This window comes from Pseudophryne corroboree, chromosome 10 (genome assembly GCF_028390025.1).
Source record: "Pseudophryne corroboree isolate aPseCor3 chromosome 10, aPseCor3.hap2, whole genome shotgun sequence".
Lineage (NCBI taxonomy): Eukaryota > Metazoa > Chordata > Amphibia > Anura > Myobatrachidae > Pseudophryne > Pseudophryne corroboree.
Window position 1 is genome coordinate 352,909,315 of NC_086453.1, and position 132,111 is coordinate 353,041,425.

Here is a 132,111-nt window from a genome sequence, read left to right on the forward strand (position 1 = left end):
TCGTCATACTAGTTGTTACGAGTATACTACTATCTCTTTATCAACCAGTGTACAGTGCGGTAGTTCACGGCTGTGGCTACCTCTGTGTCGGCACTCGGCAGCCCGTCCATAATTGTATATACCAGTGACCTAACCGTGGTTTTTTTTTCTTTCTTTATACATACATACTAGTTACGAGTATACTATCTCTTTATCAACCAGTCTATATATTAGCAGCAGACACAGTACAGTGCGGTAGTTCACGGCTGTGGCTACCTCTGTGTCGGCACTCGGCAGCCCGTCCATAATTGTATATACCACCTAACCGTGGTTTTTTTTTTCTTTCTTTATACATACATACTAGTTACGAGTGTACTATCTCTTTATCAACCAGTCTATATATTAGCAGCAGACACAGTACAGTGCGGTAGTTCACGGCTGTGGCTACCTCTGTGTCGGCACTCCGCAGCCCGTCCATAATTGTATATACCAGTGACCTAACCGTGGTTTTTTTTTCTTTCTTTATACATACATACTAGTTACGAGTATACTATCTCTTTATCAACCAGTCTATATATTAGCAGCAGACACAGTACAGTGCGGTAGTTCACGGCTGTGGCTACCTCTGTGTCGGCACTCCGCAGCCCGTCCATAATTGTATATACCAGTGACCTAACCGTGGTTTTTTTTTCTTTCTTTATACATACATACTAGTTACGAGTATACTATCTCTTTATCAACCAGTCTATATATTAGCAGCAGACACAGTGCAGTGCGGTAGTTCATGGCTGTGGCTACCTCTGTGTCGGCACTCGGCAGCCCGTCCATAATTGTATATACCAGTGACCTAACCGTGGTTTTTTTTTCTTTCTTTATACATACATACTAGTTACGAGTATACTATCTCTTTATCAACCAGTCTATATATTAGCAGCAGACACAGTACAGTGCGGTAGTTCACGGCTGTGGCTACCTCTGTGTCGGCACTCGGCAGCCCGTCCATAATTGTATATACCAGTGACCTAACCGTGGTTTTTTTTTCTTTCTTTATACATACATACTAGTTACGAGTATACTATCTCTTTATCAACCAGTCTATATATTAGCAGCAGACACAGTACAGTGCGGTAGTTCACGGCTGTGGCTACCTCTGTGTCGGCACTCGGCAGCCCGTCCATAATTGTATACTAGTATCCAATCCATCCATCTGCATTGTTTACCTGAGGTGCCTTTTAGTTGTGCCTATTAAAATATGGAGAACAAAAATGTTGAGGTTCCAAAATTAGGGAAAGATCAAGATCCACTTCCACCTCGTGCTGAAGCTGCTGCCACTAGTCATGGCCGAGACGATGAAATGCCAGCAACGTCGTCTGCCAAGGCCGATGCCCAATGGCATAGTACAGAGCATGTCAAAACCAAAACACCAAATATCAGTAAAAAAAGGACTCCAAAACCTAAAATAAAATTGTCGGAGGAGAAGCGTAAACTTGCCAATATGCCATTTACCACACGGAGTGGCAAGGAACGGCTGAGGCCCTGGCCTATGTTCATGGCTAGTGGTTCAGCTTCACATGAGGATGGAAGCACTCAGCCTCTCGCTAGAAAACTGAATAGACTCAAGCTGGCAAAAGCACCGCAAAGAACTGTGCGTTCTTTGAAATCCAAAATCCACAAGGAGAGTCCAATTGTGTCGGTTGCGATGCCTGACCTTCCCAACACTGGACGTGAAGAGCATGCGCCTTCCACCATTTGCACGCCCCCTGCAAGTGCTGGAAGGAGCACCCGCAGTCCAGTTCCTGATAGTCAGATTGAAGATGTCAGTGTTGAAGTACACCAGGATGAGGAGGATATGGGTGTTGCTGGCGCTGGGGAGGAAATTGACCAGGAGGATTCTGATGGTGAGGTGGTTTGTTTAAGTCAGGCACCCGGGGAGACACCTGTTGTCCGTGGGAGGAATATGGCCGTTGACATGCCAGGTGAAAATACCAAAAAAATCAGCTCTTCGGTGTGGAGGTATTTCACCAGAAATGCGGACAACAGGTGTCAAGCCGTGTGTTCCCTTTGTCAAGCTGTAATAAGTAGGGGTAAGGACGTTAACCACCTCGGAACATCCTCCCTTATACGTCACCTGCAGCGCATTCATAATAAGTCAGTGACAAGTTCAAAAACTTTGGGTGACAGCGGAAGCAGTCCACTGACCAGTAAATCCCTTCCTCTTGTAACCAAGCTCACGCAAACCACCCCACCAACTCCCTCAGTGTCAATTTCCTCCTTCCCCAGGAATGCCAATAGTCCTGCAGGCCATGTCACTGGCAATTCTGACGATTCCTCTCCTGGCTGGGATTCCTCCGATGCATCCTTGCGTGTAACGCCTACTGCTGCTGGCGCTGCTGTTGTTGCCGCTGGGAGTCGATGGTCATCCCAGAGGGGAAGTCGTAAGCCCACTTGTACTACTTCCAGTAAGCAATTGACTGTTCAACAGTCCTTTGCGAGGAAGATGAAATATCACAGCAGTCATCCTACTGCAAAGCGGATAACTGAGTCCTTGACAACTATGTTGGTGTTAGACGTGCGTCCGGTATCCGCCGTTAGTTCACAGGGAACTAGACAATTTATTGAGGCAGTGTGCCCCCGTTACCAAATACCATCTAGGTTCCACTTCTCTAGGCAGGCGATACCGAGAATGTACACGGACGTCAGAAAAAGACTCACCAGTCTCCTAAAAAATGCAGTTGTACCCAATGTCCACTTAACCACGGACATGTGGACAAGTGGAGCAGGGCAGGGTCAGGACTATATGACTGTGACAGCCCACTGGGTAGATGTATGGACTCCCGCCGCAAGAACAGCAGCGGCGGCACCAGTAGCAGCATCTCGCAAACGCCAACTCTTTCCTAGGCAGGCTACGCTTTGTATCACCGCTTTCCAGAATACGCACACAGCTGAAAACCTCTTACGGCAACTGAGGAAGATCATCGCGGAATGGCTTACCCCAATTGGACTCTCCTGTGGATTTGTGGCATCGGACAACGCCAGCAATATTGTGTGTGCATTAAATATGGGCAAATTCCAGCACGTCCCATGTTTTGCACATACCTTGAATTTGGTGGTGCAGAATTTTTTAAAAAACGACAGGGGCGTGCAAGAGATGCTGTCGGTGGCCAGAAAAATTGCGGGACACTTTCGGCGTACAGGCACCACGTACAGAAGACTGGAGCACCACCAAAAACTACTGAACCTGCCCTGCCATCATCTGAAGCAAGAAGTGGTAACGAGGTGGAATTCAACCCTCTATATGCTTCAGAGGTTGGAGGAGCAGCAAAAGGCCATTCAAGCCTATACAATTGAGCACGATATAGGAGATGGAATGCACCTGTCTCAAGTGCAGTGGAGAATGATTTCAACGTTGTGCAAGGTTCTGATGCCCTTTGAACTTGCCACACGTGAAGTCAGTTCAGACACTGCCAGCCTGAGTCAGGTCATTCCCCTCATCAGGCTTTTGCAGAAGAAGCTGGAGGCATTGAAGAAGGAGCTAAAAGGGAGCGATTCCGCTAGGCATGTGGGACTTGTGGATGCAGCCCTTAATTCGCTTAACAAGGATTCACGGGTGGTCAATCTGTTGAAATCAGAGCACTACATTTTGGCCACCGTGCTCGATCCTAGATTTAAAGCCTACCTTGGATCTCTCTTTCCGGCAGACACAGGTCTGCTGGGGTTGAAAGACCTGCTGGTGACAAAATTGTCAAGTCAAGCGGAACGCGACCTGTCAACATCTCCTCCTTCACATTCTCCCGCAACTGGGGGTGCGAGGAAAAGGCTCAGAATTCCGAGCCCACCCGCTGGCGGTGATGCAGGGCAGTCTGGAGCGACTGCTGATGCTGACATCTGGTCCGGACTGAAGGACCTGACAACGATTACGGACATGTCGTCTACTGTCACTGCATATGATTCTCTCAACATTGATAGAATGGTGGAGGATTATATGAGTGACCGCATCCAAGTAGGCACGTCACACAGTCCGTACTTATACTGGCAGGAAAAAGAGGCAATTTGGAGGCCCTTGCACAAACTGGCTTTATTCTACCTAAGTTGCCCTCCCACAAGTGTGTACTCCGAAAGAGTGTTTAGTGCCGCCGCTCACCTTGTCAGCAATCGGCGTACGAGGTTACATCCAGAAAATGTGGAGAAGATGATGTTCATTAAAATGAATTATAATCAATTCCTCCGCGGAGACATTGACCAGCAGCAATTGCCTCCACAAAGTACACAGGGAGCTGAGATGGTGGATTCCAGTGGGGACGAATTGATAATCTGTGAGGAGGGGGATGTACACGGTGATATATCGGAGGGTGAAGATGAGGTGGACATCTTGCCTCTGTAGAGCCAGTTTGTGCAAGGAGAGATTAATTGCTTCTTTTTTGGGGGGGGTCCAAACCAACCCGTCATATCAGTCACAGTCGTGTGGCAGACCCTGTCACTGAAATGATGGGTTGGTTAAAGTGTGCATGTCCTGTTTTGTTTATACAACATAAGGGTGGGTGGGAGGGCCCAAGGATAATTCCATCTTGCACCTCTTTTTTCTTTTCTTTTTCTTTGCATCATGTGCTGATTGGGGAGGGTTTTTTGGAAGGGACATCCTGCGTGACACTGCAGTGCCACTCCTAAATGGGCCCGGTGTTTGTGTCGGCCACTAGGGTCGCTAATCTTACTCACACAGTCAGCTACCTCATTGCGCCTCTTTTTTTCTTTGCGTCATGTGCTGTTTGGGGAGGGTTTTTTGGAAGGGACATCCTGCGTGACACTGCAGTGCCACTCCTAGATGGGCCCGGTGTTTGTGTCGGCCACTAGGGTCGCTAATCTTACTCACACAGCTACCTCATTGCGCCTCTTTTTTTCTTTGCGTCATGTGCTGTTTGGGGAGGGTTTTTTGGAAGGGACATCCTGCGTGACACTGCAGTGCCACTCCTAGATGGGCCCGGTGTTTGTGTCGGCCACTAGGGTCGCTAATCTTACTCACACAGTCAGCTACCTCATTGCGCCTCTTTTTTTCTTTGCGTCATGTGCTGTTTGGGGAGGGTTTTTTGGAAGGGCCATCCTGCGTGACACTGCAGTGCCACTCCTAGATGGGCCCGGTGTTTGTGTCGGCCACTAGGGTCGCTAATCTTACTCACACAGTCAGCTACCTCATTGCGCCTCTTTTTTTCTTTGCGTCATGTGCTGTTTGGGGAGGGTTTTTTGGAAGGGCCATCCTGCGTGACACTGCAGTGCCACTCCTAGATGGGCCCGGTGTTTGTGTCGGCCACTAGGGTCGCTAATCTTACTCACACAGCTACCTCATTGCGCCTCTTTTTTTCTTTGCGTCATGTGCTGTTTGGGGAGGGTTTTTTGGAAGGGACATCCTGCGTGACACTGCAGTGCCACTCCTAGATGGGCCCGGTGTTTGTGTCGGCCACTAGGGTCGCTTATCTTACTCACACAGCGACCTCGGTGCAAATTTTAGGACTAAAAATAATATTGTGAGGTGTGAGGTATTCAGAATAGACTGAAAATGAGTGTAAATTATGGTTTTTGAGGTTAATAATACTTTGGGATCAAAATGACCCCCAAATTCTATGATTTAAGCTGTTTTTTAGTGTTTTTGGAAAAAAACACCCGAATCCAAAACACACCCGAATCCGACAAAAATAATTCGGTGAGGTTTTGCCAAAACGCGTTCGAACCCAAAACACGGCCGCGGAACCGAACCCAAAACCAAAACACAAAACCCGAAAAATTTCAGGCGCTCATCTCTAGTTTCCATACCACGGGTAATTGACCCCACTGCGGAGGACATAGGCAGACACCCGGTAAAGATGAATAGAAAGTCGGGCCAACTTAAAGCCGCTGCGGACAGCTGTGTGCGGCACCCGCTGACACTCGCCGGCTTCTGTGATGTTAAAGGCTGACGAGACGTGATGCAGAACACTGCCGGCTTTGAGCTCCGGACCGCCGCCTCTCGGATAGCAATCTGCGGCTGGCAGTCGGCTGGAGCACCCGGTGCACAACGTGCAGATGACCGCTGTGGCTGTGTGCAGCAGTAGGTCCGTTCCACAAACAGCTGAGACCAAACAGAGACCAATGTGGAGTCTTGAGGAAGTCTCCGGTTGCCTAGGAGACGAAACGCGTTGACGCCCACTCCACATTGGTCTCTGTTTGGTCTCAGCTGTTTGTGGAACGGACCTACTGCTGCACACAGCCACAGCGGTCATCTGCACGTTGTGCACAGCTGTCCGCAGCGGCTTTAAGTTGGCCTGACTTTCTATTCATCTTTACCGGGTGTCTGCCTATGTCCTCCGCAGTGGGGTCAATTACCCGTGGTATGGAAACAACCAGAGCAATCATCTGATAAGATCACCAATCAGTGAAGCTGCTCTGCTAATGGAACGGTAATATCATTTGATCAATCTCTATACGTGCAATTTACTTTAAAACGGACTCTGTATCTATACAATCCAGGAACCAGCACATTGATAATTACCCATTACAACTAAAATATATATTATCCACAGAGAGACTGCATTATCCTATTTGCGGGACTTTTTCATTACTATCAGGTTTTCTGACACTGGGACGCCAGTGCCTAATAATATAATCTTTACCAAACAGAGCCAATAAGTTATTTTTAGAATATAATATATTGTTTATTGTTTATATTATTTATTTGGAGAGCAATATTGCTACAAAGTTTATATATGTATGTGTCTTATGCTGCTAACTTTTAAACAAACCAAAATATAAAAATGGTTATTTATAATTGAAGTTGTACTGAGTCAATCATTATACATGACAGACTGCACACTGGTATTATATAGTTTTTTGGCACAGAGTATACTTTTTCTTTGTTTGTTCTACATAATCTTAAGCGACCTAGCAAGTTGCTTTTACTCAGCTGCCTATTCACATATCTCTTTATCCTTTTTTAAAAAATAGTTTGATATATTTATATATATATATACATAATTTTTTGATTTCTAGAATTAGCGCCGGAATAGCAGATCTGTGACAATTGTCCAGTTCTGCAACCCACTAACCATGATGTGCTGTTTGGGGCCTAGTTTTTTAAGTGCCATCCTAACTGCCACTGCAGTGCCACTTCTAGATGGGCCAGGTGTTTGTGCCGCACACTAGTGTTGCTTAGCTTATAGTCATACAGCCACCTCGGTGCAACATTTTGGCCTAAAAACAATATTGTGAGGTGTTCAGAATAGACTGGAAATTAGTGCAAAATTAATGTTATTGAGGTTAAAAATATCGTAGGATCAAAATTCTGTGATTTTTGCAGTTTTTATGTTTTTTTCAAAATCATCCAGATCCAAAACCAAAACACGAAAGGGTGGTTTTGGCAAAACCAATCCAGATCCAAAACACAAGCATGGAACCAAAACCAGAACCAAAACACGAAAAGTGCCCGCCGCACATCTCTACTTTATATTTTTGTAAATATTAATAATGTCACCTCTCATCTGCCTCTTTTTAAGTGTAAACAGATGTAACCTAGTAAGCCTTTCCTCATAGTCCAGTGCCTCTAACCCTTTGATCAGTTTGTTGGCTCGCCTCTGAACCTTTTCATGTTCAATGATATATTTTTTTTAGTGTGGTGCCCAGAATTGTTCACAGTTTTCAAGGTGTGGCCGTACCAATAATTTGTACAGTGGCAGGATTACAATCTCATCACTTGTCTTAATTCCCTCATTTTCTGCATGCTAACATCTTATTTGCTTTTGTTACTGCACTTTGACATTGGGTATAGCTACTATTTCTATTATCAATGAGTACCCCCAAACCTTTTTCAACTACCGTTTCCTCTACATCTTCCCCATTTAATTTATAGGCTGCCTGATTGTTCTTAGTTCCAAATTGCTTAACTTTACATTTTTCTGTACTAAACTTAATTTTCCATTTGTCTACCCAAACCTCCAGTTTAAATAAGTAATTCTGTAAAGACTCAACATCCTTGTCTGAATTAATTACTTCAGACAGTTTAGTATCATCTAAGAAAATTAACACGGTGCTTTTCAAACCCACTTCTAGGTCATTAATAAAGTACGGACCCTTGCGGTATTCCACTGAGCATTGAGGCCCAGTCAGAAAACATCCCATTAACCACCACTCACTGTTCCCTGTTATCCAGCCAATTACTTACCCAAGTACAGATAGTGTTTCCTAAACCAAGTTCTCTTACAAACCAGTCTAATATTTGGCACTGTGTCAAAGGCTTTAGCAAAATCTAAGTACACCACGTCCACTGATTTACCCTGATAGTATTATCACTTACTTACTCATAGAAGCTTATTGTCAGGTCTGTAACTGTGTCTGTACCCGCAGGGGGCACTAGTGGGTCAGTAGTGTTGCGGTGGAGGAAATGAGGAGGCTGTCGAAGATTCCTGCGCATGTGCGCAATGATATTTATTTAGCACACAGAGGTATGAACAGTCACAGAAGCACAATAACAATACTGATGGTTTGAGCAGAGAAGCTGACAGAGGAATAACAGTCACAGGTGATGATCTGCAAACCAGTGAAATTAATAACAGTGATGACTGGTCTGGATGCCGATGGCAAACATTGATGGTCGACTTGGAAGTCGATGGTAACAGGATCCAATATGCAGATGATAGTAATGCAGTTGATAATATTGAACACAGGCAATAGTTATTCCGGAGATTGGTCTAGAAACCAACAGCAATAGATTCACACAGTCTGTATGTACTGTATGCACAAGTCCACAAAGACAAGCAAGGCCAAAGCAGGAGACAGTTTATAAATAGCAAGCTGGTTGTTTTAAGTGTCAGATGGAATAGCACAGTGCTGAAAGCAGATAACACACAGGTGAGAATGGTAAGTAGCACCTGGAGAGAGTCTCTTACTGCATGCAGAGGTGGAAGCGGACTGTGGAAGGAGTTGTAGCAGAGCAGGATGACTGGAGCCTGTAGTTCCATGGAGACACTGGAGCAAAGAAATCAGTGGAGCCAGGAGACGCTGTACACTGGATGTGATGCGTTGTTCAAGGCTATGAGACTGAGCCGATGTTCTGGATTTATACCCCCTGGTCAGCAGGCATTGGATGCTTGAATCATGTGTGCAGACACAGCGCAGGATTGAGTGTATTTAGGTCAGCTGACCGCAAGTGTCATGGCGGCACCCATGCTGCACAGATGGTGAGTACACAGTAGATGGACTTCAGGGGTACACAATGACAATGGGCATTGTGCCCACGGACAGAGCATTCATGCACCCGCAGACTGGGGCCGTGACCTTCGGAGGCCTGCACACCAGCGCGCTGGTAAGGGAGATGCCACTGAACAATTCCTGACACTAAATAAGTTAGTTTGACATGACTGTCCCTCACAAAACCATGCTGAATCCTATAAATAACCTTGGAGGTATCCAAGTACTCTTGTATGCTATACCTTATTATAACTTCCAGTATTTTCCCCACTATAGATGTAAAATTTATAAGTATTTAGTTACTGAGATGAGTTTTAATTCTCTTTTTAAATATTGGCACTACCTCTGCTATACGCCAGTCCTTCGGTATCATTCCTGATGTAATTGTACAATAGTAAATCAAATAAAAAGGCCTTGCTATTTCTGAATTGAGCTCTATAAGAACCCTAGGGTGAAGTCCATCTGGACCATTAGATATGTTTATTTTAGTTTTACTTAGTCTCTCCCAGTTTAATTCCTCATTTAACCAAGTGTTTAGCAATGGGACATTAACATAGCTTATGTTGTGCACTACACCCACCAACAGGTCCTTTCTATTGAATACTGATGAAAAAAATTGTTCAATAAATCTGCTTTTTCTGTGTCATCATTTGTCAAGACACCTGAATTGCCCTTTAATGGTCCTATATTCTACTTTTGTAACTTTTTACCATATACTGTACTTAAAAAACTTTATATTTTGTTTTACTCTCCGTGGCCATTTTCTATTTTAGCTGCTCTTATTTATTTTCTGCATTTTTGTTACATTCCTTGTAGTACTGGAATGACCCTGCCTTCCTGTCGGATTTATATGCTTTGAAAGCATGCTTCATTTTCTCTATTTGTTCCTTAGCCTTCTTGTTTAGTCACATTGGTTTGAATTTAATACTCCTGCATTTGCTGCCCTTGGGAGTGAACATGTTAGTGTACTTATCAAGCAAAATTTAAAAGCATCCCACATTTCAGCCGTATTCTCACCATGAAACAAAATTTCCCAATCAATGTCCTTTAATGCTCATTTCAGCTTGATGAAATTAGATTTTCTAAAGTTAAAAGTCTTAGGCCAGTATTTACTAAAAATCCGAGTTTGGCCGATTTGTGTTTTTTTTTTCTAAGTCCCAATCCGGGAATTCACTAAGCACCAATCTCGGCAGTGTCTGGTCTATTCGTAATGGTTTGAATGACAACGTTCTGAAATACGAATGAATAGACCATCGGTCAAACGCGGCTGTTATTTCATAGAATACGGGAATTCACTATTCATTCGTATTTGGGTGTTAGTCTCTGAGTGCTCAAATGCGGTCGTATTTTTTTGCGATTCGTTAAAAAAAGCGGCCAAAAAATAGACCTGCTTTTTTCAGTCGTGTTTACATGTGTTGCAAATAAAAAATCACTCACACCTGAATTAGGATGCCTATAAAAGGATGTTAGGCCCATTTCAATACACCTACACTCAGAAATGGCAGCAGGACTGTGGGCCAGTGATCTTTTGTGTGCTGTGGGATTCCTCAGACTCAGACATCAGCCTGTAAGTACCCAGGGCCAAGAAACTGAACATGGTCAGCAGGTTGTACAGGTTCCGCGGAGGCTGTGCAGGCCTCGCGCAGGACTCGTTTTTTTAGGGGGCGTTTAAACTTGAACGCATTGTCCGATGATAAGGTCATACAGATGTTCCGTCTAAATCGTAACAACATTTTCCATCTGTATGACCTTGTCAAACTGGACCTAGACCCTGAGACAGCACGCTCTCGCCCTGTCTCAGGCCTGCACAAACTCCTGGCTGTGTTGCACTTTATGGCTACTGGCAGCTTTCAGGCTGTGTCTGGGGATGTCATAGGAATCTCACAGCCCTCATTTTCAAGAATCTTAACACAGGTGATGTATACCTAACGACCTCTTCTGTTTTGTGTTTGTTTTAATTTCTCGGTGGCCAGTTCTGTCCTAAAATCTCATGTTTATTGTTCTTTAAAATGTTCACACAGGTGTTGGCTGTTTTGCAGCCCCACATCGAGGCCTCAATCTGCTTCCCTACCCAGGAGTCTCAGTGGCATGCCGTCAGGGTAGATTTCTATGAGCTGGCTGGCATGCCCAATGTGCTTGGAGCCATAGATTGCACACACAATCAGCTGAGACCACCTAGGGGCAGGCAGCACATATATACAAACCGCCATTTCGAACACTCCACAAATGTGCAGGTGGTTTGTGATGCAAATCTCAAAATAATGAGTATTTTTGCTGGTTACCCTGGGGGCTTTGATAAGTTTGAGGACGGACAAATGCCAGATGGATGGCTGCTGGGTATGTAATTTGGTATGTGTAGGCCTGCGTATACTTTGTCCAAATACAGGTGCAGATGTATTAACCTGTAGAAGGCATAAGGAAGTGAGAAACCAGTGATCTGTGCAAGGTGATAAAGGCACCAGCCAATCTGCTCCAATATGTAAATGAACATTTAGGAACAGATTGTCTGCTGCCTTTATTACCTTGCACATATCACTGGTTTTTCACTTCCTTATGCCTTCTACAGGTTAATACATCTGCCCCACAGTGTGTTACTTATGTGTTGCTGTATCTTAACATGAATCACGTTACTATATCTGTCTTTTAGGTGATGGAGGATATGGCTGTTTCTCTTGGCTTCTAACTCCATTGTCCCGACCTGATACCCCTGCTGAACACAATTACAATAATGCACATAAGTCCACGTGGAATGTGATAGAAAGATGTTTTGGTGTGCTGAAATCTAGGTTTCGGTGTCTGGATAAGTCTGGTGGCCTTTTGTTGTATAGTCCCTCCAATGTGACTCAAATTGTGTTCTGCTGCTGCTTTCTTCATAACATGTGTTTGCAACAACATCTGCCACATGTTGAGGAAGAGGAGGAGGAGGAGGAGGAAGAAAGCAGCCAGCAAGCAGAGGAATTAGAGACATCTGGTGATACTTGGAGTACTGATGTAGGGAGGCAGGTTAGGCAACAGATCATCAATCGCTATTTCTAAGGTAAGCTTGGTTTGCTTATTTCATTTGTTGTGTATTCATAAATAGATGTTTTACCTGTTTTACCAAAATTCATTACTCAGAATGTGTCTGTCTCCTTGACACATACAATGATACCCTCGCTATATGAAAAACAAATGTCGCATGTGTATTGTGTGTATTTTTAATCTCAAAACAACAGATTATGAGTGGCATGCATTAAGTCTGGATAAGTGATCATAAACTTGCAGTGCTAATTTCTTACAAACCCACATCATCCACTTAGTATTTCACTTTATCATTGTGTGTAACGTCCTAATGCACAGGTTCACAAACTCGGCCCTCAGGACCACACACAGTGCATATTTTTCTCGTAACCCAGTAGAAGCACAGGTGTATGAATTACTCACAGACATATGTTAAAAGGTTCACAGGTGGAGCTAATTATGTCACTTGTGATTCTGTGAGGAGACCTGCAAAACATGCACTGAATGGGTTCCTGAGGGCCGAGTTTGAGAACCTGTGTTCCCAAAAAACACTCATCAACATATAATATGTTAGCCTTGAGGAATACATGTGTCCCTATGTGTGATGCACCATCATATTTAAGACTCACAAACTTACTGTAATCAGGAATAATTTATTTCCTAATGTTTGATGCTGTAAACTTGATGATGTGTAAGTAAATACACAGTTTGCCAAACATATACATTATTATACACAGTTTTTGTTTTTTGTTGTAAAAGTACATATTTGTTTGTTTCAGCATCATGTGTAAAAACATGCTTAATAATTTTTAACACACACAAACATGTCCCAACAATACTGACATTCATTTGGACAATGTTTTTCAAACAAAACAAAGGCAACATATGACAAGCTTTTTACGAAACTCAATTGTGTTCTTCTTGTAATGTTGTATAGATAAGATAGCTAAGATATGTATCACTAACATTGTAATTTGGATTGTCTGCAGGCAAAGAGAATGATTGGAATCTAGAAAGAGTAATGATTAGAAAAAAATCAAATGGTCAGTTTACTTCCTGCTAAAGACATTCTGCCTGGCTGGCAATTATTGTATCTGCAGGCAAAGAGAATAATTGGAATCTAGAAAGAGTAATGATTAGAAAAAAATCAAGTGGTCAGTTTACTTCCTGCTAAAGACATTCTGCCTGGCTGGCAATTATTGTATCTGCATTCAAAGAGAATGATTGGAATCTAGAAAGAGTAATGATTAGAAAAAAATCAAGTGCTCAGTTTACTTCCTGCTAATATGTATGTGTGGCTCCATCAACATTTCCCTCCTCCAATACAAAAAAAAATGTAAATTTATAAATGTGCGTACTAAATTTATGTGTTTTTTTGGCCCACTTATAATTAATGATGTTGAAAAAAGGGTCAAGGAGCTAAGTGTTATATTTTTTAGCAACAAAAACACTTGCTAAGTATTTTGAGTTACTTATCACAAATGTCTAACTTGTTTTTTTTTCACGGTTTTTTGGGTGGCTGCTTGTCCTGCCCTTTGCCTTTAGCACTGTCATGTTGTCGTGCTCTGGTGGACCGTCTTGGTGGTGATGAGAATGGCGTGATATCTGGAGTAGTCGTACCAGAACTGCTGCTTGTTTGCTGTTGGTGCATGCATCTGAGTGTTTCATTCAGGTTAGTGAGGGTGGCATTGAGTTCACGTGTAGCAGCATTTTGATTGTCTACTATTCGGAATAAACTTTCATTAATCTTTTGATTGTTTTGAAAAATGCTCATATAACTTTGCTGTTGTCTGTGCTGTTCTTCTATTATGCGCTGTAAGTTGCCCATGACCTGTGTAATGTCTGTACGCATGAGTTCCATGGTATTGCCTATTCTGGTTGTTTGCTCATTTTGTCTACTCAGATTTCTTGATATTCTTCTGAGGTGAGATGGTAGGCTTGCAAACATTTGTGTCTGCTTACACAGGCAATCTTCATTAGTGGCCTGCTGTCTAGCCCAAATAGTCCAAAACACCTGATCAGGGCCTTGTGTTCCTGGTGTTGTTGGGCTGTGTTGTGGTGGTGGTGTGCTTTGCTTTGGTGGTGTACTCACAGGTGCTGGGGGGCTCATTTCTTGCATTAATGGCTGCATTTCTAAGATGTTTGTCTCCTCCATGTCACTGTGTTGGTGTTGTTGCGGAGGGATGCTGTTCCCAGGACTCGAAGCTGAAATGTTAAACAAATCTCCGTTAGCTATCCATATGTTTGTGAAATGTAAAAAAATCACTACACATGGAACACATGTCATTCACTGTTGCTTTCAACTATTCTGGCTAGCAACATCATCACTCATAGCTTAAATACATACATATGCCTGTTTGAGGCAAATGTGTCTGGTTATTTAATTGTGAAAGCAAACACTTTAGTTTTATTGTAGCTCACACATACTCCACCATAAAAACACATTGGAATACATAATGTGTTACCTTATAGCTTTGTTCAAACAAACATAGTAATGTTTTTATATGTATTTTGCAATGTTAACTCATGCACACATATGATTTTTGGAAAAACAAACTTACTTTTTGCAAACAAACCAACATGCTTTTTTGTTCCAGCATCTTATACCCAATGTCATACTGTATGGCTCAAGTGGACATACATATCTTTCCTGGATGTGGACAAAGCCATTCAGTTTGGATTCCATTTCTGCTTTTACTTACTGCGGTAAGTATTTTAGTTTTGGATGTGTTTTGACTTAATGCGGTTATGACTGATTTTGATTATGTTCTGACATTTTACACATTTTTTTCAGTTTGATACTCACAATCAAGATGAGGGGAGTGTGGATAACGTCTTGGAGGTGTGTCCAAAATTTGGAGTGGGGGTACAGAACATACGGACGATAATCTTCGTGGCGGGGTAGCCTGCTGTGTTTGTGCCGGGACATACGACCTTGCTTTCTTTTCGGCCACAGGTTTCTTGTGGTGATGTCTTACAGAAGAGCCACTTCTGCTGCTCCATACTTCTTTTGATGGACCTTTAAATGAAAGTGCTATTTTGTTATGGCCATTCCTTTACAAGCATACCCTATACTACAATGGACACTTTACCTGCTTCCGCAGCGTCATCATCATCAGATGTGATAGGAGTTACTGTCCGACGAGTAGTACTGCTTTTTTCAGACACTGTATAAAATGAATTATAATAAAAATTCATGCTATTGTGTATACATCCACCCATTATGCTTATAAACATTTATTCTTTTAGAAATGCATGGTTTTAATTTAAAACAAACAGAAGGACCAGAAATTAAAAAAAAATAAAAATTAAAACCAAAACACATATGCACTATGGCAACATCAACACAGGAAAACATGTACAGGACACTGACATATGCCACAAGTTCAAGGAAAGGTTTAAAAAAAAAAAACACAACTTCATTTTGTATTGGAAGTAAAAATATTACAGATGCAATATCTAATTTGCTCTGTGATGTGGCACTCCAAAGACACATTACCACTATATGAGCAAAAACAAAATGCTGCAATTTATAAAAAAATTACACTGCAGTGTGGTGTCACGGTACAAATACAAGCAAAAATAAAATAAAATTGTTCATTAAAGTAAATAAATAACATTATCTAAAGATGACATTACACATGTAAGTGGTTTACAAACCACTTTCCAGTACTCCAGCCTCTAACATGACAACTACTTTTTTTTTTAAAATTCAACATGGCTCACTGATATATAAAACATAGTCACAATTTTTAAAAACAAAACGCCCAAAAGGAAAACATTATTGCAGGACAATTCAGAGACGCACCAAGTCCAAACTACACATGCAAAATATCTGTCTGAAAAACACATGACATACAATAAAGTAAGATGTTACATTGGCTTTTATATAAAACATTAACAAAAACAATTTATTTGCTGACACACACTTGAAGATGGGAGTAATATGCAACGTCACATGACACACATTACAATTAAAAAAAAAAAAAAAGTAAATGCAAATACACATGCTCACCATTCTTCCTGGGCCTATCTGAATCCCGGACATGGGTTGCAGAGACAACTTCTGGAGGTATTACACTCCGCATGGGCTCCTCATACTCCAGATAACTTGCAATATAGGGCTGCCCACCACCGGTTTTCTGAGCTGACTTGGCCTCCTTGTCCATTTTGGACTTGAAAAATCGCTTTATGTCATAGTACCGTTTGCGGCACGTGTCCTCCATCTGCTTGACCACCCCCTCACTACTGACAGCAGCAACTACTTTCGCCCACAACACCGTCTTCCTCTGTGTTGGCACCTTGGCGGACTCAGGACCAAATAGCTGCCTCTGATACTTCATCAGCTCACGCACCAATGCCACATTTTCAGCAAAAACTAAACTTAACATTCCGCCCAGTCTTAGTAGTGGTGCGTGGCTGTGGAGAACTCTGACTGTCACTATCACTTGAGGCTGCTGCAGCAACCTCACCCACCTCCTCCACCTCACTAACCTCACTAACACTCACCTCCTCCACCTGACCAACCTCCTCCCCCTCACTCACACCCTCCACCTCTGAGTCACACATAATTGTGTGTCTAAACAGTTAACACAGGGAAATAAAAAGACAAAAAACACACTCCTCCACTACCACTACGCAACACACACACACACACACACACACACACACACACACACACACACACACACACAAACACTGACAAGGGACTATAAAGAAAAATAACTAGGACTAAAAATGAGACCAAACCACAAAATGCAAAACAACAAGAATGACAAGACGACTTTCAAACACAGTACCACACTCAGAAATCGCTACCACCACTCCTCTTCAAACCACAAATTCACCTACCTCCACAGCACAACCTCCCTCCTCCTCACCACTAACTAAACCCACGAGGTGCGGATGGTTTGGGGCGTATTTATATGGTTGCGCACAGACACTCCTACCATCTGAAACACAACCAATCACGAACGGGGATGAAAATCGAAACTGAAAGTGAAAATGCGGCCGCGGGAAAAAAAAACCCTGCCGCGTTTAACTTAGGGAAAAAAACAGCAAATTCAACAAAAACACGTATCCAAACGACAATGACGGCCGTAAATGTGGGGAAAAAAACCCGACTGGCATCAACATCGGAAAACACGAAAACCATAAAGTCGACTGCTTCATAACTTTGCGTATATGGATTCAAAAAGTTGCATGAAAATGCACCCGATACAAAACGAGTTTATACACTACACAAACCGACTCAAACACGAATATTAGTAAATATTGCCCTTAGTTGGACCCTTATTGTGTTGTTTTTGAAAACCGATATCGAATGTGACTATATTATGATCGTTGTTACCAAAGGTCTCCCCTGCTTTAGTGTTTGATATAATCTCCAAATTATTCCTTAGTACTAGATCCTGTTCAGTCCTAAGTCTAGTTGGTTCCTCGATTACTTGAGACAAGTAGTGACCTTTTAGCATGTTTAAGAACCTGTTACCCCTAGCTGTGTTTCATGATTTGTGTTCCAGTTTATGTCCAGGTAATTAAAATACCCAATGATTAGGACCTACCCCAGTTCTGCAGATTTTTCAATTTGCTGCAAGAGTTGTAATTCTTCACTCACAATAATATCTGGTGGTATGCAGTATGTCCCTATTAGTAGCTTTTTTGCGTCTTCCATCCCACTTGAAATCTCAACCCATAATAACTCCACGTTATCTCCAGTCCCTTCATGTTGCATCTTGGAGGTTGGCAAACATTGCTTCTTGAGTGTCATATATGAATTGTTGTTTCAGGGTAGAATCAACAAGAATACAGTGGATTTTTGTGCATTGGCTGGCAATCTAAAAAATTCATTGTAATTTTGCACTACAGCTTTGCCCTGTAAAACACATTTCCAGACTTACCTCTTTAAGGTGCCACCAACATTATCATGGGAATGGTAATCTGTGACAAGCAAAGTGGAATGAGCCACCAAGTGAGCCACAGAGCCGGAGCTGTGGCAAGCAAAGTGAGCCCGCAAGAAGATGCATTAGTGCACCCAAAGCATGGCAAGCGAAGCAAGGCCGTGAGGGGGGTGCGTTTGTACTGATGGTGGTCACATAGCATGCATTATACAACAATTGGCCCCCAAAAAAAACAAAAATTGGATTATTTTCTGTCAACCATTTTTGTGTTGATCATTGTCCTATCTACCTTTTCACCCTGACAACCTCTAATGTTCTGAACAAATCTAATGATCTGAAGCAGTTTATTTACTTTAATCCAGGGGTCTCATGATCTTAACTTGAACACAAAATATCCTACTATATAATTGTCAAGACGTACTGGGTGATGATTCATTCCTTATAAGCCGCTCCACTGATGGTCACACTGATACTGCAGCATGGACCCAAGCACACAGTCTGCAGGAGAGCAGTATCATCCTAGGAGCTTATTAGTGGGAAACACAGGCAGCTCACATCACAGCACCAATATCTTATACATACAGCATGGGTTACATCTGTTAAATGCAACAAAAGCATATGTTACATGCATGAGGTCCTCTGTCTATTACTTGCTCTGTCTTTGCAAACAAAAAAAATATGAAAGCACAGTGAAAATGTCCAAAGGGGTCCCCATCCCTTGCCCTCAAATAATAATCATCCTACCAATGCTTCCGCTTTTGTATATTTTAAAATGTCAGAATTTAATCATAAAAAAATCAACTTAAATTACCTAGAGCCCGTGGTTATCTTCACACTCATTGTGCTTTATCACTAATAGGTTTCTAAAAGAGTACAAAATATTAGATAATAACATTTATGTAGCGTATGATATTGACTTACCCTAAATACACATGTACCATTAGGTACCATTTATAAGATAAGCTATTTTATTTAATAGCCATCAATGGACATTGAGGTATTGGTTAGATGTCCAGAATCAACATTTACCAGATAGTATCTAAAAATTACAAAAAAAATTTTTAATAAATTGAATTTTTTTTGAGATTTTAAAATGTACAGTTGGAAGGGAAAGAAAAATGGGGGTACAGAATAAAAAATGGAGGCGTAGGGGGGAAGGAAATACAGTAATGTGGTACAAACAGTGTTTTGATAATATCAGTACTGCGACAGACTGGATTTGATAAAATTACATAGTCAAAAAATGGAAATCAGATTACGGCATCATAGACAGTTAACCGATAAGCATATAGAAAAATATAGCGATGTCATTAAAGAAGAACAAAATAGCTGTTTTAGTGAAGGGAGTGGTTGGTGGCTGGAAGTTTAAATTTGTAAGTGGTGCATGTGGTTTTCTGAGATTTTTTGTTATCTAGTCACTCCATAGGGACCATCTAGTAAATGGACAGGAGATAGAAGAAGAGTAGGCCGCCCCTGCAGTTTCAAACTCAAAATGTGATTGATCCGCATTTTCAATAATCTCTAGTGTGGGAAGTATGCTTGTGTGCCAATGGTACGCTATGAGAATCTTAGCTCTTAATAGAATATGATTCATTATGTATCTGTCATTGTTTGTTATGTACCCTTTTTAAATATGCAAGAGGGCTAATTTGGGGTGAGGGGACACTCCAAAGCCCAGCACTTTAGAAATAAGGGAGAATACTGAGGTCCATAAATTAGTGATAGCTGGGCATGACCAGAATATATGTAATAGAAATCCTACATTGCCGCATTCATGCCAGCAATTACATAATAAGTCATTGCTCATTTTATGTAACTGAACTGGAGTTAAGCATACTCTGTGTAAAAGTTTATAGAATTCTTCAATATGGTTGGTGCATTTTGATATTCGCTGGGCTTGATTGAACAGTAGCTCACATTCCTCTTTTGTTATAGTGCAGTTCAAATCCGCCTACCATTTAATGTACACATTTTACAAAAATGAAGAAAACATTATTATTTTGTAACTAACATTAAAAGTTAGTTATAGTGATGTTTGCCTTCAATATTCAGCTTCAGACATTGATTGTCTTGCACATTGAACACATGTGATCAACCACCATATACTAATAGTAACACCACATCATGACACTTTGTGGAACTCCCATTTACAATGTTGGAAAATCAAACATTAAATGTCATCCCTTGTCAACATTTTCTTCTCTAGAATTATGTTACCTTAATAGAATGTTATCTTACTTAATAATGTAGATACCAACATTATATTTATTATTAATGTTGCTCCATCTATGTCCTAATTTGTGGAACACAGGAAATGCATATTAAAGAAATGGACCAGCGCAAAGTCATCGCCAGTCCTACTGATAAACTCGATGATTTAGAAAATTGCAGTAGGAGAAAAAAACCTACGGGTGTAGGGCATCCCGGAGTTGGTAAAGGGCAATGAACTGCTTGATCCCCACTTAAAATGAATTCGGGAACAACTAGCCTTGGACTTAAAAGGGATACCGTTAGCTATTGAACAAGCACATAGAGTTGGACCTGATCAAAAGAACACCTTTGGCATCCACCTCCATGTTGCTACTGAACGTAGAGAGTATGCTTCAATCTATAACCAATTATTTGATACCAAGGTAAAGTTTTCCCTGTTATACCCATCTTGTCTTTGCGTTTTTGATGATGTGAAGCCACTCTTTTTTGAAGATCCAACCGCAACAAAAGCTCATTATTCTTATCCTGATACCTGACTTTCCTTGTTTTATTGCCATTTGCTTCTAATTTTCCTCTATGTATATTAATGTGGGCCACACTGTGATTACACCAAGCATACTATACATACAGTACATGCACTATGTTATCTTTGTACTTTTTGTATGTTATTTTTGTTATCAGTTCAACCATTTGCTTGTGTTTTATCTGCCAGCCTGGATTCTGGGTCGCACTCCATTATAGGTTACTCTCTCCTTGCTCACTGGGACAAGGGGAGGCCCTGTCTTAATGTATAACTTTATCTGGTCATTGATTCTGTCCACAGGCATAGGTTAATGTTATGGTCCATTCTCCTTCTCAACAATCGGCTATGGGGGATTCTCCATTTCTTTCCTTTAATATAGTCTCTTGGAATGTGGAGGGAGTCAATAGTAATGTAAAACATAAAAAGGTGATCTCACATCTTAGTCGTATGCCCCCTTATGTCACATTTCTTCAGGAAACACCGATAACCCTAAGAATTTGTTTAAAGCTTCTTGGACAGGCAATTGTATTTACAGTACATCCCGTATTGCAACAAAACTAGAGGTATTTCTATAGTGTTCCATAGAAATCTGCAATATACTATTCAATTAATTTTTTTAGATCTGGAAAAGCGGTTCATCCTGCTTGATGTGACTATAGATGATACCGATTATACATTCCTTCATTTATAATTTCTGAACACTTCTAACAAAAAATTTTTTGCAGCACTATTGTAGAAAATTATGTCTTGGGGTGGTTCAAACCTCATACTAGGTTGAGACTTCAATACGGTTATTGATCCATCCATAGACAGGTCTGTGGTGAGTACCCATAAAAGTGGCCTTTCCACTGACCTCCTTTCCTTCTGTTCTCAACTAGATCTTATAGACCCTTGGTGTATACATCACCCGTTACAAAAAGACTATTACTTTTACTCACACCTACCCTTTACCCACTTTATTATTGATTATCTGTTTGTGTCCAGATGCCTCTTTCTCAAAGTTACTTCCACTTCCATTAAAAATATTATCTCTGACCATGCACCTATACTTATGAACAGCCATTTAACTTTACCACAATGCTTTTCTAGAATTTGGTGCTTTCCTGCATATCTCAGACATACCAAAGATTTTCTTTTACACCTTAAGCAGACATGGCATAACTATGTCACTGACAATCTAAAGCAAGACATGAACTCTCTTATTCTAGGGAAGCCTTATTTTGGGGAGCCTCAAAAGCTGTCCTTATGGACTAAATCGTACCATATGTCCACTCGAAATCGGGAAAAAAAATTCATCTCAACTGTAAGAAGTGAGTAAAGCACTCACTCTAGCTTACTGAACTTATAAATGCCATAGCATCCCCACCCACAAGGAAGCATTTGATTATACCTTTCTTGGAACATGCCCATACTAAATACAATTAGCAAAGAAATAAGTATCATAGGTTTGGAGACAGAGAAACTTTTGATGAATCTTGTTAAGGGACCTCAGACTAGGACATGGGTGGCTGCTATCAATAACTCAGGAACCATCATTTCTATTCTGACTATTACAGTATCTGTGCAGCATTTATGCATTTCTATAAGTCCTTATACACTGCTGGTTCTGATGATGAGGTTGCGGGTTCTTCTTTAGAAGAGGCTTGCCTACCAGATCTCTCAAAGGAGGAGAGGGATCTTCTGGATGACCCTATCACTAATATAAAGGTTATGGACACTATTAAGTCATTAAAGAATTGAAAAAGCCCTGACCCCGATGGCTTTGGAATGGAATTCTACAAGATGCTTAATAGTGAGCTGACCCCCACCCTGAAAAAGATTTAAAATCACATTCTTACCTCAGTGAAAACCCTAATTAGATTTAACAAGGCCAAAATCATTGTGCTAGCTTAGATAGGCAAAGACCATTCCCTAGTTGGTTCTTACAGCCCTATTCTTCTTAATTAGGAATTCAAAATCCTGATTAAATTAATGGCCCATCATCTACAACTATGCTTGCCCCATTTGATCTTGCCTGCACAACTTGGCTACATAAAGGACAGACAGTCATTAAAGGGAATTTGTGCGGCAATTGCTGCAATAACATATTCTTGCCTATCAGGCCAAAGACAATGGCCCTCATTCCGAGTTGTTCGCTCGTTATATTTTTTCGCTACGGAGCGATTAGTCGCAAACTGCGCATGCGCAATGTTCGCAGTGCGGCTGCGCCAAGTAAATTTGCTCAAAAGTTTGGTATTTTACTCACGGCCTAACAAAGTTTTTTCATCATTCTGCCGATCGTAGTGTGATTGACAGGAAGTGGGTGTTTCTGGGCGGAAACTGGCTATTTTATGGGAGTGTGCGGAAAAACGCAGGCGTTGAAGGGAAAAACGCGGGAGTGTCTGGAGAAATGGGGGAGTGTCTGGACGAACGCTGGGTGTGTTTGTGACGTCAAACCAGGAACGAAAAGGACTGAACTGATCGCAGTGGAGGAGTAAGTCTCGAGCTACTCAGAAACTGCAAAGAAATTTCTATTCGCAATTCTGCTAATCTTTCGTTCGCAATTCTGCAAAGCTAAGAATCACTCCCAGTAGGTGGCGGCTTAGCGTGTGCATTTCTGCTAAAAGTAGCTAGCGAGCGAACAACTCGGAATGAGGGCCAATATCCGCATTAATATAGATATGGACAAATCTACTGATAAAATAGCATGGCCTCATCTAGCATCAAAAATAAATGTGTTTATAACAGTTCTAGCTGTTTATGAGAAAAATAGAATGGCTTGTTATATTAAAAATACATAACAATTTATTAAAATTACACACAACATATAAATTCATAAATTCATAAATATTGATATATTTCACCAATCCTCTGTTCTGGTATATCTTAGTTGTCAAGGGTCTCCCCAATTAATAGCTGGCTAGGAATCATTAGTACATTCAATCACTGGGAAAAGTAGCATGTCAAACTGTATAAAGTCTTGATGTTACATTGATAGATATTACCAGTAGGCCCAAGGTAATGGTGCAGTCCCCTTATTTCCTTGGCTAGGAAAAAGTTATCTGTTTACATGATGAAGCAGACATTCTGCATTGCTTCTGGGACTGTCATCATGATCAGCAGTTCTGGAATGATATATGCCATTATGTCACCATGACTCTAGGTATACCATACCGATGCATAGTATGTTGAGCACTTTTCAGCTATTTGGCTGATCAACCTGAAATTCCCAAGACTGAGAAGAAAATCATAGTTATTTTATCAGTTGTGGGCAGGGAGGCTGTGCTGCAGCAGTGGATCTATGATTTGGCACCTACTGTTGCTTTGGCAACTTTTAGGCTTCTTTTCCTACAATAGATAGTAGATGGAGTGACTTGCGCCCTTTTAGCTGCTACTCAGTCCCACTCACAAGAGCACAAAATCTTGATCAGAACAAATACAAACAGATGGAGAGAGGTCCTCAAGTGCTGCTAGATTCTCCAGATATATCCTGGTAACCTGCGTATTGTTGATATAAGTGAAAGGGTACAATTAATCAGTGGTGCACACTATATTGCACCACCATAAAAGGAACCTCCAGACCCACCGTAATTCAGTGAGTTACGTTCACATAAAGGTTTCTTTTAACTAATTGTTGTCCTTCCTCCACCAATAATAATGTGCAAGCTCATATAGAATGACACTCACCTAGGCTATAAGCCCTATGTGCTTTCAAAAGTTTCTTTAATCCCAAAGTGTCAGTCAGCGTGTTTTCCACCAGACAAATGTGACCAAAGGTTCATAAAAACAATTTTATTTTCTCATAGAAAAATCCAATTATATGTCCATATAAAAACACACATAAAAAACGTAAGTTCTATATGGAACATAGACGCAGGTTACCAGGATATATCTTGAGAATCTAGCAGCACTTGAGGACCGCTCTCCATCTGTTTGTATAGGCTTCTTTTCCTGTTTACTATGGATTGGTTGGAGGCATTATTACACAAGGAGGCTTTAACCACTGCTCTCTTTCAATGCTGGGATAAATACATACAGACCCTGCACTCCCAAACCAAACTAGTAATCCAGAGCTGTTTAATCCACTACTTGGTACTCTTATCAACTTCTAGATAACCACAACCCTATCTCTTTATGAAAACTTTTACCTTTTACCACCTTCCCTTACTTATTGCTTGATGGATGGATACCCTATGGATGGATCGCCGACCCTTGGACTCTGATATGCATTGATTGTTTGATGTAACAGTGCTATTATTTGTTTTATTACTTTTGAAGTTAAGGCAGGTATATATATATATATATATATATATATATATATATGAACAAGTGACTGCTCGGTGCCAAATTCTATATCAATCAAATTGTTTTTTGGATATGTCCCTAGCTAGAGTTACTTACATTAGTATATGTTTCTCTTTAAAAAACAACAAAACACAGAATATCTTTGTTATTACAATTCTCATTAATGTTCATTTCTGTGACTTATAGGAAGGTAGCCTCTTCACATTTTATGTCCTGAATTGTATGTGATCCAATGTCTCATTGTTTGAGGTAGATCTGCCATCTTTTCTTTATGTATATGCGCTTGACTTGTTAAATTTCAATAAAATTCATACTGGAAAAAGAAACAAGACATAAAAGAAACATAAAAAACATAAACAAAATTAGGTAGTAGATGCTTATCTTTCAAAGTGAGGTATATTCAGAAAATGTTCTATGCGTTTTGTCCTGTGGACTTCATCAAGGGGTAATATAGGAGTGGGACAGGGCTCTTACTTATACCTACCTTAATTAGGAAGTGATTGATAACCTCAAATCTTGTTTGTAAAACGTGTGTATTAGAGACATTAAAAAATAAGCTGACGCAATGTTAGATAGATAAAGGAGACCACTAGTAAGTAAAACTCCTAGAGGCGCTGTTAAAAATATATATAAATAGCATAAAAAGTCACGGAAGTTGATATAGACTTTGTGTTTTGGTTTGTATTCACTTAGCAATCACACCTAAGAAGATACACACCTAAATATTGTTAGCTATACACCACTATCTCATATAACAAACTTTTTCTGGCAACAACACCGCCATATATAACAAACCATTTTCCAACAACAGTAAACCATCTAAACAGCACACCACCATTATGTAAAAAAAGTTTTACAACAGTAAACCATTTTAGACAGTATCCCCTTTTTTGCTTCCTTTTTTCTTTTCCTCTCTGCACCTCTTTATAACATCACTACAAAATTCTCACACCCCGTATATGTCTACTGCATCAACAAATAAAATGTTTCCCTTCTCATATCCTTCACATTCCCTCTCATATACCTCAGTTCACATATGATCCTCCTTTGACATATCTGTAAACTAACAAATAAAATAAAAACAAAATAAAATAAAAGTTCAACACATAGATGTATAGTATCACGCTTTATTATCACTCTTGATTGACAGATTAGAGTTACCAACTCATCCAATCAGGAGAAAGAAGGGTGGATCTTCCGCCCTTCTGCCTCACTATAAGCTTTATCAGATACCAGACATAACTGTTTTGACATCCTTGACAAAGGCCAAAGAGCTGAAATGTGTTGGGAGTCCACACCATTTTAGCACAATGTTTCCTGGCTGTGCGCGATCTCCTCCGCTAACAGACCCACCATCTCCACACACTCTTTGGCTAGCAAGGGGAAATTCCATGTACCGTAAGATTGCGGGCCACTCACATGACCAGGAACCAGGAAGTCTCTGCTGTGATATGCAAAAAATCTGGTCTCCATGGTTAAATACTCAGGTACTTGAACAATAAGATGGTTGTTCGAGCTGACTACCAACGGGGTAAAGGGGAGGGCGCAGTGACCAATATCTTGCCCAATAAGATGAGCACTGCAGACAGGCAACAAGAGGATAACAGCGTAACCTAGTAACTGGTAAGTGTATAACACCAACGAGACTCCGCAAAAGTGTGATACTACCTACCACCCTGTGAGGTACGTTTTAACAGAGGAGGGGCACCTCCGGGTGGGCCCCCTCCTCTGTACATCGCTGTAGACTGTGGTGCTGTGCTGGAGTATACTGCGCAAGTGCAGGTCTCTGGAAAATGGTGCCTGCAATGTTCTGGAGACAAAAATCACTACTCAGCATGTGTGGTGGCCATTTTGTTGGTGATTTTCACCACAACTGCAGCGCCTGACTCTGGACTCTGGAAAGGTAAGTAATAAAAATGGGTGGTGTGTGTGTGGTGTGGGCCCCTCCTGGATCCAGGGGCCTGTGCGCACCACATATATTGCACCCATTATTGAAAAAAGTATGCACTCTACTGACTAACAAAAGTTTACTCTAAGACAGTTTCTCAATGACTATTATGAACACATGCATAAAAATTAATGAGGACTAACCAACTGTAGACCTTCCTCCAGATTAACATCTACAGGGGGAGCATAATCTCTGGGTTTAGGCATTTTATACGAAAGGGGTTCCTTAAGAACTTCCTGAAACCCTACCCTAAGTGGGGTTCCCCAAATGAAAGTGAGAGCATACCAGTCTTGAATGTATACTGAGGATAGCCATCTTTGGGATCAACCTAAGAGATCATTGTGACTCCTTATCATTCATATCCTGTAAGTCTCATTAACATCAGACTGTTAACATTATTCCACTCTCAAACCTTTACAAATCCCCCTCCCCCCACTCCAATCCATCCTACATTCCCCATCTCTACCCCACCAATAATCCAAACCACGCTACATGCTCTCCCCCTCTACTATTTCCCTCAGAGCTGCGCTGTATCATCACCTTCTAAACAAACCATTAAATTCTCCCACTACCACAAAAGTGCCCCAAATGCTCCGAGACCCACATGTAGTGTATAACAGAGGTTAAGCGATGAAGAAATCTGATGCTCTGATTATGTTCTGTCTTATTCTGTATTACAATTGATTCTAGCTGTGTGTTAGTCAATGGAATAAGGCTGTAAGGAGATGAATGTTCAAGATAGAGGTACCCAATGGCCACCTGTTCCCCACCACTGCCATATAAAATGCACCTGAAAGATTAAAGGGTGTCTCATTGAAAGTACAGTATAAAATAATGCCCAATCTCTATGGCCTTTGAAGACCCCTTCCAGAAAACAAATAAAGCCTCTCTAAATGAAACCTTTCCACCCATTTAGTCTCCATATAAACCTATATCTAATTTCATATATGGTTGTATGACTAGTCCTAGAATCAAATGCACCTTATTGTGTTTGTATATTTCAGTGACCAGTGTCAAGACAAAGATATAACGTTGAAGACGGCAATAACAAACATCATGAAATGTGACACTGACAAAGAGAATCTCACAGACCCGGAGGTGCTCCCACCAGCAGACTGTGTCATCAGTCAAGGGATGTTGGATTTCATCAGCAAAGACCAAGATGATTATATAAAGAACTTCAGGAAATTTGTGAAGTTACTAAAACCTGAAGGATACCTGATATTGACTGGGATTTTAAATGCAACGTATGCAGTGATTGGGCAGGACAAGGTACATGTGTTCAATTATGATGAGAAATTTGCAAGAAAAGTTCTCACTGATGATGGGTTTATTATTGATCACTGTGCAGTCAAGAAAAGAAAAATAGTGAGTGACCTTATTGACTATGAGGAAGTTATATTTATCACAGCTCACAGAGAGTGATAAGGGCCTGATTCTCAGTTGCATGCTGTATCAAGTGCAGTTGAGTGTTTATTTTTATTGCGTATACTTTAAGTTGCACCTTGCATGCAACCTGGTAGTGTTTGTTCAGAGTCGAAGTAGCAATTTTTGACAGACGCACATAGAAGTGTACTGAAAATATATTGGGTGGTGAATAGTTAATGTCATGAAGGTGGATATTCAATGGGTCCTAGAGGTGTAGGGGGCCCTGAACACAGGTTATAAAGTTGCATACCAATTTCCCAGACTTGCCTGCTAAGCAATTGGGTCTGATCCATTGCCCAGCCTGAACTGTGACATTACATTTTCAGTGAGAGTCATGTCTAGTGGATGTTACAATGGTATGGAGGGACTGTAATGTGGCATAATATGAACTGGGGCACTGTAACATGGCATAATTTGAAGTAGAGGGCACTATAATATGGCACAGTGCACCTGATTCAGATGTGGTATCGCTGCTTAGTAATGTAGTAGGAGGCAGATGCCTCCTGCTGCAGCAGTGAACTGACTTGCATTCTAGGACTCAGCCATCTAATTACTCACTCATCATCAGGAAGCTTGCTGCACCCATGTTACTGTGCAAGCTGCCCATTACAGAGACCATGAAATGTCCATCTTGTGATGGAGGTCCCTGGCCTTCAATTTCACAAATATTGCCGTTGTCCAACCCTACCCACCTCCGAGATGGCAGCAGACTGTCAATCACTGACAGTCTGCAGCCACCTTCACTGCATGCTTCATTTGCGCATGAGCAGAATGGATCCTGTGCATGCGCAAAGTACAGATAATCGGTAGTTTGCATATGATGTTGAATGTCCAACCAATGTGATACCTACTCCTAGTGAGAACATTTCCTGTTTATTTATAATACTGCCTTTATATACATTTAATGGAGCCAGAGCATCATTTGTGAGTGTGGGACTAGAACTAGAGATAGTGCATGGTGAATGGAAATCTCATCCGCACACTGACTACACAGATGTCACATGCAGCTCCAATGAGAGTCTGGTTTGTGCTGGCTAGAGTGACAGTTGGAGGTCACATGCAGCTCCTGAGGGAGGCTAGTGTGTGACAGTTGGATAGTCATATGTGGCTCTAGAGAAAGGCTGGCTCGTGCTGCCTAGTATTACAGTTGGTGGAATTGAGCTATCATATTGAGGAGAGATGGTGGCTGACAGTGTGCGGGAGTGCTACTAATCTACCCTGTGCAGAGTGTCTGCTCACAGTGACCAGAGGCAATGCAAGCAGTGTTAGTGTCACTCGGCAGCTCGGAGGTGGCTCATAGGGTTAGAGTGTAGTGATGTGACTCTCTGCCCCTCTAAAGGATGTATATTTACTCTTCTAGAGATAAGCAGTACATTGAGAAGTTGAGTAAACACATCCTCAGAAGCATCCAGTGCAGCCAGACAGCTGAACAGTCCACTGTGGAGGTCTGTAGTAAGTGACACTACACAGTCTGACATTATAGCACACATGAAAGCTGCAACATTAATTAACTTCTCAGGGGTAAATTTACTAAGAAAGGAGTTCTATTTAAGATGGGATGTTTCCAATACCAACCAATTAGATTTCAGTTATTATCACCTAGAAGGTGCTAGATAAATGAGAAGTAGAATCTGATTGGTTGCTATGGGCAACTTTCCATCTTAAATAGAACTCCCATCTTAGTAAACTTACCCCTCATTTTCCAAATATAGTTGGGAATATAGGGCCTAATTCAGACCTGATCGCTCCTCTGCAAATTTGCAGAGGTTTGCAATTGGATAGTCGCTGCTCAGACAGAGTGAAAATCCGCCCCATGCAAGTCTGCATACGCCATGCAAAAAGCTTTGCAAACACCGGTCAGCTGCAAATCCATTCGCAACCCACTCACCACCAAATGTTTTTTCCAGTCTGTGCATAGGCAAGGACCTCCTCATACAGTGCAAAAGAAACAAACTGATTGGTCCAGAGCTGACGTCACACACCCACCCTGAAAATGCTTGGGCTTGCCTGTGTTTTTCCTGACATTCCCAGAAAACGGGCAGTTACCACCCCAAAATGTCCGATTCCTGTCAATCAGCCTAGTGATAAAATAAGACGCTGATTTACTTCGCAGTTTGGCCTCACTGCGCATTATGATCCATATGCATGCGCAGTCGATCAACAATAGGCCTTGCAAATTCGCACATCAGTGGCCTGGTCTAAATTAGACCCATAGTCAATTAATGTGAAGACTTAAATCTTAAAGTAAAACTCTCAGCTGGCAGTTATAAGCAGACACCCCAACCTCTGAAGCTATTCAGGGTTTTGTTAGAAAGGTAAAAAAACACCAAAAGTACAGTTGTAACTTATACAAGTTAAGATCGTTACACTGAAAAGTAATTGCTCACAGTGAGGAAAACATTGCAATAGTCCATACAGGATCAGCTGTGCTTTATATTATAAACTTTCATTTATTTCAGTCCCCACAGATTTAATAACCATTCCCAAGGGCTGAACCTGTAGGTCCAGTGCACTGGAGACTTATAGTAGATACTGTATATATAGCTAGCTATATAACTTACAGTGATTTTACAGGGCCTCAATTATAAACTACTTATATGTATTTTTTTCTGTTTTAAAATTGTGTGATAAGTTGTTAAATGTTGAAATGTATTCTTCTACTTTGCTGTAGTGCTGCTTTATTCACAGCAGGAGAGATTAATTGAAGCATTTCAGTTAAATAAATTCCTACAAATAAATTGTCAAATTATTGCCTGCATGTATTCCCTGTTTTGCATTTTGTTGTGAATTGACATTGAAGGCTATTCCTGAAAAACTTTGTCAGACTTATTGTTGCCACAATGCATACGCATGTGCATATGTATCGCGGCAGTTACTAGCTTCCCCTGGCTGCGCCTATTTGCACACGTGACTAGGCAATGCAATGCATATGCATCACAGGTGCAAATAAGCGCACACCAGCATGTGCGCACATCGCAGCAACCTATTCACGGTTGCAACTAGGTGCAGCTGAAATGAGTGTGGCTACATCTGTACTCTTGGGTGTCACACAACCACATCTGAATAAACCCCAGTGTAACACTATTAAGGGTGTTAAGAAAGGTATTGCTAAAGCATTAAATAATAACAATTATGTGTCATCATTACAGACTATAGAAAATGTTGTACGGGACTTAAGGGAAAATACTTATGTCAGGGCGGTGAATTTAGATGGGAACATTGGGTTGACCAAAGAGAAAAGTAAGGTGGGCAATACTAAGTACGGTGGGGTTGGAGAGGGAGCGAGAAGGACAGTCTGTTTCAGTAACTCTACGGATGCAATAGTTAATCAGGATGGGAAATCTTTAGGAAAACAAACAAATAAAGGAACCGATAAACTTAAATGTATGCTTACAAACGCAAGAAGTCTAGCAGGTAAAATGGGGGAATTGGAATTGTTAGCATCAAAGGCTGAGTATGACATTATAAGTATTACGGAAACATGGTGGGACGACTCTCACGACTGGGTTGCTAACTTGGAGGGGTATTCTCTTTTTAGGAGGGACAAGGCTAACAAAAGAGGAGGAGGTGTATGTCTTTATATTAAACCATCACTTAAACCATACCTAAAGGAGGTAATCTATGAGGAGACTGGCGATAATTTGGAGTCACTATGGGTAGAAATCTCAAGTGGGGGAATTGATGCAAAAAAACTAGTCATCGGCACGTGCTACAACCAGCCGGATATTAGCATACATGAGTTAGAACAACTATTGCAGCAAATCAAAATGGTTGCGGGATTGGGGGACATCCTTGTGATTGGGGATTTTAATTACCCGGATATAAACTGGAGTAACGATTCATGTGCTAAAGCGAGGGGCAGCAGGTTCTTAAATATGTTTAGGGATCACTACTTGTCTCAATTAGTCGAGGACCCAACTAGGGGTAAAACTACCCTGGATCTAGTAATTACTAATAATGTGGACATTATATCAAACACTAAAGTTGGGGACACTTTTGGTAACAGTGATCACTATATGATCACATTCGACATCAGTTTCAGGAAACATAGCTACAGGGGTTCCACCAAAACTTTTAACTTTAGGAAGGCTAATTTCAGTATGCTGAGATGTGCACTTAACGACATAGAGTGGGAGGTTCTGTTTAATAACAAGAACACTTCGTAAATGTGGGATGTTTTAAAAGGGTTGCTGGATAGCAATATTCATAAATTTATTCCCATGGGCAGTAAACGCAGAAGTATTAAACTCAAACCGATGTGGCTTAACAAGAAGGTTAAGGCAGAAATGGATAAAAAAGCGAGCTTTCAAAGCATTTAAATCTAATGGAAAGGAGGAGTCTTTCAAGTATTGCAAGGAGTGTAATAAGAAATGCAAAAAAGCAATAAGAGCAGCTAAAATGGAAAATGAAAAGCAAATCGCTATAGAGAGTAAAACCAATCCTAAAAAGTTTTTTAAATACATAAACGATAAAAGGTTAAAAAAGGAGAATATAGGTCCATTAAAAGATGAATTAGGAGAATAGATAAATGATGACGAAATAAAAGCGGAAATACTGAACAAATTCTTTTCATCAGTATTCACCAGTGAAGAACTGATGGTGGGAATAGAGCATAACAATTGTGACAGTAATGATTCATGGTTAGATACTTGTTTAAGCGAAGAAGTAGTCCGGGAGAGACTAAGCAAAATTATGATTAATAAATCACCTGGTCCTGATGGACTTCACCCAAGGGTTCTTATGGAGCTTAGTTCACAACTAGCACGAACCCTATACTTGATTTTCAATAGTTCAATTAGATCAGGCATGGTACCGAAGAATTGGCGTATAGCTGAGGTAGTGCCATTATTTAAAAAGGGATCCAAATATCTTCTGGGAAACTACAGACCAGTCAGTTTAACATCTATAGTGGGGAAAATATTGGAAGGAATTCTAAGGGACAACATACAGGAGTATCTAAAGTCCACTAGGATTATTAGCAAGAACCAGCATGGGTTTGTGAGGGACAGGTCATGTCAGACTAACTTAATTAGCTTCTACAAGGAAGTGAGCACTAATCTTGATCAAGGAAAAGCAGTGGATGTGGTCTTCCTAGATTTTGCAAAAGCCTTCAATACAGTTCCTCACAGGAGACTGATGATCAAATTAAAGGAGATTGGCATAGGAAAAACAATTTGCACATGGATAAGCAGCTGGTTGGATAGCAGGGTACAGCGAGTAGTGGTCAACGGGAAGTCCTCAACCTGGTCCCCAGTAGTCAGCGGAATACCACAAGGGTCCGTACTCGGACCACTACTGTTCAACATATTTATCAATGACCTAGACATAGGCCTGGAAAGCACAGTGTCAATCTTTGCAAATGATACTAAACTGTGTAAGGTAATTAATTCAGAATTGGATGTGGAGTCCTTGCAGAATGATCTATCTAAACTTGAACTCTGGGCGTCTAAATGGAAAATGAGGTTCAATACAGACAAATGCAAGGTTATGCATTTTGGGACTAAAAACAAACATGCATCCTACATATTAAATGGGGAACGCCTAGGGGAAACAGAGTTGGAAAAAGATTTGGGTGTATTCATTGATAATAGGCTTAATAACCATACACAATGTCAAAACGCAGTAAAGAAGGCAAGAAAGGTGCTAGCGTGCATAAAAAGGGGAATTGAGACAAGGGACTCTGATGTAATCATGCCGCTGTATAAGGCATTGGTACGTCCGCACCTGGAATATTGTGTTCGGTTTTGGGCACCATTGTATAAAAAAGACATCAGTGAACTCGAAAGTGTTCAAAGGCGAGCTACTAAATTGATTAAAGGCCTAGAAGGACTGGACTATAAGGAAAGACTTACTAGGCTGAATATGTATACACTAGAAAAGAGGCACCTAAGAGGAGATATTATTAATATCTTCAAATATGTAAAGGGACATCACAAAGAGTTATCAGAGGAATTATTTATTAAAAGAACACAGTTTAGGACACGTGGGCACTTGCTGCGACTGGAGGAGAGAAAGTTCCGAACGCAACAGAGGAAAGGGTTCTTCACTGTTAGGGCAATCAGGATGTGGAATTCCCTGCCAGGGAAGGTGGTAATGGCGGACTCTGTAATTGGATTTAAAAAAGGAATGGATAAATAATACTTAAAATATCAACGTGGTTAATCCGGGGGTAACATGAGTTATAGTAGCTAACTAGTCATAAAACATTGTTTAGCTAGTATGTAGAATCATCACAACTTAAAACAGGTTGGTAAAGGGTTCTTCACTGTTAGGGCATTCAGGATGTGGAATTCCCTGCCAGGGAAGGTGGTAATGGCGGACTCTGTAATTGGATTTAAAAAAGGAATGGATAAATAATACTTAAAATATCAACGTGGTTAATCCGGGGGTAACATGAGTTATAGTAGCTAACTAGTCATAAAACATTGTTTAGCTAGTATGTAGAATCATCACAACTTAAAACAGGTTGAACTCGATGGGCAATTTGCCTCTATTCAACCTCAAATACTATGCTACTATAAACAGGGGGCACTATAGGTGGCATAATATGAACTGGGGACACGGTATGTCATAATGGAAATTGCGGTTACTGTGTGGCATAATGTGTACTGGCAGCCCTACATGTGACATCATGTTAACTAGGGAACTATGTTGGTTCCTAAAATAAACTAGGGCAGTACTATGGGACATAACATAACAACTGCTGTGGAGAAGTGTCTCTTTAGAAGCATTATGGCAGGGGCCCCTGCAAAATGTTACTGTGGTGCCCACAAAGTTCTGCTTATGCTTAATGGCACTACCTCAGCTATACGCCAATTCTTCGGTACCATGCCTGATCTAATTGAACTATTGAAAATTCTGCTTATGCCCCTGCGTATATTTTCCATGTTATGGGAGTTATATAGGAGTGTTACAAGTTTGTTGCTGAAGCACATGTGCACACCAGGGAAAGGGCTTTTACTGGCATTAGCAATTACTCCCAAATGCAACTACTAAAAAACCGGGCAACTGTTTCACACACAATATAGGTCATTGATAAATATGTTGAACAGTAGTGGTCCGAGTACGGACCCTTGTGGTATTCCGCTGACTACTGGGGACCAGGTTGAGGACTTCCCGTTGACCACTACTCGCTGTACCCTGCTATCCAACCAGCTGCTTATCCATGTGCAAATTGTTTTTCCTATGCCAATCTCCTTTAATTTGATCATCAGTCTCCTGTGAGGAACTGTATTGAAGGCTTTTGCAAAATCTAGGAAGACCACATCCACTGCTTTTCCTTGATCAAGATTAGTGCTCACTTCCTTGTAGAAGCTAATTAAGTTAGTCTGACATGACCTGTCCCTCACAAACCCATGCTGGTTCTTGCTAATAATCCTAGTGGACTTTAGATACTCCTGTATGTTGTCCCTTAGAATTCCTTCCAATATTTTCCCCACTATAGATGTTAAACTGACTGGTCTGTAGTTTCCCAGAAGATATTTGGATCCCTTTTTAAATAATGGCACTACCTCAGCTATACGCCAATTCTTCGGTACCATGCCTGATCTAATTGAACTATTGAAAGTTCTGCTTATGCCCCTGCGTATATTTTCCATGTTATGGGAGTTATATAGGAGTGTTACAAGTTTGTTGCTGAAGCACATGTGCACACCAGGGAAAGGGCTTTTACTGGCATTAGCAATTACTCCCAAATGCAACTACTAAAAAACCGGGCAACTGTTTCACACACAATATAATTGAAAATATACATACTTGGTTTAGGGGCTAATTCAGGTCGGATCGCAAATCGCGATCCAGTTGGAATTTTTGCTAAGGTGCCATGGGCCCTAATGCGCATGTATTTGCATTTTCTGCAGGTGGAGTGCCCGCAGAAAATGTGGTTACCACTGCCTGTCAATCAGGCAGAGGCGGTCGCGGGGCGGGAGGGGGGCAGTATCGCTCCGTTTTCTGGGAGGACATGGAGCGTTGTGGGGGCATGGCAACCCAAATGGTGGGCTGTGCAGCGCGAACGGGGGCATGTTGGTGGCGCGGTCACGGCGGCTGCGTGACGTCACATGCAGCCGCCGCAACAGGTAAGATGGTGCTGGGACTCCTGGGCCGCAGCTAAGCTGCGCCGGTAGGTGTCAACCTTAGTTTCTGCTGATAAGCAGAAATTGCGAGGCGATCGCAATTTCTGCTTGTAGCAGGTGGGGAGACGCCGTTCAGCATGCTGGGCGGCCTTATCCAGCACTGAGCGGACTCCAGCATGCATGCAAAAGGATAGCATATTCTGCTGATAAGCAGAATTTGCTATCCTTACTGAATTGGCCCCTTAATGTGCACCTGCCAAATACCTTATGGCTTTTAATGGTATTTACAGGGTTTGTAGGGCAATGCTCTCCTGTGCTGCATATTATTATAATAACTCCAAATAAAAGGCTTATTATCCAATTAATTTTTTCAGGCTTTGCCGTGTATGTGTGGTTAAGGGGTACGCTCTCCTGTGCTGCATATTATTTTAACAGTTTGTGACTCAGATCAGCACCTAACTCTGAGGGGTTGGGTAGAATATGCGGACGGTTGGGGCGCTGGAGGCATCCCATAAGTCTGAATTCTGTCAGAGAAAGGTAAGTATACTGACCTATACTAACTTGATAGGGGAAGGTAAGTATACTGACCTATCCTGACCTGACAGGGGAAGGTAAGTATACTGACCTAACCCCAATGGCCCCATAACCCTCCCCACCTGTATACTAAACCTAATCCTCCTTCCACCGTAGCCTAACCATAACACTCCCCGGTGGCACATGAACACCTATAAAGTTAAGTAAAAGGGGAATTGAGGTGATGGAAGTAAGGCACTCGCCATGGCCCATGACACAGGCCACACCCCCACACCATTAGTCATGCCCTCCCACATCACTAGTCACACACCCTGCAGTAGCACACAATAGGCCTTTAGTAAATTTCAGGTCTAGGTCCATGTGGACCTTAATCTGGCACTGTATTATATATATATATATATATATATATATATATATATATATATATATATATATATATATTAGTATGTTCCCTTAGTGCGCTCTTATTATACACTACTGAAATGTCTAATTACTTTATGTCAGTTAGTGTCTGAGTTTACTAACATAAATACTATTATATTTCCAAACGGGAAAGCAAGCTTCAACACAGAGAGAATCCTTTGTCAGTAAGGATCAAAAATAGATAAAAGAAGAAATATCTCTATGGAGCGCTCTTATTCTATAATCTGATATAATTAGATGACTGTTGGTGGATGTTATATAAAGAGAGGATGACCTTACACATTTATACACCCATATTAGAATCACATATATCTCTTTATTAAAAGATTTTGATTTAAAACTTATCATAAAACTTTTCCTTTTCTTTTACATTGGAGATACAATTGTATATTTCAACATTATTTGTATAAGAAAAAAAAACAACGATATAATGAGCTTTCACCCAACGCGTTTCGTCTATATCGACTTCTTCAGGGGTGTTTTCTAAATAACAGCTCTCTGTTTATATTGGAATAACTGTAGTATTCAAAAGGTATGAAGTTCTAATTGAACCAAAGTTGTACTGAAAAATATTTATTACCAAGTTGAAAAAACTTGAAGAAAATTATTCCCAGAATATGATAGCATTTATTGGGATTCCTTATTATAGGCCACCTAATGAATTATATTCTTCTCCAGCATGTAGATATATATTTCATTCATTTTTCTTGGCTCATTGGGTTGGCATTTCCTCAGTTTTTCAAAGTATCAGTGAAGTCCAACAGAAGGGATCCACTTGTAAACTTAGGATAAAAATATCCCTTTAATTTTCCAGCAGTTGTCCTATAGGTCGGCCTGCATAGGTATCCAATATTGGAATCTATTATATATAATATAATATATATATATAGTTACTAGTGATGAGCGGGTTCGGTTCCTCAGAATCTGAACACCCCCGAACTTCACCCATTTTACACGGGTCCGAGGCATACTCGGATCCTCCCGTATTGCTCGGTTAACCCGAGCGCGCCCGAACGTCATCATCCCGCTGTCGGATTCTCGTGAGATTCGTATTCTATATAAGGAGCCGCGTGTCGCCGCCATTTTTCACTCATGCATTGGAGATGATAGTGAGAGGACATGGCTGGCGTTCTCTCAGTTTCTGTGTTCAGTGTGCTGCAAATATCTGTGCTCCGTTTGCTGCAAATATCTGTGCTCAGTGTGCTGCAAATATGTACGTTCTCTGCCTGAAAAACTCTCCATATCTGTGCTCAGTGTGCTGCAAATATCTGTGCTCAGTGTGCTTTATTGTGGGGACTGGGGACCACCAGTATTATATAGGAGGAGTACAGTGCAGAGTTTTGCTGACCAGTGACCAGTGACCACCAGTATTATACGTTCTCTGCCTGAAAAAAACTCTATATCTGTGCTATATTGTAGTATATAGTAGGAGTAGAGTGCATAATTTTGCTGACCACCAGTTTATAATATATAGCAGTACGGTACAGTAGGCCACTGCTCTACCTACCTCTGTGTTGTCAAGTATACTATCCATCCATACCTGTGGTGCATTTAAGTTGTGCGCAGTATATATAGTAGGAGTACAGTGCATAATTTTGCTGACCACCAGTATATAATATATAGCAGTACGGTACAGTAGGCCACTGCTCTACCTACCTCTGTGTCGTCAAGTATACTATCCATCCATACCTGTGGTGCATTTAAGTTTTTGTGCGCAGTATATATAGTAGTAGGCCATTGCTATTGATGTATTACTGGCATATAATTCCACACATTAAAAAATGGAGAACAAAAATGTGGAGGGTAAAATAGGGAAAGATTAAGATCCACTTCTACCTCGTGCTAAAGCTGCTGCCACTAGTCATGGCCGAGACGATGAAATGCCATCAACGTCGTCTGCCAAGGCCGATGACCAATGTCGTAGTAGAGAGCATGTAAAATCCAAAAAAATAAAGTTCAGTAAAATGACCCAAAAATCTTAATCAAAATCGTCTGAGGAGAAGCGTAAACTTGCCAATGTGCCATTTACGACACGGAGTGGCAAGGAACGGCTGAGGGCCTGGCCTATGTTCATGGCTAGTGGTTCAGCTTCACATGAGGATGGAAGCACTCATCCTCTCGCTAGAAAACTGCAGTGCCACTCCTAGATGGGTCAGGTGTTTGTGTCAGCCACTTGGGTCGCTTAGCTAAGCCATCCAGCGACCTTGGTGCATCTCTTTTTTTCATTGCATCATCTGCTGTTTGGGGGCTATTTTTTGAAGTGCCATCCTGTCTGACACTGCAGTGCCACTCCTAGATGGGCCAGGTGTTTGTGTCGGCCACTTGGGTCGCTTAGCTTAGCCATCCAGTGACCTTGGTGCACCTCTTTTTTTCTTTGCATCATGTGCTGTTTGGGGACTATTTTTTGAAGTGCCATCCTGTCTGACACTGTAGTGCCAATCCTAGATGGGCCAGGTGATTGTGTCGGCCACTTGGGTCGCTTAGCTTAGTCACACAGCTACCTAATTATGCCTCTTTTTTTCTTTGTATCATGTGCTGTTTGGGGACAATTTTTTTAATCTGCCATCCTGTCTGACACTGCAGTGTCACTCCTAGATGGGCCAGGTGTTTGTGTCGGCCACTTGGGTCGCTTAGCTTAGTCATCCAGCGACCTTGGTGCAAATTTTAGGACTAAAAATAATATTGTGAGGTGTGAGGTGTTCAGAATAGACTGGAAATGAGTGGAAATTATGGTTATTGAGGTTAATAATACTATAGGATCAAAATTACCCCCAAATTCTATGATTTAAGCTGTTTTTGAGTTTTTTTTTTTTAAAAACAACCGAATCCAAAACACACCCGAATCCGACAAACATTTTTCAGGGAGGTTTTGGCAAAACGCGTCCGAATCCAAAACACGGGTGCGGAACCGAATCCAAAACCAAAACACAAAACCCAAAACATGTCCAGTGCACATCACTATTAGTTACCAATGTCTTTACAAGTAAGGATGAGGCGGCACTCCCAGTTAGATCCAAAAATTGTGTATTCACAAGTTCAACATATTAGTCAGGTGCGTCATCAATGTTTCAAAGCCCGCAGGCTTTTTCTTCAGGACGTGCAACAAATAGTGCACAGGATGAAACATAACACAACATGCTTACAAGTCATACCTTTATATGCTGTGTGCAGCTCCGTGCACAGACGCCCGCTGCTCCCGCCCGGTCGCTGGTAGGAGGTGTTACCATACTGACACACTTCCGGACCGTCGGTCTCTAAGGACGCGTTCTGGCAAAGCTCGTCCTCTCCAGTTGCCAGGGCGACAGTGCTGCAGCCGCTCACTTCAGCTGCACACAGATCACAAAACCAATAACAATAATAAAACAGTGCTTAATGTGCATATATAAAGTGCCTACAAATACTGCATGCATAAAAATTATTAAAAAAGCGGATTAAAAAGATATATCAGCGGCTTTGCTAAATGTAAAAGATATATACTAGTATAATGCAATAATAGAGTATATACCTCTCCTTATCACAGGTAATAATAATTAAATCCAATTCTGCTTTTAACGTCACTGATTGATGGAATATTTTAAGTCAGCCTATTATTACAGGGGTACTACATCTCAACTTCTATAGATAAACTTTACAGGAATATATTCCATGCTATTTTTTCATTTAACCCCTTAGGGGAAATAGTATCTAAAACATGGATCCATTTAAACTCACACTAGCTAAGCCGCATTTTGCGATCTCCCCCTCGAATATCTATAGGGATGTGAGCCACGATTTTGTATCGCAAGGAGGTTAAATTATGTTGAGCCTCCTTAAAGTGACGTGCGACCGGTTGCTCACAATCTTTGTTCTCTAAAGCCGCTTTAATAGCGGAACGGTGCAAAGCCATGTGCTCTCTAAAAGGACGGGTAGTTTGGCCAACATAATACAGCCCACACGGGCATATTATGATGTAGATCACATATTGCATTATACAGCTCAAGACATAGTTTATTTTAAATTTGCAACCTGTATGCGGATGCTTGAAATAAGACCCGGGTTCCATAAAGTTGCATGTCGTACAAGACACACACTTATAACAACCCGGCTTCTTTTTTTGTACAAAGAGTGGAGTACTAGAATTGGGGGGAGTATACGTGATGTTGGTTTTAACCAACAAATCCCATAAATTCCTACCCCTCTTATAGCAAGGCATAATACTCTTGTTCTTAAAAACCGGTAGTTCATTGTCACCTGTCACAATTGGCCACAGTGCTTTAGTGGCACATGGCAAAACTTGGCTGGCCAGTGTAAACTCTTAGAGATAAACGGAATTTTATCTTGGCTTTTTTCTGCCTGATCTGATGCTAAGAGAGTGTTTCTTGGAGTTTTTAACACCTGTTGTTTAGATTCTTCAAGTAAGGCAGAAGGACATCCCCGCTTGGCAAATTTATCAGTAACAAAATCTAAGGCTGGCTCTTACATATGGACATCACTAGTGATCCTAGCGGACCTAAGCATCTGCGATTTCGGTAGTGCTTCTTTCAATGCAGGCGGATGGCAGCTACTATGATGTAGCAGGGTGTTTCGGTATGTATTCTTATGAAAATTTTCAGTAGATATGATGTTATCCTTAATTTTGACCATAACATCTAAGTAATTGATCTTTGTGTAGCTATATTGAAAAGTAAATTTCACAGGATGATTAAGAGAGTTAATCTGTGTGATTAACTGTAACAGTTCCAACTCTGAGCCTGTCCAAATCAAAAAAAGGTCATCTATATATCTTGTATACAGCATGATGTAGAAGTCGGAAAATATTGCAGTACACACATCACGTACAAACACCACACAGATGGCCTCCATGCGCGTACTTGTTCTGCCATGCGTGCGCATATTCGCAAGTTGAGTATGACCGCTCACGCGGCCCTACGTATTAGCATGTGGTAATTACGGTAGCATTTGTAATCGCACGGAAAAGTCACAAAGACATATTTCATATTTAATCCACATAGTGCACAATTCACACATAGCCCACATGCACCACACCAGCGAGTTATACTTGCTTAAAAGGAAAAACAATAAAGGGATTCGCCTTTACAGGATATGAGGGGACAGCATTAGGTTAGGAGGTGGTGTTTGGTATCCAACTGTAGGGTATTTTAAGGACAACATTCCGGTAGCAGTTTGCAGAAGATAGCATGCTCCTGTCCATATATATGCGCAGGAACAGGATATAAATATTATACTTTATTTACTGTACTCTGATATTTGTCGGGAACCCAGTGGAGACCAACTGCAAATGCACCTGTACCAGGCATCGCCCATCTATTCAAACCAACCTATGACCAGCCCTTTGACCTATAGGAGAATGGATTACAGTTTATATTGTATTATGTGTTGGCCAAATGTATAAAAGCCAAGCTGCCTAGCTGGTCATTTACTCTCTCTGAAGGTCATCTTGCTTGATTGACTGAGCACCGGGACCGTGTGGCACTGGCGAATCAAACATATGTACCATTGATTGTAGCCTTTTCTCATATTGTGATTGTATTATTGTTGAAACCCCCTTTTAGCAAATATATCTTGTTGGGTTGGATCCCAGCATTTTAAATACAATTGGTGTCGTGTCTCTTTCCTGCTAAGGTTATAAGTGTATTTTCAGCCACACGTGTAGCTGCATAGTGCTTGCAATGTGTCGGTGTGTGTGTATGCACAGCGTGTAATTCGTCCGTCCGTTGTGGCATGTGTACGCAAAGTGCGTACGTGGTACGGGCCTCTGTACGCTAACTGAGTAAAAAGTACATAGGTTAAGGATTACATACAGCAGCCGCAGCGGCTTGTATTTTAATATAAAAGGTATTGCTTTTTAGTCCTGTAAGTTAATCAGCCTTAACAATTGGTGGCTCGATCCGGTTTTTCACATACTTGTATACTTGCAGACCATAGCAGACTCTGATCTATCAGCAAAGGGTGGAAACGCATCTTTAAGTAAAACCTTTCCCTGGTTGCTTGGATGTTTTAATATCCTCTGTTTGTGCTGTTAGATCGCGTTTGCTCTGTCTAGTCTACAGAGGTGCTGATAGAACCCGGAGGAAACAGGAAAAAAGCTATTTAAAAAAAATTGGTGTAAAATTTTTGGCGCCAAAATTGTACACAAAGCGTACCGATACTTTGCATACTCTCTCACATATTGTTGCCATAGGTTGTTAGTCATTATAGATCTGTGTGAAATCGGATACATTTGTTTGCTATATAGATATATTTGAAATAAGTGTATTAAGGGTGTTAATTATCAAACACAAAACGCAGTTCTGGCCTGGTCATAAAGGTTTATACAGAACAATTGTGGGTTGTGTTAGTGAGCGATAATAGATTGTATTGCTCACATTTATAGAGATTGTGTGGTTTTATTGCGGACGCAAGTTTGTACACGTGGTACGGACAAAGTACAGGAGCGCGCAGGTTCGCACACGTGGCGTAAAGGCATGCTCGGTTGCGTGTTTACGCAAGGTTGCGTAGGATTGCGGGTGCTAAGTACAAATCACACGATAGTTGTTCAAGTAAAAAGCGGGGTAATATACTTTAATACAAATAGCACATAACTATCCGATTTCAAAAGCAGATTAATTCAATAGTTTGTTTAAACTGTAGTACCTCTGGAGTAAGGTAGCCAACCAAGGGGAGTCATATTTTCTATAACAAACAAAATAGCAACGCTACAATCAACAATTCAAATATAAATTACACAGAGCAATCCAAATCGGTTGGAACATATGGAGATGAATGGACTGAAAATGGAAAGGTACCAAAATATTTAATGGTATATGAAAATAAGAATACACAACAATGCTAGTACAATGAATTAAAAATGGATATTAAAATCAATAACCAGGATCACCAAGGGGCTACTGAAGTGAGTGTCTGTTCCTTAATTAGTGTGGACTTCAGATGAATGATATCAGAACAAACAGTAGAACTGGTGGCACAGTCCTGATGGTGATAGTTACCACAATGGTTGCCGCTGGAGGGAAGGTGTCCTCTGGATAGCGTCCCTTTATATGGGTGGAATCTCTGGGATCCTAAGTCCTCACCAGATTGCGGAATCCGCAATGCTGAGTTGAAAATATGATGTCACCGGTAGGCATGAGTTGTTTGCCCAGTCATCTGTGAATTGTAGTCAAAGTCCACTAAAGGTCCGGATGTAGCCCATGCAGCTTCCAATAGACAAGGTGATCTGGAATAAAAACGGACGCGTTTCGCTGCAGAACCTGCAGCTTTTAAAAGCGTCCCGAGCAGAGTTAAGGTCAATTATGTCAGAATTCCCCGATACCAGAAAAGATCTAGTCGGATGCCAGAAATTCGTTAAAGAATTAGGTAACGCCCATGAGCCCACATATAAGGATTGGCGAACAGTGCTATGGGTGTGTTTACCCTCAAATATTGACATCCCAAAATTAATAACAGATTGTAAATTAGATGCAGAGGTACCTCTCACTGATGAGTACAATCAGGAGAATGTACGGCAAATCAACCTGCAATTAGGAGTGTATTTCCCTACTGTTGTTAAATGGAACAAAATCTTCACCATAAGACAAAAGGAAGGTAAAATGGCATCCAAATATTACCATAGAGCACTGCAGGAAATAGCTAAATACACTGGGATCGAGGATATTAAGGAGAATGCACACCACAGGAAGGTAGCTGTCTCTGAGTTAATGGACGGATTAAAGGAGGCACATAGGACAAGAGTGCAAACCTCTCTACCTAATTGGAGAGGTATCTCAGTGGCTGCGTTGAGAGAGTCCACTACCGAGGACAATCGTAACATCAGTAAACACAGGGAGTCGCAAGGGGATAAGCTGATGATGGTAAGTATACAGGCACTTACAGGAAAGCCCTACCAGCCAAAACCCCAGACCCCTGATGGTAAGTCACAGTCAATAGTATGCTACTATTGCAAGAAGGCAGGACATTTTGCAAGGGATTGTAAGAGTAAAGGGACACAACATATACAGACCCCCTAGACCTGAATACGAACCACACTACAATTCACATAATTGGGATCAGGGACCACATAGAAGAGATTACGAGCCACATACAGGGGAAACAAGTAGGTACCCACCCAGGAGAGACTGGCAGGCCTCCGAAAACCCACAGCTACCCCCCTCACTTATTGTAGCTGCCAACGCGCTGCGGGAGGGTCCTACTACACAATAGGGGTTGGGCCACACCTGTAGTCTGCAGCCAGTGAAGTTGATTGCTAGCCTTGGTATGGAACCTGAGGTCACGGTTGATGTAGCTGGTATACCATTACCTTTTCTTGTAGATACAGGGGAGTACAGTACACCTGGACTTGTCTCCCCCAAGGTTTCATTGACAGCCCGAGTATTTTCTCCCAGGCCTTGCATGACTGTTTGCAATCCTTTCAACCTGAGAGTGGATCAGTACTAATACAATATGTTGATGACTTGTTGTTGTGTTCTGACTCACTCGAGTCGTCCTTGGCAGATACTAAACAGCTTCTGTTTCATCTTTCCCAGACAGGACACAAGGTTTCAAGGGATAAGCTACAGTTGTGCCGGACTATTGTTAAATACTTGGGACACTGCTTGACGCAAGTACTTAGACACCTGACTACTGATAGAATATAGGCGATTTGCGACATGACTCTGCCGCAAACTCAGCAACAGATCCGCACTTTCCTCGGAATGTGTGGGTACTGTCGGAACTGGATTCCAGTGTTCTCTATACTGGCACTACCTTTGCAAGAAATGGTTTCTTCGAACAAACCGGATCGGGTCTCTCACACAGATGAGTCCGAACTGGCGTTTGAGAGACTAAAACAGTGTTTATCACAAGCACCTGCATTAGGTATTGCAGATTATGAGAAACCCTTCGAATTGTACGGTACTGAAAATGCTGGGTGCGCGGCAGTAGCCTTAACACAGAAACATGGTGATGCCAGCAGACCGGTAGCCTACTACAGTGCACAGTTGGACACTGTAGCATGGTCTCTCCCCACTTGCTTGCGAAGTGTTGCAGCGATAGCTTTGCTGGTAAGTAAAAGCGAGGACATAGTGTTAGGACATGACTTGACCATTCATACACCTCATGCAGTATCAGCATTGCTGAACTCCACCCAAACCAGACATGTCTCATCTGCTCAGTTAACAAAGTGGAAATTATCACTGAAGGCCCCTGTAAACATCACCATTAAGAGATGCAGCTCACTAAATCTTGCAACTTACTTGCCAAGTGTGCCTGGACAGGCACAAAGGGTGGAGGATGAGAACGATGGTGAAGGAGGATTTAGTGCAGATACTGATACGCATGATTGTATGGAATACCTGAACCAAACTTTCACTGCGAGACCTGACATCAGTGACAACCCACTGGAAGGAGTAGACTTTACCTTCTACACTGACGGTAGTTGCCACAGACAGACGGAATCGGGAGACCTGTGCACCGGATATGCAGTTGTAGATGACAAAGGTATCATAGAAGCTGAACCCCTTGGCCCACCACACTCAGCACAAGTCACTGAGCTGGTCGCCCTGACCAGAGCATGTGAGTTGGCCAAAGGTAAGTCAGCTAATATATACACGGACTCTAGGTACATCTTTGGAGTGGTGCATGATTTTGGGGCCCTGTGGCGCCTCCGAAATTTCATGACGGCAGCTGGCACACCTGTAGCGCATGCGTCCCACATCAAAAGGCTCCTGACAGCAATACAGGAACCGGACAGAGTGGCTGTTATTACGTGTAAAGCACATACTTACAACCAAGACCCAATCTCACTTGGTAACAGCCGGGCAGACGATGCTGCTAAATCAGCAGCAAACACTACCATAAGAACTAACATCACATCACTGATGACATTTGAAACAGTTAACATGCAACAGTTAATTGAATTGCAAAATTTGTGTTCCCTACAGGAAAAGGCAGACTGGAAGGCGAAGGGATATGGTCAGAAGTCCTCAGGACTTTAGACAGATGGACACGGTAAACCAGTGGCCCCCAGTGCATTTTTTCCAAGTCTAGCTGAGGCGGCACACGGTCTGACTCATCTGGGCAAGGAGGTATGTGCAAGTTGGTAAGAGCCTACTGGAGTGTGCCAGGGTTCTCTTCTCATGCAGGTAAGAAAGCAATGACATGTTTTACTTGCTTGAGGAAGAATATTGGTAAGGCAATACCAACGGAGCTGTCCCATATCCCTCCTACAGACGAACCTTTTCAGGTAATACAAATCGACTTCATACAGTTACCACCCTGTAGGAATTTGAAATATGTGTTAGTATGCACTGATGTGTTTTCCAACTTGGTAGAAGCATTCCCCGCTGCCACAAATACTGCTGTGTTCACTGCAAAGAAAATCATGCAGGAATTTGTGTGTAGATATGGTATCCCTAGAATGATTGAAAGTGATAGGGGTACCCATTTTACATGTGAAGTCTTTCAGGTCATGTGCAAACTGATGGGTATTAATAGCAAGCTGCACATTCCGTACCGACCACAGGCGAGTGCGAAGGTAGAGAGAATGAACAGCACTATTAAGAACAAGCTGAGCAAAGTGATGGCTGAAACTGGATTGTTGTGGCCAGAGGCCTTACCATTGGTGTTGTACAGCTTCAGAACCACTCCCAAGTCACTGCTTAACTTATCACCCTTTGAAATTCTTTTTGGTCGACAACCCCATGTAATGATAGCCCCCCTGGATGATTTGAAATGCAATAACGAAATAACTGTGAAATATTTGGTTAGGATGAGCCAGCAGCTGAGAAATCAACAAAGAAATCTAAAGCTGGTGATTCCTGACCTACCGAACAGTAATTGTCATGACATTGAGCCTGGGGATTATGTGATGATTCAAAAATTTTTACGCTCAGGTTGCCTCATAGACAGGTGGGAAGGACCGTACCAAGTCTTGTTAACCAGCACGACAGCACTAAACGTCGCCGAAAGAGAGACTTGGGTCCACTCGTCCCACTGCAAGAAGGTCGCTGACCCGGAGAAAACTCGTGACAAAAAGCAAGGTGAAGAGAACCTCGTATCACTAGAGTGTTTGTTTCCGGGAAAGCTGAGAGGCAGGACTGTTGAAACGGCACCTGAGCGCGGAGAACAACAAGATCAAAGATGGTTGTCGTACCATTTTTCTTTTTTCACCTCCCACCGCATTTTTCCTTTCCCCCCTTCTTATTTTCCTTCTTTTTCCCTAACGAACTGGATCTACCTCAAGATACTGCGTTTCGGGTTTTCTGGTAATTCTGTTTTTGTTCAGGACAATCTGTTTTGGTGAGGGTCCCAGAGACGTCGAGCAAGGATCTGGAATGGGTTCTGATGGCGAGTACGGATTTGTAGGATCTAAGGAGCAGCACATCACTCTAGTAAAGGCTGGTATCAGTAAGCGCTCTGGTAGTCACGGAGCTCGTAGGCAATGTGAGGGGTTATTGTCTGATGAATATTGTTTTTGTAGGAATTGCAAGAATATAGTCGAAGATGAGTGCATCCAGAGATGTCAGTCCAACATTAATATCGACATGGACCGACATCCGTTGAGTGATTACCACTCATTAGTGGGTAAGGTCTTAAACCAGACAGAATGCTTGGTGTGCTCACAGGTACCTCAAGGACAGAGTAAGTCAGGACTAGTGCCATACCCTTTAATGATAGATGAGGTACTCGAATTACGGGGTGGGAGACCGGTGGACAAGATATTCAATATATCTAGGCCCCATAGCTTGAAGCTCTACCAGTATCATGTAGATAGGTCACTGTTGTGTTTTAATGTTTCCAATTTCTGAAAACCAGGAAATTGGGAAGTGACATGGAATAACCAGACAATGACCTTTTCACACAGAGCTGATAGGATACCTATCGACTCTGAACTTGTACGCAAGATAGCCAACAGTGGGAAGCATTTTCGTTACCGGTTTACACGTGGAAGCAAAACCATGTGGGTTGGAAAGGTATCGCAGGGGTATTGTGCCCATGTCATCCAGCCCGATACTTGTACTGAAAAAATGAGAGAACTAGGGATTGGTTTCTTTACATGGAAGATTTGCAATATGGTGTTGTTACATTTTGTCCCCTATGTTCTCCCAGATGACGCCTATTTCATATGTGGGAGGAAAGCGTACAAGTGGCTTACTCCGAGCTCAGAGTGATTGTCTTATATTGGGAGAGTACTACCAGAGGTCATGATCATAACCCACGACAAAATGAAAGACGTTCACCGCAACACTCAGACCCCTTATACTCATACCCATTATGAACACATCATCAAGAGACACTTTATAGATAGAACAGAGCACGCAGCCTCTGATTTGATTCACGGATCCACCGGGATTCAGTTCCTACTCGCATTAGATATCACCCGTACTGCCAGAGAAACTATAAATTATAGGTACATCCATGTGATAGCGAACTTGATAGATAATATCACCGAGATGTATGATGACAACTTCAGGTATACAGGAAGGAAGTTACAAGCCTACAAGAAGGAGTTGATCCAGCACAGGATGGTCCTTAATTACGTTACAGCTGTGACAGGTGGGTACTGTGTTACCCTGGCAACTCAATATGGCGTGAAGTGCGGTACGTATATTACAAACAGCACTGACGACCCCACAAGATCATCAATCAAAAGATGGATGAGATCTTACAGTTGAAGTGGGAGTTCAGGAGGAAACACAACCTTACCTTGACGGCTGTGGGTACTGAACTGACTGGCTGGGTCTCATGGTTAAACCCACGCAAATGGTTCTCAGGCTTAGGAGAGTGGGCACAGAATGTTATTATGAGTGTGGTAAAGTTTCTCATTTGTATTCTAGGTGTCGTCATAATTATTGGTTTGATATTTAGGTGTGTTCGAATTCTAATGCGGCGCAAGCATGGCACAAATTTGATGAGTCTGAGGAGCGAGGGCGTTGTTACAGCAGCAGATTTGATTTATGACCCATCTGTAGAAACAGTGTTATGATAAGGATTGCAAATGAATTTCATGGCCTGTTTCTTTCACCATTTTTATCTGTTTCCCCCTTTAACCAGAAACATCCAACCGGAAAAGACGTCAACCATACCCAAATTGTATGTGAATGTATTTTAATATATGTGTCTTACCCTCGTCTCTGCAACCTCCAGTTAATGGCACACATAGTCGACAGGTGTTATCCACATATACTAGCACTCACATATGTTGCCCCTCCATGTATCATTAGATAAATGTGCTCCCCATTTGTTGGCATAAGAAGCCGAAAAGGTGAGCCTTTGCCCGAACAGAGCTCGGTAGTGTTTGTTTGCCCAAGTACTGACCCTTAATACGGGTTGAGAAGGATTTAATGTATACTTCGCAATACCTCAAAGCTTACTTAGAACATATACGGCACGATGATACACGCCCCTCAGACATTGATTGATACATACATACTTTTTACTATCCCACTAGGCTAAAACATTTCCCACCTACAACTCTCCTCCGATCACCCAAAATTTGTATATAATGTATAGATAATATTTTCTGTTTAGTAGTTAAATATGGCAGTTATTGATCACTGCCAAAGGGTGGACTGTCGAAGTCGGAAAATATTACAGTACACACATCATGTACAAACACCACACAGATGGCCTCTGTGCGCGTACTTGTTCTGCCGTGCGTGTGCATATTCGCAAGTTGCGTATGACCGCTCACGCGGTCAAGCGTATTAGCGTGTGGTATGAGTAATTATGGTAGCACTTGTAATCGCATGGAAAAGCCACAAAGACATATTTCATATTTAATCCACAAAGTGCACAATTTACACATAGCCCACATGCACCACACCAGCGAGTTATACTTGTTTAAAATGAACAACAACAAAGGGATTCACCTTTACAGAATATGAGGGGACAGCATTAGGTTAGGAGGTGGTGTTTGGTATCCAACTGTAGGGTATTTTAAGGAGAACATTCCGGTAGCAGTTTGCAGAAGATAGCATGCTCCTACGCATATATATGTGCAGGAACAGGATATAAATATTATACTTTATTTACTGTACTCTGATATTCAGCGGGAACCCAGTGGAGACCAACTGCAAATGCACCTGGAACAGGCATCGACCACCTATTCAAACCAACCTATGACCCCTCCTCTACTGTAAATGACCAGCCCTTTAACCTATAGGAGAATGGATTACAGTTTCTATTGTATTTTGTTTTGGCCAAATGTATAAAAGCCAAGCTGCCTAGCCGGTCATTTACTCTCTCTGAAGGTCATCTTGCTTGATTGACTGAGCACCGGGACCGTGTGGCGCTGGCGAAACAAACGTATGTACCATTGATTGTAGCCTTTTCTCATATTGTGATTGTATTATTATTGTAACCCCTTTTAGCAAATATATGTTGTTGGGTCGGATCCCAGCATTTTAAATACAATTGGTGTTGTGTCTCTTTCCTGCTAAGGTTTTAAGTGTATTTTCAGCTGCAAGTGTAGATGCATAGTGCTTACAACGTGTCGGTGTGTGTGTGTATGCACAGCGTGTACTTCGTCCGTCCGTTGTGGCGTGTGTATGCAAAGTGCGTATGCGGTACGGGCCTCTGTACGCTAACTGAGTAAAAAGTACGTAGGTTAAGGATTACATACAGCAGCCGCAGCGGCTTGTATTTTAATATAAAAGGTATTGCTTTTTAGTCCTGTAAGTTTATCAGCTTTAACAATGATCTTTTTAGTCACATTCTGATCAGAAAAGAAAAAATTACGCTTTTGTTCAAACATAAACACATTGGCGTACGATGGGGCTACATTCATCCCCATCGCACAGCCAGTACGTTGTAAAAAATATTTACCATTGTGCAAGAATTTTTTTTTGTAAGTATAAACTCCAATAACTCTAAGAACAGTGATACATCAAAATTACTGATGTGGTTAAGTTGTAGAAATAGTCTCATACAATTAAGACCCATATCATGCGGGATTATTGTATATAAATTCTTAACATCCACGGTACACAGGATAGCCCCAACCAGGATGTTTTTCAATTCATCAAGTTTTAACAAAAATTGAGTGGTGTCCTTTAAAAATGTCCTCTGTTTCACCACAAGGGGTTGTAACAGATAATCATGAAATTGAGATATAGGTTGTAACAAGGACCCTCTCGCCAATATAATCGGCCTTCCCGGAGGATTCCGGGCATCCTTATGTACCTTGGGGATGGTATATAGAATGGGGGTTATTGGATGAGACTGTGTTAATGCATCAAATAATTTCTTATTTGTTAAACCATTCTTCCCAGCAGTAGTCAATATCAGATCTAATTCACTCTTAAATTGTTCATTGGGATTATACAACAATCTCATATAAGCATTCAAGTCAGCTAACTGTTGGTCAATATCTTCTATATACTTGCTATAATCCATAATGACTATCGCCCCGCCCTTATCTGCGGGGCGAATAACAATATCAGAATACGACTTTAAGTCCTGCAATGCCTGTTTCTGTTGTCTATCCATATTGTGAAAATGTTTCTTAGGGGCCATATCAAACTTCGTAACTGATTCATCTAACAGACGGGAAAACGTCCTTAATGAGGGGTTATTCGAAGGTGGATCAAATTTCAATTTAGGGTATTTCTTATGAAAGTCCTGGAACGGATCCCCTTTACCAAGTGGTTTCTCTTGAAAAAACTCTTTGATCCGAAGAGATCGGTTAAACCTATGCAAATCTATTTTCCAATTAAGATCATTATGTGGATTGCTCGGGATAAAAGAGTCCTTTATTAAGCTCTGAAAATTCCGTAGTAGACAAGGATCGTGATGACAAATTAAACACTAATTCTTGGCCTTGTAAACCTGTTTACAGGCGGTTTTGTGTAATCTTTCTGATTGCCCCCCGTCGCGTGGGCTTGGTACAGGAGTCATTGATATTGAAATCACTATCACTATTAGAATAATTCCCTCATTGCTGTCGCTTATCACGCCAGACCTGACGGGGACGGTTGTATACACGGTTACCATCAGGGGTGGTACCTGACAGCCATCGATATACCCTTTGATCCTCATAATCTGTCTGTACCATGGTTCGTTTCTTTTTCTTAAATTTAAATAACTCCTGACGATATGATTCACACTGATTGGACAGTTTTTCCCAAATGGCTTTGTGTTTTTTGTCATCCAATAGTGATTTATGATTAAAGTTTATTTCATCAATTTTAAACTTCGATATTTGTAATTCCTTCACTGCTTCTTGTATAACAAGAAGCATTAAGTCCAGACTACACATGTTAAGAGTAGCGATACGTTGTCGACAAAATTCTGCACTGTTACGGCCAATAGTGGGGGTGTTTCATAACCTAAATCCCCTCGGTATTAATTTGGCTCTAAAGTAGTCAGAAAGTGATGACCCATGCAAGAAATAGTCTATTTCTCTCTTTTTCCATTTCAATAATAGCTGAAAAACCTCCTCGACAGTGGCTGCTTCTTCACCTGATTGGGGGAGTGCCTGGAATAGGATAGCAGAGGCTTGTTCCTCTGTAAAGCTTATCGTTTCACCTATTCTTTTTTGTAAACCAGCAAACGTAATAGAGTCCTGTCTAGGAGATGGATCCATGCTGCAATTTTAACTACACAAAGCAATTTGTTAGCAGACCACGGAAAAAATTCTCTCCAATTTGCTCCAATATGACAAAACAGCAGTTGTCAGTGTTTCCAATACATAAATCAATATCTCATACTTAAATAATTCCAAATAAATTTCCGGTGCCACAGCACTGTGGGAATCCTTTAGCAATCCAGACCAATATACTTGCAAAGTAGCTTGGCACTCCGGACTCATAGTACAACGTATCGGGGTGCCTTCCCAATTCAATCAATAGTTACCAATGTCTTTACAAGTAAGGACGAGGCTGCAATCCCAGTTAGATCCAAAAATTGTGTATTCACAAGTTCAACATATTAGTCAGGTGCATCGTCAACGTTTCAAAGCCCGCAGGCTTTTTCGTCAGTACGTGAAACAAATAGTGCACAGGATGAAACATAGCACAACATGCTTACAAGTCATACCTTTATATGCTGAGTGCAGCTCCGTGCACGGATGCCCACTGCTCCTGCCCGGTCGCTGGTAGGAGGGGTTACCATACTGACACACTTCCGGACCCTCGGTCTCTAAGGACGCGTTCTGGCAAAGCTCGTCCTCTTTAGTTGCCAGGGCGACAGCGCCGCGGCCGCTCACTTCAGCTGCACACAGTTCACAAAACCAATAACAATAATAAAACAGTGCTTAATGTGCATATATAAAGTGCCTACAAATACTGCATACATAAAAATTATTAAAAAAGCGGATTGAAAAGATATATCAGCGGCTTTGCTAAATGTAAAAGATATATACTGGTAAATGCATTAATAGAGTATCTCCTTATTACAGGTAATAATAATTAAATCCAATTCTGCTTTTAACGTCACTGATTGATGGAATATTTTAAGTCAGCCTATTATTACAGGGGTACTACATCTCAAATTCTATAGATAAACTTAACAGGAATATATTTCATGCTATTTTTTCATTTAACCCCTTAGGGGAAACAGTATCTAAAACATGGATCCATTTAGACTCACACTGGCTAAGCTGTTTTTTTGCGATCTCCCCCTCGAATATCTATAGGGATGTGATCCACGATTTTGTATCGCAAGGAGGTTAAAGTATGTTGAGCCTCCTTAAAGTGACGTGCGACCTGTTGGTCACAATCTTTGTTCTCTAAAGCCGCTTTAATTGCGGAACGGTGCAAAGCCCTGCGCTCTCTAAAAGGACGGGTAGTTTGGCCAACATAATACAGCCCACACGGGCATATTATGATGTAGATCACATATTGCATTATACAGCTCAAGACATAGTTTATTTTAAATTCGCGACCTGTATGCGGATGCTTGAAATAAGACCCGGGTTCCATAAAGTTGCATGTCGTACAATACACACACTTATACAGTATCAGCGATTTCGGTAGTACTTTTTTCAATGCAGGAGGATGGCAGCTATTATGGTGTTTCGGTCTGTATTCTTATGAAAAATTTCAGTAGATATGATGTTATCCTTAATTTTGACCATAACATCTAAGTAATTGATCTCTGTGTAGCTATATTGAAAAGTAAATTTCACAGGATGATTAAGAGAGTTAATCTGTGTGATTAACTGTAACAGTTCCAACTCTGAGCCTGTCCAAATCACAAAAAGATCATCTATATATCTTGTATACAGCATGATCTTTTTAGCCACATTCTGATCAGAAAAGAAAAAATTACGCTCTTGTTCAAACATAAACACATTGGCGTACGATTGGGCTACATTCGTACCCATCGCACAGATAAACAAACAGAAAATGATATATACAGTATATACACAAACAGAAAATTCAGCACTCACCATAGCAAGCTCACTTATCCTCACCACATCAATAAATAAAGAAATAAGTGATGGGGAGTTTGTTAGTGAATCGGCAAATGCACAGAAGCCTGCAAATGGGACGCCAAGTTACCCAACCTTCTTGCACGTCCTAGACTATCACAGAGTCTTAAAACCGGGCAACTGTTTCACTTATAATATAACTGCAAATATGCCTACTTGGTTTAGGGGCTAATTCAGGTCGTATCGCAAATCGCGATCCGGCTGGAATTTTTGCTGGGGTGCCGCGGGCACAGCCACATAAAATGCGGTTGCCTCTGCCTGTCAATCAGGCAGAGGCGGTCGCGGGGCGGGAAGGGGGCAGCATCGCTCCATTTTCAGGGAAGAAATGGAGCGTTGTGGGGGCGGGGCAACCCAAACGGTGGGCTGTGCAGCGCGAATGGGTGCATGTCGTGGGTGCAGTCATGGTGGCTGCATGATGTCACACACAGCCGCTGCAACAGGTAAGATGGTGCTGGGACTCCTGGGCCGCAGCTAAGCTGCGCCAGCAGGTGTCAACCTTAGTTTCTGCTGATAAGCAGAAATTGCGAGGCGATCGCAATTTCTGCTTGTAGCATGGGGGAGGTACCGGTCAGCATGCTGGGCGGCCTTGCCCAGTGCTGGGCGGCCTCCAGCATGCGTGCAAAAGGATAGCAAATTCTGCTGATTAGCAGAACTTGCTATCCTTACTGAATTGGCCCCTTAATGCCGTGTGTGTGTGTGTGGTTTAGGGGTACGCTCTCCTGTGCTGCAGATTATTATAACTCCAAATAAAATTGTTATCATTATCCAAATAATTTTAACAAGGTTTGCCCTGTAAGGTGTAGGGGTACGCTCTCCTGTGCCTCATATTGCTATATAACTCCAGAAAAATAATGGAGATAAAAATTTGGAGGATAAAATAGGAAAAGATCAAGAACTACTTCCTCCTAGTGCTGAAGCTGCTGCCATTAGTCATGACTTAAACAATGAAATTCCATCAGCGACGTCTGCTAAGGCCAATGCCCAATGTCATAGTAAAATGCATGTAAAATCCAAAAAGCCAAAGTTCAGTATAATGACCCAAAAAAATTAATGTAAATCATCTGAGGAGAAACATAAACTTGGCAATATGCCATTTACGACACGGAGTGGCAAGGAATGGCTAAGGCCTGGCCTATGTTTATGACTAGTGGTTCAGCTTCACATAACGATGGAAGCCCTCATCCTACCGCTAGAAAAATGAAAACAGTTAAGCTGGCAAAAGCACAGCAAAGAACTGTACATTCTAAGATGGTTTCACAAATCCCCAAGGAGAGTCCAAGTGTGTTGGCAGTTGCGATGCCTGACCTTCCCAACACTGGATGGTAAGAGGTGGCTTCTTCCACCATTTGCATGCCCTCTGCAAGTGCTGGAAGAAGCACCCACAGTCCAGTTTCTGATATTCAAATTGAAGATGTCACTGTTGAAGTACACCAGGATGAGGATATGGGTGTTGCTGGTGCTGAGGAGGAAGTTGATGAGGAGGATTCTGATGGTGATGTGGTTTGTTTAAATCAGGCACAGGGAGAGACAGTTGTTGTCCATGGGATGAATAAGCCCATTGTCATGCCTGGGCAAAATACCAAAAAAGCCACCTCTTCGGTGTTGAATTATTTCACCACAAATCCGGACAACAGGTTTCAAGCCGTGTGTTGCTTTTGTCAATCTGTAATAAGTAGGGGTAAGGACATTAATCACCTAGGAACATCCTCCCTTATATGTCACCTGCAGCACATTCATCAGAAGTCATTGTCAAGTTCAGAGACTTTGGGTAAGAGCGTTAGCAGTCTACTGACACCTAAATCCCTTCTCCCTCTTGTACCCAAGCTCCTGCAAGCCACACCACCAACTCCCTCAACATCAACTTCCTCCTCAGTCAGGAAGATCAGCAGTCCTGCAGGACATGTCACTAGCATGACTGACGAGTCCTCTCCTAACCGGGATTCCTCCAGAGGATCCTTGAGTGGTACACCTACTGCTGCTGCTACTGCCACTGCTGTTGTTTCTGCTGGGAGTCGATCATCATCCCAGAGGGAAAGTTGGAAGACCGCTGGTACTACTTCAACTAAGCAACTGACTGACCAACAGTACTTTGCGAGGAAGATGAAATATGACAGCAGTCATCCTGTTGCAAAGCGCTGAGGCCTTGACAGCTATGTTGGTGTTAGACATGTGTCCGGTATCCACCATTAGTACAGTGGGATTTTGACAATTGAGGGAGGAAGTGTGTCCCCGGTACCAAATCCCATCTATGTTCCACTTCACTAGGAAAGCGATTTCCGGACAGTACAGGGATATTAAGAAAAGTGTCCTCAGTGTCCTGAAAAATGCGGTTGTACCCAGTGTTCGCTTAACCATGGACATGTGAATAAGTGGGGCAGGGCAAACTAAGGACTACATGACTGTGACAGCCCACTGGGTAGATGTATTGCCTCATGCAGCAACAATAGCAGCAGCACCAGTAGCAGCATCTCACAAACACCAGCTCATTCCCAGGTTGGCTACGCTGTGTATCATCAGTTTCCGTAAGAGGCACACCATTGACAACCTCTTACGGAAACTGAGGGACATCACCACACAATGGCTTAGCCCACTTAGACTATCCTGGGGATTTGTGACATCGGACAACGCCACCAGTATTGAAAGTGCATTACATCTGGGAAAATTCAAGCACATCCCATGTTTTGCACATACAATTAATTTGGTGGTGCAGATTTTTTTTTTAAATTACAGGGGTGTGTAGGAGATGCTGTCAGTGGCAAGAAAAATTGCGGGCCACTTTTGACATTCAGCCACTGCATGCCGAAGACTGGAGCACCAGCAAACACTCCTGAACCTGCCCTGCCATCACCTGAAGCAAGAGATGGTAACGAGGTGGAATTCAACACTCTATATGCTTCAGAGGATGGAGGAGCAGCAAAAGGACATTCAAGCCTATACATCCACCTATGATATACAGTAGGCAAAGGAGGGGGAATGCACCTGACTCAAGTGCAGTGGAGAATGATTTCCATGTAGTGCAAGTTTCTCCAACCCTTCGAACTTGCTACAAGTGAAGTCAGTTAAGACACTGCCAGCTTGAGTCAGGTCATTCCCCTCATCAGGCTTTTGCAGAAGCAGCTGAAGAAATTGAAGGAGGAGCTAAAATGGAGCAATTCCACTAAGTAAGTGGGACTTGTGGATGAAGCCCTTTATTTGCTTTGTTTGGATTCAAGGGTGGTCAATCTGTTAAAATCAGAGCACTACACTTTGGCCACCATGCTCGATCCTAGGTTTAAAGTCTATGTTGTATTTCAATTTCCGGCTGACACAAGTCTGCAGAGAAAATTATTAACTCAAGCAGAACGTGACCCCGTCAACAGCTCCTCCTTTATTTTCTCCCACAACTGGGGTTGCGAATAAAAGGATAAAATTTCCTAGCCCACCTACTGGCGGTGATGCAGGGCAGTCAGGAGCAAGTTTTGATATCTGGTTCGGACTGTAGGACCAGTCAATGATAACTGACATGTCTACTGTCAGTGCATATGATGCTGTCACCATTGAAAGAATGGTGGGGGATTATATGGGTGACAGCATCCAAGTAGGCATGTCAGACAGTCCGTATGTATACTGGCAGGATAGATATGCAATTTGGAGGCCCTGGCACAAACTGGCTTTATTTTATCCAAGTTGCCCCACCCTCCAGTGTGTGCTCTGAAAGAGTGTTTAGTGCAGTCGGTAACCTTGTAAGCGATCGTCGTAGGAGGTTACTTCCACAAAATGTGGAGAAGATGAGGTTTATCAAAATTAATTATAAATTCCTGCAGGAAGACATTTACCAGCAATTGCCTCCAGAAAGTACACAGGGACCTGTGATGGTGGATTTCAGTGGGGACGAATTAATACTCTGTAAGGAGGATAATGTATACACTGAAAGGGGTGAGGAATCAGAGGATGAGGATGAGGACGACATCTTGCCTCTGTAAAGCCACTTTGTGCAAGGAGAGATGAATAGCTTCTTTTTTGGTGGAGAGATTAATTGCTTATTTTTTATGCGGGCTCAAACAAACCAAACATTCCAGCCACAATCATGTGGCAGACCCTGTCGCTTAAATGATTTGTTTGTTAAAGTGTGCATGTCCTGTTTATACAACATAAGGGTGGGTGGGAAGGCCCAAGGACAATTCCATGTTGCACCTCTTATTTTTTTCTTTGCACTATGTGCTCTTTGGGGCCTAGTTTTTAAAAGAGCCATCCTGTCTGACACTGCAGTGCCACTACTAGATGGGCCAGGTGTTTGTGCCACCCACTTGGGTCGCTAAGATTAGAAATCCAGCTACCTCATTGCACCTCTTTCCTTCTTTGCATTATGTGCTCTTTGGAGCCTAGCTTATAAAAGTGCCATCCTGTCTGACACTGCAGTGCTACTCCTAGATGTGCCAGATGTTTGTGCCGCACACTTGGGTCGCTTAGCTTAGTCATCCAGTAACCTCAATGCAACCTTTTGGCCTAAAAACAATATTGTGAGGTGTGAGGTGTTCAGAATAAACTGGAAATTAGTGGAAATGAATGTTATTGGGGGTTAATAATACCATAGGATCAAAACGACCCCCAAATTTTGTGATTTTAGCTATTTTTTTTATTTTTCCAAAAATCATCCAGATCCAAAACCAAAACCCGAAAGTGTGGTTTTGGCAAAGCCAATCCAGATCCAAAACACGGGTGGGGATCCAGATCCAAAACCAAAAACACAAAACCTGAAAAGTGCCTGCCGCACATCTGTACTTCTAATACTATGTTGGAGGAAGATAACTGCAGAAGCACACTCCTAGAACTAAGAACACTGATAGTAAGAATAATTTAGATAAACCCTCAAAATTAACATGGAGTATAAGTGAAGTTCTTAGCACAAATTTGCACAAATATGTGGGCCCATGTAACGCGACCAGGTGACTTCATAACATAGGTCCCTAACATCTCCAATACCATCACATTATACAAATTTATCAAGGTCTTTCCTTCCAATAGTGCCCTTATCAATGTGTGATCTGAAATGCAGGAACCTTGCTATATAAAACACCTGAGGGTAAATAGGGGTACCAGTACCAGAGGAAAGGAACCTTGCCTTCCAGTGTACAATATATACACAAATATAGAGGAAAAAAGGGGGATTGCTAGACAGCACACCTTATTACTAAAGATATTAAGAAGTGCTATCATGCTGAGGCTTCTAATACTATGCTGCGGGCAGAGAGATGCCAATGCACACTCCTAGCACTAATAAAACTGATACCATGGCCAGGTGACTCCATAACATGGGTCCCTAACATCTCTAATACTATCACATTGGGTGTGGATTATTAGATGTACACTAAAGGTCTACAGTCAATAGGTCTACCACTAATGGTAGACATGCATTAGGCCGACAGGGTCAAATGGTCAACATAGAATAGGTAGACAGTAGAATAGGTCAACAGGGTCAAAAGGTCAACATGGAAATAGTAGACACAAAAAGGGAGACACAATTATTGTTTGATTTTTTGGGTGTTTTGTCACTTTTCTGCTACAAACAAGCCCCATTAGTATACTACGTCCCCTCGCATGTCTCGCTTTGCTCGCCATGATTTGGGCAAGGTTACTGTTCACAATCATAGTCCACGTGGATAGTAAAGTATGAAAAAGTTTGAAAACAAAGGATTTTTTTTCTACCTTATATGTGTCGACCTTTGCCATGTCGACATTTTGACCATATTGATCTATGAACAGCATTCCTTTTACATGTCAATTTTTTGACCCTGTTGACCTAATACATTTCTACCATAAAACCTATTGATTACAGACCTTTTTAGTGTAGCTCTATAGTCCGGATACCGTAGCGTGTAATTGTCTAAGAGACTTGACTGTAGCATGGTTACAGACCTTTTTAGTGTAGCTCTATAGTCCGGATACCGTAGCGTGTAATTGTCTAAGAGACTTGACTGTAGCATGGTTATAACTTCTATACCTTTACCAAGCACTAGGTCATGTAGTGGAAGTGACCTTCCCCATTACATGCTGCCCTAATGCAATGGATCACATCCCATGTGCTGATGTGTCCATCCTGACTGTTTCCTGCCACATCACACTTCCTGTCCATGTATCTTAGTAAGAAAGTGTTTTTTTGAGCTGCTAATGAACTACAGTAGGCCAACTGCATTTTGAGCAATCTATGTGCACTATGGCAACGACATCTAACAGAGGGAGATTTAGTTTGGATATAATCATCACAATATCTTTCACACCGTCCCTATATACACACAATAGTGCAAATGTTAGATATTATCCTGCAACATGGAGAATGCCACTGAGTGTATGGAGATTATGCATCTAGTGCTGACTGTGAGCCTAATTCAGATCTGATCGCAGCAGCAGATTTGTTAGCAAATGGGCAAAACCATGGGTCTAATTCATACCTGATCGCTAGATAGGCTTTTTTTGCAGTCCTGCATTCGCCTCCCATAGGGAGGCGAATGCAGGAGTATTTTAGCTGTGCAAGTGTGCGAACGCATGTGTAGCAGAGCTGTGCAAACAGATCTTGGCCCTCATTCTGAGATGATCTTAGCTGTGCTAAATTTAGCATAGCTACGATCATTCACACTGACATGCGGGGGGAACACCCAGCACAGGTCTAGTCCGCCCCGCATGTCAGTGCCAGCCCTCCCCGCATAGAGGCGATGCCTTTGGACTTCAAGAGTAGCTCCCGACCAGGGCAAATTTAGCGTGCTGGTCGGGAGCTGCTCATTGCTCCCCGGCCCGCAGCGGCTGCGTGTGATATCACACAGCCGCTGCGGGCTGCTCCACGCAGGGTCCGGCCACGCCTGCATTGGCCGGACCGTGCCCATGAAATGGCGACCAAACGCCACCGTTCTGCCCCCTCCCACCCAGCGACTGCCTCTGCCTGTCAATCAGGCAGAGGCAATCACAGCCCAGCTACGGCCTTCGTCCGTCTGCCATGCGCTGGCGCATGCGCAGTGGGTACCCGTTCACTCGGCTGCATTAAAAAGCAGCGAGCGAATGGGTCAGAATGACCCCCCCTTTGTGCAGTCTCTGCACAACCCAGTAATTACTCAGCCACTACGAACACTTCAGCCTGTCCAGGACCGGAATTGACGTCAGGCACCCTTCCTGCGAACGCTTGCATTTCTCCAACCACTCCCTGAAAACAGTCAGTTGCCACCCACAAATGCCCTCTTCCTGTCAATCTCCTTGTGATCTCCTGTGTGAATAGATTCTTTGCACAAACCCATTGCATAGCAACAAACCGCTTTGTACCCATGCGATGCACCTGCGCATTGCGGTGCATACGCATGTGTAGTTTAGACCGGTGACTACGCGAACACAGGACTGGAAAAAAAACATAGCGAGCGTTCAAGTCTGAATTAGACCCATAGTTTTGCCCATTTGCTAATAAATTTACTGGTGCGATCAGACTGAATTAGGCCCTACGAGTTTGCAGTAACTTTGGTACTTTTTCTCTGTTTGTGCAGTTCACACCCAAAGCTCATTCTAAATGTAATTTATAAATGATAAAAATAAAAAACTGTTCTGGAAAAAACCCAAACCAGGTTTCATATGACGTTACTATCAGCTGAGCAGACCAGGATTTGGAAGTAGATGCACATTTAATCCAAATGTAAAGTCTACAAAGCAGATGTCTTATCGGGATGCATTTAATTTGCTGGATGTCGGGTTCCAAGTGGTCAGGATACCGCAAGTGAACTCTTAGTGTTTTCCCTGCTGCTGTCATTCTGGTGGGTGGGATGACACGGTCAGAATATGGACAGCCGGCATTCCGTCCGCAGGTAAGCATACTGATTCCTATTATCCTGTACATTTACATTAAACAACTATCAATATATGCATATGTGTTTGTAGTTGAAATACATTTATTTATTTATTTAAATATTTGACAACATTTAAATATAATATTTAAAATTCAAATTATTATGATTTTGCTTTAGGACATGATCACACCGTCACCTGCATTCATTTTACAGCTCATTAAAAAATTAATATTAATAGTATCACATGAAACCATCACACAATAACACTGATATCCTGGTTACTGATGAATATACATAACTGAATCCTGGTGAATATAAACAGAATTCCTGGACCAGTCATACATAAGAGGGAAAACGTGAGAGTCAGCCAGTCTGTGATACAGTAATACAAGATGGATTCCAGCGCCCATAAATTCTATCCTGAACGCGGCTTTGATTCTAGAGAATTGTTGGAAACATATTTTTCTAACAAAGAACTGGACTTTGGAGAGGATTCAACGAAATTTCCAATGGAATGTTTACACCGTGCTTTCAGTGAGGGTATGTATACTATACTGACATACCTCCCAACTGTCACTATTTTCAGGGGACAGTCCCATTTTTTTGGGACTATCCCAAAGCCCAACCCATGGGCCACAGTGTCCCGCAGTGGGGGGCAGTTGGGAGGCTTCTGTAATTCTGTGAAGAGCAGCGGTGAAAGAGTCTATTCAAGGGAGACAGAAGGCTCGCGATCGCTGCACTCCCATGAAAACAAAGCCCCCTTTTCTATAGGCCACACCCCCTTTTGGCCGGGAGTCCTGCTGCCACTAATGTGGGGATGCGTGTACTGACACTATGTATACTATACTGACTGTCTTACGCTTGTGTGAGTGATTGCATGTGCACGATTGTGTGTTAGTGAATTCAGACCATGAGGGAGATATACTAAGCCTTGTAGAGAGGTAAAGTGGAGAGAGATAAAGTGTCAGCCAATCAGCTCCTGAATGTCATGTTATAGGATGTGGCGTAAATATTAGAGATGAGCGCCTGAAATTTTTCGGGTTTTGTGTTTTGGTTTTGGGTTCGGTTCCGCGGCCGTGTTTTGGGTTCGACCGCGTTTTGGCAAAACCTCACCGAATTTTTTTTGTCGGATTCGGGTGTGTTTTGGATTCGGGTGTTTTTTTCAAAAAACCCTAAAAAACAGCTTAAATCATAGAATTTGGGGGTCATTTTGATCCCATATTATTATTAACCTCAAAAACCATAATTTCCACTCATTTTCAGTCTATTCTGAATACCTCACACCTCACAATATTATTTTTAGTCCTAAAATTTGCACCGAGGTCGCTGGATGACTAAGCTAAGCGACCCTAGTGGCCGACACAAACACCTGGCCCATCTAGGAGTGGCACTGCAGTGTCACGCAGGATGTCCCTTCCAAAAAACCCTCCCCAAACAGCACATGACGCAAAGAAAAAAAGAGGCGCAATGAGGTAGCTGTGTGAGTAAGATTAGCGACCCTAGTGGCTGACACAAACACCGGGCCCATATAGGAGTGGCACTGCAGTGTCACGCAGGATGGCCCTTCCAAAAAACCCTCCCCAAACAGCACATGACGCAAAGAAAAAAAGAGGCGCAATGAGGTAGCTGTGTGAGTAAGATTAGCGACCCTAGTGGCCGACACAAACACCGGGCCCATTTAGGAGTGGCACTGCAGTGTCACGCAGGATGTCCCTTCCAAAAAACCCTCCCCAAACAGCACATGACGCAAAGAAAAAAAGAGGCGCAATGAGGTAGCTGTGTGAGTAAGATTAGCGACCCTAGTGGCCGACACAAACACCGGGCCCATCTAGGAGTGGCACTGCAGTGTCACGCAGGATGGCCCTTCCAAAAAACACTCCCCAAACAGCACATGACGCAAATAAAAAAAGAGGCGCAATGAGGTAGCTGACTGTGTGAGTAAGATAAGCGACCCTAGTGGCCGACACAAACACCGGGCCCATTTAGGAGTGGCACTGCAGTGTCACGCAGGATGTCCCTTCCAAAAAACCCTCCCCAAACAGCACATGACGCAAAGAAAAAAAGAGGCGCAATGAGGTAGCTGTGTGAGTAAGATTAGCGACCCTAGTGGCCGACACAAACACCGGGCCCATTTAGGAGTGGTACTGCAGTGTCACGCAGGATGTCCCTTCCAAAAAACCCTCCCCAAACAGCACATGACGCAAAGAAAAAAAGAGGCGCAATGAGGTAGCTGTGTGAGTAAGATTAGCGACCCTAGTGGCCGACACAAACACCGGGCCCATCTAGGAGTGGCACTGCAGTGTCACGCAGGATGGCCCTTCCAAAAAACACTCCCCAAACAGCACATGACGCAAATAAAAAAAGAGGCGCAATGAGGTAGCTGACTGTGTGAGTAAGATAAGCGACCCTAGTGGCCGACACAAACACCGGGCCCATTTAGGAGTGGCACTGCAGTGTCACGCAGGATGTCCCTTCCAAAAAACCCTCCCCAAACAGCACATGACGCAAAGAAAAATAAAAGAAAAAAGAGGTGCAAGATGGAATTGTCCTTGGGCCCTCCCACCCACCCTTATGTTGTATAAACAAAACAGGACATGCACACTTTAACCAACCCATCATTTCAGTGACAGGGTCTGCCACACGACTGTGACTGATATGACGGGTTGGTTTGGACCCCCCCCAAAAAAGAAGCAATTAATCTCTCCTTGCACAAACTGGCTCTACAGAGGCAAGATGTCCACCTCATCATCATCCTCCGATATATCACCGTGTACATCCCCCTCCTCACAGATTATCAATTCGTCCCCACTGGAATCCACCATCTCAGCTCCCTGTGTACTTTGTGGAGGCAATTGCTGCTGGTCAATGTCTCCGCGGAGGAATTGATTATAATTCATTTTAATGAACATCATCTTCTCCACATTTTCTGGATGTAACCTCGTATGCCGATTGCTGACAAGGTGAGCGGCGGCACTAAACACTCTTTCGGAGTACACACTTGTGGGAGGGCAACTTAGGTAGAATAAAGCCAGTTTGTGCAAGGGCCTCCAAATTGCCTCTTTTTCCTGCAAGTATAAGTACGGACTGTGTGACGTGCCTACTTGGATGCGGTCACTCATATAATCCTCCACCATTCTTTCAATGTTGAGAGAATCATATGCAGTGACAGTAGACGACATGTCCGTAATCGTTGTCAGGTCCTTCAGTCCGGACCAGATGTCAGCATCAGCAGTCGCTCCAGACTGCCCTGCATCACCGCCAGCGGGTGGGCTCGGAATTCTGAGCCTTTTCCTCGCACCCCCAGTTGCGGGAGAATGTGAAGGAGGAGATGTTGACAGGTCGCGTTCCGCTTGACTTGACAATTTTCTCACCAGCAGGTCTTTCAACCCCAGCAGACTTGTGTCTGCCGGAAAGAGAGATCCAAGGTACGTTTTAAATCTAGGATCGAGCACGGTGGCCAAAATGTAGTGCTCTGATTTCAACAGATTGACCACCCGTGAATCCTTGTTAAGCGAATTAAGGGCTCCATCCACAAGTCCCACATGCCTAGCGGAATCGCTCCGTGTTAGCTCCTCCTTCAATGTCTCCAGCTTCTTCTGCAAAAGCCTGATGAGGGGAATGACCTGACTCAGGCTGGCAGTGTCTGAACTGACTTCACGTGTGGCAAGTTCAAAGGGCATCAGAACCTTGCACAACGTTGAAATCATTCTCCACTGCACTTGAGACAGGTGCAATCCACCTCCTATATCGTGCTCAATTGTATAGGCTTGAATGGCCTTTTGCTGCTCCTCCAACCTCTGAAGCATATAGAGGGTTGAATTCCACCTCGTTACCACTTCTTGCTTCAGATGATGGCAGGGCAGGTTCAGTAGTTTTTGGTGGTGCTCCAGTCTTCTGTACGTGGTGCCTGTACGCCGAAAGTGTCCCGCAATTCTTCTGGCCACCGACAGCATCTCTTGCACGCCCCTGTCGTTTTTTAAAAAATTCTGCACCACCAAATTCAAGGTATGTGCAAAACATGGACGTGCTGGAATTTGCCCATATTTAATGCACACACAATATTGCTGGCGTTGTCCGATGCCACAAATCCACAGGAGAGTCCAATTGGGGTAAGCCATTCTGCGATGATCTTCCTCAGTTGCCGTAAGAGGTTTTCAGCTGTGTGCGTATTCTGGAAAGCGGTGATACAAAGCGTAGCCTGCCTAGGAAAGAGTTGGCGTTTGCGAGATGCTGCTACTGGTGCCGCCGCTGCTGTTCTTGCGGCGGGAGTCCATACATCTACCCAGTGGGCTGTCACAGTCATATAGTCCTGACCCTGCCCTGCTCCACTTGTCCACATGTCCGTGGTTAAGTGGACATTGGGTACAACTGCATTTTTTAGGACACTGGTGAGTCTTTTTCTGACGTCCGTGTACATTCTCGGTATCGCCTGCCTACAGAAGTGGAACCTAAATGGTATTTGGTAACGGGGGCACACTGCCTCAATAAATTGTCTAGTTCCCTGTGAACTAACGGCGGATACCGGACGCACGTCTAACACCAACATAGTTGTCAAGGACTCAGTTATCCGCTTTGCAACAGGATGACTGCTGTGATATTTCATCTTCCTCACAAAGGACTGTTGGACAGTCAATTGCTTACTGGAAGTAGTACAAGTGGGCTTACGACTTCCCCTCTGGGATGACCATCAACTCCCAGCAGCAACAACAGCAGCGCCAGCAGCAGTAGGCGTTACACGCAAGGATGCATCGGAGGAATCCCAGGCAGGAGAGGACTCGTCAGAATTGACAGTGACATGGCCTGCAGGACTATTGGCATTCCTGGGGAAGGAGGAAATTGACACTGAGGGAGTTGGTGGGGTGGTTTGCGTGAGCTTGGTTACAAGAGGAAGGGATTTACTGGTCAGTGGACTGCTTCCGCTGTCGGCCCAAGTTTTTGAACTTGTCACTGACTTATTATGAATGCGCTGCAGGTGACGTATAAGGGAGGATGTTCCGAGGTGGTTAACGTCCTTACCCCTACTTATTACAGCTTGACAAAGGGAACACACGGCTTGACACCTGTTGTCCGCATTTCTGGTGAAATACTTCCACACCGAAGAGCTGATTTTTTTGGTATTTTCACCAGGCATGTCAACGGCCCTATTCCTCCCACGGACAACAGGTGTCTCCCCGGGTGCCTGACTTAAACAAACCACCTCACCATCAGAATCCTCCTGGTCAATTTCCTCCCCAGCGCCAGCAACACCCATATCCTCCTCATCCTGGTGTACTTCAACACTGAAATCTTCAATCTGACTATCAGGAACTGGACTGCGGGTGCTCCTTCCAGCACTTGCAGGGGGCGTGCAAATGGTGGAAGGCGCATGCTCTTCACGTCCAGTGTTGGGAAGGTCAGGCATCGCAACCGACACAATTGGACTCTCCTTGTGGATTTGGGATTTCGAAGAACGCACAGTTCTTTGCGGTGCTACTGCTTTTGCCAGCTTGAGTCTTTTCATTTTTCTAGCGAGAGCCTGAGTGCCTCCATCCTCATGTGAAGCTGAACCACTAGCCGTGAACATAGGCCAGGGCCTCAGCCGTTCCTTGCCACTCCGTGTGGTAAATGGCATATTGGCAAGTTTACGCTTCTCCTCCGACAATTTTATTTTAGGTTTTGGAGTCCTTTTTTTACTGATATTTGGTGTTTTGGATTTGACATGCTCTGTACTATGACATTGGGCATCGGCCTTGGCAGACGACGTTGCTGGCATTTCATCGTCTCGGCCATGACTAGTGGCAGCAGCTTCAGCACGAGGTGGAAGTGGATCTTGATCTTTCCCTAATTTTGGAACCTCAACATTTTTGTTCTCCATATTTTAATAGGCACAACTAAAAGGCACCTCAGGTAAACAATGGAGATGGATGGATACTAGTATACAATTATGGATGGACTGCCCAGTGCCGACACAGAGGTAGCTACAGCCGTGGACTACCGTACTGTACTGTGTCTGCTGCTAATATAGACTGGTTGATAAAGAGATGTAGTAGTAGTAGTATGTATGTATAAAGAAGAAAGAAAAAAAAACCACGGGTAGGTGGTATACAATTATGGACGGACTGCCCAGTGCCGACACAGAGGTAGCTACAGCCGTGGACTACCATACTGTACTGTGTCTGCTGCTAATATAGACTGGTTGATAAAGAGATGTAGCAGTAGTAGTATGTATGTATAAAGAAGAAAGAAAAAAAAACCACGGGTAGGTGGTATACAATTATGGACGGACTGCCCAGTGCCGACACAGAGGTAGCTACAGCCATGGACTACCGTACTGTACTGTGTCTGCTGCTAATATAGACTGGTTGATAAAGAGATGTAGTAGTAGTAGTATGTATGTATAAAGAAGAAAGAAAAAAAAACCACGGGTAGGTGGTATACAATTATGGACGGACTGCCCAGTGCCGACACAGAGGTAGCTACAGCCGTGGACTACCGTACTGTACTGTGTCTGCTGCTAATATAGACTGGTTGATAAAGAGATGTAGTAGTATGTATGTATAAAGAAGAAAGAAAAAAAAACCACGGGTAGGTGGTATACAATTATGGACGGACTGCCCAGTGCCGACACAGAGGTAGCTACAGCCGTGGACTACCGTACTGTACTGTGTCTGCTGCTAATATAGACTGGTTGATAAAGAGATGTAGTAGTAGTAGTATGTGTGTATAAAGAAGAAAGAAAAAAAAACCACGGGTAGGTGGTATACAATTATGGACGGACTGCCCAGTGCCGACACAGAGGTAGCTACAGCCGTGGACTACCGTACTGTACTATGTCTGCTGCTAATATAGACTGGTTGATAAAGAGATGTAGTAGTAGTAGTATGTATGTATAAAGAAGAAAGAAAAAAAAAACACGGGTAGGTGGTATACAATTATGGACGGACTGCCCAGTGCCGACACAGAGGTAGCTACAGCCGTGGACTACCGTACTGTACTGTGTCTGCTGCTAATATAGACTGGTTGATAAAGAGATGTAGTAGTAGTAGTATGTATGTATAAAGAAGAAAGAAAAAAAAACCACGGGTAGGTGGTATACAATTATGGACGGACTGCCCAGTGCCGACACAGAGGTAGCTACAGCCGTGGACTACCGTACTGTACTGTGTCTGCTGCTAATATAGACTGGTTGATAAAGAGATGTAGTAGTAGTAGTATGTATGTATACAGAAGAAAGAAAAAAAACCACGGGTAGGTGGTATACAATTATGGACGGACTGCCCAGTGCCGACACAGAGGTAGCTACAGCCGTGGACTACCGTACTGTACTGTGTCTGCTGCTAATATAGACTGGTTGATAAAGAGATGTAGTAGTAGTAGTATGTATGTATAAAGAAGAAAGAAAAAAAAACCACGGGTAGGTGGTATACAATTATGGACGGACTGCCCAGTGCCGACACAGAGGTAGCTACAGCCGTGGACTACCGTACTGTACTGTGTCTGCTGCTAATATAGACTGGTTGATAAAGAGATGTAGTAGTAGTAGTATGTATGTATAAAGAAGAAAGAAAAAAAAACCACGGGTAGGTGGTATACAATTATGGACGGACTGCCCAGTGCCGACACAGAGGTAGCTACAGCCGTGAACTACCGTACTGTGTCTGCTGCGACTGGATGATAAATAATGATATAAAAAATATATATATATATCACTACTGCAGCCGGACAGGTATATATTATATAATGACGGACCTGCTGGACACTGTCTGTCAGCAGAATTAGTTTTTTATAGAATAAAAAAAAAAACACCACACAAGTGAAGTCACACGACGAGTGTTTAACTTTTTCAGGCAATCACAATATAGTATACTATACTACTAACTATACTGGTGGTCAGTGTGGTCAGGTCACTGGTCAGTCACACTGGCAGTGGCACTCCTGCAGCAAAAGTGTGCACTGTTTAATTTTAATAATAATATGTACTCCTGGCTCCTGCTATAACCTATAACTGGCACTGCAGTGCTCCCCAGTCTCCCCCACAATTATAAGATGTGTGAGCTGAGCACAGTCAGATACGAGTGTTTAACTTTTTCAGGCAATCACAATATAGTATACTATACTACTAACTATACTGGTGGTCAGTGTGGTCAGGTCACTGGTCAGTCACACTGGCAGTGGCACTCCTGCAGCAAAAGTGTGCACTGTTTAATTTTAATAATAATATGTACTCCTGGCTCCTGCTATAACCTATAACTGGCACTGCAGTGCTCCCCAGTCTCCCCCACAATTATAAGATGTGTGAGCTGAGCACAGTCAGATATATACATAGATGATGCAGCATACTGGGCTGAGCAGTGCACACAGATATGGTATGTGACTGAGTCACTGTGTATCGTTTTTTTCAGGCAGAGAACGGATATATTAAATAAAACTGCACTGTCTGGTGGTCACTGTGGTCAGTCACTAGTAAACTCTGCACTCTCTACACAGTTCTACAGTACTCCTAATCTCCAGTAAATCAGGTCAATCTCTCTCTCTCTCTCTCTCTTCTAATCTAAATGGAGAGGACGCCAGCCACGTCCTCTCCCTATCAATCTCAATGCACGTGTGAAAATGGCGGCGACGCGCGGCTCCTTATATAGAATCCGAGTCTCGCGATAGAATCCGAGCCTCGCGAGAATCCGACAGCGTCATGATGACGTTCGGGCGCGCTCGGGTTAACCGAGCAAGGCGGGAAGATCCGAGTCGCTCGGACCCGTGAAAAAAAACATGAAGTTCGTGCGGGTTCGGATTCAGAGAAACCGAACCCGCTCATCTCTAGTAAATATACTAAGCTTTGGAGAATGATAAAGTAGAGAGATAAATTATGAACCAATAATCTCCTTATTGTGATTTTTCAAAGACAGCCTGTAACTCAGCAGTTAGGAGCTGATTGGCCGATACTTTATTTTCTCTCCACTTTATCACTCTCCAAGTCTTAGTACATCTGCCCCACAGTTTGAAAACTGACAGTTAGGGGTATATTTATTAAAGTGCAGGTTTATAGAACTGGAGATCAGATTCTAGCTTTTATCCTCCAGAAAGTGCTAGCTAAATAATAAGAAGAATCTGATTGGTTGCTAAGGGCAACATCTTCAATCCTTTAAACCCACACTTTAGTAAATACTATATACCCCTTAGAATCTGATTGGTTGGTACGTTATCACTATTTACTTTCTCTCTCTCCAAGGCTTAGTACATCTGTCCATGAATTCTCTAATGGGGGCAGGGACTGATCTGCATGTATTCTCTGTACAGAGCTGTAGAAAATGCTCAGACTATATAAATACATTGTAATAATGAGACTTTATAATGGATCTAAGATTATATATTTCTGTTTTTAGATGTATATTGTTGACCTGAAGAATTAATTTTTTAATTTTCTAAATGTAGAGATGAGCAGGATCAGTTCCGAACTTCCCCCGAACTTTGGCTTCCGAATCCGGATCCGAGCCAGACTCGGATCTTCCCTCTTGACTCGGAAACCCGAACGAGGCAAAAACGTCATCATCCCGCTGTCGGATTCTCGCAGGATTTGGATTCCATATAAGGAGCCGCTATTTTCACTCCAGTCTCGGAGAGTTTAGTGAGAGGACGTGTCTCTGTCCTCAGTGTCTGTGTGGGGGCAGGAAAGTGGCGTGGCGAGTCTTCTTACTGCTGTCTAGTGCTGTCTTGTGCTGCTTAGTCCAGTCCAGTGTAGTCAGAGTATAGTGCTGCATCAGTCCAGCCAGTCACAGTGTTGGTGTCCTCTGCTGCTATATGTCCCCAGTGCTGCTGGCTGCTGTATAAGTCCCTTGCATTTTCGCTGTGTTGTCTTGCATCAGACTAGGGGTAGTGTCTTGTGCAGCATCAGTCCAGTGACCAGTCACAGTGGTGGTGTCCTCTGCTGCCATATATCCAGTGTAGCTGTGTAAGTCCCTTTCAGTGGTGCTGTGTTTGGCTGCATTAGACTAGGGGTAGTGTCTTGTGCAGCATCAACCCAGTGACCAGTCACAGTGGTGGTGTCCTCTGCTGCCATTTATCCTGTGTTACTGCTGTATAATTCCCGTGATACTGGCATATAATTCCTGTGATATTGCTGTATAATTCCTGTGATACTGCCATATAATTCCTGTGACATTGCCGTATAATTCTCTGAATACTGGGGTATAATTCCTGTGACATTGCCGTATAATTCTCTGAATACTGGGGTATAATTCCTGTGACATTGCCGTATAATTCTCTGAATACTGGCATATAATTCCTGTGACATTGCCATATAATTCCCGTGATACTGGCGTATAATTCCAGTTATACTGCGGTATAATTCCTTATAAATCCATATAATTCCGTATAAATCCAGTCCAGTGGTGCTGCCATATAAGTTCAGTGGTGCTGTTCTGTGCTGTATATTATTTACTCCAAATAAAGGGGTTATTATTATTAAATCCAAATAATTTTTACAGGGTTTGCCCTGTGAGGTGTAGGGGTACGCTCTCTTGTGCCGCATATTGTGTTATATAAATCCTGAAAAATAATGGAGAACAAACATTTTGAGGAGTTAATATGGAAAGATCAAGATCCACTTCCTCCTAGTGCTGAAGCTGCTGCCACTAGTCATAACATAGATGACGAAATGCCATCAATGTCATCTGCCAAGGCCGATGCCCAATGGGATAGCAGAGGGCGTGTAAGATCCAAAAAGCCAAAGTTCAGTAAAAGACCCAAAAAAAGAAATTTAAATGGTCTGAGGAGAAACATAAACTTGCCAATATGCCATTTACGACACAGAGTGACAAGGAATGGCTGAGGCCCTGGCCTATGTTCATGGCTAGTGGTTCAGCTTCACATGACGATGGAAGCCCTCATACTCCCGCTAGAAAAATTAAAAAAGATTTAAGCTGTAAAGAGCACAGAAAAGAACGGTGTGCTCTGAGATGGTATCACAAATCCCCAAGGAGAGTCCAAGTGTGTCGGCGGTTGCAATGCCTGACCTTCCCAACACTGGACGAAAAGAGGTGGCTCCTTCCACCATTTTCTCACCCCCTGCAAGTGCTGGAAGGAGCACCCACAGTCCAGTTCCTGATATTCAAATTGAAGATGTCACTGTTGAAGTACACCAGGATGAGGATATGGGTGTTGCTGGCGCTTAGGAGGAAGTTGACTATGTGGATTCTGATGGTGATGTGGTTTGTTCAAGTCAGGCACCGGGGGAGACACCTGTTTTCCTTGGAACGAAGAAGCCCATTGTGATGCCTGGGCAAGCTACCAAAAAAGCCACCTCTTCAGTGTGGAATTATTTCTACTCATATCCGGACCACAGGTGTCAAGCCATCTGTTGCCTCTTTCAATCTGTAATAAGTAGGGGTAAGTATGTTAACCATCTAGGAACATCATCCCTTATACGTCACCTGCTGCGCATTCATCAGAAGTCAGTGTCAAGTTCAGATACTTTGGGTAAGAGCGTAAGTCCACTGACACCTAAATCCCTTTTTTCCTCCTGTACCCAAGCTCCTGCAAGCTACACCACCAACTCCCTCAATGTCAACTTCCTCCTCAGTCAGGAACGTCCGTAGTCCTGCAGGCCATGTCACTGTCAAGACTGAGGAGTCTTCTCCTAACCGGGATTCCTCCGTAGGATCCTTGAGTGTTACGCCTGCTGTTGCTGCCGCTGGGAGTCGATCGTCATCCCAGAGGGGAAGTCAGAAGACCACTTGTACTATTTCCAGTAAACAATTGACTGTCCAACAGTCCTTTGTGAGGAAGATGAAATATGACAGCAGTCATCCTTTTGCAAAGCAGATAACTAAGGCCTTGACAGCTATGTTGGTGTTAGAGGTGCATCCGGTATCCACCATTAGTTCAGAGTAACTTAAAGATTTGTTTGAGGTACTATGTCCCCTGTCTCAAATCCCATCTAGGTTCCACTTCTCTAGGCAGGCGATACCGAGAATGTACAAAGACGTCAGAAAAAGAGTCACTTGTGTCCTAAAAAATGCGGTTGTATCCAGTGTCCACTTAACCACGGACATGTGGACAAGTGGAACAGGGCAGACTAAGGACTATATGACTGTAAAAGCCCACTGGGTAGATGTATGGCCTCCCGCAGTGGCACCAGTAGGCAGCATCTTGCAAACACCAACTCATTCCTAGACAGGCTACGCTATGTATCACCGCTTTCCATAAGACTCACACAGCTGACAACCTCTTACGGAACCTTAGGAACATCATCGCAGAATGGCTTACCCCAATTGGACTCTCCTGATACCCCAATTGGACTTGTGATATCGGACAATTGGGGTAATTCTGAGTTGATCGCAGCAGGAACTTTGTTAGCAGTTGGGCAAAACCATTTGCACTGCAGGGGAGACAGATATAACATGTGCAGAGAGTTAGATTTGGGTGTGGTGTGTACAATCTGCAATCTAAATTGCAGTGTAAAATAAAGCAGCCAGTATTTACCCTGCACAGAAACAAAAAAATCCACCCAAATCTAACTCTCTCTGCACATGTTATATCTGCCTCCCCTGCAGTGCACATGGTTTTGCCCAACTGCTAAAGTTCCTGCTGCGATCAACTCAGAATTACCCCCAATGCCACCAATATTGTGCGTGCATTACAACTGGGCAAATTCCAGCACGTCCCATGTTTTGCACATACAATTAATTTGGTGGTGCAGAATTTTTTTAAAAATGAGAGGGGTAGGCATGAGATGTTGTCGGTGGCCCGAAAAATTGCGGGCCACTTACGGCATTCTGCCACTGCGTGCCGAAGACTGGAGCGCCAGCAAACACTCCTGAACCTGTCCTGCCATCAAATGAAGCAAGAGGTGGTAACGAGGTGGAACTCAACACTCTATATGCTTCAGATGCTGGAGGAGCAGCAAAAGGCCATTCAAGCCTATACATCCACCTATGATATAGGCAAAGGATGGGTAATGCACCTGACTCAAGCGCAGTGGAGAATGATTTCCATCTTGTGCAAGGTTCTCCAACCCTTCGAACTTGCCACACGTGAAGTCAGTTCAGACACTGCCAGCTTGAGTCAGGTCATTCCCCTCAGGCTTTTGCAGAAGAAGCTGGATAAATTAAAGGAGGAGCTAAGACTAAGCAATTCCACAAAGTATGTGGGAATTGTGGATGGAGCCCTTCATTCGCTTTTCCAGGATTCAAGGGTGGTCAATCTGTTGAAATCAGAGAACTACATTTTGGCCACCGTGCTAGATCCTAGGTTTAAAGCCTACATTGTATCTCTCTTTCCAGCAGACACAAGTGTGCAGAGGTGCAAAGACCTGCTGGTTAGTGAATTGCCAACTCAAACGGAACGTGACCCGTCAACAGCTCCTCCTTCGATTTCTCCCGCCACTGGGGCTGCAAGGAAAAGGATAACATTTACTAGCCCACCTGCTGGCGGTGTTGCAGGGCAGTCAGGAACGAAAGCTGACATCTGGTCCGGACTGAAGGACCTGCCAATGATTACTGACATGTCTACTGTCACTGCATATGATTCTGTCACCATTGAAAGAATGGTGGAGGATTTATATGAGTGCCAAGTAGGCATGTCAGACAGTCCGTATGTATACTGGCAGGAAAAAGAGGCAATTTGAGGCCCTTGCACAAACTGGATTTATTTTACCTAAGTTGCCCCCCCTCTAGTGTGTACTCCGAAAGAGTGTTTAGTGCAGCTGGTAACCTTGTCAGTGATCGGTGTAGGAGGTTACTTCCACAAAATGTGGAGATGATGATGTTCATCAAAATTACTTATAAAGTCTTCCGGGAAGACCTTTACCAGCAATTGCCTCCAGGAAGTACACAGGAACCTGTGATGGTGGATTCCAGTGGGGATCAATTAATACTCAGTGAGGAGGATGTACATGGTGAAAGGGGTGAGGAATCAGAGGATGATGATGAGGTGGACAACTTGCCTCTGTAGAGCCAGTTTGTGCAAGGAGAGATTGAGTGCTTCTTTTTGGTGGGGGCCCAAACAAACCAGTTCTTTCAGCCACAGTCGTGTGGCAGACCCTTTCGCTGAAATGATTGGTTTGTTAAAGTGTGCATGTCCTATTTATACAACATAAGGGTGGGTGGGAGGGTCCAAAGACAATTCCATCTTGCACCTCTTTTTCTTCTTTGCATCATATGCTGTTTGGGGACTAGTTTCTTTTTGTACCATACTGTCTTAACTGCAGTGCCACTCCTAGATGGGCCAGGTGTTTGTGCCGCACACTTGTGTCGCTTAGCTTAGTCATACAGCTACCTCATTGCACCTTTTTTTTTTCTTTGCATCATGTACTGTTTGGGGCCTATTTTTTAAATCTGTCATCCTGTCTGCCACTACAGTGCCACTCTTAGATAAGCCAGGTGTTTGTGCCGCACACCTGTGGTGCTTAGCTTGGCCATCCAGCGACCTAATTGCACCTCTTTTTCTTCTTTGCATCATATGCTGTTTGGGGACTAGTTTTTGAATAGTGCCATCTTGTCTGCAACTGCAGTGCCACTCCTAGATGGGCCAAGTGTTTGTGCTGCACACGTGTGTCACTTAGCTTAGTCATACAGCCACCGTGGTACAACTTTTAGGCCTAAAAACAATATTGTGAGGTGTGAGGTGTTCAGAATAGACTGGAAATTAGTGGAAATGATTGTTATTGCGGTTAATAGTACTGTAGGAGCAAAATTACCGCCAAATTCTGTGATTTTAGCTGTTTTTATGTTGTTGTTTTTCAAAAATCATCCAGATCCAAAACCAAAACCCGAAAGGGTGGTTTTAGCAAAACCAAGCCAAAACCAAAACACGAAAATGGAATTAGAACCAAAACACGAAAAGTGCCAGCCGCACATCTCTAGCTAAATGCAGTACATACGAGTCTGTGTTTGCTAACTGAATATGACTGTGGACATTACATACTGATTTCATACTAGTGTTAGGAATATGAATTACATCAATACATCTGTCCACTGCAGTGGCGGACCTACATTTTTGGGGCCCTGAAGCTTGAACTGTTATGGGGCCTCTTTGCAACCAGCAACAATAGGACAACATCCAAAAAGGTCCAAAGGGCATTTCTGCCCTTGCCAGGAACCTTCGAGGCCCAAATGGTTTAGAACAGGGTAGTGGGGTGGAGTCCTTGAAAATGGCCCATACAGTGAGCCCCTTCCCACCAGCCTGTGTCTACAGGAACAAACCAGGTATTTGGCATAGCGAGAGTGTCTGTGGGGTCAGATGTGGTGAGAGAGTCTGCGGGGCAGATGTGGTGTATACCAGGGCAAGAGTCTACCGGGCTGGTCTGTTTACAGCACACCCCGCAGAACCCTTTAATGTCTACCTCTCATGGCGCTCCCAATGTTTAATAATCATGCAACAGTACCCCCTTCAGTAATCACCTGACAGAACTCCCACTTCATCAATCACCTCACAGCACTCTCATTCCCCCTTCTCTGCAATAAACACCTCTCGGCACACACCGATCAGCGCCAGCAAAATGACCTTATTAGATGCCTCCTTGTCCAGAAAGAGGAGAACATGACACAGCAGGTGCTGCTAATCGTTTGATATTTTAATTCTAATAATTCCTGACACACTGTTATACCAGATTGTAAAGTGACCATAATAAGCAGCAGTTTATATTAAGCCACTGTGCAGGTTTAGAATAAAACTTAAAACAAATAAACAAATAAACTGCACTAATGATGACTTGTCTTAGTGCCTCCGTGTCCCGGGCCCCTTCTCACCTTTCATATTCTCAGTCTCCTTCCTAGAATGGGCCCTATCAGGCTCTACTATTCCTGGGAATACCAGAAAGAGAAGTTCTGCATGCTGTCGGGAATAGTAGTTTAAAACAGATACATGTTTCACACTATGTACAGTGCGCAAATCACAGAGCTAGACTACAACACTCTATAGATGTTGGAAATTATACAGCATAATCTTCATTTGCAAGAACTCATCCTATGTAACCACACTCCTTCCACCCAGGTTCTACCTCTTCAGCTGCCAGGGTTGATGTGTGCATCATGTGTCTGACTCTGCAATTGCACATTTGTGTCTGGTAAATTCCTCCGTATGTACAGTGCTCACCCTGCAATAGCCCCATACCCTTGACACTCCAGCTGTTGAACTACACATCCCAGCATGCCCTGCATCAGTTTTAGCAAGGCCAAATAGCAAAACTGTAGCAGGGCATGCTGGGATGTGTAGTTCAACAACAGCTGGAGTGTCAAGGTTTGCCATTACTGCCATTGTCTCTGCTTACAATAGCAGCAGAGCTGTAACAAGAGCTGCACGGCAGGTGCTGGTGGCTGCTTCCATGATGGTACCTTTCACGGCTTGAGCAGTGCCTAGAGACAAGGGGTGCATCAAGCATTGCATGTTTCCACTCTCCGCACACATAACAGAATTTACTAATGCCATATGCTTGCTAAAAATAAAAAAGAACAGCTCTCCTGGTAATAGCTGTCTTTTGTAATAAAAGGATTTCAGGCGTTATTACACAAGAGTCCTATCTGCACACTTGTCAGCTGACACACGCACTGCTGGCTGTGTGGGATCCCTCTTAGAGGTTAATGCGAATAGAAGCCAATAGGCTTGTATTGGGTAATATCGTATAAAGATGGCGCTAAACACTGGGTCCAAGCTGTGGAATATAGTGCATTCCAGAGCTTGGCGCATATGCGGTAAGTGGCCATACCTCCAAAAATAGTATTTTCAGAAGTTTGACCACAAAATCTTCTTTGATGCATCCTGCCCATAGGGTGTGTCCAGTATTAGTATACCAGCTCCCTCAGTGCTATTTTGTAACATTATGCCATACTTACCTGCTCTCTTGGATGTTGCGTGAGACTCAGGTTTTTTCAGGTAGTCCTCGTCACTCCTGGAAGAGTGAGTACAGGTCCTGTATCCCACATGTTCCTCTCTTAGGCCGCCCCTGCTCCTATGGCTCTGATAAGTAGGGGGTCAGTATAATAGAAATGTCTAAGGAGTCTGTGTACAGTAGGACACTGCAGAATCCATGCCTGCATCATTTGCTGGTCTTGCTTGTGCGACTTTTTACAAACTGCGCCACAAACCCTGGTATACAGCAATGTGTTTAAATGTACAAAGACTGAGATATTCAATAGTGATTTAATTTATCAAAAGAATTGTGAACATCATTGATACCTTCAGTAAGTGTACATGTCTTCTAAGAGTTTACATTATGGCACATTATGCACACCAGATGTCTATAAATGTCTTTGTGTTTTGTTAGGGTAGGTGGTCTCAGAATCTGATAATACTGCTCAAATAAGTATTTACATTCCTCATACATTACACTGAAGAAGCAACAGGTCTGTGTTGAGGCATTTGCTTATCTTTAACATTACATTAAAGTAGAGATGTGCGGCTGGCACTTTTCGTGTTTTGTATTTTGGTTTTGTTTCTAATTCAACTTTCGTGTTTTGGTTTTGGCTTGGTTTTGCCAAAACCCCCCTTTCGTGTTTTGGTTTTGGATCTTTTTTTAAAAAAAACATAAAAACAGCTAAAATCACAGAATTTGGGGGTAATTTTGCTCCTACAATATTATTAACGTCAATAACAATCATTTCCACTCATTTTCAGTCTATTCTGAACACCTCACAATATTGTTTTTTGGCCAAAAGGTTGCACCGAGGTAACTGGATGACTAAGCTAAGCGACACAAGTGGACAACACAAACACCTGGCCCATCTAGGAGTGGCACTGCAGTGGAAGACAGGAGGACAGATATAAAAAAAAGGCCCCAAACAGCACATCATGCAAAGAAGAAAAATAATTGTAATGAGGTATTTGTATGACTAAGCCAAGAGACATAACCACCTGGCCCATCTAGTAGTGTCACGCAGTGGCTGAATGTCGAGAGTGGGCCGCAATTGTTTGGTCCACTGATTGGAGCATGCTGGAGATGCTCCAGTCACTTTTAAAAAAAATCTGCAATTGGTGGACTTATACGGCAGTACCCCAGGACTAATACATCAGTACCCCTGGACTCATACGGCAGTGTCACACAGGATGGCACTTTTGCGAAGAGGTGCAATGAGGTAGCTGTATGACTAAGCCAAGCGACACAAACAATTCCAACTGGAATTATATGTCCAAATCACTGGAATTAATTGGCAAAATCACTGGAATTATACGTCCAAATCACTGGAATTAATTGGCAAGATCACTATAATTATACGTCTAAATCACTGGAATTAATTGGCCAGATTACTGTAATTAATAATTATACGTCCAAATCACTGGAATTAAATGGCAAAATCTTGCTATCACCTGCCTAGTGAAGTGGAATCTAGATGGGATTTGGTACCAGGGACACACTACCTCCATCAATTGTCTAAATCCCACTGCAGTAATGGCGGATACCGGACGCACGTCTAACACCACCATAAGTGTCAAGGCCTCAGTTATGAGGGCTTCCATCGTCATGTGAAGCTGAACCACTAGTCACGAACATAGGCCAGGGCCTCAGCCGTTCCTTGCCACTCCGTGTCGTAAATGGCATATTGGCAAGTTTACGTTTCTCCTCAGGCCATTTAAATTTCTTTTTTTGGGTCTTTTTACTGAACTTTGGCTTTTTGGATTTTACATGCTCTCTATTATTACAATGGGCATCGGCCTTGGTAGACGACGTTGATGGCATTTCATCGTCTATGTCATGGCTAGTGGCAGCAGCTTCAGCACTAGGAGGAAGTGGTTCTTGATCTTTCCCTATTTTATCCTCAAAATGTTTTTTCTCCATTATTTTTCTGGAGTTATATAACACAATATGCAGCACAAGAGAGCGTACCCCTACACCTTACAGGGCAAACACTAACAATTATTTGGATTAAATATTAATAACTCCTTTATTTGGAGTAAATAATACACAGCACAGGACAGCACCAATTAACTCATATGGCAGTACCACTGGACTGGATTTATAGGGAATTATATGGATTTATATGGAATTATACGGCAGGATAACTGGAACTATACGGCAGTATCACGGGAATTATATGTCAGTATCACAGGAGTAATACGCCAGTATTCTGAGAATCATACGGCAATATCACAGGAATTATACGCCAATGTCACAGAAATTATACGGCAGTAGCACAGGATTTATACGCCACTATCACAGGAATTATATTGCAGTATCACAGGAATTATACACCAGTATCATGGGAATTATATGGCAATATCACAGGAATTATACGGCAGTATCACAGGAATTATACGCCAGTATCATGGGAATTATACGGCAGTATCATGGGAATTATATGGCAGTATCACAGGAATTATATGCCAGTGTAATGGAATTATATGGCAGTATCACAGGAATTATACGCCAGTATTCCAAGAATAATATGGCAATATTACAGGAATTATACGCCAGTATCGCGGGAATTATACGCCAGTATCACGGGAATTATACATCTTTAACACTGGATATATGGCAGCAGAGGACACCACCACTGTGGCTGGACTGATGCTGCACAAGACACTTTCCCTGGTCTAATGCAGCACAACACAGCACCACTGAAAGGGACTTACACAGCTACACTGGATATATGGCAGCAGAGAACACCACCACTGTGACTGGTCACTGGACTGATGCTGCACAAGACACTACCCCTAGTCTGATGCAAGACAACACAGCAAAAATGCAAGGGACTTATACAGCAGCCAGCAGCACTGGGGACATATAGCAGCAGAGGACACCAACACTGTGACTGGCTGGACTGATGCAGCATAAGACACAGACTACACTGGACTGGACTGAGCAGCACAACACAGCACTAGACTCACCACCCCACTTTCCCGCCCACACATACAGACACTGAGGACGAGACACGTCCTCTCACTACACTCTCCGAGACTGGATTGAAAATGGCCGCGATGCGCGGCTCCTTATATGGAATCCAAATCCCGCGAGAATCCGACAACGGGATGATGAAGTTTTGCCTCGTTCGGTTTCCGAGTCAGGCGGGAAAACCCGAGCTGGACTCGGAACCGGGCTCAGAGCGTGAAGTTCAGTACGGTTCGGTTCTCTAAGAACTGAACCCGCTCATCTCTACATTAAAGTGTAATGTATAGAAAGTTTGGTATGAAATCCCAGAAGTCACAACAAAAACATTCAGGATGCGGACAGCGGCATCCCAATGGTTAAATTCACAATGGATCCCAGTAAGTTTTTTAAACCTTCCCCAATCTTTAACACACCCCTCCCAAAACCTAACTCTAGCAATCCCTTCCTGCAATCTCACCCTAACCTCCCCCACCCCTGCAGACTAACCCTTACCCTCCCCCTACTTCCTAACACTAACCCCAGTACTAACCATCTGGATCCATCAGGATTATCGACACCACAATGTACTGCTGAGTGACAGTGGAGTAAAACACGCTCTAAGGCAGACTCCCTCCATTACAAATGTATACTCTCATCCTACTGTGCTGCCCTTTCCATCTCTAAACAATCATACTTCTATAACCTCATCTCCTCCCAGCCATCAAACCCCAGGCGCCTCTTTGCCACTGTCAACTTGCTTCTCTGCCAACCCATGCCTCAAGTGTCTTTTTTAATTATCCCACCCCTGCACTTCCTCTACCAGTAGGTGTCCTCCAAGGTTCTGTTCTTGGTCATCTCCTTTTCTCTCTCTACACATCCTATTTAAGTGAGCTCATTATCTCTTTTGACTTACAATATCATCTCTACACAGATAATACTCAAATCTACCTTTCCTCCTCTGACCTCTCCCCCGATCTCCTTTTTTTTATCTCCAATTGTCTCTCTGCTATCGCTTCCTGGATGCCCGAGCACTTTCTTAAACTTAAATTGTCTAAGTCTGAGCTAAATATCTTCCCTTCCTCCCACATAACCTCACCTTCCACAAGTTCATTATCTATTGAACTCACTGCTGTCTCTAGTCCCCAAGTGTGCTGTCTTGGAGTTTCTTTGACTCCTCCCTCTCCTTCAAACTATACATTCAGTACCTCTCACAAACCTGCTGTTTCCATTTCAAAAACATTTCCAGGATCAGACCCTTTCTCACCCAGGATGCTACTAAGACACTCATCCACTCACTGGTTTCTCCAGATTAGTTGTCTGTGATCTTCTCCATTCTGGCCTCCCTGACATACGTCTTTCTCCATTCCAATCTGTCCTCAATGTAGCTGCCCTTCTCAAACATACAGTACAACATCCACCTCCCCTCACAAGCTCTTCACTTGCTCTCCTTCCCCTCCAGAATCCAATTCAAGCTTCTCACACTCACCTTAAAAGCCCTAACCCACTATTCTCCCTTTTACATCTTTGACCTCATTTCTCTCTACATTCCCAATGATCCTCTTTGCTCTGCTAATGCAGGCTGTCTCTCCTACCTACCGCTTACCTCCTCCCACTCCTACCTACAAGATTTTGCATTTGCTCTCCCTATCTCTGGAATTCTCTATCTCTCTCCATCCAACTCTCCACCTCTCTACAAAATTTCAAACTGGCTCTCAAGACGTACTTCTTCACCAAACCCAGCCAACTGTCCTCCTAATCCTCTTGTCCATGCTCACGGTGTACCTCTTTTGTGCACACTGGTCTGTTAGCCCTACACCTTCTAGATTGTAAGCTTACAAGAGCAGGGCCTTTTTCCCTCATGTGCCTTTCTTTCTCTTACTTACACTATCTTATACTCAATACTCCCTTTGATGGCACCTAACCCCTGGTTGTTTTGTATATACCTAATTCTTGTCCTGTATTGTCTCAAACTGTAAGTGATTTACTTGTTTTCCTCATTTGTTTAAATACTCTGCAATAGGTGCTGTGGATCCCTTGTGGCACCATATAAATAAAAGATAATAATCATAATAATAATAATTATTATTACTACCGCCGGGATTCTGACTGCAGGTATTCTGACTGGCAGGATCCTCACAACATCCCACATAGAATAGATGCTATAATATATAGATGCTGTAATATATTACACCCTGTAATCACTGTAATCTTTCCCTGCAGGTCACATTAAGGGAGACCTTTTGATTGACATCAGTCCTGGATCCTTAATTTATCAACTCTATACAGCCAGTGAATATTTCAAACAGATCCTTGTGCTGAAGTGCTCAGAGCAATGTATTATGGAGCTGAACAAATGGATTAACACACGTACCGGATCATTTGATTGGTCTCATGTAATGGCATATATTAAATGTCTAGAAGGAAACAGGTACAGTAATTTATATTCCAAAACATCTATCATGAGTTATCCCAGTGTCAGTACACAGGGTTAGACAGGCCCAGAGGGGTATAAGGGAAACCCTTGGTGGGCCCCACTTCCCGGAGGTCCACCTCCTCCTCCTATACTGATCAGGTTCCATGCTGTGTACTTGATTTACACATAATACATAGCTATCTTTATACTACAGTTGACTATGGTATATTTTCTACAGTGCATTGGTGTTATTAATCTGGTACATTGCATGCGCTATAAGTATTTATTATTAGTGATGAGCGGGTTCGGTTCCTTGGAATCTGAACCCCCCCGAACTTCACCCATTTTACACGGTTCCGAGGCAGACTCGGATCCTCCCGCCTTGCTCGGTTAACCCGAGCACGCCCGAACGTCATCATCCCGCTGTCGGATTCTCGCGAGATTCGGATTCTATATAAGGAGCCACGCGTCGCCGCCATTTTCACTCGTGCATTGGAGATGATAGGGAGAGGACGTGCGGCGTTCTCTCAGTTTCTGTGTTCAGTGTGCTGCAAATATCTGTGCTCAGTGTGCTTGCAAATATCTGTGCTCAGTGTGCTAAAAAAAATATCTACGTTCTCTGCCTGAAAAACGCTCCATATCTGTGCTGCATTGTAGTATATAGTAGGAGGACAGTGCAGAATTTTGCTGACCAGTGACCACCAGTATATAATATATAGCAGTACGGTACAGTAGTCCACTGCTCTACCTACCTCTGTGTCGTCAAGTATACTATCCATCCATACCTGTGGTGCATTTTAGTTGTGCGCAGTATATATAGTAGGAGGACAGTGCAGAATTTTGCTGACCACCAGTATATAATATATAGCAGTACGGTACAGTAGGCCACTGCTTTACCTACCTCTGTGTCGTCAAGTATACTATCCATCCATACCTGTGGTGCATTTTAGTTGTGCGCAGTATATATAGTAGGAGGACAGTGCAGAATTTTGCTGACCACCAGTATATAATATATAGCAGTACGGTACAGTAGTCCACTGCTCTACCTACCTCTGTGTCGTCAAGTATACTATCCATCCATATCTGTGGTGCATTTTAGTTGTGCGCAGTATATATAGTAGGAGGACAGTGCAGAATTTTGCTGACCACCAGTATATAATATATAGCAGTACGGTACAGTAGGCCACTGCTCTACCTACCTCTGTGTTGTCAAGTATACTATCCATCCATACCTGTGGTGCATTTTAGTTGTGTGCAGTATATATAGTAGGAGGACAGTGCAGAATTTTGCTGACCACCAGTATATAATATATAGCAGTACGGTACAGTAGATCACTGCTCTACCTACCTCTGTGTCGTCAAGTATACTATCCATCCATACCTGTGGTGCATTTTAGTTGTGCGCAGTATATATAGTAGGAGGACAGTGCAGAATTTTGCTGACCGCCAGTATATAATATATAGCAGTACGGTACAGTAGGCCACTGCTCTAATTACCTCTGTGTCGTCAAGTATACTATCCATCCATACCTGTGGTGCATTTTAGTTGTGCGCAGTATATATAGTAGGAGGACAGTGCAGAATTTTGCTGACCACCAGTATATAATATATAGCAGTACAGTACAGTAGGCCACTGCTCTACCTACCTCTGTGTCGTCAAGTATACTATCCATCCATACCTGTGCTGCATTTTAGTTGTGCGCAGTATTATATAGTAGGAGTGCAGTGAAGATTTTTGCTGACCACCAGTATATATATAGCAGTACGGTACAGTAGTCCATTGCTCTACCTCTGTGTCGGCAAGTATACTACAAAAGTTCAGTAAAATGACCCAAAAATCAAAATTAAAAGCATCTGATGAGAAGCCTAAACTTGCCAATATGCCATTTACGACACGGAGTGGCAAGGAACGGCTGAGGCCCTGGCCTATGTTCATGGCTAGTGGTTCAGATTCACATGAGGATGGAAGCACTCATCCTCTCGCTAGAAAATTGCAGAGCCACTCCTAGGTGGGCCAGGTGTTTGTGTCGGCCACTTGGGTCGCTTAGCTTAGCCATCCAGCGACCTTGGTGCACCTCTTTTTTCTTTGCATCATGTGCTGTTTGGGGACTATTTTTTAAATCGGCCATCCTGTCTGACACTGCAGTGCCACTCCTATATGGGCCAGGTGATTGTGTCGGCCACTTGGGTCGCTTAGCTTAGTCATCCAGCGACCTCGGTGCAAATTTTAGGACTAAAAATAATATTGTGAGGTGTTCAGAATAGACTGAAAATGAGTGGAAATTATGGTTATTGAAGTTAATAATACTATGGGATCAAAATGACCCCCAAATTCTATGATTTAAGCTGTTTTTGAGGGTTTTTTGTAAAAAAACACCCGAATCCAAAACACACCCGAATCCGACAAAAAAATTTCAGGAAGGTTTTGCCAAAACGCGTCCGAATCCAAAACACGGCCGCGGAACCGAATCCAAAACCAAAACACAAAACCCGAAAAATTTCCGGTGCACATCACTATTTACTATATATACTTATCAAGGGGCCCAGTCTATGCACTCTCTAATAATTATCCAAACCTCAGTGGAGACTGGCCACTTCCCTACACATGGGCCCTTACCACTGCATTCCCCCGGTGCGTCCTTCATGACCCAGCCCGACACTGTCAGTACACAGTAAACAGTAAACTATTCCAAAAGCTCTACAATAAAGCATGAGGTTCTTACTGGGCCTTATTTAGCCTGGGCTTAAAAAAAATCTCCTTTGTGCACTACATGCCATGGTCTACTGGTACATGTAGTTCAGCAGAATAAGCTAATATTACTAAACACCTTACTGTTTGTTTATTTTATTAAATCAACTTACCGAGTTTCAATTTCATTCACAACCTAAATCTATATGGATTCTTCTCTTCTGAAGTAGTGCTATAGGTAAAACACAAATAAAAACCGCTTTGTGAAGGACATGAACTTGCTCCTCATAGAGTATAGACATGAAATAATCATACAGAGCATTGTACCACATAACCAACTGGGTATGGTTGGTTATGTGCTTCATTATGGTAATCCATGAGTCTGGCTTCAGTATGGGAAACCATTCTATTGGCTGTTTGTTCTTGACATCTAGTGGTCAGTGAATGAACAGATTATGAGGTCTACTTTTACAGGTAATATTCAGCATTCTGCATTAATGGAAACCAGTATATGAGGAAAGGATATAATCCGCACAGAACTAAAATGTCTGTTTCACTATTTATTTTTGTATCCAATAAACTCAATATCTAGAGAAATCTGAACTGCCCTGAACGTCTGGGATCTGAGTCAATCTGAGCCTGGGATCAGATTTTCCTGGCTGCCTCGGATCCCACGTAGGTAATACTATAGACTAGAGATATGTGCCGACCCCCCGTATTTTGGTGTTGGATCTGTATATTCTTCATGTTTTGGATATGAAACAGAAACATAGAATGTGATGGTAGATAAGAACCACTTGGCTGCAACAGAACTGAAGAAAGTGTTTGTGAAAATGATGCAGCAGAGAAGAGGTTAATAGTGTAAAACCTCAGTTTTTTCTGATGTGTTTTAATCAGTCTAATTTAAGCAGGCTGTGGTTCAGAGCAGGGCCATTACTATGGCGGTGTGGACGGTGCTCAGCACACAGTGCATTTGCCCTGTGGGCACATTGTCTGCACCTAGGCCCTCATTCCGAGTTGTTCACTCGCTAGCTGTTTTTAGCAGCATTGCACACCCTAAGCCGCCACCCTCTGGGACTGTATCTTAGCATAGCAGAATTGCGAACGAAAGATTAGCAGAATTGCGAATAGAAATTTCTTAGCAGTTTCTGAGTAGCTCCAGACTTACTCCTACATTGCGATCAGTTCAGTCAGTTTCGTTCCTGGTTTGACGCCACAAACTCGCCCAACGTTCGGCCAGACACTCCCCTGTTTCTCCAGCCACTCCTGCGTTTTCCCCTGAAACGCCTGCGTTTTTCTGCACACTCCGAGAAAACGTCCAGTTTCCGCCCAGAAACACCCACTTCCTGTCAATCACACTCTTATCACCAGAACGAAGAAAAAACGTTGTTACGCCGTGAGTAAAATACCAAACTTTTGTGCTAATTTACTTGGCGCAGGCGCACTGCGAACATTGCGCATGCGCAGTTTGCGACTAATCGCTCTGTAGCGAAAAAAAATAACAAGCGAACAACTCGGAATGACCCCCTAATCACAATTGCCCGCTTATTTGTGTGCTACTGCTCTCTATAATGTATAATGAGTCTGGCCTTCTCTGCCAGACTCAACACTGCTAATATACATTAGAGTGGGCAGTGCTGAGCAGCCTCTCCAATGTGTGCTCCGCCCCCCTCCTCATCTCCTGCAGTGGCTGGGAAGGAATCACTGGCTCTACTGGTGCCCCATTAATAAAGGGTTACAAGAATAATCAGCACAGCCAATCAACATATGCTGCAGTGTGTATTGGGGAATGGGGGACTTTGTATGGTCTCAGCAGCAGTGATGATGGGAGAGAAATGATCTGGATTGACACCACCTTCAAGCACTAGATCCTGGCCACTTTCGTCTCCCCTCTGTGACCCTGGACATGCTGCACCATGTGGGGAGCGCCGCCTTGCTGCCCAGTCTGCAGTGAGGGGAGAGCAGACTTTGATACATGGATTCTGGGATCTCCCCAATCCGCCAGCCTGAGGATTGCAGGGATAAGGCTAGAGGCCATAGCGGACATAGCCAGGAATTGCAGCAGCTACAGCCTGAGCATCGGTGAGATCATCCAGCTGAACATGGGGAGGAACAGGTGCCATTTCACCCAGGGGAGAACCCCATTTTCATCCCTGTAGTACCTTGTCTCCATTGTATTACACTGTCTCCCCTGTATTACACTGTCACCCCTGTTTTACAATCCCATAAACTATACTGGTAGGAAAACTGTCTCCCAACAAAATTAACCATAGCGTGAAAGTGTGTGCATGTGGTAGTAAATACAGACTATAGATTCCATGGGGCAGGTACTGCTGTGAATGACCAAATATTCTCTGTAACGTGTTGTGGAATATACGTTCCCTATATAAATAACTGGTAATAATAAACAAATAAAAACTACCCCTGTATTAAATTGTCATCTCTGTAATACACTGTCACCCCTATATTGAATTATCACCAATGTATTAAACTGACACCACTCTATAATACACAGTCACCACTGTATTACACTATAATCCATATATTAAACTGTTTTGACACTCCTGCATTATACTGTCATCCCTACAGTACACCATTTCCCATGTTCCACTGCCACCCATATATTACACCGTTACCTCTATATTATATTATCACCCCTGTGTTACCCTCTCTCCCCTCTTCCTTTTCAGTAGGTAGTGGTTTTCATTTTTCTATATTCCTGTATGTCTGTGAAATGCCTCCCCTGTACATTATACAATATATATATATATATATATATATATATATATATATATATATATATACTGTATAATGTTTTTTTTTTCTTTTTTCAAAGATTGGTTATCATGAGCGACCACTGATGTAATTTATATACACAAGGAGACTATGCTTTAAAAGTATAAACCTGTCAATGCATGACAAGGATGGACTGTTTAAATTGTTTCTCAGAGTAAGATTACAAAGGTTTTTGTATAAAATACAACAATACAACAAATAACATATGCAGTTAGAAGTAACACATTTTAAAACAAGACTTAAAATGACATATCTGCAGCTGTTCCCAGACTCAATCCCTGTACTATATAGCGCAAACCTCTTGGGCGATATCCCTCGCTACCAGCGCCGTGGTTTTACAGGTGCTACAAGAGGGGATAGTGGGCGTCTGAAGTTGAGGCCTAGTGGGAACACAGAAGCTGGGGTATAAATTTCTGGGCACTGTTGAAGGTCTTAACCATGTTGTGTCCATGATGCTCCATTCAGACACCTGGCTTAACTCTGGAGCCATATTGCCTCCTTAGGGATTACCAGACATTGGGCACTGCTGGCTGATCTCTCCTGGGGGCTGATGGCTCCCCATTCCTGATGGCTATAATGTAACATTGCATCTTAACCACAGAAGAGAGGCAGCCTAATGGAGAGTAATTCAAGTTCTTAGTTCAGCTTATGTCCCTTCCACATCTGCTACCTCTTGCACAAGACCTGGCTGCCACTGCTACCAGAGGGCGCAGTAAGTACCAGCCATTTTGCTACATACCTGCCCAGGAATGCAGCCGGAGTACACAGAGTGCACTACTGTGACCATATACTTTCCCTATTGCGGCACCCTGCATATTCCTGCCATGCTTTTTTATTGTTGTGCAGATCCTCTGCCACCCCTCATCTGGCACAGCCTCCATTTTCACCCTCCTCCTTTTTGCAGATAGTGGTTTTGTATTTCAAACTTTGTTGTTGACCTTATATTCCCCTACACTGTTGGAGAAGCATGTTACAGACGGAGCAGTAACTCAATCTATAACTCTAAGAGTTCCGTCTTCTTCATATTGTTACTCTCTGAACTTTTAAGCAATGTAATACCTCAGGATTACTGTTTGTATATGTAATGTGAGTGCCACGCATGGCACCTGCTACCTCACTTACATCTTCAACATGTAATTGACCGAGTCTCTTTTCACAAGTGTGGCCCTCCTACATTAGCTAACTCTCTACACCTCTTTGTGCTTTTATAAGTGTAAATTACATTCTTTGATGAAAAACTCAAGTTGACATTTAATAAAACATTCTGGTCCAATGTGCTGTAACTAACATTACATGTAATGAGTTATTAAAAGTAGCAGCCTTTGTTACAAAGTAATTTTCTGCTTCTCAATATAATTTATGTAAATGTCATTTATTTTCTTTAGACCAGCATGATCATGTTGGTATATTTATTTAAATATTTAGTTAAATTATTTAAATAAATATTACTAATCTGTGTTTTTAAATAGATGTTCTTCTAACTAATGTTACACACATGTAACTAACATTACATAGAGAACATCTAATGCAGGGAAAATTGTTCTCTTTATAGAATAATAAGAATAAACTCATTTCTACTTGGTAAATCAGATAAATAATGTTTCTCACACATTTTTTTTAACGTTAGGACTACATGCCATCAATGATTAAAAACCACAGTATTAACTTTTTTGTGTTTTTAAATATTTATTAAATCAGGTAAATGCCAACTTTTCCCTTTACAATAGCGATAGTCCTACATAATATTGTGTTTCTATAAATAGTTAAATGATGTACAGATGGAGCCACACTAACCATGGCTCCATAAGTGCCTGGGCGTGCCCTCCCGGGAGCGTTTATCACCGAGTGTCTCCGTCCGCATGTCCAAGATGGAGACACTCTCCTATACTACTGAATGGGGTGCATCTCCATCTGGGGCACGCTCTCGTCCGTGATAGAGATGTGCCCTACTCACTAGAATGGGAGAGCATCTGTGTGCACTCCAGGCGGGGCTAGGTGGACGGATTGCCAAGTCACACCAGGATTGCACACCTGCGATGGATCTGCACTGAATGAGTGCGGCTCCATTTTTACCATAAATTTCCAGTTAACTTTATGCTTAATATTTATCAAAATAGGCATATATTTTTATAACTACAAAGGTCGAGTCAGATTATTATGACCACCAGAATAACTGCAGTGTGCAGCACGGACAGCAGCTAGATGGCTGGGAGTGACTCTATAAGGTACTGGTAGGTTGGCACAGGTATCTGGAGCCATGCTGACTGCAGTGCATCCCACAGCTGCTGGAGGGTGCGTGGCAGAGGAGCAAATGTTCACCTCTTACATCAATGGCAATTTCCATGTCGGTTATTGGCAATGGTGTCATTTTTCCAGTTACGATACACCTGCTCAGCAGCAGCATACAAACAGTTCACAAACTGCGCTGTGTCAGAAATACTGCCCCCCTTGGCCCAAAAGCCGATAATCATCCCATTTTGCAACTCAGATAAATCGCCCCTTTTACCCATGACAGCAATGAGTGATATGTGTACAGATGGCTTATCACACACCTTATATACCCACCAAGCCAACGCATGACACGTGACGTACTTCATGGGCTATACACTGCCGACATCAAATGTAGGAGATGGTCGTAATAATATTACTTTAACATGTAATATCACATAATATAACTGTTACACAAAGAATATACATTATACTCTGTGCAGTATAACAAACATTTAGCAAAACTCAATATTACATGGCAAATCAAAGTAATACATTTTGCCACACAATTTGCGTGGCTCTGCCAAAGTACACAACACTAAATCTGTACTTATGTTGTAAATGTCCTCTCTCCCAGGAAAAACACAATAATCCTGTAATACTAGACCACCTTTTCTTTTCAAGTATAGTACAGTAAGAAAATTGTTACTACCAGGGCTTACAGTGGTCCTGGAGAGGTGGGGGAACACAACTTGCCCGTGACCCCTCCCGCTTAGTGCATGTTGCAGAAAGGGGTGTGGCCTCTCAAGGAAGGGGCATGGTCACAAAAAAGTACCAGCAATTCAAAATAATGCCTCACAGTAGCACAATCTTATTCCCATTGCCTGCCCCACATACTAGTGCCCTTTACACACACATCCCCATCTCACTCCCTGCTTCATTCACTCCCTTCCCCATCTCACCCTCTGCACCTCTCACTCCCTCCCCATCTCACCCCCTGCTTCTCTAACTCCGTCCCCATCTCACCCCCTGCTTCTCTAACTCCCTCCCCATCTCACCCTATGCTTCAGTGGCCATGGTCTGGATCGTCAGGTCCCGGCTGCAGTGTAATGCTGGCAGCAGCTGCCAGACAGTACTGTCTCACGGACCATCTGCTGTTGAAAAGAAGATTGGATAATTTGACAGATTTTTAAAAAGCTGCCACTTCTTTTGATTGGTGCTGCAGCCAGTCCATGAGCCAGGATTGGCTGGCGCCCGCTGCCACCTTTACAATGGAGCAGGGATCGGATGTTGTGGCCGGGCGGAGGTGGAACTGGTTCCGCCTGTAATTAGAGGTGACAGAACGCAGTTCCGCCCCGTTCCGGCCAACTTTAACCACTGGTTATTACTGATACTTAAAATGTTTCCAATGCAGTGTTTGTGATCCCCTTTAACTGTGGGGTACTTCACAAGTACACAGGTGGAACAGTGACCTGAGATTCAACGTCTTGGGTATCCGCAGTTTGATGAATATTTGCGCGTTCATCCGTAGTTGAGTTTTGAACTTGGTCATTTTCAGCATCAGTAATGTGTTTTCCTTTGCATGTATTAAGAAAAGCACTTTCACCAGTGTTTTCATATACTGTAATTTCACAACAATTTCCTTGGCAGGAACCACAAATCTTGCACCACATATTGATAGTAACATAGGGGGTAATTCTGAGTTGATCGCAGCAGCAAGTTTTTTAGCAATTGGGCAAAACCATGTGCACTGCAGGGGGGGGGGGCAGATGTAACATGTGCAGAGAGAGTTAGATTTGGGTGGGTTATATTGTTTCTGTGCAGGGTAAATACTGGCTGCTTTATTTTTACACTGCAATTTAGATTTCAATTTGAACACACCCCACCCAATTCTAACTCTCTCTGCACATGTTATATCTGCCCCCCCTGCAGTGCACATGGTTTTGCCCAACTGCTAACAAATTTGATGCTGCGATCAACTCAGAATTAGGCCCATAGAGTAATAACATATTTAATGAGGTTGAAAAGAAGACAAAAATGTCCATAGAGTTCAACCTGTATAATAATTCTTACACTAATCCAGTGGTTCTCAAACTGTGTGCCGTGGCACCCTGGGGTGCATCAGGACACTTTCAGGGGTGCCTTGAATTGGTGGACCAGGAACAATTCAAGTTTTTATGGTCAATGTAATAGGCAAAACCTGGTGGCTGCCAATCAAAAAATATGTGGACAAATAGAAACAAATCTTGTCCCTCACCACATAACTGAACCTAATGATGACATATAAACACAACTTACTTAATTTAATATCTCTTTCTACATTTCTAAATAAGAAACTTTTGGCCTAGGGGTGTCGTGAAAAAAATCCTGATACCCTAGGGTGCCGTGATTTAAAAAAGTTTGACAACCACTGCACTAATCTGTATGTAACTATAGTTTTACTATAATGCCCTGATGAAGTTATGTTATTAAGTCTAATAAACAACTAAAATTCATGCTTTTTCTAAAATTCACTTCCTGTTAATGCTATATCCTTGGATATTTCTTTCAGCTAGGAATTTATCTAAGCCATTTTTAAAATGATTGACTGAGTTGACTATTACTACCCTCTCTGGCAGAGAATTCCAAGATTTTACTGCCCTTACTGTAAAGAACCCTTTTCTTCAATGTTTATGAAATTGTCTCTTCTCTAACCTTAGATGGTGCCCACGTGTCCTGTATAGAGACTTTTTGATAAACAAATTGCCTGACTGCTCCTTGTATTGTCTCTTTATATAATTGTAAATATTCATAATGACGCTTCTCAACAACCTCTTTACGAGTGCAAACAGATCCAACCTAGTAAGCTTTTCCTCATAGTCCAGGACCTTTAACCCTTTGATCAGTTTAGTGGCTTGCCTCTGAAACTTTTCAAGTTCCAAGATATCTTTTTTATAGTTTGGTGCCCAGAACTGTACACAATATTCAAGGTGTGGCCATACCAATGATTTCAAATACCGTTTCCCCTACATTTTCCCCATTTAATCTATAGGCTGCACGATTGTTCTTAGTCCCAAAGTGCATAACTTTACATTTTTCTATATTAAACCTCAATCTCCATTTGTCTACCCAAACCTCCAGTTTAAATAAATCATTCTGTAGAGACTCAACATCCTTGTCTGAATTAATTACTCTACACAATTTAGTATCAGCTGCAAAAATTTACACTGTGCTTTCCAAACCCACTCCTAGGTCATTAATAAATATGTTAAACAGTAGTGGCCTGAGTACAGACCCTTGCGGTTTTCCACTGAATGCTGTGGCCCAGTCAGAAAACATCCCATTAACCACCACTCGCTGTTCCCTGTTATCCAGCTATTTACTAACCCAAGTACAGATAGTGTTTTCTAAACCAAATTATCTTAATTTGTATGCTATCCCTTATTATAACTTCCAGTATTTTCCCCACTTCAGATGTCAAAGTTACCAGACTATAGTTACCAGGATGAGTTTTAAATCCCTTTTTAAATATTAGGACTACCTATGCTGTACGCCAGTCCTTTAGTATCATTCCTGATGTAATTGAATAATAGAAAATAAAAAATAAAGGCCTTGTTAGTTCTGAATTGAGCTCCATGAGAACCCTTGGGTGAAGTCAATCTGGACCAGGAAATTTGTTTATCTTAATTGTACTTAGTCTCTCCTGAATTAATTCCTAATTTAACCAAGTACTTAGCAAAGGGATGTTATCGTAGCTTACGTTGTGCACTTCTCCCACCAACAGGTCCTCTCTAGTGAACACTGATATAAAAAAGTTCAATAAATGTGCTTTATCTTTGTTATCATTAGTCAAGACACCTGAATCGTCCTTTAATGGTTCTACAGTCTCCTTTTTAAGCCTTTTTACCATATACTAAAAAAACTTTTTAGGGTTGTTTTATTCTCCTTGTTGATTTGTTTTTCGTTTTCTATTTTAGCTGCTCTGATTTCTTTTTTGGATTTTTTGTTACATTCCTTGTAATACTGGAGTGACCCCGCCTTCTCACTAGATTTATATGCTTTTAAAGCATGCCTCTTTTTATCCATTTGTTCCTTAGCCTTCTTCTTTAGCCACATTGGTTTAATACTCCTGTGTTTGCTGCCCTTGGGAGTGAACATATTAGTGTACTTATCGATCAAATTTAAAAGCATCCCACATTTCAGCCGTATTCTTAGCATGAAACAAAATTTCCCAATCAATGTCCTTTAATGCTCATTTCAGCATGTTGAAATTAGAGTTTCTAAAGATAAAAGTCTTGGTTGGATCCTTGTAATGTTGTTTATGAAAACTAATATAAAATTTGACCATATTATGATTGCTATTACCCAAGGTCTCCCCTTCTTTAGTGTTGGATACAATCTCCAAATTATTCATTAGTACTAGATCCAGTATAGTCCTAAATCTAGTTGGTTTCTCGATTACTTGAGACAAGAAGTGATCTTTTAGCATGTTTAAGAATATGTTACCCCTAGCTGTGTTTCCTGATTTGCTGTTCCAATTTATGTCTTGGTAATTAAAATCCCCAATGATTAGCACCTCCCCCAGTCCTCCAGCTTTTTCAATTTGCTGCAAGAGTTGTAATTCTTTACTCACACTAATATCTGGTGGTTTGTAGCATGTCTCTATTAGTGGTTTTTCTGGGTCTTTCCCCTCACTTGAAATGTCAACCCATAATAACTCCAGGAAGTTGGCGAACATTGTTTCTTGATTGTCATATATGATTTGTTGTCACGTAGAATCAACAAGAATACAGTGGACTATTGTGGATTGGCTGGCAAACTCAAAAAGTCTTTGTAATTTCGCACTACAGCTTTGCCATGTAAAAAAAAAAACATTTCCAGACTTTACTCTTTAAGATGCCATTAGCATTATCATGGGAACGATAATCTGTGGCGAGCAAAGTGGAATGAGCCACTGAGTGAGCCTTAGAGCCAGATATGTGGCAAGCAAAGTGAGCCCACAAGAAGAAGCATTAGTGCATCCAAAGCATGGCAAGAAAAGGAAGGCTGCGAGGGGGTGCATTTGTACTGATGGTGGTCACATAGCATGCATTATACAACAATTGGCCCCCAAAAAAAACAAAAATTGGATTATTTTCTGTCAACCATTTTTGTGTTGACCATTGTCCTATCTACCTTTTCACCCTGACAACCTCTAATGTTCTGAACAAATCTAATGATCTGAAGCAGTTTAGTTACTTTAATCCAGGGGTCTCATGATCTTAACTTGAACACAAAATATTATCCTACTATATAATTGTCAAGAGGTACTGGGTGATGACTCATTCCTTATAAGCCGCACCACTAATGGTCACACCGATACTGCAGCATGGACCCAATCACGCAGTCTGCAGGAGAGCAGTGTCATTCTAGGAGCTGATTATTGGGAAACACAGGCAGCTCACACCACAGCGCCAATACCTTATACATACATCTGTTAAATGCAACAAAAGCATAAGTTTCTTGCATGAGGTCATCTGTCTATTACTTGCTCTGTCTTTGCAAACAAAAAAAAATATGAAAGCACAATGAAACTGTCCAAAGGGGTCCCCGCTTCTGCTTTTGTATATTTTAAAATGTCAGAACTTGATAATAAAAAAAAAAATGAACTACAATTTTCTAGAGCCAGTGGTATTTCCACACTCTTTGTGCTTTATCGCTATAGGTTTCTAAAAGATGACAAAGTATTAGATAATAACATTTATGTGGCGTATGATATTGACTTACCCTAAATACACATGTACCATTAGGTACCATTACGATAAGCTATTTTAGTTAATGGCCATCAATAAACATTGAGGTATTGGTTAGATGTCCAGAATCAACATTTACCATATAGTATCTAAAAATGACACATCTTACAAAGCTAAGGAATACATTATTGTTTTATAACTAACATTAAAAGTTAGTTATAGGGATGTTCGCCTTCAATATTCAGCTTCAGACATTGATTGCTATTGCACATGAACACATGTGACCAACCACCATATACTAATAGTAACACAACCTAGTGATACTTTGTGGAACTCCCATATACAATGTTGGAAAATCAACATTTAATTTCATTCCTTGTAAACATTTTCTTCTTTAGAATTATGTTAAGTTTACAGAATGTTCTCTCTACTTAATAATGTAGATACCGGGGGTGTGGCCTAGCTACTGTGAGGAACAGACACACTTGCCTTGAGCTCCCCACTCCCAGAGGCTTAAACTGGTTAATTTTAACAAAAGCCCCTCACAAAATACCCCAGATTGTAGACCCTCACCTGCAGCACTCAGGGGGAAACTTAGACTGCGACCTCAGAATCGGGGAGCAACTGGAAAAAGCTCCTGCGGATTGAGGCCCAGTCGCACCCTCCAGCCTGGGGCCTCGATTTTGGTGTGGACCCGACGCGGCCTCCTACCGTTCCGCAGGCCACGGAATACCCTCCGGATGCTGGACCCCCTCCCACCCAACGGTGATTAACTGCCTATTGCTGCCTCTAATAACAACACTCACCCAGTAGACGGTGCTGGGTGCTGCTCCGGCCGGGAGTGTTCCGTGCGGCGGCCATATTGGAAGAGGCAGAATCTCGGGACGGGCCCTGCACAGCAAGCTGCACCTAACAGGCAGACCCGGTGAGACTCCATCCGACGGCTCCGGGCTCCGCTCACCGCAGGGAGCGCCTACCAAACCCGCCCGACCTCCGACCCTCGCCACAGCTCCTCCACACTCGACGGCGCTGGGTGCTGCTCCAGCCTGGAGAGTTCCGTGCGGCGGCCATATTGGAGGAGGCGGACTCTCGGGACGGGCCCTGCACAGCAAGCTGCACATAACGGACAGACCCGGTGAGACTCCACCCGACGGCTCTGGGCTCCGCTCACCGCAGGACGCGTCTGCCGAACCCGCCCGACCTCCGACCCTCGCCACAGCTCCTCCACACTCGGCGCACGGACCCGCCCGTCGGCCATCTTGGAGGTGGCGTCCGGCCGCGGCGAGCTCCACACCACCAACGCAACCCTCCACACACGCTGCGGAGGCCTTCCATGCCACCGGACCCCCCCCCAAAGGTACACAACCCCCCACAACTACCCACACTCACCCTGATCATATTTTAGCACCCCTGACACAAGTGTATTATCCGGCGGCCATATTGGAGGTGGCAATCACTAATTGCAGGCACCACACCACCGTTTGTACTGCTCGGCCGGGCCTGGTGCGACCCCACACAGGGTTCCGCTCACCACTGGTCACTTTTGCCTAAATTACCAGGCTCCTACCGCACTCCACTAAACGGTCCCGCTTAGCGACCATCTTAGAGGTGGCAGAGGCAGCAGCTCCACACCACCAGCACCGCCCACACCGAATACTGTGGATCCTGACCAGAGGACCCCGCTGGACACCCCTTGGTCCCCTGTGCCTCTGCTATATTGGGAGCACACACACACGGCCCTTGAGCCGCCGACCGACATACCACTACCACCGCCTCGAAGCACAGCTCCTGAACCCCCCCCCGCTCCCTCTGGATGGTGATGCTCATCTGCGCCCTCCATTCCACTCCATTCCATTCCATTCCTATCTTACAGAGCCCAGTTCCTCACTACATGCGCTTTTTCTAATTCGCCTGATGAAGATCTACCTCTGAATTATGGGGTGGCCTGACCTGAACGGGGGCTCAACTGCACGCCGCTATTATTAACACCATCTACCTCTAATGCATCTACTTCAATGAGACCTTAACTGCCATTTTTTCACGGGAAGCCCCATAACACTCATTCCGTATTGCAGAACTTTCCATTTTCACTTTTATTTTTCTCACGGAATGCCACAGAAGCGCCGAAAGGCCCCTGCTCCATCCAAACCCAGTATTATCAGGGCGTTGGAAAAAGCAGGTTCTCTCCCGAAACAATCACCTGGAGCTGAAAGCGCTCTAAACATGGCTGGTGCCTCTCGTACCGACCCCCCTTTGTCGGCTCAGGATGTGATTGCTATAGTCACTAAAACGATACAGTCAGAGATGAGATCAGCCCTAGCAGATTTTAAATCGGAATTGGAAGACCTAGGTTCCAGAACGGGCACTCTCGAACAGAAGGTAGATGAAATCTGCCAATACCAAAGCGTCATGGATCAAGAATTTACGGATCTACGGGCAGAGATGGAAACATATAAAGACCAGCTCGAAGATATTGAAAACCGAAATAGGCGAAATAACATCCGCGTACGCAACATCCCGGAAACAATAACTGCCGACGCACTACCAGCCTACCTAAAGGACCTCTTTCTCCACATAAGCCCTGACATCTCAGTGGACCTTCTTCACTTAGACCGAGCCCATAGGGCCCTTCGCCCAAAACCGCCCTCGACCCAACCACCACGGGACGTTATCCTCCGCTTTCACTATTTTAAAGCGAAAGAGCAAATCATGACTGCTGTTAGAGGGCTCTCAACGGTCTCCCATTCTGGGTCTCAGCTTCAACTCTTTCAGGACTTAGCACCATCGACCCTAAAGAAAAGAAGAGATCTATTGAATGTCACCAAGACTTTGAGAACCCACTCTATTAAATACAAGTGGGGCTTCCCCTTCCAATTATTGGTCAACAGAAATGGCACGACCCACGCTGTCAAGACCCCAAATCAAGGATACGATTTACTGAAGTCGTTTGGTATTCTAGAAGATGTTCCAGAAATATGCCGACAACCTACTTCACCCTCTAGACTCGTGGCACCATCGAAGGAATGGACTCCGGCTTAACTACATTAATTGCATTAGTCATACTAATATAGAAAACACCGCTCCACACTCTATTAATGTTGATTCTCCATATATTTCTTGATACTCTTTAACAATAAGTTTGATAATTATTCTATAGACAATCCTGGCGCCCTTTTTCTTTCCTCTTCTCTATATCTTCTTGTCTCAGGCATTAATATGTTAACATGTTGGCCCCTGTTCCCCCCCTTAGGCCACTCCGTTCTTTTTAGTTGCTAATTTGATATGTTCTCTAAGCTTCACGTTCAACGAATTTTACTGTTTCTCCACACCCTCACACTCAGATGGATGTGTCAGAACGACACTCCCTCTGTCTACAATGGACCTAGCTCCACTATAGGAGTAGGTATCCTTCTCTTCCCCTCGTTCCTTAACCCCTCTCTCACTATCTTTAACCTTCTCCATGTTCTCCCTCCCTGCCCTTCCCGCCAGTCGGGGTGTGAACCCCATCTGCTACTGTGCTCTTTCTCTTTTGACCCACCATGAAGTTGACAGTTTTAACTCTTAATGTAAACGGTCTTAACTCTCCAACCAAAAGGGCTATGGCCATTCAATATCTCCACAGGCGTAAATCTAGCATTGTAATGCTACAAGAGACACATCTCAAGACTCCCCATTCTTCCCTCACGACCAAACAATATCCCACGGCCTTTCACTCCTCCATGAACGCTAAACGTCGAGGTACTGCGATTCTCATCCACCACAACACACCTATCACCATACATGACTCTATCTCCGACCCTTTGGGTCGTTTTCTTATCCTTAAGGGTACGTATAACAACGCCCCAATCATATTGGCCTCAGTTTATGCCCCTAATGACCAACAGGGATCCCTTTATGCCACATTCTTTAATCAACTTACCCAGATGCCCCGAGGACTCACCATTATAGGAGGGGATTTTAATACTATCACAGACCCCAAACTAGATAGATCACGCTCCTCTAACACTCCCCCCAAACACGCCAAGACATCTAAGGCGCTCATGTCACAATTGGCCCTTCACGATCTATATGACGCATGGAGAGTACAATACCCCAATGCGAGAGGTTTTACACACTACTCTCCCCCCCATGACCTACACACTCGCATTGACTACTTTTTTGTAGACCGTGCCACATCTCAATCTCTTGTAGGCGCTCAGACCCTCCCTATACCATGGTCAGATCACCTAGCAATCGAACTAGAAATTTCTTCTCATACAGGCCCCCGACCTACCCGCCACTGGCGATTGAATGAATCCCTCTTCTTGAAACAATCAAATGTTGAGACTATCACTACAGCTCTCACGGATTTTATTACCCTCAACACTACCCCTGATATCCCCACATCCATCCTGTGGGAAGCTCATAAGGCTACCCTCCGAGGCACCCTTATCAATTTGTCAGCTGCATCTAAGAAGTCAGAGATGTCACGCATACTAGAGCTAGAAAAGACACTAACATCCCTGACAGACCTACACCACAATCATCCTAAAAGACGCACATATCTAAAAATACTCGCTGTTAAGGGACAACTATCGCAAATCTTATCTAAAAAAGCAGCACAAACTCTTTTGTGGGTTCGACAAACTTTTTATGAAAAGTCAGATAAAGCAGACACCATCCTGGCTCGCAAGCTGAGAGCTAAACGCACACGCAACCGTATGCTTAAGCTAAAATGCACAGACGGCACTATTACCCATGACCCTCAAGTTATGACCAAACAATTCCGCCAATTCTACGAATCACTCTACAATCTCTCACACAGCCCCTCTACCGTACCATCAGATATCACCTCTCTTACCCAATATTTGAATTCATGCTCTCTACCCACGCTATCCGTGGCACAGCTCCAAAGCCTTAATGCAACGATCACTGATGAAGAGATTAGATTAGCCATCAAATCGCTACGCCGCTCTGCAGCGCCAGGGCCTGATGGCTTCACCGCCCTATACTACAAAAGATTTGCAGAATCACTACTACCTATGCTTCGCCCCCTTTTCAACTCACTACTGGAGGGAGGCACACTCGATGACGCCACCACCAGGGCCGACATCATAATTATCCCTAAACCGCAGAGAGACCCACTAGAGATGGGCAATTATAGGCCTATCTCTCTTTTAAATGTTGATTTAAAACTTTTCGCTAAGATTCTTGCCATGCGTCTATCCCCTATATTGACGTCCTTGGTTCACCCAGACCAGGTGGGCTTTATTCCCAACAGGCAGGCTTCCGACAATACGAGGCGTCTGATCAACCTTATTCAAATAGCAACAACCCGCTCGCTGTCGACCCTGGTGGTGGCGCTCGACGCTGAGAAAGCCTTTGACAGGGTGGCTTGGCCATTCCTGACTCAGACCCTACACCATATGGGATTTCGAGGTGCTTTTCTCAATGGTATTAACTCCCTCTATCACAACCCTTCCGCTTCCGTGCTAGTAAATGGCCTCGCCTCCGAGCCCTTCCAAATAAAAAACGGCACCCGACAGGGCTGCCCCCTCTCTCCCTTGTTGTTTGCCCTTGTCATGGAACCTCTCGCAGCCAGAATAAGGCTTAATAGCAACATCACAGGTATAGGAGTAGGTCATTCGGACCACAAGATAGCAATGTATGCGGACGATGTAATATTGACACTGACCAACCCCACTGTCTCCCTCCCAACCTTATTTGCTGAGACCCACATTTATGGTTCACACTCAAATTATAACATCAACACAGATAAAACAGAATTCTTAGACATCAACATCCCAAACTCAGACTTAACACTACTTCAAATGAACTTCCCTTTCCGCTGGCAACCTGAGAAGCTTAAATACTTGGGAGTCTATCTAACAAAATCGTATCCCCGATTATACGCAGCCAACTTCCCAAGACTACTTGCCTCTATCAAAACGGACCTATTAGCGTGGAATAAACAATATATTTCATGGTTTGGACGTACTGCGGCGGTCAAAATGAACGTTCTACCCCGCTTATTATATTTATGGCAGACGCTCCCAATCCACATCCCTACGTCAGTCCTTAAAAACCTACAGCGCGACATTTCAAACTTTATATGGGCAACCAAAAAACCAAGAGTTAAGATGCGAATATTACACAAACATCAATCCACAGGAGGTACAGGCATACCTGATCTAATCAAATACTACCGAGCCACCCAACTAGCATCATGCATTCACTGGCATGCTCCGCCCAATCAGAAAGTATGGACACATATAGAAGCCCACACATTATCGGTATACTCCCCTTCCACTCTCTTATGGTGCCCGCGTACACAACGCCCACTAACCTCAACTATGCTCCCCACAATACGATTCACGCTATCCATATGGGACTACTGCACACGATTATACAAACTCCGCTCATTTCACCCCCTCCTGGTCCCCTTATGGAACAATCCTATCTTCACTCCTGGTATAGATCACTGTCATTTCCCACATTGGACTGCCCACAATATTTTGTTTCCCTTGGATTTAGCTCCCCTACATACCTTCCCGGACTTTGCTAATCTACAATCACGCTTTAACCTCCCCCACAGAGTTTTTTACCAATTTTTACAAATCCGACATTTCCACCACTCGCTCCACCGTTCCTCCCCAGGCACTCCCCTCGCACCCACCTCAGCTATCGAATCCCTATGTCGCTCACATCACTTATCTAGAGGTCTTATCTCGTCAATCTATCAGATTTTGCTATCACACAATCAACCTACTAAGGAATCCCACGAATTGGCATGGGAGAATGACACGGGGGAGGTTCTCACCCCCGAAGACTGGTCCCTAATTAAACTGGCCATATCAAAATGCTCAATTTCAGTGGGCATTAAAGAGAATGCTTATAAATTATATACCAGATGGTATTTGGTGCCGACCCGACTCCGTGCAATTTTCCCTGATGCCTCAGATCTTTGCTGGCGACAATGTGGCCAGAGAGGATCCTTATTACACGTTTGGTGGACGTGTCCTGTTATAAGTCAATACTGGAAGGAAATACACAAACTAATTAAAAATATCACTGACTTTGATATGCCCTCCTCACCCTTTTATTCTCTCTTAGCTAGACCGATCCCCAACCTTCCACGTCCCACGCTCAAACTAATCAACCACATACTTAACACAGCGAAGTGTCAGATAGCATCGCACTGGAAATCCACAACCCCCCCTCCCGTCCCTGCTACTATCAATGCCATATGGTCAACTTACAGACTGGAACGAATCTCCTCAGTCCTCCATGACACCCCGACTCAATTTATCCGCGTTTGGTCACTTTGGACCGATTACTACAACGCCGAACCTCCATTGTCAACCATCTAAAATCCATCTGAATACACCTGGCATGATGCTGCACCCCGACTGGCAAACCCCCCCCCCCCCACTACTTGTATCTTATGACTGCATCTTCGAATTTGTAATTCCTATACCCAATCCTACCTTCCCCTACCCACTTTATCACCTTCTCTCTCCCCCTTTCTTTTTCTTATTCTCTTTATCTGCACCCTTACTACCTTCCTGTCTCTCCCCATGCATAATCACTAAAGTTCTATACTATTTTCTTTCTCCATCTTTCCTACAATCTACTACACATATTTTTTCTATCAGTTTTTTGACCAGTATATTCTTCTCCACATATATAAAATGTTAAATTCTATCTCAATATTATAATGAGTTACACTCCTATTGATTTTTGATGATATATATCAGACCGCAGACGCTTGTTACAGTATAATGATGTTTGACTAAGATTTTGTAATAAGCCTGCTATTTTTCTCTCACGAGTTGTAACCAAATTCTATTTCACCCAATAAAATATTCTTTCAAAAAAAAAAAAAATAATGTAGATACCAACATTATATTTATTATACCTCGTGAGTATATACACCCAAGGACGCTTGGGTCTGGGGCTTGATTATCCTGCCATAAGTTTATAATACTTGAATCCAATAGATACTTAGTAACTATGGGTTTACAATTGCTACAAATATTTAAACAAAATGTTCAGTGGCATGAAACATTGTATCCATATGTGCGACTGTTATTACTCTCCTAAATAGCTCTACTACAGAGACCCAACAACGGAACTTTAAACTGCTCACAAATCTTCTGAATTTTTATGTACTGAAGTGATGCCGGCCCAATAGGATCAACTATATACATATAATGTTTTATTTATTTATTTATATATATATATATATATATATACACACATATACATACATACACACACATACATACATATTATATATATATATATATATATATATGAAACAATGATATTCAATCCCTGCGCTGCATGTCCGTGTTTTCCAGAGTCTCTTTCAACAAATATCCCAATGCAGCTCAATCCAGCTCCAAGCCAAGGAGCAATCGGTATTGGTGCTAAAACAAATCAGTAGAGCGCACTGGTACATGTAAAAGCATTGACTTTATAAAGAAGAAGTAATATCCACATACATTGCAGTTTAAAATTCCAAGCTCAGTGAAGGTCAAAAACCATCACCGTTGTGCCCAGTCAAGCTGAATCTCTCTCGCCGGCTCTGGACCCAGCGTGTGACGTCACAACGTCCACAGCAGTTAGCCACGCCCAACGCGTTTCGACCAATCACAGTCTTCGTCAGGGGATGTGGTTGATGTACATAGGCAGGATGTAATATACCCTTTCCAATTTAAATAACGGTTATTCGTTGGTTACACTGATTAGTAACACATTTACACTTGGTAACATTGTAACAACATAAAAACACACCAAAAACCAATACATATAAAAACTTTTTAGCAAGAGGTGTCTATCCCGTTCGATCCACATAGTTTATTTCATCTTATTTGTTTTATTAAAAAGCCAAATTTATTCAGATATTTAAACTCCTATCTCCCATGTATCTTAGACAGCTGTATACTAATCAAATCAATGATCTCTATCTATCCATATGAGAGCAGAGAGCGGGATTAACAACTTTCACTTTACAATATCATATTTTACCTTTACAAACATCACATTAAACACAACATATACATTTATAACAAATGGTCATATTAAAAATCCTATGCGTAGAACCAATTCTCTATTAAATACAGAGGCTTATATATCCAATGTTACCACGGACACCATTCTAATTACTCCCAAAAGTTGAAGTTCTTATATCTTTCTCTTCCTAAAGAAGAGTATCATAAAAAGTGTTTTTTTTTTTTTAAAAACAAGCTCATTTTAAGGTTCTTTACCTTTTTAATCTAAAGAAGAGATTTTAGTGCTGTAAAATAACAGTGTGCCAGCCGCGGCCCCTCTCCGAGATCCATTCATCGGGACTTAGCCACTGCCGCTCGTAGATCCCCAAAGGAGTCCCGACCTCCACAATAACATTGCAAAAAAGGGTACTATATCACAACCCTCTTTGAGACCAAATGGTACAAATGTATTTAAAGTATAGATCCAGTATGTCTCTCTTCGGGATAGTTTTTTTTAACAAATACCCCCCTCTCTCATCCATACACACTTTTTCTATTGCCTTAAAGGAAAATCCCTTTAAACTGGATTTTGTACATTCCGCAAAGTGTCAAGGGACACTGTGAATTTCAACCTTGGGCAATATATTTTGTGTGTGCTCTAATATACGTAATTTTAAAGTACGTTTAGTCTTTCCAATGTAAAGTTTCCCACAATTACACTCTAGCATATATACAACATGAGTGCTAAAGCAAATTCATTTGCCCTTAATTTTCCAAGACCTTTCATTGCGTGAGTAAAAAAATTGTTTATTATCTCTATTTACAAACTGACACATTTTACATTTATAACAGGCATAAAATCCTTCTAATTTATTTTCACTTTCATGTCCTCTAATTGTTTTCATATTACTAGGGGCTAAACGATCTTTCAATGAGCATGACTTCTTGTATATGATCCTAAGATGTTGTGAAATAACATCCTTCAGAAGAGGATCAAAGCATAATATGCCCCAATGTTTATTTAAGATCTTCTTGATCTCCCCCCACCTTTATTAAATCGAGTCACAAAGGGTACTCCAAGCTTTTTAATAAAACAAAATAAGATGAAATAAACTACGTGGATCGAACGGGATAGACACCTCTTGCGAAAAAGTTTTTATATGTATTGGTTTGGTTTTTGGTATGTATTGATTTTTGGTGTGTTTTTATGTTGTTACAATCTTACCAAGTCTAAATGTGTTACTAATCAGTGTAACCAATGAAAAACCGTTATTTAAATTGGAATGGGTATATTACATCCTGCCTATGTACATTAACCACATCCCCAGACAAAGACTGTGATTAGTCAAAACGCGTTGGGCGTGGCTACCTGCTGTGAACGTTGTGATGTCACCTGCCGGGTCCAGAGCCGGCGAGAGAGATTCAGCACGACTGGGCACAACGGTGACGGTTGTTTTTGAACTTCACTGAGCTTGGAATTTTAAACTGCAATGTTTGTGGATATTTCTTCTTCTTTAATGCTTTTACATTTACCAGTGCGCTCTCCTGATTTGTTTTAGCATATATTATATATATATATATATATATATATATACATACACACACCTTTTTTACTGATATCAGTATATTTAATTATTTTATGTTTTATGGATTTTTTTTCTTTCTACTTAAATGATTCATTATTTTAAATCATCAGCTGATTGCATACACTTCCTTTGAATTTTGACCCCATGAGCGCCACTATTTTTTTGGTCTCTGTTTGTTCTATTTTAATTAGGGGTATACACAGCCCCTGTCTTGAGGCGAACGTGGGCTCACGATTCCATATTTTATAAAACAGTTTGCTTGTTTCCATTTGAGGTGTGGATTAAAATATTAATCTTAAAGGCACAGGCGCTTCAAAATTTGTCTAGTTAATGTTTTTTAATTATTGTTGCTCCATCTATTACTTAATTTGTGGGAACCAGGAAATGCATATTGAAGAAATTTAATTTTTTTTACTAAATGTGTCCTCTTTTTGTGAAATGGACCAGTGCAAAGACATCGCCAGTCTTACTGATAAACTCGATGATTTATAAAACAGCAGTAGGAGAAAAAAAAACCTACAGGTGGTGTGCTTCCCGGAGTTGGTAAAGATCCATGAACTGCTTGATCTCCACCTAAACTGGTTTCTGGAACAACTAGCCTGGGACTTGAAAGGGATACCGTTAGCTATCAAAAGAGCACAGAGTTGGACCTGATCAGAAGAACATCTTTTTGGCATCCATGTCCATGTTGCTACTGAACTTAGAGAGTTTGCTCTAATCTGTAAGCAACTATTTAAGTCTAAGTTAAAGTTTTCCCTGTTATACCCATCTTGTCTATGGGTTTTTTGATGATGTGAAGACACTCTTTTGTGAAGATCCAACCGCAGCTCATTATTCTCATCCTGGTATTTGACTTTCCTTGTTTTAATGCCATTTGTCTCTACATATATTAATGTGGGACACACTGTGATTACATTAAGCATACCATACATACTGTACATGCACTATGTTATCTTTGTACTTTTTCTTTGTTATTTTTGTTACCTGTTCAACCATTTGCTTGTGTTTTATCTGCCATCCTTTGTTCTGGGCCGCACTCTATTATAGGTTACTCTCTCCTTGCTCACTGGGACAAGGAGAGGCCATGTCTTAATGTAAATTTTTTATTGTCATTGATTCTGTTCACAGGCATAGGTTTATATTATGGACCATTCTCCTTCTCAGCAATCGGCTATGGAGGATACTCCACGTCTTTCCTTCGGGCCCAACACAGGTTCGCTTATCTTCAAGCGTCTCATTATTTACAATATGTTCTTTCTAGACTACAAGACAAAGATATTAACAATCCTCTAGATTCCCTTCTGTGCACTAAAATATTTTCTACTTCTATTATTTACGCACGTATACATTCCAAACTTGATCTGGAAACTGAACTCCCGGAACTTACCAAATGGACATCTCAGATTCCTTGTCTCTCCCCTAAGATACATTTAAAAACCTTCCAACTAAACTTAAAACTTATTTTAAAAAGTTTAAATCAGGAGATTACCTATACATTTTTTCATAGGGCACACTTATCACCTAAAAAAACACTGTTTGTTAGGTATCTCTGAGGGGATGGGATACACTAAAATGTTTACATGATGAATCAGACATTCTACATTGCTTCTGGGGCTGTCATCATGTTCAATAGTTCTGGAATGATATATGCCATTATGTCACCATGGCTCTAGGTATACCATTCTGATGCATAGTATGTTGAGCACTTTTCAGCTATTTGGCTGATCAACCTGAAATTCCCAAGACTGACAAGAAACTCATTGTTCTTTTATCAGTGGTGGGCAAGAAGGATGTGCTGCAGCAGTGGATCTATGATTTAGAAACTACTGTTGCTTTGGCAACTTTTAGGCTTCATATCCTGTTTACTATGGATTGGTTGGAGTCTTTAACCCTGCTCTCTTTCAATGCTGAGATAAATATATACAGACCCTGCACTCCCAAACCAAACTAGTGATTCAGAGCTGCATTGAATCCACTACTTGGTACTCTTATCAACTTCTAGATAACAACAACCCTATCTCTTTATGAAAACTTTTACCTTTTACCCCTTCCCATACCTATTGCTTGATGGATGGATACCCTATGGATGGATCGCTGACCCATGGTCTCTGGTATGCATTGATTGTTTGATGTAACAGTGCTATTATTTGTTTTATTACATTTAAAGTTTAGGCATATATATATATATATATATATATATATATATAAACATGTGACTGCTCGGTGCCAAATTCTTTATTAATCAAATTGTTTTATGGATACGTCCCTAGCTAGAGTTACTTACATTAGTCTATGTTTCTCTTTAAAAATAACAAAACACAAAATCTCTTTGTAAGTACAATTCTCATTAATGTTTATTTCTGTGACTTATAGGAGGGTAGCCGCTTCACATTTTATGTCCTAAATTGTATGTGATCCAATGTCTCATTGTTTGAGGTAGATCTGCCATCTTTTCTTTATGAATATGCGCTTGACTTGTTAACTTTCAATAAAATACAAACTAGAAAAAGAAACAATGCATAAAAGAAATATAAAAAACAAACAAAATTAGGTAGTAGATGCTTATCTTTCACAGTGAGGTATATTCAGAAAATGCCCAATGCGTTTTGTCCTCTGGACTTCATCAAGGGGTAATATAGGAGGGGGACAGGGCTCTTACTTATACCTACCTTAATTAGGAAGTGATTGATGACCTCACTTCCTGTTTGTAAAACATGTGTATTAGGGACAATAAAAAATAAGTTGACGCAATGTTAGATAGATAAAGGAAACCACTAGTAAGTAAAACTCCTGGAGAAGCTGTTAAATATATATATAAATAGCATAAAAAGTCACAGAAGTTGATAATAGACTTTGTGTCCTGCTTGCGGAGGTTGCTACTTCTGCCTCAATGCCGGTGTCTGGGTTTTTAAACTATGCATGTGTGGAGTCTGGAGGGTAACTTCTGGGTTTGGCATCCTGTGTAGTGCAGGTGGAATGCAGCCACACTTATGGTTATGTCAATTCCCATTTCCTCCATTCAGTGTTGCCATGGTGGCCAGTTCAGAGGAGATCACATGGGCGGACAGTCTTTAAAGAGTCTGGGGAAGCCTGGCAGCCATTTTTGAAAGGATTCTGCATTCTAGATACTTCTTATTACGGGCATAATATATTGGCTGCCCGTTGCACACACTTAAAAGAGGAAAACATAGTTAAAAACTATAACCTGGGGGCATACGGACAACCCCAAATATAGCTGCATCAATCTCCACACACTATCAACCATGAGACAGAGTCCAGCACCATCTATATAAACCAAAGTACCCAACATCCATAGGTACCGCTACATATACCTCATTTTTCCATTCTCTACTTTTCCCTCTACACTATCTACTGCTCTTTTTTCCTTATTACATATCCACCATCACATACACACACTCCTCAACTTTTCATTCCACAGTCAATGGAAATTTGTCTTGTTGAATTTTCACAATTTAACAGGACAGGTGGAACTCTAAACCAAGGACAGTGTTTCTGCCACAACGACTGAAGAAGGGAGAAGATAGAACCATATTCATAATTTTCAATACACAGGATAGATATACTAGAATATGAAGATACAGTAAGACAGTTACTAGAAAAAGGCTATGTGACATCCATGAGAGGCAATCAAATTGAAACACACACACACACACACACACACACACACACACACACACACACGAACAGAATCAATGACAGCAAGAGTCAGTATCAGCCCAAACAAAGTACAAATAGAAACAGATAGGACAAACACATGGGATTATATCCTGCCAAACTCAACCCATCAAAACACAATCAAACAAAAGAAAACTAGTAGAAACAGAAGAAGAGGTTACTGGGGAGGCAAACAAAAACAAAACAAGTCTCAGCACAGGAGAACCACAACAACAAAACAGCATCTTCAACCTCATTACCACCGAACTAAAAGACACACATATAGCAGTACTCTAGAAGTGGTTTAAATTTTCCCCTACACACACGCTCAACAAGTTCAAAACATATCTGGATATACAATCCTTCAAATAACAAAATACAATTCTTACCCAAACAACAAACAGACAATTTCAGACACACAGAAATGAATCCTCCATCTACTTTCTACCTCCTCCATGTAAAAGGACATATCAACAATTTCAAACACTTAGTAACCAGGAATTTAGAGAACATGGAGACCAAACACACTAATCATCATAATCAGAGAGAGAGAGGCATTATTGGAATTAAGAGAAAATAGAAAACATCATATTCAAACTGGATGATAAGGGTGGGGGTATAGTCATATTAGACAAATAAAAATTCATTTCAGAATCAAAAAGACCCCTGGGAGACAGTTATACATATATAGCACTGAAAGGAGCACCACACAGTACAAAACAAAGATGAACTGCTAACACTCCTGTAACAGGGTCTCTCATTAGGAATCCTCAAAAAAAGTATGATTACCTAAATCCTCTACACCGTGTCATACCCGTATTCTATTATCTTCTGAAGGTCCACAAAGACATACAGATGGAGCCACGTTAATCGTGGCTGTCTGCGACTAAGTGTGCCCCACTTGGCACACTGCTGGGAACGAATGGAACGCGCGTGCGCCGTAGATGTGCACGCACCCCATTCACTTTGAATGGTAGCGTCTGTGTATGCTCGGCAGCTGGGTAAAGGTGCAGCAGTGACGTGCGGTGGGGTGAGGCAGGTGAGGCAGAGCCTTTCCTTTCATACTTACATTTGTGCCAGAGTTTTGACTGTATAAAGTATATGAAAAATACAAAGAATATGTTAGAAATATCTCCTTTGCATTATTCTAATAATTTTTATAGCCAAAACTCTGGAGTAAAAAGTCTATGGCAGGTGAGGCAGTGCCTCGCCTGCCTATCTTTTCCGCTCATCTCTGATCAAAACTCACCAAAGTTTTCAGGAGTTTATACTGCTGTACCTGTGTATAATGCCCAGATGTACACTTTGACTCATATATTGTGTGTAAATCTGGCTCTATTGCCAGCTAGTGCCACCTGAGCAATTTAGCTCACCGCACGTCCCTGAGGCGCAGGTGCACCTAGGCATGTTGCTTGCCCCCGCCTATGAGGCAGCTCCATCAATGAGCATGGCTCCATCTGTACAGAACCCAAGAGGTAGGCCAATCATCTCTGGTAACGATTCATTAACCTCCAACTTATCCAGATATATTGACCAATACCTTTAGGAACACGTCAGTTCACAGATGTCTTGACTAAGGGACACAACACATTTGATACAGGCCCTAAAAAAACATAGAATGAGAGAGAAACATGTGGTTTGTGATGAGCAAAGTCACCTCCCTGTACACAGTCATCAAACACACAAAGGGGATAGAGAGTGCCATATACGTCTTAGAACAAGATGAGACAATATAGCCAACACAGACACTATTCATCCTAATTACGATACAATTCATACTTGAACACAACTGCACCTGGTTCGACAACCAATACTATCTACAACAAACAGACACAGCCATGGGGACCAGCATGGCCCCAAGCTATGCCAACCTGTTCATGAGTAAGTGGGAGGAAGACAACATCTGGCAGGGGCATGGCTTAGGAGCGAATCTGGCCCCATGGAAAAGGTATATTGGCAATATCTGGTACATTTGGAAGGGGAAAAAACAAGAACTACAGAGTTTCATTACATACATGAATTCAATTCATTCAACCCTAAAATTCACCACCAAATATAGCAAAGAGAGAGTAGAGCTCCTAGATCTTGACATACACAAAAAGGACAATAAAATCACAACTAGGACTTTTCCCAAGTAGGTAGATGTGAATAGATACATCCTATCCACCAGCAGCCACCACCCTAAATGGCTGAATAGCGTACCTCTCAGTTAATTTGCTAGAATCAGGCACAACTGCACCACATTAGAAAACGATGAACAACAAGGAAGAGAAGAAATATGATACTCACACTACATCAAGTGTTCGAAAATTAAAAATAGCAGATAGGGGCCAACTACTCACAAACAAAAAGAAACCTGACACCAAAAGCACTCAAATCACTCAAAACAATGAAATATACTTTGAGACCCAATATAACAATTTCATAGGCAAGATCAAACAAATAATCAACAAACACTGGCACATATAGATGGAGCCACGATCATCTGAGGTGGCTCCATTGCAAGCGAGCACTCCTAGCATGACTACGTGATCCGTCCACCTAGTCACGCCGGGAGTGCACAGAGATGCTCCCATTCAGAGAGTCTCTGACCGTCATGGGTGTGCGCACCCAGGCGGTCGTGGACTCGATAGGGACGATGGAGCATGGCTCCATCTGTATTTCTGCAGGGTTATACCTTGTCAGGAATATTACCCCCCAGAATTGAAGATACAATTTGTAGGGAATAACATACCAGCACAAAATACATCCAAGCCACAATAGATAACACTAAGAAAGCACAAGGATTTCACCACTATGGAGCATGTAAAGGCTGTACAACTACCAAAGTAATGGATAGAACAATATTCACAGACATTACTTCCCACACCACAGGACAAGGTTTTAACATCAAACTTTGTCCTGTGGTGTGGGAAGAAATGTCTGTGACTATTGGTGTGACATACGTGAGCTCATGACCCTGCAGTACACAATATGTAGGGAGAACAATCAGGCCACTAAAAATCAGGATCACAGAGCATTTTAGAAACATCAGAATAGGTTGCGTACAACATAGCACTTGCCTGCACTATAAGGAAATGCACCAACAGGACCCATCCTCACTGTCATTTGTAGCAATCAGGCAGATACCACAAAACTAGAGGGGAGTAGACTATCTAAAGAAAATAAACAAAGAAGAGTTAAAATGGATCTATACCCTCAAAACACTAACACCCCAAGGACACAACATAGACTTTATCCACTCAGTAAGATGACATTATTACTTTACATAATGAAAAACATCCATGAACACATTTTGATGCTGGCAATCAGTACAACTGAATCAAACTATACATAATATGAGTAATATAATGACTAATCAAGTAATCCAGCCAACTATATACAAATAAGCAATATTTATTATGAGCAATATTAATCGATCTATACAAAGAATAATTCATTTCATTTAGCACCACTGACCAATCACACCTAAGAAGATACGCACCTAAATGTTGTAAGTTATACACCACTATCTTATATAACAAACTGTTTTTCTGGGAACACCGCCATATATAACAAACCATTTTCCAACAACAGTAAACCATCTAAAAAGCACACCACCATTACGTAAAAAAAAGTTTTACAACAGTAAACCATTTTAGACAGTACCCCTCTTTTTTGCTTCCTTTTTCTTTTCCTCTCTGCACCTCTTTATAACATCACTACAAAATTCTCACACCCCATATATGTCTACTGAATCAGCAAACAAAATGTTTCCCTTCTCATATCCTTCTTAAACCCACTGGCATACCCCAGATCACATATGATCCTCCTCTGACATATCTGTCAACTAACAAACATAAAAAACAAAACAAAATAAAATAAAAGTTCAACACATAGATGTTACGCTTTATTATCACTCTTGATTGACAGATTAGAGTTACCAACTCATCCAATCAGGAGAAACAAGGGTGGATCTTCCGCCCCTCTGCCTCACTATAAGCTTTATCAAGCACAGCACTTCACTGTTTGGACATCCTTGACAAAGGCCACAGAGCCGAAATGCATTGGAGTCCACACCATTTTAGCACAATGTTTCCTGGCTGTGCGCCATCTCCTCACACTCTCCAGCTAGAAAGGGGAAATCCCATGGACCACAAGATTGCTGGCCACCCACGTGACCAGGAACCAGAAAGTTTGGGCTGCGGGAGGAAAATAATCTGGTCTCCATGGTTAAATACTCTGGAACACTAGTACAATGAGATGGTTGTTCGAGCTGACCACCAACAGGATAAGGGAGAGTGACTAATATCTCACCCAATAAGATGAGCACTGCAGACAGGCAAAAATGGTATAACAGCGTACTCTAGGAACTGGCAACAAAAGTGTGATACTACCTAACACCCTATCAGGGACATTTTAACGGAGGAGGGGGCCCGTGTGCACCTCCAGGTGGGCCCCCTCCTCTGTACATCGCTGTAGACTGCGGTGCTGTGCTGGAGTCTACTGCGCATGCGCAGATCTCTGGAGAATTGTGCCCGCAATGTTATGGAAACCAAAAATCACTAATGCGCATGTGCGGTGGCCATTTTAGTGATGATTTTCACTGCAACTGCAGCACCTGACCCTGGACTCCGGGAAGGTAAGTAATAAAAATGGGTGCAGTGTGTGGTGTGGGCCACTCCTGGACCCAGAGGCTCTTCAGTACAGCACACATTATAGAAAGGCCTATGAATCCTATTGACTAACAAAAGTTTACTCTAAGACAATTTCTGAATGACTATTATGAACACATGCATATGAATTAATGAGGATTAACCAACTGTAGACCTTCCTCCCAATTAATATCTATAGGGGGAGCATAAACTCTGGGACTATACATTTTATACAAAAGGGGTTCCTAAAGAACTTCCTGAAACCCTACCCTAAGTGAGGTTCCACAAATGAAAGTGGGAGTATACCAATCTGGAGGGTATACTGAAGGTAGCCCCCTTTGGGATCAACCTAAGAAATCATTGTGACTCCTTCTCATTCATATCCTGTTAGTCTCATTAACATCAAACTGTTAACATTATTCCACTCTCGCACCTCTACAAACCCCTCTCCTCCATTCCTATCCATCCTACATTCCCCATCTCTTCCACAGCAATATTTCAAACCACGATACATGCTCTCCCCCTCTACTATTTCCCTCAGAGCTACTATTTCCCTCAGAGCTGCAACCTTCTAAACAAACCATTAAATTATCCCACTACCGCAAAAGTGCCTCAAATGCTCTGAGACCCACATGTACTGTATGAAAGAGGTTAAGCGATGAAGAAATCTGATGCTCTGTTCATGTTCTGTATTATTATGTATTATAATTGATTCTAGCTGTGTGTAAGGCAATGGAATAAAGTTTTAAGAAGATGAGTGGTCCAGATAGAGGTACCCAATGGCCACCTGTTCCCCACCACTCCTATATAAAATGGGTGTATGATTGAAAGTACAGTATAAAATAATTCCCAATCTCTATGGCCTTCGAGGAACCCTTCAATAAAACAAATAAAGCCTCCCTAAATGAAACCTTCCCACCTTTTGAATCTCCATATGAAACAATATCTTATTTCGCATATAGTGGCATGGCTAGTCCTAGATCCAAATGAACCTTATTGTGTTTGTATATTTCAGTGACCAGTGTCAGGACAAAGACATAACGTTGAAGACTGCAATAACAAACATCATGAAATGTGACATTGACAAAGAGAATCTCACAGACCTGGAGGTACTCCCACCAGCAGACTGTGTCATCAGTGCAGCGATGTTGGAATTCATCAGCAAAGACCAAGATGATTATATAAGGAATCTCAGGAAATTTGAGATGCTGCTAAAACCTGAAGGATTCCTGATATTGATAGGGCTTTTAAATACAACTTATGTGATGGTTGGGCAGGACAAGGTACACGTGTTCAAATATGATGAGAACTTTGCAAGAAAAGTTCTCACTGATGAAGGGTTTGTTATTGATCACTGTGCAGTCCACAAAAGAACAACAGTGAGTGACTTAACTGACTATGATGCAATTATATTTATCACAGCTCACAGAGAGTGATAAGGGCCTGATTCTGAGTTGTCTGCTGTGTCAGGTGCAGTTGAGTGTTTTATTTTTACTGCGTATGCTTCTAAATCGCACCTTGCATGCATCCTGATAGTGCTTGTTCAGAGTCGAAGTAGCAATTTTTGACACACGCACGTTGAAGTTTACGGAAAATATATTGGGTATTCCTGGGTGGTGAATAGTTAATGTCATGAAGGTGGATATTCAATAGGTCCTAGTGGTGTAGGGGGCCTGAACACAGGTTATAAAGTTGCATACCAATTTCCCAGATTTGTCTGCTAAGCAATTGGGTCTGATCCATTGCCCAGCCTGAACTGTGACATTACATTTTCAGTGAGAGTCATGTGTAGTGGATGTTACAATGGTATGGAGGGACTGTAATGTGGCATAATATGAACTGGGGCAGTGTGACGTGGTATAATTTGAAGTAGAGGGCACTATAATATGGCACAGTGCGCCTGATTCAGATGTGGTATCGCTGCTTAGTAATGTAGTAGGAGGCAGATGCCTCCTGCTGCAGCAGTGAACTGACATGCATTCTAGGACTCAGCCATCTAATTACTCACTCATCATCAAGCAGCTTGCTGCACCCATGTTGCTGTGCAAGCTGCCCATTGCAGAGACCATGAAATGTCCATCTTGTGATGGAGGTCCCTGGCCTTCAGTTTCACAAATATTGCCGTTGTCCAACCCTACCCACCTCCGAGATGGCAGCAGACTGTCAATCACTGACAGTCTGCAGCCACCTTCACTGCATGCTTCATTTGCGCATGAGCAGAATGGATCCTGTGCATGTGCAAAGTACAGATAATCGGTAGTTTGCATATGATGTTGCACCTCCAACCAATGTGATACCTACTCCTAGTGAGAACATTTCCTGATTTTTATAATACTGCCTTTATATACATTTAATGGAGCCAGAGCATCATTTGTGTAAGTGGGACTAGAACTACGGAGATAGTGCATGGTGAATGGAACTCTCATCCGCACACTAACTACAAAGATGTCACATGCAGCTCCAATGAGAGTCTGGCTCGTGCTGGCTAGAGTGACAGTTGGAGGTCACATGCAGCTCCAAGGGAGGCTAGCTTGTGCTGGCTTGTGTGACAGTTGGCGGTCATATGTGGCTCTAGAGAGAGACTGACTGTTGCTGCCTAGTGTGACAGTTGGTGGTATTGAGTTGTCATATTGAGGAGAGATGGTGGCTGACAGTGTGCGGGAGTGCTGCTCATCTACCCTGTGCAGAGTGTCTGCTCCCAGTGACCAGAGGCAGTGCAAGCAGTGTTAATGTCACTCAGCAGATCGGAGGTGGCTGATAGGGTTAGAGTGTAGTGATGTGACTCTCTGCCCCTCTAAAGGATGGATATTTACTCTTCTAGAGATAAGCAGTACATTGAGAAGTTGAGTACACACATCCTCAGAAGCATTCAGTGCAATCAGACAGCTGAATGGTCCACTGTGGAGGTCTGTAGTAAGTGACACTTCACAGCCTGACATTAAAGCACACATCAAAGCTGCAGCATTAATTAACTTCTCAGGGGTAAATTTACTAAGATGGGACTTCTAATTAAGATGGGATGTTGCCCATAGCAACCAATCAGATTCCAGGTATTATCATCTAGAAGGTAATAGATAAATGAGAAGTTGAATCTGATTGGTTGCTATGGGCAACATCCCATCTCAATTAGAACTCCCATCTTAGAAAATTTACCCTCACTTTCCAAATATAGTTGGGAATATAGGGCCTAATTCAGACCTGATCGCTCCTCTGCAAATTTGCAGAGGTTTGCAATTGGATAGTCGCCGCCCAGACAGAGTGAAAATCCGCCCCACGCAAGTCTGCATACGCCATGCAAAAAGCTTAGCAAATGCCGGTCAGCTGCAAATCCATTCGCAACCCACTCACCATCAAATGTTTTTTCCAGTCTGTGCGTAGGGAAGGACCTACTCACACAATGCAAAAGAAACAAACTGATTGGTCCGAGCTGACATCACACACCCACCCTGTAAATGCTTGGGCACGCCTGTGATTTTCCTGACATTCCCAGAAAACGTGCAGTTACCACCCCAAAATGTCCAATTCCTGTCAGCCTATGTACGCCTAGTGATAAAATAAGACATTGATTTATTTCGCAGTTTGGCCTCACGTGTGCACATTATGGTCCTTATGCATGCGCAGTTGATCAACAATCAGCTTGCGAATTCGCTCAACAGCGATCAGGTCTGAAAAAGGCCCATAGTCAATTACTATGAAGACTTAAAGCCAACAGTAAAACCCTCAGCTGGCAGTTATAAGCAGACACCCCAACCTCTGAAGTTATACAGGGTTTTATCTAAAAGGTACAAAAACACCAAAAGTACAGTTATAACTTATACAAGGAAAGATCTTTGCTCTGAAAAATGATTTCTCACAGTGAGGAAAAACATTGCACCAGTCCGAACAGGATCAGCTGTGCTTTATATTATAAACTTTCATTTGTTTCAGTCCCCACAGATTTAATAACATTCCCGAGGGATAAACCTGCAGATCCAGTGCACTCTAGACTTATAGTGTGTATATATATATATATATATATATATATATATATGTAATTTTTTCCTGTTTTAAAATTGTGTGAATAGTTGTTAAATGGTGAAATGTATTCTACTGCTTTACTGTAGTGCTGCTTTATTCACAGCAGGAGAGATTAATTGAAGCATTACAGTTAAATAAATTCCTACAAATAAATTGTCACATTATTGTCTGCATGTATTCTATCTTGTTTTACATTTTGTTGTGAACTGACATTGAAGGATATTCCTGAAAAACTTTGTGACAATTACAGATGTAGTCGGGCTCATTGTTGCCGCGATGCATACGCACGTGAATACGTATCACGGCCGTTACTAGCTTCCCCTGGCTGCGCCTATTTGCACATGTGACTAGGCAATGCAATGCATATGCATCACAGGTGCAAATAAGCGCACACCGGCATGTGCGCACATCGCAGCAACCTAGTCACGGCTGCAACTGGGAGCAGCTGCAATGAGTGTTGCTACATCTGTACTCTCGTGTGTCACACAACCACATCTGAATAAACCCCAGTATAAACTAGAGATGAGCGGGTTCGGTTTCTTTGAATCCGAACCCGCACGAACTTCACTTTTTTTTTCACGGGTCCGAGCGACTCGGATCTTCCCGCCTTGCTCGGTTAACCCGAGCGCGCCCGAACGTCATCATGACGCTGTCGGATTCTCGCGAGACTCGGATTCTATATAAGGAGCCGCGCGTCGCCGCCATTTTCACACGTGCATTGAGATTGATAGGGAGAGGACGTGGCTGGCGTCCTCTCCATTAGAATAGATTAGAAGAGAGAGAGAGAGAGAGAGATTGTGCAGACAGAGTTTACCACAGTGACCAGTGCAGTTGTTGTTAAGTTAACTTTTATTTAATATATCCGTTCTCTGCTATATCCGTTCTCTGCCTGAAAAAAACGATACACAGCAGTCACACAGTGTGACTCAGTCTGTGTGCACTCAGCTCAGCCCAGTGTGCTGCACATCAATGTATAAAAGCTTATAATAATTGTGGGGGAGACTGGGGAGCACTGCAGGTTGTTATAGCAGGAGCCAGGAGTACATAATATTATATTAATTTAAAATTAAACAGTGCACACTTTTGCTGCAGGAGTGCCACTGCCAGTGTGACTAGTGGTGACCAGTGCCTGACCACCAGTATAGTAGTATATTGTTGTATACTATCTCTTTATCAACCAGTCTATATTAGCAGCAGACACAGTACAGTGCGGTAGTTCACGGCTGTGGCTACCTCTGTGTCGGCAGTCGGCACTCGGCAGGCAGTCCGTCCATCCTTAATTGTATAATTATATACCACCTAACCGTGGTATTTTTTTTCCTTTCTTTATACCGTCGTCATAGTCATACTAGTTGTTACGAGTATACTACTATCTCTTTATCAACCAGTGTACAGTGCGGTAGTTCACGGCTGTGGCTACCTCTGTGTCGGCAGTCGGCAGGCAGTCCGTCCATCCATAATTGTATTATTATAATATATACCACCTAACCGTGGTTTTTTTTTTCATTCTTTATACCGTCATAGTGTCATACTAGTTGTTACGAGTATACTACTATCTCTTTATCAACCAGTGTACAGTGCGGTAGTTCACGGCTGTGGCTACCTCTGTGTCGGCAGTCGGCAGGCAGTCCGTCCATCCATAATTGTATTATAATATATACCACCTAACCGTGGTTTTTTTTTTCATTCTTTATACCGTCATAGTGTCATACTAGTTGTTACGAGTATACTACTATCTCTTTATCAACCAGTGTACAGTGCGGTAGTTCACGGCTGTGGCTACCTCTGTGTCGGCAGTCGGCAGGCAGTCCGTCCATCCATAATTGTATTATAATATATACCACCTAACCGTGGTTTTTTTTTCATTCTTTATACCGTCATAGTCAGTCATACTAGTTGTTACGAGTATACTACTATCTCTTTATCAACCAGTGTACAGTGCGGTAGTTCACGGCTGTGGCTACCTCTGTGTCGGCACTCGGCAGGCAGTCCGTCCATCCATAATTGTATTATAATATATACCACCTAACCGTGGTTTTTTTTTCATTCTTTATACCGTCATAGTGTCATACTAGTTGTTACGAGTATACTACTATCTCTTTATCAACCAGTGTACAGTGCGGTAGTTCACGGCTGTGGCTACCTCTGTGTCGGCAGTCGGCAGGCAGTCCGTCCATCCATAATTGTATTATAATATATACCACCTAACCGTGTTTTTTTTTTCATTCTTTATACCGTCATAGTGTCATACTAGTTGTTACGAGTATACTACTATCTCTTTATCAACCAGTGTACAGTGCGGTAGTTCACGGCTGTGGCTACCTCTGTGTCGGCAGTCGGCAGGCAGTCCGTCCATCCATAATTGTATTATAATATATACCACCTAACCGTGGTTTTTTTTTCATTCTTTATACCGTCATAGTCAGTCATACTAGTTGTTACGAGTATACTACTATCTCTTTATCAACCAGTGTACAGTGCGGTAGTTCACGGCTGTGGCTACCTCTGTGTCGGAACTCGGCAGGCAGTCCGTCCATCCATAATTGTATTACAATATATACCACCTAACCGTGGTTTTTTTTTCATTCTTTATACCGTCATAGTCAGTCATACTAGTTGTTACGAGTATACTACTATCTCTTTATCAACCAGTGTACAGTGCGGTAGTTCACGGCTGTGGCTACCTCTGTGTCGGAACTCGGCAGGCAGTCCGTCCATCCATAATTGTATTACAATATATACCACCTAACCGTGGTTTTTTTTTCATTCTTTATACCGTCATAGTCAGTCATACTAGTTGTTACGAGTATACTACTATCTCTTTATCAACCAGTGTACAGTGCGGTAGTTCACGGCTGTGGCTACCTCTGTGTCGGAACTCGGCAGGCAGTCCGTCCATCCATAATTGTATTATTATAATATATACCACCTAACCGTGGTTTTTTTTTCATTCTTTATACCGTCATAGTGTCATACTAGTTGTTACGAGTATACTACTATCTCTTTATCAACCAGTGTACAGTGCGGTAGTTCACGGCTGTGGCTACCTCTGTGTCGGCAGTCGGCAGGCAGTCCGTCCATCCATAATTGTATTATAATATATACCACCTAACCGTGGTTTTTTTTTCATTCTTTATACCGTCATAGTCAGTCATACTAGTTGTTACGAGTATACTACTATCTCTTTATCAACCAGTGTACAGTGCGGTAGTTCACGGCTGTGGCTACCTCTGTGTCGGAACTCGGCAGGCAGTCCGTCCATCCATAATTGTATTACAATATATACCACCTAACCGTGGTTTTTTTTTCATTCTTTATACCGTCATAGTCAGTCATACTAGTTGTTACGAGTATACTACTATCTCTTTATCAACCAGTGTACAGTGCGGTAGTTCACGGCTGTGGCTACCTCTGTGTCGGAACTCGGCAGGCAGTCCGTCCATCCATAATTGTATTATTATAATATATACCACCTAACCGTGGTTTTTTTTTCATTCTTTATACCGTCATAGTGTCATACTAGTTGTTACGAGTATACTACTATCTCTTTATCAACCAGTGTACAGTGCGGTAGTTCACGGCTGTGGCTACCTCTGTGTCGGCAGTCGGCAGGCAGTCCGTCCATCCATAATTGTATTATAATATATACCACCTAACCGTGGTTTTTTTTTCATTCTTTATACCGTCATAGTCAGTCATACTAGTTGTTACGAGTATACTACTATCTCTTTATCAACCAGTGTACAGTGCGGTAGTTCACGGCTGTGGCTACCTCTGTGTCGGAACTCGGCAGGCAGTCCGTCCATCCATAATTGTATTACAATATATACCACCTAACCGTGTTTTTTTTTTCATTCTTTATACCGTCATAGTCAGTCATACTAGTTGTTACGAATATACTACTATCTCTTTATCAACCAGTGTACAGTGCGGTAGTTCACGGCTGTGGCTACCTCTGTGTCGGCACTCGGCAGGCAGTCCGTCCATCCATAATTGTATTACAATATATACCACCTAACCGTGGTTTTTTTATACCACCTAACCGTGGCAGTCCGTCCATAATTGTATACTAGTATCCAATCCATCCATCTCCATTGTTTACCTGAGGTGCCTTTTAGTTCTGCCTATAAAATATGGAGAACAAAAAAGTTGAGGTTCCAAAATTAGGGAAAGATCAAGATCCACTTCCACCTCGTGCTGAAGCTGCTGCCACTAGTCATGGCCGAGACGATGAAATGCCAGCAACGTCGTCTGCCAAGGCCGATGCCCAATGTCATAGTACAGAGCATGTCAAATCCAAAACACCAAATATCAGAAAAAAAAGGACTCCAAAACCTAAAATAAAATTGTCGGAGGAGAAGCGTAAACTTGCCAATATGCCATTTACCACACGGAGTGGCAAGGAACGGCTGAGGCCCTGGCCTATGTTCATGGCTAGTGGTTCAGCTTCACATGAGGATGGAAGCACTCAGCCTCTCGCTAGAAAACTGAAAAGACTCAAGCTGGCAAAAGCACCGCAAAGAACTGTGCGTTCTTTGAAATCCCAAATCCACAAGGAGAGTCCAATTGTGTCGGTTGCGATGCCTGACCTTCCCAACACTGGACGTGAAGAGCATGCGCCTTCCACTATTTGCATGCCCCCTGCAAGTGCTGGAAGGAGCACCCGCAGTCCAGTTCCTGATAGTCAGATTGAAGATGTCAGTGTTGAAGTACACCAGGATGAGGAGGATATGGGTGTTGCTGGCGCTGGGGAGGAAATTGACCAGAAGGATTCTGATGGTGAGGTGGTTTGTTTAAGTCAGGCACCCGGGGAGACACCTGTTGTCCGTGGGAGGAATATGGCCGTTGACATGCCAGGTGAAAATACCAAAAAAATCAGCTCTTCGGTGTGGAGGTATTTCACCAGAAGTGCGGACAACAGGTGTCAAGCCGTGTGTTCCCTTTGTCAAGCTGTAATAAGTAGGGGTAAGGACGTTAACCACCTCGGAACATCCTCCCTTATACGTCACCTGCAGCGCATTCATAATAAGTCAGTGACAAGTTCAAAAACTTTGGGTGACAGCGGAAGCAGTCCACTGACCAGTAAATCCCTTCCTCTTGTAACCAAGCTCACGCAAACCACCCCACCAACTCCCTCAGTGTCAATTTCCTCCTTCCCCAGGAATGCCAATAGTCCTGCAGGCCATGTCACTGGCAAGTCTGACGAGTCCTCTCCTGCCTGGGATTCCTCCGATGCATCCTTGCGTGTAACGCCTACTGCTGCTGGCGCTGCTGTTGTTGCCGCTGGGAGTCGATGGTCATCCCAGAGGGGAAGTCGTAAGCCCACTTGTACTACTTCCAGTAAGCAATTGACTGTTCAACAGTCCTTTGCGAGGAAGATGAAATATCACAGCAGTCATCCTACTGCAAAGCGGATAACTGAGTCCTTGACAACTATGTTGGTGTTAGACGTGCGTCCGGTATCCGCCGTTAGTTCACAGGGAACTAGACAATTTATTGAGGCAGTGTGCCCCCGTTACCAAATACCATCTAGGTTCCACTTCTCTAGGCAGGCGATACCGAGAATGTACACGGACGTCAGAAAAAGACTCACCAGTGTCCTAAAAAATGCAGTTGTACCCAATGTCCACTTAACCACGGACATGTGGACAAGTGGAGCAGGGCAGGGTCAGGACTATATGACTGTGACAGCCCACTGGGTAGATGTATGGACTCCCGCCGCAAGAACAGCAGCGGCGGCACCAGTAGCAGCATCTCGCAAACGCCAACTCTTTCCTAGGCAGGCTACGCTTTGTATCACCGCTTTCCAGAATACGCACACAGCTGAAAACCTCTTACGGCAACTGAGGAAGATCATCGCGGAATGGCTTACCCCAATTGGACTCTCCTGTGGATTTGTGGCATCGGACAACGCCAGCAATATTGTGTGTGCATTAAATATGGGCAAATTCCAGCACGTCCCATGTTTTGCACATACCTTGAATTTGGTGGTGCAGAATTTTTTAAAAAACGACAGGGGCGTGCAAGAGATGCTGTCGGTGGCCAGAAAAATTGCGGGACACTTTCGGCGTACAGGCACCACGTACAGAAGACTGGAGCACCACCAAAAACTACTGAACCTCCCCTGCCATCATCTGAAGCAAGAAGTGGTAACGAGGTGGAATTCAACCCTCTATATGCTTCAGAGGTTGGAGGAGCAGCAAAAGGCCATTCAAGCCTATACAATTGAGCACGATATAGGAGATGGAATGCACCTGTCTCAAGTGCAGTGGAGAATGATTTCAACGTTGTGCAAGGTTCTGATGCCCTTTGAACTTGCCACACGTGAAGTCAGTTCAGACACTGCCAGCCTGAGTCAGGTCATTCCCCTCATCAGGCTTTTGCAGAAGAAGCTGGAGGCATTGAAGAAGGAGCTAACACGGAGCGATTCCGCTAGGCATGTGGGACTTGTGGATGCAGCCCTTAATTCGCTTAACAAGGATTCACGGGTGGTCAATCTGTTGAAATCAGAGCACTACATTTTGGCCACCGTGCTCGATCCTAGATTTAAAGCCTACCTTGGATCTCTCTTTCCGGCAGACACAGGTCTGCTGGGGTTGAAAGACCTGCTGGTGACAAAATTGTCAAGTCAAGCGGAACGCGACCTGTCAACATCTCCTCCTTCACATTCTCCCGCAACTGGGGGTGCGAGGAAAAGGCTCAGAATTCCGAGCCCACCCGCTGGCGGTGATGCAGGGCAGTCTGGAGCGACTGCTGATGCTGACATCTGGTCCGGACTGAAGGACCTGACAACGATTACGGACATGTCGTCTACTGTCACTGCATATGATTCTCTCAACATTGATAGAATGGTGGAGGATTATATGAGTGACCGCATCCAAGTAGGCACGTCACACAGTCCGTACTTATACTGGCAGGAAAAAGAGGCAATTTGGAGGCCCTTGCACAAACTGGCTTTATTCTACCTAAGTTGCCCTCCCACAAGTGTGTACTCCGAAAGAGTGTTTAGTGCCGCCGCTCACCTTGTCAGCAATCGGCGTACGAGGTTACATCCAGAAAATGTGGAGAAGATGATGTTCATTAAAATGAATTATAATCAATTCCTCCGCGGAGACATTGACCAGCAGCAATTGCCTCCACAAAGTACACAGGGAGCTGAGATGGTGGATTCCAGTGGGGACGAATTGATAATCTGTGAGGAGGGGGATGTACACGGTGATATATCGGAGGGTGAAGATGAGGTGGACATCTTGCCTCTGTAGAGCCAGTTTGTGCAAGGAGAGATTAATTGCTTCTTTTTTGGGGGGGGTCCAAACCAACCCGTCATATCAGTCACAGTCGTGTGGCAGACCCTGTCACTGAAATTATGGGTTGGTTAAAGTGTGCATGTCCTGTTTTGTTTATACAACATAAGGGTGGGTGGGAGGGCCCAAGGATAATTCCATCTTGCACCTCTTTTTTCTTTTCTTTTTCTTTGCATCATGTGCTGATTGGGGAGGGTTTTTTGGAAGGGACATCCTGCGTGACACTGCAGTGCCACTCCTAGATGGGCCCGGTGTTTGTGTCGGCCACTAGGGTCGCTAATCTTACTCACACAGCTACCTCATTGCGCCTCTTTTTTTCTTTGCGTCATGTGCTGTTTGGGGAGGGTTTTTTGGAAGGGACATCCTGCGTGACACTGCAGTGCCACTCCTAGATGGGCCCGGTGTTTGTGTCGGCCACTAGGGTCGCTAATCTTACTCACACAGTCAGCTACCTCATTGCGCCTCTTTTTTTCTTTGCGTCATGTGCTGTTTGGGGAGGGTTTTTTGGAAGGGCCATCCTGCGTGACACTGCAGTGCCACTCCTAGATGGGCCCGGTGTTTGTGTCGGCCACTAGGGTCGCTAATCTTACTCACACAGCTACCTCATTGCGCCTCTTTTTTTCTTTGCGTCATGTGCTGTTTGGGGAGGGTTTTTTGGAAGGGCCATCCTGCGTGACACTGCAGTGCCACGCCTAGATGGGCCCGGTGTTTGTGTCGGCCACTAGGGTCGCTAATCTTACTCACACAGCTACCTCATTGCGCCTCTTTTTTTCTTTGCGTCATGTGCTGTTTGGGGAGGGTTTTTTGGAAGGGGCATCCTGCGTGACACTGCAGTGCCACTCCTAGATGGGCCCGGTGTTTGTGTCGGCCACTAGGGTCGCTTATCTTACTCACACAGCGACCTCGGTGCAAATTTTAGGACTAAAAATAATATTGTGAGGTGTGAGGTATTCAGAATAGACTGAAAATGAGTGTAAATTATGGTTTTTGAGGTTAATAATACTTTGGGATCAAAATGACCCCCAAATTCTATGATTTAAGCTGTTTTTTAGTGTTTTTGGAAAAAAACACCCGAATCCAAAACACACCCGAATCCGACAAAAATAATTCGGTGAGGTTTTGCCAAAACGCGTTCGAACCCAAAACACGGCCGCGGAACCGAACCCAAAACCAAAACACAAAACCCGAAAAATTTCAGGCGCTCATCTCTAGTATAAACAGGGGGCACTGTAATATGGCATAATATGAACTGGGGACACGGTATGTCACAATGGAAATTGGGGTTACTGTGTGGCATAATGTGTACTGGCAGCCCTACATGTGACATCATGTAAACTAGGGAACTACAGTATGTTGGTTCCTAAAATAAACTAGGGCAGTACTATGGGACATAACATAACAACTGTTGTGGAGAAGTGTCTCTTTAGAAGCATTAGGGCAGGGGCCCCTGCAAAATGTTACTGTGGGGCCCACAAAGTTCTGCTTATGCCCCTGTGTAGATTTTATATGTTATTGGAGTTATACGGGAGTGTTACAAGTATGTTGCAGAAGCACATGTGCACACCAGGGAAAGGGCTTTTACTGACAATAGCAATTACTCCCAAATGCAACTACGGCAAAAGAAGCGTTTACAGTTTGTGACTCAGATCAGCACCTAAGTCTGAGGGGTTGGGTAGAATATGACAACGGTTGGGACGCTGGAGGTCAGAATACTGAGCATGGCATCCCATAAGTCTGAATTCTGACAGAGAAAAGTAAGTATACTGACCTATCCTGACCTGACAGGGGAAGGTAAGTATATTGACCTATCTTGACCTGACAGGGGAAGGTAAGTATACAGACCTATCCCTAATGGCCCTCTTACCCTCCATACTTACAGCCTAAACCTAATCCTCCCTCCACTTCAGCCTAACCGTAACACTCCCCGGTGGCACATGAACACCTACAGTATGAAGTTAAATAAGAGGGGAATTGAGGTGATGGAAGTAAGGCACTAGCCACGGCCCATGACACAGGCCACACCCCCACACCATTAGTCCTGTCCTCCACATCACTAGTCACACCCCCTGCAGTAGCACACAATAGGCTCTTTGTAAATTCCAGCTCCATGTGGACTGTAATCTGGCACTGCATAAATTATATATATATATATATATATATATATATATATATATAATGTGGTAAACATTCCAGGTGCCCTCACAGCAGTAGAAGTACTGTTATATAGTAATCGTGGGTGCGGCACTCAAAGGAGTAAATGCTCAGACTCAGCGCAAGTACTGTATATCTTGCACCGAGTCTGAGCATATATTACCATGAGTGCTGCACCCATGATTACTATATAACAGTACTTCTACTGCTGTGAGGGCACCGGGAATGTTTACCACATGGATTTGGATATATATATATATATATATATACTGCTCAAAAAAAATAAAGGGAACACTAAAATAACACATCCTAGATCTGAATGAATGAAATATTCTTATAAAATACTTTGTTCATTACATAGTTGAATGTGCTGACAACAAAGTCACACAAAAATTATCAATGGAAATCAAATTTATTAACCCATGGAGGTCTGGATTTGGTGTCACACTCAAAATTAAAGTGGA

The 132,111-nt window shown here is 42.7% G+C and overlaps 1 protein-coding gene across 1 annotated transcript; it reads left to right on the top strand.

The window, feature by feature from the left end:
• Nucleotides 1-64,106: 64,106 nt before the first annotated feature.
• LOC134965631 (nicotinamide N-methyltransferase-like) lies at nt 64,107-119,611 on the top strand. The gene is made up of 3 exons (XM_063941970.1): nt 64,107-64,254; nt 85,709-85,916; nt 119,191-119,611. Exons 1-3 carry the CDS (start codon nt 64,107-64,109, stop codon nt 119,609-119,611), a joined length of 777 nt encoding a protein of 258 aa, XP_063798040.1.
• Nucleotides 119,612-132,111: the final 12,500 nt, after the last annotated feature.

Excerpts from the sequence above, each read along its gene's own strand:
- LOC134965631 (XM_063941970.1), top strand. The coding sequence starts at position 64,107 with ATGGATTCCAGCGCCCATAAATTCTATCCTGAACGCGGCTTTGATTCT. Across the intron at positions 64,255-85,708 it reads ACACCGTGCTTTCAGTGAGG|GTCACATTAAGGGAGACCTT; the intron begins GTATGTATACTA and ends CTTTCCCTGCAG. Across the intron at positions 85,917-119,190 it reads AAATGTCTAGAAGGAAACAG|TGACCAGTGTCAGGACAAAG; the intron begins GTACAGTAATTT and ends TGTATATTTCAG.